The sequence below is a fragment of the Canis lupus genome, chromosome 4, assembly GCF_003254725.2.
Source record: "Canis lupus dingo isolate Sandy chromosome 4, ASM325472v2, whole genome shotgun sequence".
NCBI lineage: Eukaryota > Metazoa > Chordata > Mammalia > Carnivora > Canidae > Canis > Canis lupus.
In genome coordinates, this window is record NC_064246.1 from 86802452 (window position 1) to 86946630 (window position 144179).

Sequence of the window (144179 nt, forward strand, 5' to 3'; positions counted from 1 at the left end):
GGAGCAAGTGGCTATCAATATTGCCAAAACTATCAGAAGCATTTTAATCCTGTATGTGCAAGTATTGAGAAGGTTGTTCTTGGGGGGCGGTGGGGGGAAGACCAATAATTCTGTAAGAAAGAGTCATTTTAATTTATGCTGCTGTAGCCGTGTTTGTGATCGAAAAGTTTGGAAGTTCATCAAGAGGGGAATAATTAAATAAATTATACCAGGAATTCTCTAAAAGCATGACACAGGGGACGCCTGAGTGGCTCAGTGGTTGGGCGTCTGCCTTCGGCTCAGGGCGTGACCCCGGGGGTCCTGGGATCAAGTCCCAGCTCGGGCTCCCCTGAGGGAGCCTGCTTCTCCCTCTGCCTCAGCCCCTCCCCCAACTTGTGTGCTCTCTCTCTCTCTCTCAAATAAATAAATAAAATATTTTTAAAAAGAAACTTGATAAACAAGTAAAAATATCAATAAGTTTCTCATGACAGATATAATCCACTCTGACTTTCCTATTTCCATGATTTGATGCAAGTGTGTTTATTGTGCTAGAGACAGGATCGTGATTACAATTTATTTAATCTGAATTCTATTCCCAGCATCCTAAATTTGCCCCAGGCTGCATCTTAATAGTTTAGAGAGGCCTATGACCATCGAAGAATAGTAACTAGAGCTTTCTTTTGTTCTGTTATGAATTCGAGGTTTTAAGAATAAATTATATATAAGCTTTTTTTTCCCCTTAGTACAGCATTTATAACTAAAGAGTATATATAATCCTTTTGGGAAATACATTGCTGTCTAGGTTTATATTCTTCGAATACACTATTGTTATTATACTATATATTATATTATTATGCAACATTACTACATACTGTAGCTTGAAGTGGTGTCTTAATACACATCCTTGTCCTTAACGCGTATCTTATTAGAGGCGAGGAGAGCATGGGGGAACTCGGAGATGGAGTGAATTTCAAAAATAGATAAGGCTGACATGATAGACTCAAATCTATGGGCAAGATGTGTTCCATAAATGGCTAAATTAAATATTTTTTACACATTTAAAAATATTTTTAAAAATCACATTAACATTAGCTCCAGGTATACAACACTGACTGATATAAAAATTCAGATTTAAATACTACACATTTTAAAATATTTTTAGGGACACCCTGAGTGGCTCAGCAGTTGAGTGTCTGCCTTGGGCCCAGAGCATGACCCCGGGGTCCCGGGATCGAGTCCCACGTCGGGATCCCTGCAGGGAGCCTGCTTCTCCCTCGGCCTGTGTCTCTGCCTCTCTCTGTGTCTCTCATGAATAAATAAATACAATCTTTTAAATAAACAAATAAATAAAACAAAAGTATTTTTAGATATTGCATTAACTGTCATATAAATTCATTAATCTCCCACAAAAAAAAATCCAAAATGAGGGCTTCTTTTGAGAAAAAATTCTGGCAACTCTGAGCCCGCATTCACTTATAGCAACCATCCAGAGAAGCTGAGGGGCAGCCAACCAACCTCGGAGAACAATTTGCCGCAGTCCCCAGTGGGCCCCACATGGTTCCAGAGCCCCCTGAGTTTGCAATCTCTGGGTTCCCCACTCCTGAGTTTGCAATCTCTGAGCTAGAGGACAAGGCAGTGTTAGGGAGCAAGGAAAGGTGAGGGGCAGACAGCAGCTGTGATGGGAGGGGGTGAGGGTGAGAGTCAACGGTTCCGTATACCACACACACACATCGTGCAAGCTCACAATTTTACAACTTAATATGACACCAGAATGTCACTGCTTAATACCAAAGACTGGTTAGAGCCTCCCTGGCATCTGTAGGCAGGAAGAAGAAACCAAAGAGGAGAGGTAGGCACTCCTCATCACAGCGTAACCAAGGGGACCGCTAGTGTCTGGGGGATGAAATGAAAAGAAACCAACCCATGGATGGCATTGAGCATAATTTAAGCTTTTCTTTGTAATTTGGTTGTCTTTAAGCGCCCCAGATATTTTACTGTGCACTGTGGTGCAGGTGCTTCACTTTCAAGCATTCTTGGAAAATGTTGGCTGAGATTCCTTAGCTTCACTTTCATTCTTCCGCCTTTATCACTTCAGTGTATTCTTTTATTATTTATTTTTTTATGGGAGTAAAATTGACATGCGGCATCACGTTGGCTCCCGGCGTACCACATAAGGACTGAGGACTGGAAGAGACTGTGAGTTGATCGCCGCCATAAGTCCAGCAAACATCTCTCACCATAGTTGCACTTTGTTTTTTCTTGTGATGGTAACTAAACTTATACTTTAAACAGGGAAAGAAAAGGTGCGCTTGCCCCATGCTCGATGGACTCAGGCCATGATACTTCGTCTACTTTCATGGCTTTTCGGTCTCCTCCCTCTACACACAACCACTGCTGATAATCCGTTCACCCTCTTTCTCACCCACTCCCTTAGTTCTTGTCTGACACTAAGAACTTCTGGAGAGCAGTGCCTCGTGGGCTTCATAGCATGAATTTTCCTTGATTTCTGTTCATGGTTTCTTTGGCTTCTTTCTGGGTTCAAGTTTCATGAGTTTCCTCAAGCCTGACCCCACCCCCGTCCCGGAGGACAGGGACATTGTAGTGCTAATGCACTGTTTGGTTTTCACAAAACATACTTACAATATTTTGTTGGTTAAAAGAAAAGAATGGGGGCACCTGGGGGGCTCAGTCGGTTGAGCATCTGCCTTGGGCTCGGGTCATGCTCCCAGGGTCCGGGATCGAGCCCAACGTCGGGCTTTCCGCTCAGCGTGGAACCTGTTTCTCCCTCTTCTGCTCCCCCTGCTTCTGTTCTCTCTCTCTCTCTCTCTCTCTCTCTAAAATAAAATAAAATCTTAAAAAATAATAAAGTGGGTTTTCATTTTTAAAATAGGAAAAAATGTATTTCTTTAAAACAAAAAAGTGACTTTTTACTGCTGGAGATGTGCATAAGTGTGGCCACCAAAGTGCCTCAGTCCTTAACCGTTTATGATTTTGGCTCCAGATACGTACTTATAAAGGATGCTTGCCCCAGTTTATGAGGGACCCAAGATAAATATATTTTTCTCAATAGCTAGAAAACTTCTAATAAAAACAACTTCAGAAGGACCCATCTCATTTCCGTTATTAGCTCTACTCTGCCTTTATGGAAAAAAGCGTGAACTGATTCTTCCAGAAATTACCATCAACGTAGCCATAATCCTTACACTCTCTGATGGCAGGAGGGCAGAGAGTGATGGTAACAGCGTCACTCGTCCTCTACTGCGCTGTTGTCTATCAACCCTTTCGTGTCATCACCGAAGCTTCATGATTATGGCCCATTCCTTCCCTGGGTTCCTTCTCCACCTACTTACACGCACCTACACACCTGCGAACACATGTGTGGAGACCCGCTGCCCCACCTTGTCACCTGTTGGCCCACATATGAACTTTATCTAAAATTCAAGCCTGAATCTGCAATGTCTCAGTCCAATTCTCCTTTTATTTTTCTATCTCTAACAAATGTGGCATATCAACCTCGCCCCTATCTGAACTCATTATCTATAAATAATGGGCCCTCCCAAAGCACATTAGTGCTTCCGGAGGAATGTTGCCCTTTTAGAGGTTTGATCCACTAGACAAACAGGGCATGGAGCTCCAGCCACATTTCCAACATGAAAAATAGCCCTTTGTTTTAAAATTATGATTTTTTTTTCCTAGGGAAAACAGAATATAGCTTATGATGACCAAGGCACAATTCCTCGAGGCAATAATTGAGTAACATTTTTCTTCTTCTGAAAGTCAGACTTTTGAAAAAGTCTAGCCATCTTGAACACAGATATGAATACAGAAATAGGTTCGGCATTACTGTGGAAAAATCCAGATTATTAAGTCAGAATGTATTGCTGGCTCTGCGTTCACAGCGCCAGATGCTGGCGGACAATGCACCAAGCATGTTTATGCCCAGTACTCGGGGCTTCACCCTTCAGACGGGAGGAAAAAAATTACTCTTAAATAAAATGGCAATGCAATCAAGAACAAGTAAGGCTTTAAGGCAGATTGAAAATAAGATGCTAGCCATACATCCACGGAAAGTCAGCAATATCAAAACGTGTGGATGCTGTCAAGCACCCATGAGATGGAGATTTCCATAGAGACAAACCAGCGAAGATGGAAGCCGCACTCCCCGAGGACCCGGGACTAGAAGCCGCATTTATCCCCACAGGAACCTCCTGGGGTAGATGCTGTCATCACCCCCCTCTTACAGATGAGATCAGGGGTGAGCAACCGGCCAGGATAATCAGCAGTTCCAATCAGAACTGCCCCTGGAGCCCAGCAAGAGAACCCCAAGTCTCTTATTCACCCCAATTCCATCTGCCTTCAAGAGCAAGAGAACTAAATCTTTCCTTTTCCGTTGGTGCGGCTTTTTGTAAGGACTTTAAGTGGTAAATAAAATCGGGTCTGCATGTGGCACCTTTCTTAAAAACCCATCTGGTCTTACGTCCATAACTTTGTACTTCATGTTCAGGGGAGCTTCCCTCCTCGGCCGTATGATCAATGAGCTGGGGATTTAGGGACAGGTCTTACCATTAGGTGAAGAGGACAGTCCTCTCTTCGATGGGACTTAAGGATGTCCACCTCCAGAAACAGCTCTCCCAGCCACTGATTGCTCTGAGTGATTGCATCCCCAGAGCGCATGTGGGAACGGCCACATGGTGACAGTTTGATACAAATGTGTCTTCAGCCTGGTTCCTGCCATCCCAATGATCCCGTAGCCAAGGGTGGCGTGGGGGGTGACAGCGTGCTGTGGCAGCAGTGGCAGGTCACAGGAGGTGTTTCAATCACCACCTCCTCACCCCCGCGTAAGGGAGGAATTCCCACCAAGAGTTGTGCAGGTGGCCAAACACACGGTACACAACACGGGCCAGATGACAGCAGTGGTTTGTGAGTCACACGTGCTCACAGCCCAGGGGAGGGGCGCACCGCTCGCAGGGTGCAGGGGGAGGCCCTTGGGAGCAGCACGAACACGAGGGGCTGCGGGAGGCTGGCTTTGTAGTCACAAGGGCTGAGGTGGCTCTCCCCTCCCGAGACAATGTGAGGAGCTCGTGTGGGTAATTCCGTGGACTGGCCGGAGCAGAGAAGAGCAGGCCCAGCGTGGGTCTCCATGACGGGGGCACCGACTGGCTGGGGCACCTTGCCCGGGGAGCACCGATGGGGTTTGGCCCTTCCAGACTCTCCCAGTTTCCCCCAGATGTGGAGGCAACACATAATACTGGACCTTAATCTTAAGGCTTATGCGACAGGTGGACAAGTGTGGGGAGAGATGGAAGAGAGATGAGCTAAAGTGGGGAGGTTAGGGCCCTGAAACTGCAAAACCAGGTGATTTGAAGAGTGGGCTGGAGGTGGCTCCCAGCAAACTTGAGGGAAGACCTCCCGACGGTGGAGTCTCTACAGAGAAGTAGAGAATGGGTTGTTTCTTCTTAATCACTATTTCTGGCCCGGCAGCCGGAAGTTAATGATAAAGCCAGTGAAAGGAGCTCTTTGCTGTGTTACTTAAAAGAGGATGGATGGTGTGTGATCGGACTCGTCTTTCACTTCTCAACTGATAGCACTGGCAGCTTAGGTACGAGAGAAATGATGTTCAAAATAGCTCAAACCTAGACGGTGTCTGTTGAGCACAGACACGGTTTCTTGTTGACAGTTTGGTCATCGATATACACGCAGTGTGATGTCTGCCTGGGAGACTGGCAAGATGGTGTTAGGTGGTTCTGGAAACCAAAGGAAACACAAGAGTGAATCACATAGTTATTTCCTCTTCAGTGTTCTTCAATCCAGAGCAAAGGCGGGTTAGAGTCCCCGCTTAGGCGCTAGGTCTTTACCCCATCCTAATAAATACTTACCAATCTTTCTGCAGCCAGGACACCTCTCACCCCCAGGCAGCGGCGGCCCACACCATCTGCCTAGAATTCGAGTCTACTGTCTTGCAGTGTCTCCTATTTACGGCAAGGTGGAATGGTTTTCCATTTTGATAGCGAAATAAAGTTTTCTTTTTGAATAAACATGTGTCCGTAGAATTAGATAAATCAGTAAGTGAATTTGAAGAGAACATTAAGTCAAGGTGTTGTATGAATGCAACAAAATTAGGAAGTTTATACATGAGCAAATGAAAGAAAACTTTGGATTAGAGACATTTTTAATATGTGTACATGTGTGTAGGCGTACCTATATAGTTATGACATAATATATATCCTGATCAGTCTCAAGTCTTCTGAAGTCTGACAAAGAATAGCCTTTTTTAAGAACTAAAAAAATCTACAATCTCTATTTTTTTGTGTGTGGGATAAGCTGTCAATTCACAATGATAGTCCCAAGATTAAATCTCCTATTTCACAAAAAAATGCTTTTCCCTAACTGACAACATAGTAGTAGGTGATCAAACATGCATACTCTACAGTCGTGTGTAGAAATCTAATAGTGTGTGAAGGCAGTAAGCTTTATTCCTCATGGTAACAAGAAACATCTGGCTCATGAGCCTGGGGTCCTGTCTAGAGATTAGGCCAAGAACTCTTCCCCAGAACTTTTTAGAATACCCTTGTCTCAAAATTTCAGTGCATGGTTCTTCTATTGAGTGAACCATCATCAAATGATCAGAAACATCAGGATCATCTACCTCCCCACCACCCACATCGCATCTCGGCACGTCTTCAGGTAGTCAGATGTATTGTGGTGGAAAGATTACTCTGGAAGAACTGGGCCTAGCCATAGGCCTGCCCCCTTAATATGGGGAATGCCTGGACTCTTGCTAAAGGTAGAGCCAAGTCTGGCAACAAAACCTGGTACCCAGAGAATCTGGCAAATTTCAACCAGTCTAGACAAGTAGTGAGTGTTAGGATGTAGAAGATGGAATAATGGTAACAGGATCATCTGCAGAGGTGTGAGGGGCAGGGGAGTCTAGATAACCAGCAAAATTCAGAAATTCTACAGCCAGCCTCTGTAGAAGCCTATGTTTTTAGGAAGCCTATGTTGGCTGCTGGCTGAGATCCCACCACTGGCAGTGAGCTCAACACCAGGACTCCCAGTCTAGAAGAGGAGGAGCATAGGTTTATGAGGGCATAGGTTCTGGGATATGCTGCTCATCCTCTAGCCTAAGGAGGTCCAAGGTGGGGACTGGGCCTCAGGACGAAGGCCACAGAGCCTTTATAAACATCAACGTTGATTGAGCTAAGGCTTCGGAAGCCCCCTGCACTCTATACTGGAGGCAAAGATGAATCCTAGTGTGGTAGTGAGGCAATACTGTCCAACATTTCATGTTTAAGTCTTGCAGTTTTTCAGATATAAAGAGCAAAGCACAAAGCCTAGAGATATTTTTTTTAAGTACCAGACTGGAAGAAATTAGATACATGCCTATGCCATATATTTTCAGAAATGGACACCCTACAATCGCACAAAATAATAATTATTTGAAGTCCCCTAAGACCTTGCTACTCAATACGTGGAGCAGGGCCCAGCAGCATGGACATCTCCTGGAAGCTTCTCAGAAATGCAGTGCCTTTGCCCCAGTGCAGACAGACCCACAAATCAGAACGTGCAATTTAACAAGAGCTCTAGGTGATTGAGATGCGTATTAGTTTCGGGAAATACTCTGAGATGTATACTAGCTAGCCCACTTCTCTTTTCAGTGTGTTCATTCATGAAAATTTAGAAAATTGCCTTTCTTAGGCAGAAAACTCTCCATCATAGTGACTATGAGGAGTTATCTTTAAACATACTCGGTAATTGGCGAAGGTAAATAAGCTAAGAAACTTCCTCCTATCTCTATCCTCCACCTCTACCATTTCAGAACGGCAAAAATTCCCTTGTACTCAGCAAACCTATAATCAGAAATGCAAGTGGGATGAAGACTGGTGCACACAACAGGAGTGCACACGTTCCCACACGTTTGGGAAAAGCCCTGGAAGGTCTGAGGACAAGTTGAAAGCTTAAGCATCTACGGTAAATGCTTATATGCTTGGGTGTTTTGCTACATAAATCAGAAAGATCTTCAAATTTTGACCTTGTCTACTGGTTGAGTGCTCAGGTGGGTTATCAGCTTCTTCCTCATTCAACTTGCTAGTTCCCAGTTGCCGTGCTCCTTTCTGGGCTCTATCCGTTTTCAGGCATCTGTCCCGTCTACAGCTCTGACCTCAGAACCTTGGCCTTCCCAAATCCTCAGAGATCACATGAGACTCGCTTGTAGCTCTTCCGTAAACTCTTCCTCTTTCATTCTCAAGGAACAATGCAGAGCCATGGTCTGAGATATAAAAAAGGCGCCACAATTTAAAATACTTTTAGACTTAACAAAACTGAATCATCAGCAACATTTTGGTCTCTTCTTGCTTTTGAAAGTTGTGGCGGCTTGTAGGTGGTATGAAATCTCTCATAAGTATGAATATGCTTTTGCTTCAGAGAACAGGGAGATAGAAAAAATTGGAAGAATTTGATTCGAGCATCAGGAGGACCTCTTATGAGTGAATCTGAACTATGGAATATAGACAGTTGGGAAGCCAACAAAATGACCCTTCGGAAAAGGCAACCAAGATTTCATCAAAGTTATAGACCACGGATAGATCCAGATATCTCCTTGGAGACTGGGATTATAAGACAGTATCAACCAAGCTAAATACCATGATTGGCCACAATTTCTCCTTAAACCCGGATGCCAGGTTATATGAAGAAACTACCGATGTGAGCGTTTTTGTTAATTAGAATAATCTATGTACTTTATAATTTTCATACAGATTGTTTCCATGGTATCAAAAATTCGATCACTGAACAAGCTTGAGTATGATAACAGTATTTTTTTTTAAAGTGCAACATAGGTGAGGTGAAGCATCTTTTTTGTATGACTTGTGTAAATGAAGAATAGTAAGGATTTTTTTCTCTAGTCACTGATACATAATGAAGATATAGGTAGGTGTGTAGGTACAGCATGCTAGTACGTGCTTTAGTTGATGGAGATTATGAACACATTTTTTCCCATTAGGAAAAAAAATACCATGGTTCATAAAAAGAAAATCTATAAAAGAATCGTGTGTGTTTTCACTGGAAGTTTACCAAATCACCGTGTGTAACATACAGAGAGACGATAACATTTATGTTACTTTACTGTAGGGGCTTTGCCAGAATAAACTTACTCTCTAGTTATTTAATAACTTTAATGGATTGATTATAGACTTGGTATGTAAACTCCTAGTTCCTTGTTTTAAAAAAGATAAAGTTATTTAATGATTATTAGTTAGTCGTTAGAGAGACTTAGAGAATTAGGTAAGAAAACACCACCTCTTCTAATCAGTCTAGAGCAGCCCATTGAACTTCCCAGGGGACCTTCAAAAAAGGCTGAATCTCAGACACTGAAACGGATCTCAAATTTCTCAGGACTCATGAAGAACACGACAATAAATGTTACTTTGACCAAAGAACATTAAGCAAAATAAAGGCCTTGCTTATTGCTTTTGTTTTGGCCAAGTTTAAATTGAGCAACAGTATTTTCAGCAGGATCTCTATGAGGACTTCTGTTCAATGCCTGCCCGGTCCCCTGTGGAGACTATTGGAGATCCCCTGAGATCCAGTCAGAGATGGAAGCTTCGTGATGCAATTTCTCCAACATCTCCATTAAGTAATAATACTCGGCTTCAGTCTGTGAGTCACAGATGTTTGTCATTTGTAATATCTGAATTAGGACAAGCCCTCACATCCCTTCTTTTCCAAATATGATTTACATTTTAAATTCATTAATAAGATAATGGATTATGTTGCTACCAAATACAGGACTGGCTATATTAATTGAGTTAAAAATGGGCAAGCATGACACGGTTTCAGTGGTTCTAGGATGATCTTCACTAACAATAACTGCCCCGCGCCCCCAAAGCCACCCCACTCTTCCCCCATAACTATTTCCCCTCCGCCTGACCAGTTATCTGAAATTGAACAATTGGGAATCATTTTTACTTTTTCTTTTTTTATCTCATTTTAAAAGTCAAAGAAGTCTGGGAGAGGACACAGAGGTCATATTACACAAATCATTTACATCTCAACAAATATTTTTAAAATACTAAGTGAGGCAACATTCAAAGCACTAGAGATAAGGAAACAAGGAATGTGCCTGCCCTCCAGTCTCTCAGCCTAGTGGGTTAGAAGCCCATGCCTCTGGCTGCGGGGGAGCTGTGTGCCAGCTACAGGGGCCCTCGGGAGCTGTGACACTCCTGTCCGGTCTCCTTGAGGCCGAGGGGCTTCAGAACCAGGGACAGGACCGCTGGAGAAGGAGTAGACCCCTGCAGGCCCTGGGGGTAGGGGTGGAGAAGGCTAGAAATACGCAGGGCGGAGACTGTGAAGGGAAGGAAGTGCAGGCCCCTCAAGGACAGAGCAGCGGTGACAGGTGACTTTGAGCGCATCCAGTCAGCCCGTAGGTTAGGGAACATTTGGGGAAAGAGGAAGAGGCAAGGCTGCACGGTGATATTATGAGTCCCATTTTACAGATAAAGGAGGGTGAAGAACTGAGAGGTCAAGGAACTTGCACAACAAGGTCCCTGCGCTCGTAAAGTCTCAAAGATAAGCTTCCAGCCAGGGGACCTGCCAGCAGCTTCTGGATGCCGTTTGGGTGACAGAGAGGCTCAAGAAGCATAAAGTCACCGGAGGTCTTCAGAGAGATTTCAGGCCATCGGAGCCACGTGCTTAGCCCTCCTAAGGTGGGTGGTGCCAAGCGGGCCCACCCCCCCACCCTCCCCCCCCCACCACCCCTGTGCTTTACATGAGGGCCAGCCTGCTAGGGCTCCTGAGGCCAAAGAGTGGATATCTTAGAGAAAATTAAGGGCTTCTCCATTCTGCTCACTCAGGTAGCATCTACTTCCAAGAAGTCACCACCCAGAGAGATGCAGGAGCAGAACTGATGGCCTCCCTACCCATTGCTTTGGAGGGACCACACCCCAGGTCTTAGGAAACAAAACCCACGGCCTTTAGGGCCAAAACTCTCCATGCTCAAAGGGAAAGAAACAGCCTCATCTCCATCTCTCACCTCCAGTCATCGGCCAACACCCAGCTGTCAGCTATCACGGGTCCCCTCTTGCAGTGACTCCATCACCCCCATAATGCATTCTGCTTCCTTGCAGACTTAGCTGGCTTTCCTCCCCAACCCCAGCCTCTGCCACCATATGCATGGAACCACAGCGTCACAATCAGCAAACTCCTTTGTACCCTCAATGCTCTTCTCAGAGCACCCCTCCCTTCCACGTCCTGCCTCACTGAAGCCACTGGGCACAGGACACGTCATACACACAGGATGAATAAATACCATACCAGGCTCAATTCATAAAATATGTTTTTGCTTTAAAAAGAGAGATTTATCATAAAAATCAGGGTGAGGGGAAGAATGAAATTGCCCCAATCTTCACTGTCTCTGGTTCCAGAAAGAAACGCACATCCCAGTACTATATCCATTTGAGGAGCACTTAAGTACCAGGCCCTGTGCTAAACCTTTGTTTCTCACCACCAGCCCCTGAGGCAGAAACATTGTCTAGTTCTCCAATGAGCATTCTGAAGCTCCAAAAAGTTACATCTGTCCCCAGGTCCCGGAGTCACCCGAGTATAGAGGCGGGACCCCAATGACTTCACCTGCCGCACACAAAGGTAATTGGTTCTCCCTCCTTGATTCACATCTGTGCCACCTCTGTAATTTGAATATTTTCAGGAAAACCATCTTGAATTCTGATGCCCACCCCCACCCCCCAAACGGTTTCCATACACCGTGTAGGTCATTTATTATTTTCTTACAAAGGAGGCTGTCTTCTCTAGGATAACGAGGGTCTCAATTCCACCGTTATTGCCTTTGTATTTCCAAGAAAGCATTAAGAATTACATTTTCCTAAAAAAAAAAAAAATACATTTTCCTGTGTAATTTAAGTGGACGATCAAGCCAGAGCTTACGGGCCTAGTCTTTTTAAGGAACTGAGGCCTCCACTGCGGCTCACAGAGAACATATCCTGAGCTGGTTACTCCTAGATTGTGCTGAAAATATTCACAGTAACCCTAGTGTTATTATTCCCTTTTTTCTAAGGGGCAAGCAAGCCTCAGAATGTTAAGGTAATTACTTCAGATCAGAGTATAAAGCCACAAAACCCGGATTTTAACCCGGTGCCTTTGCAATCTTGTGGAAGTCACACTATCAGAGTGCATCCCCCAGAACAGGGCCTCACACAACTCTTCCTATCCCCGTACCTTCCATAAGAACTCTGGACTCACAGTCACGGCTAGGGGCCCGGGAGGTTTTTATGCCAACATCCAAGAAGACTTTATGCCCCCAGGTTGTCTGGCATCTAGGAACCCCTGCCCTGCCTACTGGAGCAGAGCTTCTTGTGGTGAGACATGCACGATGCTCTTTTAACAAGCATCCACATCAGAAAGTGTTCCAGGTGATCTTGCATCCTAGGTGTATCCTCCTCAAGTCCCTGTTACAGCTGGATTGGGGAGTTGGGGGGTGGTGGTGGTGGTGGAGACACACGGGTCAAGGGCAGGTGAGTTCCGAGTAAACTCTCCGGCTTCCTGAACAAACGAATAATAAGGGTTATGCAAAGTCAGAAAGAAGAGCACGCCTGCCGTGTACTCAGGAACCACACATCTAAAGGAGGGTGGAGGGGGTCAGATGGGGGAAGGGGAGTAAGAGACACAGGCTTGCAGCCTGGGAACAAGCAGTCACAGGAGCACAAGGCACAGCAGAGGGGACACAGTCAATGGCCCCGTAATGTCCCTGTTGGGTGACCGCCGGTGGCTCCGCTCTCAGTGAGCACAGCACAGGCACCAGCTTGTCTAGGCCCTGTGTCCTGCACCTGCACCCAGTGCGGCAGGGGCATCAGCCACATGGCAACAGCAGCCACGACCACACTGAGGATGTGTGTCCTTTATAGTCCTGGCCCAGGGTCAGCATTTGCATGTAGGGACAGAAGTGAGGAGGGACAGAAGGAGGGAAGGAGCAGGGAGGGCAGGGAGCGAGTTAGGACTTCAGAATTTCATTGGCTGACAAACAGCCACCACGGCCACCACCACCACCTAGGAAATGAGGGGAAAGACAAGATGCAGAGGATGGGGATGAGGAAGAGAGTAAACAAAAAGCAAGAAGTTCTAATGAGGCTCTGATGAGCAGCAGGAATGGAAGCAGCTCCCTTTAGACGTATTCTGATTAGCTCGTTTCCGAGTTGTGTCCCCATGGGTTCTGTTGCTTGTTACCCGTGTGTTTTATTTTGAAAAGGTAGGATTTGCTCTGAATGTCCAGGCAATTTCAGCTCCTGCAAGAGGAGGCAGCTCAATAGGTAGCAAGTGGAATATAGCCTCCATTATACTCGGCCTGGAAAAAAAAAAAAAGAAGAAGAAGAAGGAGAAGGAGAAGGAGAAGGAGAAGAAGAAGAAGAAGAAGAAGAAGAAGAAGAAGAAGAAGAAGAAAGAAGAAGAAGAAGAAGAAGAAGAAGAAGAAGAAGAAGAAGAAAAAGAAAGAAAAGAAAAGAAAAGAAAAGAAAGAAAAAAGAAAAGAAAAGAAAAGAAAAGAAAAAAAAGAAAAGAAAAGAAAAGAAAAGAAGAAAAGAAAAGAAAAGAAAAGAAAAGAAAAGAAAAGAAAGAAAGAAGAAGAAAAAGCGCACTCTGGGGAATTTGCATATGAGTCAGACTTGGGTGCACTGCGGTGGGTGATGGGCGGGGGGGGGGGGGGGGGGCGGGGGCAGGTCTATTCTCAAATGGGGGAGCTGGGACAGGACGTTGGACACTGGGCACTGAGCTCAGGGGCTTCACCTGTCAGAACAAACTCCCCAAACCTGCACACAGTGAAAATCACACAGGCCTCCCCCTTCTCTTCAGGGTGAAGGTTGGCCGGGGAGGTCCTCAGCAGGGTCTTGGCCTTGGCCTTCCCTTAACGACCCCACTTTATCAAAGGAGCTGGAAGGTTTTGTGTTGTTGGGTTTTTTTTTTTTTTCCATTTTTCTTCTCCATCCTTTTTATTAACAAAAATGTGTTACAAGAGAATTATCTTCCTCGAAGTTAAAAAAAAAAAGTCACCTTTTTCTACTAAGTAACACCCTGATGAGCTGGCTTTCTGGTCGCTTGGCCCTCTTAAGGGGAATCCAAGCCACAGTGAGGATTAATTTATTCTATTCCAAGGCAAGTGTTTGGTGCCTCTCGTAACATATTTTCTATTTCAATACATTCATAGCTTAAAAAGCCAAAATAGTGAGGTTGCCAGTATTAAGCCTTTCTCACGAGTGAATTAGAACTCAGTCTTCAATATATATTGTTTTAACTTGCCAGAATGTTTATGTAAGTTTTAAGAGACAGATTTCTTTCTAAGTTTTAATTTACGTTTCTGCAGGCACAGCTTCAGGGAAGCCCATAGCTCCACCAGGTTTTGCTTTCATTATCTGAGACTCGGCCTCAGAATTAGGAAATGTATGTGAAATCATATTTAAGGTGAGAAAGCCCCCAAACAGCATTTTTATTGTGGCCCCTTTACGCCTACTCTCTTAAATCCTGGCTATCTAAGCAAAAACATATGTGAAGAAGGCAAATATGAACACTCCCTGAGTGATTCTAAGTCGGTGCACATTCCTTCCTCACTTTGTCATCTGACAATTTAACACGTGGGCCTGAGGGAGCTAAAACAAAAGAAATGGATATGTTGTATGAGGCCAATTAATTTACAAATGAATGATATTAAAAGTGAACTTTCTAGAATCAGGGAAACTCAAGAGAAACATAAAACCACACTCAAAGGGAAAAAAAATAAGGAACACATGTTATATTTGGATCTTAAGAAATATGCAGGTCAAGTGTACATGAGATAGAGATACACGATATTGTTACTTGATTTTTCTGAAATGTGTGTACTGTTACACTAAGAGGATTCTTTTTACAGGTAACAGTTCTTTTCCAAAAATGATATTCACTCTTTTTTACTCAAGTCTGTATGTGGCTAGAAGAATACAGGTTCAAAACGAAAATTGCTCTTAATAAAATGAAGACTGAGAAAGACTCAGAGGAATGTACTAAAACAGTGGTTTCTGGGGTTTGAGATTCCATACATTAATAAAATCTCTATCGTTAAAAAGGCATGAAATGATGGCATCTGGGTGGCTCAGTCGGGTAAGCATCTGCCAACGGCTCAGGTCATGATCCTGGGGTCCTGGGATTCAGCCCTGGGTAGGGTTCCCTGCTCCAGAGGGAGCTTGCTTCTCCCTCTGCAGCCTCCCCTGTTTGCACTCTCTCTGTCGAATAAATAGTTTAAATCCTAAAAAAAAAAAAAAAAAAAAAAAAAAGCCATGAAACACACAGGCTCGGGATAAGGTATAGCTTTTTATTTTAAACCAAAGACGTTTATCTTCATGAAAAGCTCCCTACATTGCCCTTTTCACTTTTCCAGTAGCAGAAAGGGTAATTAATAATAATAATAATAATAATAATAATAATAATAAATTAAAATTTCAACTTAATTACAAAAAATAGCAGTCCCTGAACTAAATGTTTAAAATATTAACTCCTTGGCAGACCAAAAGCAGTGTCAGCTATAAATGAGGTAAATCTTGCCTCCTTTATGAGGATGCACATAAAAGCTCATCTGATTAATCTCCCAACTCTTAGTGTTATTTGGCGTATTCTTAGCATTACCTTCTAAGCGTGCAGTTTTCTGTATTGAGGGAATTAGTTAAAAACAACGATCAAAAGAATGAAGATTAATATCATCAGTTTTGAGGCAAGAGGCTGATCACCAAAACAGTAAGTTTTATCAACAGTAGGTTTTTCCCCATAAATGAAACTTGACTGAAATTGGCTGTGTTCTCTCTGTAAAGGAACAACCTCAGATGGGTGTCCCAAAGCCACCCCTTGATAGAGGACATTAAGTGACATGTTGTGTGCATGTTCCAATGAAGACAGCATGTGTCAATGTCCCGTGATGATTCACATAATGAGAATTAAGGATTCTGGATGCCTTGTGAAAACAGACTGTATGTAGCTGCTGGCACTTACCAGTTTGCCCAACTCAGGCAGCTGAAGAACGTCTAGATCTTGTCAGCACCAGAACTGACCACCAATTCCCTACTGTACACAAGGCCTTGGGTCTTGACCCCACCGAAAGACTCCACGATTGGTGAATCGTGTTCCCAGATTGTGGCCAGGGGTGCCCTCCGCCTCAATGGACAGGGTGAAGATGGTCTTCTGCTAGCTTGAGGCCAGGCAGGGCCACCCTGGTATGTGGTGCACCCTAGCTCTTGGGATTTGGGTCCATTTCCATCATGCAGAGGCAGGACCTTCAAGGTAGAGGGACGAAGCTGGCAACCTTGGACAAATTCATCTTCATTCCTGCTTCCTCCTTACAGGACACACATTAGGACCCCACCAAGCATTAGACCCTGGAGCCCTCTGTTCCTCATAGATGTTGTGCCCATGCGAGTTGGTGGGCCAGGTGGGTGGTGCGTCCCGACAGTGCTGACTTGCCTGTTAAGTACAGCCTGTGTATTGTACACTTTTCAGTTTAGATCGTCCACGAGGAGGGTACAATCTAGGTTACTCCAAAATTAACATGGATTGCCCAGTTGTTCCCTTCCTGACTGAGTCAATTACTCCCACACATACGACTTTTTCTGCTGAATATACGATTTCAGACTACATCTCAAATTTCCTTAAGTATGGTAAAATGGAATGTCATGAATCACGGTGAGGTTAAAAGTCTGATTTAAGTATTTTGGTGACCACATTTATGTCTTTAATTACTTGAACACAATTCGAATAGAGTTAGAAAAGAGAAAGAAAATGCATACTTGGCTCAGATTTTAATTCTCCTCTATGTTACCCAACACATCTAAGTGTAAATCAACTGAGAAAAAAAGTCTCTTTTGTTTCACGTATCCCTAACCAGTGATTTAAAGTAATAAATGCTAATCCAGGAGGCTGATTTGATTTTTTTTTTTTTAGATTGTATTTTTTAAGTCATCTCTATACCCAACGTGGGACTTGAACTCACGACCCTGAGATCAAGAGTCGCATGCTCCACTGACTGAGCCAGCCAGGCGCCCTGCATTTGATTGTAGTAATCACCAAAAACCCTGCCCCAATTTTTCATTAAAATAAGAGGAAAGAAGTCTGTGAATATATAACATACTGCTTCCACCAATCACATTTATCTGTAAGAAATGCACAGCATTTACTATTAGCAGCCATATAAATGTGCTCCACACTTCACTGCAGCTGCTCTCTCCCCACCAGCACCACCAACCGAACCCCCAAGCTATTTTACCACTGGCAGGACACATGGTGAACAACCTGGACATTCCTCTGCCATTTTCTGTACCCAAAACAGCTGCTTGGTGGTTAAGGTAATAACATATTTCATGTATGCTGGGCTTTCAAGCATGAAGATTCAAACTCATTTCACTATAGAAACAAGAACCAAAAGTACCAGAAGGCGATGATAGACGTGAATTGAACCCAACAGGTATAATATTTGCCCAGTATTCAGTTTCACCATTTCTTCTTCCAGCTTTACCCCCTGGCAACATCTCAGGTGTGGTTTACGCTGCAGACCTCTCAGAGGTTGACTGGAGACAAGTTCTTCCACCCGTAGGAACAGGACCAGGCTCATGTGCATCTCCTGTATCACTAATGTCTCTTTGGAAATTAATTCCAGGATACTGACCCTTCACCAGTCCTACAGAAGATTTTCCTTAGAGTGTGCAACTATACTTATTACTGATTAAATTACCACCCAATCCCACTCCCCCACAAAAGTTTACCTGATTCGATCATGAGGAACCTTTTTGTGGCCAGGGTTACATTCATTTTCAAGAGTTTTTACATTTGAGATTTAGTTTCCAGAATCCAATCGGAAAAGATCCAGAGTATTATCACCAAGAGACCCAAGAGACTAAGCGTCACTGCTTATCCCGGCTCTCCAAGCTCTTCCTCCTCCACAGAATATGTGGAAATCTGAGCAAGCTCTGGGGGAGAAACTGAGGAAGAGAGTGCCATCACATTTGTTGCTGCGTATCTATCTATCCTACAAAACTGTCGCCAGGCAGGTACACAGACTATACTAAGTATTTCCCAAGGGAAAGGGGTCTTTCCTTAGAGATCATAGAGGCTTCACCCTCTTGTAGGTAAAGCAGAGAGGCCTGGAGGTTAAGTGACTTCCAAGTCATACAAGTCATTAGTGGCAAAAGCAGGACAGGAATCCGGCTGCCATGAGTCCAGGTCCATACTTGCTCTCACATGCTGTCCTGACAGCCTCCTCATAGCCCTTGGGTCCCCTTTCCAGGCTTTGAACGAAGAGGATAAATAAATGGATAAAATAACATGATCATCACTGGTCTCACAACGTGCATACATGGGACGTTTCTCCTAATTCTCTTTCCCAGCTTTCAAGGTCAGCTGCACTTACTGTCTCTTGTTTTATTCAAAATATTTGTTCCAAGTAAATCAATCCCCCCTGTTTTTGGAGGGCGCATATCCGTAGCTATTGTCAGTTTTCAATTTAGCCTCTCCAAGATAATTTATCGACACTGATCCACCAGCTAATTGTTTAAACAGATAACGTTCCCAGAAGTGTGAGCATACTGCTCTAGACACCTAACCAAATACTACCAAGAAAGTGCCTAATAGGGCGCTCTGTTGTCTCCGGAGGAGATCACCCAGGAGGAAGGAGCGGTAAAAGAAAACCAAGAGTCTTCATCACTTCTTTTTAATTGTTTAACTTTATTACTGTTGCACCATTTATACAATTACATATAATTTCAATGCATCCATTGTACATTTTTTTGTTTTTTTTTTTATTTTTATTTTTTTCCATTTTCCAATGAGTGGTGTGTTGGTGTCTGTGACACAGAATGGAAGAGAAACCGGAACTGCAATGAACGCAGACTTTTTTTTTTTTTTTTTCATCTCCACTGACCAATAAACAGAACTACAGGTGCACCCAACCACGGACATGCATTAACTCGTCATGAGAAATCTAGGGAGGCTAAGTAGGATGAGAGAATGTTTGTTACTCCCAAAAATACCTGGGGAGGAAGAATGGAGTGTTGGCATCGAGATACATGTGGACAGGCTTAGTGGGCTGTCTGAAAGTTGGCATTCATCCACAACATTAAAAAAATATCAAAATAAGAAAAGCTGTAAATTAACAAGAAAACACAGAAAATACTGCTTTCATAAAGATCTGATTGCCTTGGCAGAGGCCCTGCGGGCAGAATCAAACGCATCACTCCCAACCCCCTCGCAGAAGACAAGATACTCGGATCTTAGCGGCGGAGCGCATGTGACAGCAGTTCAGGTACAAAAGATGTACTGTACTTTCAGACATTGAGCTTTAAAATCCAGGACTGATTGGTAAAGTTGACTGAAGGTATATTAGATATTTCCCCGACAAAAATACTATTTGGATTCTCCCCACCCCCTCCCTCCCTCGATGGGACAACATCCTTCTTTTTTGTTGTTGTTGTTTTGCTTTTGTGTGTGTGTGTGTGTGTGTGTTGGTTTTTTTTTTTTTTTTTTTTCTTTCGTGTTTTTCCTCCTTGGGCAATACATATCATTACTTCCGATGTGAAACGAGTTAGTAGAGGAGAGAGAGACAGAGGGGAGAGACACAGGGGGGGACACAGGCGGCGGCCCGGCCGGCCGTCGAGTCAGTCGGCCGGCCGTCGAGTCAGTCGGCCAGCGCGACGGCTTGCTCGGCGTGGCCGGCAGGGGGCGCGTCGTCCGCGGGGGCGCCGGGGGCGGCGGCCGAGCTCTGGGCCTGGGCCGCGGCCGAGCTCTGGGCCTGGGCCGCCGTGGCCGCCGGGCTCTCCTTGCTGGACGGGGCCGCCTCGGCGCTGCTGCTGCCGCCGCTGCTGGGTTTTGAGTCTGAAGCCGGGGCCCCGTCGCTTTTCGTCTCCTGCGCGCCGGGAGCTGCGGGAGCCTCAGTCTTTGCGGGTTCCCCGGGCTCCTGGCCCTGCTCCCCCGCCGCGGCCGCGGCCTGGGTCGCCGGCTCGGGCTCCGCGGCCTGGGGGGCGTCGCCGGCCGCCGGCTCGGCCTCGGCCTTCTGGGGGGGCTCGGCCTTGCCGTCGGCCGCCCCCTCCGCCTCCGTGGGCTCGGGCTCCGCCTTCGGGGCGTCTTCCTTGGCCGCCGCCGTGTCTTTGTCGCCTTCCTTGTCTTCGGGCTTGGCGGCCGCGTCGGGCCCGTCCTTGTCGGCCTTCTCCTCCTTGCCCTCCTTCACCTCGGCGCTCTCGGCGGCCGCCTGGGGCTCGCTCTCCTTCGGGGTTCCCTCCTCTTCGGTCCCCGCCCCTTCGGCCTTCTTGTCCTTGTCCTTGGCCTTCTCATCGTTCACGTTGTACCCCTTCTTCTTCTTGCTCAGCTTACCTCCCATCTTGGAGTCTCTGTAACACAGCACAACACGACAGGGCACAAGGAGGGGTTACTCGTGGCTGGGGGGGCGGGAAGGTCGTGCCCCTGCCCCCCACCTGCCCCCACCGCCCCAGCCCCACGCGGGGGGAACGTCGTGCCTCCTGACTCCCACTGCCCCCACCTGCCCTCGCCGCCCCAGCCCCACGCGGGGGGAAGGTCGTGCCTCCTGACTCCCACTGCCCCCACCTGCCCTCGCCGCCCCAGCCCCACGCGGGGGGAAGGTCGTGCCCCTGCCCCCCACCTGCCCCTCACGCGGGGGGAAAGTCGTGCCCCCTGCCCCCCACCTGCCCCTGCTGCCCTGAGCTCCACGCGGGGGGAAGGTCGTGCCCCTGCCCCTGCCCCCCACCTGCCCTCCACCTGCCCCCACCTGCCCCCGCGCCCGGAGCCCCACGCAGAGGGAAGGTCGTGCCCCCGCCCCCCACCTGCCCCCTCCACTCCGAGCCCCACTTGGGACTCGACCCTGAGCCCAGTGCCAACGCTCAACCACTGGGCCTCCCAGGCGCCCCCAAAGGCTGAAATCCCGAGCTCCAAGGTGATGGCCTTAGGAGGTGATGAGGCCGTGAATGGGGCGCCCCCACCCCCACAGAGGGCAGCACAGAAGGGACCCCCCCTTCCCCAGAGGTCCCCGGACTCAGCGAGCTCAGGCATCAGAGCGCCCACGACGGTCCCCCGGCGCCACATGTGCCTGCACCTTCCCCTGGGGCTTCCCAGCCTGGAGAACTGGGAGAAATAAACTCTGATTTACACGCCACTTGGTCTGTGGTAGTTTGTTTTAGCAGCCAGCATGGACCACGACGCTGCCTCTGGGTAGGAAAAGTGAAAGAGGCCACGGTTCACCAATAAAGACTCCAGAATGTTCACGAAGCCTACACTTTAAAATGGTTACCAGGAAAACAAAAATAATAAAATAAAATAAAGTTCACGTTACCTGTATTTTGCTACAATCAAAAATTATAAAAAAGAAAAGAAAAGAAAAAAAAAAGCAAATTATAGAAAGATAGAAAGTAAAGAGCTCAGTGATCCAGTGTCTCCTTGCAGCAAGTTGAGGAAATAATCAACCGAGATCAGAGAATCCGCGATGATTAAACACTAAGCTTGTCGATGGTAAACAGAGGTGGAGCAGTGTTTCTTTCTCATGTGCCTCCTGACCAACAGCCTGGGGACTGGGTGTTGAGCACCCGTGCACAAAATGGCAGATGCAGCCATTTCACATGGTGGTAGAGCTGGGAAAAGGCTTCATCGTCTTAACATACTTTCCAGAGAAAGGGCAGAGCCGTAGTGAAGCACAAATCTCAAATTTCTAGAAAATAATCTCACACTACAAACTCCTTTGAAATTCCCTTACTCGTATATATGCCCACATAAGCACACGTATCTTCAAAGACCAAAGGCAAGTAGTATTGGGCCTATTTCCTGATTAAGCAGGACCAGATAAAGGAAAACTATCGCTCAAGAAATGAAAAGCACAGATAGTGTCTCCAGTTACATTTAGCTTGTTGTGTCAGACTTGTATTCATTGCTTTCTGAGATTTTTTTTTGGCTTAAAATAAAGACTTCTGTAGTATATAAAAATGTCCTTCGTGATCAATTACCTGATTAGAATTCAAACTAATTCGATGGTCATTAACAGACTTTCTACTTCAGGTGAAGTCCTCAGCTCGTTGGAGGCCTTTGATTCTGGCATTAGAAACTACAACTGAATTTGAATCCTTAATTTTTCTCCTCTGATATGAAAATGAATCCCAATAATCCAAAAGTCCAAGAGAGAGCCAGCCTTGTCCCTGGCCCTAGTGGAGGTTAGAATGTATAGGTGACAGGTGACCTGGTTCTGTCTCAGGTGAAGGACTCTGGGCTGAATGATAAAGTTCTCATTGACCAGTCACTTTTTTCTTTTTTTTTTCTTTTTTATGTCATTCATTTAGAACAGAAAATTTTATTCCTTACAGTTCTTTGAACCATGATTCAGGACAGTTAAATAATCTACATTTATCTTTAAGCTGGGTGTTGAGTAGGAGAACACTATTCTTCAGTCAAAATTTGTCTCTATCTGCTCATTTCCACCCTATATGTGAATTTCCTGTCTGGAAGGTCTTTCATATTGGAGGAAGAAAAAAGCAGTAAGTTGAAAGATGACCGAAATAATTTCCTAGTCTGAAGGAAGGCCTTTATTATGTTAGGAAAGAATTTCTCTTACACATCTCTTTTAAAAAACGAATGGCTTTGGTCACAACCCACTTCAGACATCCAATGGGCTCTATTTGACTTAATTTTTGGCTATTTTTCCCTCAGAAGTGGGGGGCAAATATATACGGCGGTAGAAATACAATTAAATATACTTTAATCACATAAGCAATCACAAAGCAGTAAATGAAAATATAAAGACAGAAGTTGGACCAGTGTTCTCAATTGTAGTTTATGACTCTGAGTTCTTAACCAGCCAGTGTGCAGGACTTTCAGCTCTGATATTTCGAGATGTATTTTGGTACAATAGGTTAGAGCTAAGAAACAGAACACCTGACAGCTCTGCTTTTTCTATGTATCCTCCAATTCTATAATAGAAACCCATATACCAACTTAGAAATTACAGAATAGAAGACAGAGTACAAATGCGGTGTGCCTTCTGAACAGAACATAGGAGTGCCTCTTTCTGACACACACAGCATGAAATTCTATATAGCCATCCCCAGAGGCTTAAAATCATGTTGGTTTACAAACCTAAAATCTGTGTTACTAAAATTGGTTTTCTGAAACACAGGGCCACTTTCTATTCTTTCAGCCCAGCTGCGATTCATTTCTGGGTAGGAAATGCATGCACATAATCAAGTTGTATGTAAGAAAGTCTCCATCCCTATTTGTTTTTCAAACACCAAGTTAATAAACACCCTTACTTTTTGCTAACTTTCTTGTGTTCGTTACACTGGAGTACCAGAGGAAGAAGGCTAATAGAAAAGCAGGGTAGTCTGGTTGTTTCCTAAGACAATGTGGATGAAAGACTTGCATATGCGCAGGGGCAAATTAACTGTAATTTAAAAATCTATTAATGGTTTCCTGAGTGTCAAGCAAAACCCTAATCCTAAACTAATCCTAAACACATTACTCAATGATCTTATTTAATCTTCTCAATGATACTTAGCATTAGGGAGTAAATAGACCATTAGCATCCTCCTTTTACCCATATGGAAATTCTAACTAGCTCATGGGGCAGTACTATAAGCAAAAGGTCAAATCCAACAGAATTAAGGCGAAAAGGCACCATCCAGGAGATCAAAGGGAACATCAGAAACAAGCTGGTAACCGGACAGAGCTCGTCTCAGGAATGTGACCCACCCTGGGTCACAAGGTTGATGCAGATATGGGGTGACTCAGAACTCAAGATGTCATCAAGATAATGATGAAATTCAGAATTTCAGGTATTCCCTGCCCCTAATCTTTTCATGGTCCCATTTGTCAGTGAAGCTTTGTATCAGGATCCTTAACAAATAAGGAGAACACTGGGCATGTATTTTAATTATTTCTCTCATATCAGCTACTTCTAATTTTCAAAGAAATTAATTGACGTAGAAAGTTTAAAAAAAAAAAGTTTAAAAAAATAAACCAGCAACAAATAATCACTTCACTTAAAGCTAAGTCTGAGCTACAGTGAAGGCTAAGACCACCTTTGCATTTCCCCACATCTGGGACACTCACTTGTCATTAAAAACCGAGACCCACGCCGATGCATTAAGCTAAGCTCCATGTGCTGATGCAATAATCAAACACTGCTGTTGATCTCTTGGCTTAAACAACAAGTTTGAAGCAAACTCCAGAGTTGTCCTTTAACATTACAATCTGAGGTCACAAGGGCCAAAACTATAGATTTATGGCTTCATGTTGGCATAGAAAGTAACAGTCAACAACACAGAGAGCACTCGGCTGTGTTTAATCTGAAAATTCTGGACAAGAATTATTTCATGGAGTGTTTGCATGTTGCGTCACGGTTGACTCCTAAGATGTTGCCATGAATCCCACCTCCCCAGCTCACCTGCCCGGAATCCTTGGGCAAGTGGCTTAACCTCATCGTCCTTCCATTTCCTGTAGGGTAAAAAAAAAAAAAAAAAAAAAAAAAGCCAACCTTAGGAGAATTTAATGTGAGGCATCAGGCCAACATCTGACATTTCATGAGTCTGCAATAAATGTTAATTCCTTTCCCCATCATTTAATTTTCCAATTCTGAGGTAGTTCTGGGCTTGTAAACCCCAAGGGAATAGCAGAACATGGGCTTCAAACACACAAGCTCTGCAATCAGGCCTCAGAAGCCCTGTAATTAAAAGAATATTTAAAAATATTTTGAGATGTCATCTTAAAGATTTGAGATCTCTCAAGTCATCTCAAGAAGATTTTTGGTATGCGTGTTTCAAGCTGGCTCCTGCTGACCAGCTGTGTGTGCAAGAGAAGCTTGCCTGACAGCTCTTGTCACCATACTGTCACCATGCTCTATAGTTAGAGGGACTATTTCTTTGATCCGAATGTTTTATGTACAGAAGACTCTTTTTAAAACATTAAGAGTCTATTATAGCAAGAAATCATTTTCCATTTCAGTCATCAGGATGACGACAGACCCAAAATCTGCAGTTAAAACTCATTTACTGTCTATTATATATGTGAAAGGCCAAAAATTTGGGTCTATGCCTTATCTCAACTAAACATCCATTTCTTATGAAGGGAGGTAACACCGTCAAATGCCCCAGCCCCCTGGCTTGTTTTCAACTTTCTGCAGAGGATTCCTTTCTCCTATAAAGTGTCAGTACTCTAATCCTATGAAGGTCCTAACATAGTGTTTGAAATCTCCCACAGCTGTCCTGTGACTTATTCCCCCAATCTTACAAAACCAGATCTCTCTCTAGTTGGAAACAAATACCCCAGAAGAATTAAAGTCCTGCTTTTCGGTGATGAGAGGAGAAAAGGATGACTCTAGCGCTGTTCGTGGGCCAAAGCGACCTGGAACAGGAAGAGGGAAGCCAGAAGGGAGGCCAGAAAGGTCAGAGGAGGGACCCTGGTGGTGGTGCACTCTCTACACCTGCCAGGGATCTCAGGGGCGGCCTCCACACCCACCACCTCCTGACACTGACCTCACAGCCCTCCCACTACACAGTGTCTCTGTTTATTGGCAGCTAATGACTTTTCCTAATAAATAATAGTGTGTATTCGTGAACTTTCATGAAAACTCCAAGGGTGTGTTTCTCTAACACCTTCAGAGGGGGAAAGGCACATAAAAGAGCAACTCCCTAGTGAGGCAGGCAAGGTAAGGTGATGGGTTTGGGCCTCAAACGAGTACATGAAGGAAAGTAATAAATGGCCTAAAAATAAGGTTATTAATTCTTTCTCCAAAACAAATATTCTGTTGAGTCTTGAAGCTGACAAGTATTTTTTTTCTTATAAAACAAAATCCTGTTTACATGTTCAACTAGGAAGTTGGATACTATACATCTATCCATTAAAAAAAAGAATATGTGATCCTATAGATCTTGAAACCTAAAAAAAAAAAAAAAAAAAAAAAGGATGAACTCTTAAGAGCTTAAATTTTACATTAAAAAATTTCTCTGGGGGATTAAGGGCAAGAAATTTGAAAGGCTGTAATCAACATACTCTAACAGACGCCCTAAAGTACAAAGTTCTCCCAATTCTTTTTTACTTTCCACTCTAGGAAGCCTATCAGGGCACATGGAAGATGCTTCTTAGCCACTGAAAATCACCTAAGTCATATTTATTTTGTACGCACAACCCCCAGTTACATGGGGTCGAAATCACCTCTGTACAAGCCGAATTCCCTCCAGAATTTCATTAAACAACAATTCTCGCAAGCTCTAATAGGGTCAGCTCATCCAGAACTTTCCTGATCGGTACTGAAAAATCTTCTTACCTTAAAACAAACCAATCTATCACCAGCACAGCCTCCGGAATTAAAATTTAGTTTCTCATTTTGGGAAAATAAAGGCAGAAAGGCAGAGGACAAAATGTCATCTAGAAAAAAGTTAAATAAATTATGAATTTCTTTAAGATGTGTCAAAAACAAACCACCTAGCACTCAGTATGAAGTTTGCTAAAAATGGCAAGCGTGCTGAGTGCTGGTCCCCAGCTGTCAATAATTTGCTTACCACTGAGCAAATCACCTTCCCTTCTGGGTCTCAAATTTCCTATTCAGTAAAATGAAGATATTTAAAGTTCATTCTTGGGGGCGGGGGGCAGGCTATGTGTGTGTGTGTGTGTACATATATATTTATGAATGCTTGTGACGTAACAAAATGCTATGTGTGAAAAATGTGTGTGCTCACCATCATGGTCTGAATGTTTGTGTCCTCCCAAAATTCCTAAATTGAAAACTAATCCCCAAGCTGATGGTATGGGGAGGCGGGGCCACTGGAGAACTTTCATGAATGGGTCTGGTGCCCTTATGAAAGGGACCCCACAGATCTCCCTCACCCCTTCCATAATGGTAAGGACGCAGCAAGAAGTCGGCATTTTGCAACCCCAGAAAGGGCCTTCGCCAGAACCTGACCATGCTACTCCCTGATCTTGGACTCCTTGCCTCCAGAACTGTGAGAAACAAATCTCTGTTGGGTCGAAGCCACCCAGTCCACGGTTCTCTCTTAGAGCAGCTGGAACAGACTAAGACAATCAATGCAGTTCTATATTCCTGCTAATGATCATCACAAAAACTTACCCCATCTTGCACCCTGATGATTACACTGACAATCAGTTGGTTTACTGCTGCAATTGGATTTCTTTGTACATCTAATGTATGATAAATGTACCATAATTTCGACAAACATGAAGCTGGCTAAAAATTAGAAATAAAAATTTATAAAACATCTAAAGATCAAGAAATATTTTTGGATGTTTTCAATTACACTTATTTTTTTATTTTTTTAAAAGATTGTATCTATTTATTCATGAGAGACACAGAGAGAAAGAGAGGCAGAGACACAGGCAGAGGGAGAAGCAGGCTCCCTTCGGGGAGCCCAATGTGGGATCCCAGGACCCGAGGGTCACACCCTGAGGCAAAGGTAGATGCTCAACCACTGAGCCACCCAGACGTCCCTACACTTTTTTTTTTTTAAGATTTATTTATTTTAGAAAGAGAGAGACAGGGAGGTGCATGGAGTGGGGAGAAAGAGAGGGAATCTCCAGCAGACTTCCCATTGACCAAGGAGTGCAATATGGGGCTCAATCCCATGACACGGAGATCATGACCTAAGCTGAAATCAAAAGTCAGATGCTTCACCAACTGAGCCACCCAGGCCCCCCTTCAATTATATTTAGGAAACATTTTCAGAGTATATCAGCTCCGTAGGTAATGAGTGGGACTGGACCTGAACCCTGAAAACATGTCAGATGCAGACATAACTGTCAGAAAAATTACATTTCTTTGGCTTTGCTCATGCAGAACTATTCTGTGGTGTTGTGTTTATAGAAGATGCTCAGTTGTTTCCCTTGACCTACTTCTGATGGGTCATCTACCAACCATTGGTGGTCCTGCTCACCAAGATCTGCCCTATGCCAAACTCTAAGGAGCATTTTCTAAAAACAATCAAAGGCTAACCATCTTCCCTTTTATGCAATGCTAAAAATATTTTTAAACTATCTTTTCAATAGAATTTAAGTCCATCTACAGAGGATCCTTCAGAAGTCCCTCAAGCTACCATGACATTCCGTTTAGTGCTGTGTAGAAATATTGAGAAAAACCACGAAGGAAGTTCTTAGGTCCAATTTGATACAACGATTTATCCACCTAACACTCAAAAAAAAAAAAAAAAAAGTCAGTGACTTAAATGCCTCGTCCAGAATTAGCAGAGAGCACCAACGGTGTTTGCAAAGCCTTCAGGAACACCGCTTAGTATAAATGGGGGACCTGTCTTCTTTCTAAAGCAAGATTATACTGTTTCATGGGACACTAACACGAAGCACTTAGTCATGTGTGGCCTCCTGACAAAGTCTATTTTGTCTGCCAGAAACCAGCTTCCACCCACTTGCTACGGGTGAGAAAAATTATCTAAGCAGTGATTAGATTCACTTCTTCTTCAGTAAGTGCTAAAATTCTCAAGCTCCTAACCACAAACTCCTTCAAACCCAAGAGCTGGCAATCAGCATTTGCGATTCACAGGACAATTTTGCTTCTACCTAGAGGTTGATCTTCTCATGGGGGAAAAAATAGTATCTTGAATTTTATGGGAAAAGGTGGCTTAAATTCCTGAGACAGAATAAATATGGATTGGCCAGTACCATAAAAATGGTCTAAATTTTGCCAAAGTTGAAGGTTTTCACAAAGGACTCCTTCTCTTTTCCTTCTTTTGAGGAATCCGAAGAGCTTAACACATAAGCACTATTGTCACCCATCAATTTTACCGTCTACTTGGGTAGGACACTTTTTGTTTTTTTTTGTCTTTAGCTGAGCACAGAAATATGGAATATTTCTTCCAAGGGGGGAAAAAAAAGAATCCAACTTGTTCATAAAGGTCCGTATCTTTTTAGATTCTATGTTCAGAACTTCATTAAACAGGTTTACCTGAGACATCTCTCATGAATAACTTTTTTTTTTTTAATCAAGGTAGAATTCATTTCTACAGTTATTGTCACAGGGAAGCTACACAAAACTGGGACGTATCACCATTTTTACAAAGCTATCAGAAAGCAACATTCTATTTTTTTAAAACTATTTTATTTACATTTGAGAGAGAGAGAGAGCATGTGGAGAGGAGAGGCAGAGGGAGAAGCAGATGCCTCGCTGAGCAGGGAGCCCGATGCGGGGCTCGATCTCAGGACCCCGGGATTGTCACTCGGGTTGAAGGCAGACACTCAACCGACTGAGCCACCCAGGTGCCCCAGAAAGCCACACTTTAGAAGATTTTATTTGCAGTCTGTATGTTGGGAAAGAGTCCAGGCTAGTGATAGGTTTTAAATGCCAACTTTGCTTTGGTAACATCAGCGTGAGGTCATGGTGACTTTACACACTGTAAGGGCAAAGATTCATCGGCCTCACATCAACAAGAAAGTAAGCACGTGACTGAGACAGGCGGCACAGGACATTTCTCATTTTGAATAAAGTCTCTCTCCACCTCTCATGCATGGATCCTTCTGGAAATCTACTCCTCCCTCAGACCCAATCGTTTTCTGCCATTTTTAACTTATGACAGTGGAAGCCCAAGATTCCCTCCTGTAAGCTTCTCCAGCAGGACCCGTCCAGGGCACAGAAGAATGAGTCTCTCTCACACTCTGGGAGTCACACCTTGACTCCACTGTGCACCAAAGCTAAGGCAGTGGCATTCTGGAATAGGAAGCCCGTCCAATAGGTGCTCTGTCCCCCCCCTTCCCCGTGCTCAGAAAGGAGCCCAGGCTGGCAGACGCCAGTTGCTGTGGCGTGGGGGAGCTCCTTGATGCTCAGTAGCCTCCACAGACAGAAGACAGCTCTCCCCCTTTCAGAGCGGGGACTCTCAAGCCCTAAGGCTGCTATGAGTGGAGACACCTCGACGGCCTTCAGCTTCAGTTGAGAAAACTGCCAGTGTTTTCAAACATAGGAAGGCAGAGGCCTGCTTACCTGGAGAGCACCTATGGCTACTCTAGCCATTATGGAGTTGTTCCTCTGGCTTGGCAGTGAAATGTGGGGCTTCTGGGAGCACATCATTCACACTTGCCTTTCCTGAGTCCCCAAAATACAATACTTACTGAACAGTGTGGCTGGGGTGCAGGTGAAAGAGAAAAGGAGAAACGTCGGATCAAGAGGATGTCGGAGTAGAAGAAACAGCGGCATCGTCATGACTAACTTGAAGATTTCAATCCTTTGAGGCAGGTCTCAGGAGCATGCCCACCAGCCACCCCGGAGAGTCCCTCTGGAGAACTGGGTCATCCTAATGGCTTGCTCGCCTTTTTTTTTTTTTTTTCCTTTCTTTTTCCAGGACACTCCTCTCACCTCCATCGTCCTACTGCCATCAAAACAGACTTGGGTGATAAGAAATGGAGAGAAGGAGGATTTGAGGAATCTGCGTGTCTTTGGGGGAGCACCGGGGAAGGAGTCTGCTTCTGCTGATTACCTGTGTCACCTGACAACCTCCTCTCTCCCAGGCTATGCTTTCTTCCTCTATGTAGTGGGGAAGATTTCCTATTTTGCTAGATTTTTAAAAGTTTTTTAAATTGAACAATATGTTTCTTGCCTCGTACTTCCCAGATGATTTTTTTAATGGTAGCTGAAGCACACTGGTACATTAGCTTCAGGGCTGAGACACAGTTGAGTCAACAAGCCCGTACGTTATGCTGTGCTCACCAATGTAGCTGCCACCTGTCAGCACGCAATGCTGCTGACACCACGGATTGTATTCCCTACGCTGTACCTTTCATCCCTGAGACTCCCTCAACCCGTAACTGGAAGCCAGGGTCTCTCAATCTCCTCTTCAGCTGTTTTTACCCAACCCCTGGGCCCCTCCAAATAGCTCTCAAGAACCCATCTGTGTCTTGGTGGCAAGCAAAATTATTGGTAGTTCAATGTTAATATCTATCTTTGCCCATATACCGAATTTTAGATGTGCTGATGTGCAGAGAATTACCACTTGTGATGGCTGATTCTTTATTTCAGTAGCACCGTGCTGGTTCTATCCATTAGCATTGCCAGAGTCTTTGGAACAAAAATGCAAGCCCCAGTGACAGCACTGCCCCACTTCAGCAAATGCAACCTTGCATAATGACATAGTTTCCAGGCGTTAACTACCTCACAACCATGCACTGTACCCTTTCACCAATCACTACATACTCCACAACATCACCCAGTTCCATTTCTCATTAGGAAATTAGCACATTTTTGTTACTCGGTCAGTGAGCAACACAATTCTGTGACAATGAAAATCACTGGTATACTTAACTGGCATATAAAACCAAACTAGAAAAAAATGACTAATACAGAATTTCTCCCATATGATCCAAAAGTTACTATATTTACAACCTCACACGCTATTCCTATTTATGCCTTATTTCTCTGCGCTAATAATATCTAGGCACCTTCCTATATAGGCCAGTTTGAATCATCCAAAGGTCCCATCCATTGTCAAGTTTTGATTTTGAAAATGCCAATCTGGATGAACTAACCATTTTACCTAGAACCAGGGCAAAGGAGTTTTTAAGGATGATAGAGAACAGATTACACAGAATGAAGACGATGACTCCACATATATAGCAACACAACATGAACATGCCACAGCGTGCGTCAGAGACTGGAGTGTTATTCCTGGTTTGATTGCTGCTTCATGGTGTTATCAGTGCAAGACGCAGTCTCTTTGTGATTTTGGTTCCATTCTATAATCAGAAGAAAATCTATCTGCTTCACAAGGATGCTGAGAATGAATCAATGTTTCCTGAAAAAGTTAAATGTACAGCGGGAGCATAAGAACTGTATCCTTGAACAAGCGATTGTGAATTCAGGGCTGCGAAGCTTCAACAGGTTTATAAACAAAGCAATCCATTATTGATTTTTTTAATGTAATCTATAAAGTCAGAACTGACTCATGAATTGCATCTGCAAACAAACTCTTCACCAGACCAACTGGGTTTATAATGACTCTGGTCACAAAAATATCCAAGCCAAAGCAAACATTAGGATAAGACTGGGGGTGGAATTGGCCTTTTAAGAAAGAATCTACAAAGAATGAAGAAACACAACAAATTCAAAAGCTATATTCAGGAGATCCCTGGGTGGCTCAGCGGTTTAGCGCGTGCCTTGGCCCAGGGTGTGATCCTGGGGGTCCCAGGATCGAGTCCCACATCAGGCTCCCTGCAGGGAGCCCGCTTCTCCCTCTCCCTGTGTCTCTGCCTCTCTCTGTGTCTCTCATGAATAAATAAATAAAATCTTTAAAAACAAAAAAACCCAAAACCTATATACAATAAGAACAGAGGAAAGAAGGCAGTTAAGTCCAACGATTTCTGATATCAACAAACGACTGCTCCTTTTCTTTTAAATAGTTATAACTTTTATTCTAAAAGAGAAAAAAAATGAAGATCCTATTGCCTACATGTGTTTTTGGGATTCCTACCAGAGTGCGCTTGGTCGCAGTGATTTGCTGTGAGGTTTTATCAATGCCTGGTGATGATTTCCATTGTTGGAATTACTGTTCTCAGTGTCTGGTTGAGTCAAAGCTTCTCTAGTCAGCAACTGTAAGATCACTCCACAGAGGGGATGGGAATGTCCCTTGGGGAGAGGGAACTGTAGCAAGAATTGTCAACCTATGTCTAAGTTTCGAAAACACTTAAGAGAGTTTATCCCTTTGTCATAATAAAAAGCACTGTGAAACCCGCACCCCGATGTTTCTAGCAGCAATGCCCACAATAGCCAAAATGTGGAAGGAGCCTCGGTGTCCATCGAAAGATGAATGGATAAAGAAGATGTGGTCTATGTATACAATGGAGTATTACTCAGCCATTAGGAACGACAAATACCCACCATTTGCTTCAACGTGGATGGAACTGGAGGGTATGATGCTGAGTGAAATAAGTCAGTTGGAGAAGGACAAACATTGTATGTTCTCATTCATTTGGGGAATATAATAGTGAAAGGGAATATAAGGGAAGGGAGAAGAGATGTGTGGGAAATATCAGAAAGGGAGACAGAACATAAAGACTCCTAACTCTGGGAAACGAACTAGGGGTGGTGGAAGGGGAGGAGGGCGGGGGGTGGGGGTGACTGGGTGACGGGCACTGAGGGGGGCACTTGATGGGATGAGCACTGGGTGTTATTCTGTATGTTGGTAAATTGAACACCAATAAAAAATTAATTTATTAAAAAAAAAGAAAGTATACTATGAAAATGTGCAAGAAATACTTGGAAAAAAGGACAGACACACTCATACTTCTACAACCCAATTTTCCCAAAGAGTTGATTAAGAAGAACTAGATCTATAAAATCAGAGAGGTCTCTGATACAAATGAAAATGAACCACAAGTGACATCTCTATTATTCTCCTTCATTAAGTACAGAAGCATCCTCAAGTTACCTTTGGGGATCTCTCAGCAAAAACCCAACAGACAGGGGCACCTGGCTGGCTCAGTCGGTGGAGCACGTAACCCTTGATCTCAGGGTTGTGAGTTCTAGCCCCACACAGAGATTGCTTAAACATAAAATCTTAATAAAAAAAAAAAAAAACATGCTGAGTGACCTCAAGAACTTCAAGTGTTCAGAAATTATTCTAGGAAAACAGACCTATCTTAATGGGAAGACAACTTTTTTTGAAGTGGGTACAAGTATAACAAGCCATGAACAGGACAAGTGAGCAAAATGCATCCCGTAGCCTGACAGGGGAGAAGACATACAGAGACAATTAAAATGAGAGTAAGTGTCCTTAGCGAAAAATCATAGTTTTCCCCCAAAGAGATTATCTTTAGTTGGAGTCAGGGCATCAGGAAAGTTTAATAGAAAAGGCGGGATCGGAGATGGTAGAAATACGGAAAGAACTTACATCGTTCTCAGTCTGCTTAGGACTCTTACTACTTAACTTTTAGGCGTATTAAACTCATGACCTGCCTCATCAATCCTACAAGGAAGGAACTGTTACTACCTTCACTGTACCCCGAGGACACGAAGGCGTGTTGCAGGTATATTCACCTAGGATGCTCATGCAACTACTAGCCTGGAGATGGCATGGGGCCCACGCATGCTGGCTCTTACACGAGGCCCCAGCCACCACGATCCACTGCCTTGAAAGACGGCGACACTATACGTAGACGAAAATAGGAAAGTAGAAAGTCTGTACGTGAAAAACAGGAAGGTCTAGTTCAGATTGCAAGAAAACCCTCGAGATTTAGGAGCTAGGAAAGGATGTATTTACCTGGAGGGAGGGATGATGGAATATAAATCTATAAAAGTTGTCTACTAGGATGTTGGTGTTTAGGTGGCAGGAGTGGAAAATGAGCTCTTAAAGGAGCTGGGAAAGAAGAAAAGTGTGTGTCTCAGAAAGTTGCTTTCTGAGCAAGGGAGGGTCTTAGGAGGCAGCGTGGAGGTTGTGCATGCTGCTGCAAAGAGGTCAGGAGAGATTAGGACAGAAATTGTGCAATCTGGTCTGGTGAGGAGTTGTCAGCTACCGACCCTGGAGTGACTCAGGTAGAAGAGTGAGGACAGTGTCCCTTAGAGAGGGCTCGGAGTGCAAAAGGAGCCAGAGCATATGCACAACGGTCCGCGTTAAAGAGCGTTGCTAAAGCAACAGCAAAAGTCAAGACAAGAATTTGCAACGCTGTCAAGACAGAGTTGGGAAGAGCTGCAAATACAGATGGGGGATGGGAAGAGACCAGGAATAAAGAAAGGGACTAAAGGAGAAACAAGGAGGAGACATCACTGATGGTTCAAGGTTTTGGAACACTCAGGACGGAAGTCGAAGTCGAGCTTGGCCAAGTTTACTTACCATACGGATGGGGAGGGAGAGGAAGGAGTGAGGGCAAGTCTAAGACAGGGGCGTGCCCAGACCCCGCACCCACATCACTTTCTTCCAGGTCAGTATGGTCAACTCGGATTTATTCCGGAACAAAGACTCGCTACGATCTCGGTAAGACCTCTCTGTAGTGAATGTTAAATCATGAGCGTTTGAAACACTTGCTTATCTTTTAGTAGCTTAGGTCCCTATCTACCTACGTCATTTATTATTTTATCACTTAGCTTCTTTCATGTCACAACACTTAGGATTTCTCCAGGGCGAGGAGGAAAAAGACATTTCATCAACTAAGATCCTAAGGGTGACCACTGACCACTGACCCCAGCGAGGTCTTACTGTGGAACAACTTGATGTGCAAAAGTAAAGCAAATAGGTTTCCTGCATTATTAAAGGGAAGCCAGTTGGTCTCTAGATACTTACGTTCCATGTAAGTATAAGGAGGACACCAATTCTTAAGAACTACTTTTCTACACTTATCTTTCCTGATCATACAATCTGGTCTAGAGCCTTCAGGAGGGTCCATCTGTGGCTATTGATCAGTAGCACCGTTGCTTAGTTCCGTCGTATTCTCGTGTACTGGGTGGGCAGTTGTAGCAGTAAAACCAATTTCGCCTTCCTTGAGCATTGACCTAAAGAGTTTCTTCAGGTGTATTTAACATGTACCTGAAAACCCCCGAACAAAGATTTCATACTGGGTTGCTAATTCACGATCATTTCTCGATAAAGATTGCAGACCCAGCACACACTGAAATATGCAATTTTCAAAGTATGAACTTCTCAAATGGAAGAACCATGAGTGTAAATCCCGTCATAAACTCAGCTGTCACTTAGCAGTAGAAAGAGGTACGCACAATTATAACCGACACGACCGTTCCATTAAATGAGACATGGCCAAGGTCCAGGTATCACCCAGGATGGCAAATCCTATGGCACTAGGACTCATGGCATAATTAAAGAGGAGGATGCACAAGTCACTGCAATAATACTGACAAGATTTTTTTTTTTAATTTTTATTTATTTATGATAGTCACACAGAGAGAGAGAGAGAGAGAGGCAGAGACACAGACAGAGGGAGAAGCAGGCTCCATGCACCGGGAGCCCGATGTGGGATTCGATCCTGGGTCTCCAGGATCGTGCCCTGGGCCAAAGGCAGGTGCCAAACCGCTGCGCCACCCAGGGATCCCCTGACAAGATATTCTTGAAGTTTTTATATACGTAATGTAGAAACCAGTTTTTTAAAGTTTGCCTCCCACCAATTGTCCATTCACCCATCAAACCAAATCGATGACGGTGCTAACGCTAGGACAGAGGACAGTTAAGCTTGTCTTTGACTATAAAGCTGACTGAACGCAGAGGGTCTTTTTTTCCCCTCCCGTTTAAAGCATCCTGCCACATGCAGCCCACACTATCAGAACACGTGTTACTTATTCTGGTCAATAGTCACATGTGCTTTCGGCGTCTGCTGTGCATTTATGTCGTTATTTGTGTGCACGTAACGAGCGGCCCTTTACATGCAGCCTCCTGACATCCAACTGCATAGGGATCATCCGTCGGCTTAATCAGTAAGAGCCAGTACGTGAACCACAACCAGCTCAGGAAATGCAAGCTAAGATCACTCCAGAACCACTCCTCCCATCCACAGACCCGGGAGACTGGCGTGTCCTATCACGGCAACTAATTTCAGACTCTCGAGACAGAATTAAATAAAGCACAGGGCTGGGGGAGGACTTCTAGAAGTGGAGATATTTCTGCTGCTTCCTGCCGAACTACACAGACCTTCCTGGGCCTGCAGCCGCAACCGACTGCTCGGGGCTGCCCGCTGGACAAAGATGGACGGACGGACGGACGGACGGACGGCCAAGGCGCGGGCAGCAGGTCCACCTCCGCGGAGAGGAACTGCAGCTTGTTGCCAGTTTCTCCATCTCTGATCACGAAGGGCCGCTTCACACGTTTTATGACCATTTAAAATTGCCCCATATTGACATTTTAACGTACCTTGTGGTTCTGGCATCGGTACTGAATGCAGTATCTCCAGCCCCAAAGCAATTTCATATTTTAATCATTTTTGATGAAAACCATCCTAAAATATTGTATACATGCCCTTGATTTTTTAAACAAGGAATCTGCTTTTTGTCTTGGTGTTAGGCCTACCAGAAAGCAAATAAAGGTTTAGGAAACCTCTGCTGAATTAAGAAAGAACGTATTAAATCCACAGGCGGACACTACGCGCCGTGGCTGTTTTCAAGAGGTCCCTACAGTGTCGAGTTTTAAACACAGCGTGACATGTAACGTACTCGTAACGCACCCCGGTCCCCCCTTTTAGGAATGGCCACCTGGCTCTTGAAATTTCTCAACACGCCCTGAGCAGTGTCCCTGGGTCTTTTATCTCCAGACCCTTTATGGGTCCTAAAAAAAAAACAACCACAAACCCTATTTTTCCACCAGCTGACCCTGTGAGAGCTGAAGGCGGTGGCTCGGGGGCCACGCACGGAGCAGTGCGGCCCGGGATGCGCAGCGCCACCGAGGCAGGGCAAGCTTCTGCAGCATCCGTGAAAAGCGAACCGTGAGAGTCCCGAAGACCAGGGTGGCTCCTGGTGGCCTGAGGGCTGGGACCAAGCTGGAAGGACAGCTCGCTGCATCCAACCGGGGGGCGCGTCCCCCAGCTACCGGCCCAGCTCAGGGCCCAGTCGGCTCTGCCGCCCGGTGGCCCACCCCTGAGCACCATCGGCCACTTTCCGTCCCGACACCTGCTACCGCTTACCCCGGGGCCCTCACCCCCTGCCCCCCATCCCTCCCCTGGCCTCGGGGCAGCCACACAAGGAGCAGCACCGGCAGCTGCACAGGAGTGGGGCGCACACCCCAAAGGCCCCGGGCCCACAGCTCGGCTGGGGGCACCGCACTAGGCCAGCGGCGGCTCTGGGGACCCCCTGCCCACCCCCCGGGCCTCGGGTGCCTGCTGGGCCCGCAGCCCCCCAGGCCACGCTGCCTGCAGGAGCACCACTGTGACCCCCTGGCAACGGGCCCCCCTTCCTCCAGAGCCTTGGTGGCTCCCCGGGCCTCGGCCACTCACTCTCACCCGGGCAACAGGAGTGGGGGCGTCAGAGGCCTTGAGCGGCTCCGCAGGGAGACCAGGCCGGGCACTCGGCAGGCCATCTGCAGCCACCTTCCCCTTCCCCTGCCCGGTTAGAAAGAAGGCCCGGGCCCGGGGCAGAGCCCCCAACCCAGCCACGGCCCCCACCTGCCCTAGCAACACGGGCGCCAGCTTCAGCGAGCACTTCAGCAAGGCCCTCCCGAGCGGCCCCAGCAGCCGCTGTCCCCTCCCCAGGCCAGGCGCCCTACCCGAGGCCAGCCTCCCCCACCCCGCACCCCCAGGCCAGCCTCCCCACCCCGCCCCGCACCCCCAGGCCAGGCGCCCTCCCTCCCTACCCGAGGCCAGCCTGCCCCACCCCCTGCACCCCCAGGCCAGGCGCCCTCCCTCCGTACCCGAGGCCAGCCTCCCCCCACCCTGCACCCCCAGGCCAGGCGCCCTCCCTCCCTACCCGAGGCCAGCCTCCCTCCCCCCCGCACCCCCAGGCCAGGCGCCCTCCCTCCCTACCCGAGGCCAGCCTGCCCCCTCCCCTGCACCCCCAGGCCAGGCGCCCTCCCTCCCTACCCCAGGCCAGCCTGCCCCCCCCTGCACCCCCAGGCCAGGCGCCCTCCCTCCCTACCCCAGGCCAGCCTCCCTCCACCACCCAGGGCCTCCTCGGCCACCCTCCTTCCTAGGAACACCCTCCGTTTTGCAGGATTCCTTGGAGCTCCCTTCCCCTTGCCAGATGGGGCGCTGCCTCTCCCTCAGGCATCAGTCCACGAGGCCAATTAGCCAATTAGAGCTTTAAATGTACCCGGTTAAACTTCTGTGCCTGAAACCATTTCTCGGCCCCGTTAACGTGTCATGGGTGGGAACTTCGAATTTCAAGATGAAGTAAACTGAGGTAGAACAGATCACCCACCGTATTCAAAACGGGCCAACGAATGGAAGTTGATTCAATTACGGTCAAAATAATCATTTTCCTTAACATTTCAATCCTAGATTAAAGCCTGCAATACTCATTATATAATCTGTAGATTTTTTTTTTTTAAGAGCAAGTAAATGTTACTAAATGTGCAAAACCTTACAATGATAAGAACAGATGCCTCCTGGTGAGAAAAGATGAATGCCAACTAGGAACACCAAATGACTAAGTGAGCCCAGTATATACGGGGAAAATGTTCCAGAAAAAAAAAAAAAAATCAAAATGTCTTGAAATGTGCTTTAAAGAAACTTTGGGAAAGAGAGAGAGTTTTCCAAACTCTATTTCCATCTTACTTGCTTTAGGTAAGACTGGGAGGCTGTGGCAAAGGGCCACGCACAATACTCGGTTTTGCCCATTTCACCTGTTTTGGAGTTCAAGGATAGTTTTATTTTATTTTTTTTTTTTTTAAAGGTTTTATTTATTTATTCATGAGAGACACAGAGACAGAGAGAGGCAGAGACACAGGCAGAGGGAGAAGCAGGCTCCATGCACCGGGAGCCCGACGTGGGATTCGATCCCGGGTCTCCAGGATCGCGCCCTGGGCCAAAGGCAGGCGCCAAACCGCTGCGCCACCCAGGGATCCCTCAAGGATAGTTTTAAAATGGAAATATCAATAAACCCTTTTCCTAGGAATATGTTATTTTCCATCTACAGCTATAAAGTAATATATTCAAACACAAAGTAAAAGAACTACCACATATCCTTCCTTAATCTTAGCATAAAACGCAGGCAAGAAGTCAGCCATTTCTCTATTTTTTCCTATAGGCTTAGAAAAAGCAAGTCAAAAAAATTGATTGCCCAAGTCCACGAGCAGTTTTCTTGGAATCAGGGAGCAACTCGCTGCGTTCCAAGCCACACCAAGATCACGTTGCTACCGGCCCGCTGACCAAATGCTAAATACCTTCCCAACGTGTGAACTGAAAACCAAGCACCTACACTAGGCCTCAGGAGAGTCCCTCTTGGGCTGTTCAGGCCACAACAGAACTCACCCCAATCACCCTCCTTGAAACTAACATCATTAACTGCATGATTTTGTGAACCTGAATCTTAAACAGTATGCGTTCAACTTGGGTTTGAATCTCACTACGGCCGATGTGGAGAAAAGGTAAAAGAAATATAGAAAAAATGAGGCTCAGGTCATGATCCCGGGGTCCTGGGATGGAGCCCCGCATCGGGGCCCCTACTCAGCACAGTCAGCATCTCCCTCTGCCTCTGCCCCTTCCCCTACTTGTGCACACCCTCCCTCCCTCTCTCTCAAATAAATAAGATCTTTAAAGAAAAAATTAAACTTCCTGACAATTTACAGCTCCTTGGTCTGAAGGGGCTCATGACTATGACAGTCCTGGAACCCTTGCTTCCAAATTCCTTGGAGACTTCTGCTATTCCTACATCCCTCCCAACTTAGAGGTATATAATCAGTCATGTCTTACAACCCCGGTGCAGCTCTTTCTGTCCACTGGTCCTGTCCCCCGGCTTTAATAACATCACCTTTTTTGGCACCAAAGACATCTGAAGAATTCTCTCTTGACAGTTTGCTCCCAGACCCCAACATTTCACATCTAGAGCCACTACTAGCCCCTATGGTAAGCCATTTTTTTAATTCCCCAAGGCTTGGTTATTTCATTTGTGATGTAAGTGACTATATCACTGCATCCCTTAGGTCTATATCTGTAGTCTCTGTACAAATGTGCAATAATCGTGTGCGTATTGGATCAGATTGTATGGAGCATTCAAACCCACTTAACACATTTCTTCCGGGACCACCACAAACATCCAGGCACTGTCCTAGGCTGACTCCGGGTCCGGAGGTCTTGCAGGTTCTCCACCACAGCAACACCACACCTCTTAACATGGTCGAAGGTAACAAGCAAGTAAACGCTGGCCTGGAGGCTTGGGTTCTGACAGCGTGGCTTAAGCAATTTTAACAAGTGCACTAAAATAAACAGTCAATTATTTTGCAAGAGTTAGAGCAGAAAATGTATAGGGGGTGGCCCAAATCTTGTCTAATGTGGCTTTCTGGGCTCTCCTAAGGATGCCTTCCAAATTTTTTATGCACTAAGATGTGGAACAAGGTGAGAGTTGCTAACATGAGGTGCGCTAAAGGCAAGGGTGGGAAGTCGAGCTGAGACCAGACACCTAAAGATTTCACTCAATCAGGCACAAATTCCTTCCGATGAACAGGCAAAGGATGTCATCCTACGCACTCAACCCCTGTCTCCTACGTGGGCGTCTGCAGTTCCGCGTCCATGAACCTGCTCTGGCCTGGAGAACGTTGCTAAATGGAATACCCCAGTGATGGTGTGCGTCTTAGGCAGTCCTGAAGTTCTGACAGACGTGTTTGAGGAGAGGTGCACTGTCCTAGTAAGAAAGTCAAAGGCAAACATATGTCCATTTAAAACAGACGGCAGAAGCGAGAGAGAAGACGTATCTCACATGACAAAACCCACCTGACTTACACAAGCTGCCCAAACTCGGCCTCAGGAAAGGTTCTGAGAGTTCTACTGCTCCTTCCTGCCACCCACCTTGCATTCCCACAGCTTCCTACCCTGTGACACCATCCAGAGCAGTGGGTTACAAATTGCAACATTTCCTGATTGACACTAGGCATCAGTGTGGGGTAAGAGATTTCAAAACACCACGCAGCCTTCGCCTGGCCTAGTACCACAGATTCTACAGGACTCTTAGATGTAAGGAGACTATACAAGAAAAGCTTGGGAGGTAATGCTAAACTATGACTCACGAGTCTGTTTTAACGGAGAAAATCCTAGCAAACTTATTATAGTATTAAGTGGGCAGATTATTTTACTATGTCAGGAACATGGAACCTAAAATAGATTAAGCTGAATCAAAGGAAAAGAGAATCTTCATTAGGACAGCACCCCCCCTCCCCCCGCTGACTAGACACCTCCCCTCACATCTCTGCACCTACGACATTTTTCTATAAAACAAACAGACTCAGCTACTTCACCTCTAAAATTTGAGACATCTAAGATATTGGTACAATATATAGAAAATTCGCAGGTCCAGGACTAACTAGCTACATGTTTGGAACAATGGTTCCTCATAAGTAAATATATAAATAAAAGATGAGAATAAATTATCATGTAAAATAAAAATTAAAGCCATGTCGTTAGCCAGCTGGAAGACTGAAAAGACGCAGAGTGTGAATTAAAAGGACCTAAGACCATGCATAAAAAGAGGGATCACCCATTAAAATAAAAATCAGTTGTCAGAACATTGTTCAGTGTCAATGAAACAGGCTGGCCAACCCGGCATATATGAAATAAAGGCACCCAGCACAGATGGTGCTCTAGGATTTCGTCTCTCCACTTTATACTGGACCCCTTACCTAATTTAAGCCTAAAATGTCTTAGGAATCAGTACAAGCATGACATATGAAAAAACCTCATTATTCTAGATCACATGACTCACACTGTGACAACTCAAATGGGGGATTTGCAACTCTTCATCAAATTAAAACCTGAGAAATACACGTAGTTCTTCAAAACGGTCACTGAGTTCTTGACTATCTACAGGAGGTTCATTGCAAATTGGGCGTTTTTTTTTGAATTATTTCATTTTACTTATTCATACAGATCTATTCCACTTGTAACGTAGCTCTGAAAGTAGACGAGGCTAAATGCTTTTTTCATTTAGGATTAGCAGAACTTGACAGTCATGCATGATTATCACAGACTCTTACGATCCCCCATACCCAGTCTTACAGTCCCTCCAGGCACTCGGACCTTTTACACAAGGAGAAAATAGTTTATGTCCTGTTAAGTCATGCAGAAGCCGAAGGTCACGCAGACACACAGCACTCAAAGGCTGTGAGAGTACAGGTACTAAAGGGGCCATCCTTATGGGCGCCTGGGTGGCTCCATCGCTTAAGTGTCCAAACCTTGATTTTGGCTCAGGTCATGACCTCAGAGTCTGGGATCAAGGCCCCAGTTGTGCTCCATCCTCAGTGTGGAGTCTGCTTGAGATTCTCTCTCTCCCTCTCCCTCTGCCCCTGCCCTAGCTCTCACTCTCAAAATAAAATCTGGAAAAAAAAAAAAAATGCCATCCTGTGTTACTGTAATGCATGCAGCCTAACTGGGAGGGAAAGGCACATTTAAAGGAACATAAAAGGTGAACTCTAATTATTTTAGCAAAAATTTGCTCTATGACAAATAAATGAGAACTTAAAGCTAAAAAAAAAAAGAATCTGCTTAGGAGTCTTTACAAATTAATTATGCTCATTTGTCATAATCAGCACTTTTTTTGCATACAAAATGCTAATGTCCTCTTACAGTTTGTTCTTTTATGAGAAAAAGCGATTTCCCTTAAGACTCTAGTCTAGTCCAAATTAAAAACTCTAAACTATGGTATAAATTAAAGATCTGCAATTTGGACACGTTGTAGAACTACTAACATGTGAATTCCACTTTGCAATGCTTTTCTAACATAGCCCTGCACACCTGCGGGATACAAATAAAAAATACCAGATGAGCTAATGTAGAAGGTTTTTCTGTTCTTTGAAGCCTCCTGAATGCACTGGAGTCTTCTTACCGCTGGGGAATAAAACGCAGGGGGACACCTGGGGGGCTCAGCGTTTGAGCGTGTGCCTTGGGCCCAGAGTGTGATCCTGAAGACCTGGGATCGAGTCCCACATTGGGCTCCCTGCAGGGAGCCTGCTTCTCCCTCTGCCTATGTCTCTGCCTCTCTCTGTGTGTCTCTCATTAATAAATAAATTAAATCTTAAAAAATAAATAAACAAATAAAAAATAAAACGCATGAGAACCTGCCAATAGTGTGCGTATCCAACTCTCCTCTTTCTAGCCTGTAACACTAGGGGTTGGAGTGCAAACTGATGGTGATCAGAACAACTCAAAAGTCTCAGTCTGGTGATCATGGGGTTGACTTGGAAAATACAGATTATTTTGAGACATTTGGAAGGACACTGGTTAGCTCAGAATTCTATCAAGACTACATAGGACAAAATAGGAGAGAACAAAACAGGGACTCTGATTTCCTACTTTGCATCTCTTCTCCCCCAGCTACTGTCATTACACTTAGAAAAGATCATTACAGAGATACAGTTGATTTTGAAAACAACACTAGCTAAGTACTTTTCTGACTTCCGGAAATCAAAAAGAATAACTCACTACATCCACAATTCTGTCAAATGATTTTACTTGCAGAATTAAACACAGAAATTCTGGCATTTATTGTTCTTCCAGAACAGGAGTTGGCAAAACTGGGTCACCTGCTTGTTTTTGAAAATAGAGTTTAATTAGAACACAGCCCATCCATTTGCACCACAGCTGCTATCTGTCGCACGGCTGACAGAGCCCAAAACATTTACCGTCTGGTCCTTGGAGGAAAAGTTTGCGGATCCACTCTCTGTCTAGTCTTAGAGGAACACACCAACCAGTGACGTAATGCCTACTATCAGATGAAGGTGTGATTCAAGTCTAAGAGATGCCACAGAGATCAATCAGGCACTTTTTTTGGCTTGCAATAATATTATCAGAAAAGAAGATGGTCACATGGGAATGTCTGAAGATTGGGAAACAAGATAGTCTTTGTCGTCGTTGTCGTCTTCTTCTTCGTTTTCTTTTTTAATTGTCATCGCTTACTCTGTGTGTTCTGACCACTTGAGGGCAAAGAGCCTCAGGTTGTGGTGTTAACACAGTATTTACCAAGTCAAAAACTCCTGACAGGTCACTGAACCTCTCGGGAAGCTGAAGCACAAAACCAATAAACCAATAAACCAATAACGGAACCAATAAACACGCTAGGCTTCCAAGCCTCAGTCCTATCTCCCTCTGCTGCATGGCAAAGAGTGCGTTGCCTAACCATGTAAGCCTGTTGTTCATATGCATGAGATGGTGATAATAATACCTCAGGGTGAGAGAAGATTTACTGAGAAGACCTATTAATGACTTAATGAGACAACAAAGACTTCAACGTGCTTCTTGCACTGACAGTATGGGCTTGTGGTGCCCTTCCGATTACATCACACCTAGCCTTCTCTGAAGTTAAAATGCTCATCTTTGTGATGCTTCCATAATATCAAACAATAGTCCAATGGTGAAAGAGAAGCTAAAAAACCCACAGCTACTGGGGAGCCTGAGTGGCTCAGTTGGTTAATCGTCCAATTTTGGGCCAGGGTCATGAGATTGAGCCCCAAGCTAGGCTCTGTGTTGCCTGTGGAGTCTGCTTAAGACCCTCTCTCGCCCTCTCCCTCCACCCCTCCCTGCTCCTCTAAAAAAATTATATTGAATTTAAAAAAACAACAACAAAAAGAGAAAACACAGCTATGGCTTCCCTCTAATTTTCCAAAGACCTGTCTTTCTCATTTTCAAGCCTCAACCTAAGCTTCTCTCTTCTGCTCATGACTTCCTTCTAAGGTTCACAGAGGCATCACCCTTGGTCCTTATCAATTCAACTCTTGCTTTTCCTGGGAGACTCACCCGCTGGCACAGTCCCGAGAGCCTTCTGGGATGCTGAGGGTTCCTCTGTCTTATGTCCACAGCTTACCCACTGTTACTTCCTGGGCTACAGACTCAGGTAAGCTGTGCTATTCCACGGACCCGACCCTGACATCTCTTGGGTACCTCAAACTCAAGATTCCTCCAGGTGAACTCATCACCACCTTTTCCACCTACCTGAACCTACTCCTTTTCCCATGTTCCCATCCGACATTAGAACTACCCCTACCCCATCCCCTGCCACCCAGGCAGATGTATAGACGTTTTGTGGACCAACATACACCATTGCAACCACCACCAATCTGGTATCCAACTCCATTACTACTAAGTGCTGGCAGACAAAATACGGCCTCAAGTGTTCTGGGTACTTCTGAAGAAAGAAAGCTTGGCATTCCAACAGCCATTCTGAACCATGAGGGCAGAAATCCACACGGAGAAGGAAAGCTGAATCACGGGAGCCTGGCACCTTGGAAACCCCACAGAACCGCCACATCAGCCCTGGAGCCCATCTTTGGAATTTTATGTAAAAGAGAATCAAACTTCGCTCTCATTAAGCCATTATAATTTAAAATTTTCTGCTCTATCTACGCAAAAGAACCCAATTCTACCAGAGTGAAATTTCTCAAAACCACTCTTCAAGCAGCAAAAAATTCAGGTGAAAATATCTCAACACATGTGGTGATAAAATTATTCATGGGACTTCCCTCCCTGCCATGACCATCTCTCAAACACATACATTTCCCAACAACTGGTGGTCAGAGTATGGTAGCACCTGAAAATACCGAGTCTGTTCAATGAATTCACCACAAAAAAATATTACTGATGCTGTGAAAAATAAATAGTAACAAAAATTAGGTTGATTTTTAAGCACCTCCTGTGAAGCCAATGCAGCTAATGTCACAAAAGAGATACATGCATCAAAGAAGACATTTTCTATAAAACGCAGTTTTTGTAAAGAGCTAAGTGATATTTTAGAGTCAATGAAACAAACACCAAATTGGCATGGGTGTCTGTTAGTATGGAGACCAAAGAGCACAGGCAAGTCTTAGCAATCAGTCAAAGTAAACAGAATCCTCAAAACACATGCAAATGAGAAGGCTTAGGGATGGTCAAAAAAAAAAAAGACATAAAGAAAGAAAAAAGATATCAGATTGTGGGTTTAAGAAAAATCAACAAAATAGGAAGGTACAAAGCAGGCAAAGATAGAGAAATGTTAGTTACAAGAAAAAAGCCATTTATATAGAAAATATGAGTCTACATTGAAGGCATAGACTCAAGAAGAGACTGTGTCACAGGTGATTTTAAGTAGGATTTTTAAAAGGAGGGGGGCCCCTGTGGCTCAGCGGTTAAGTGTCTGCCTTTGGCTCAGGGTGTGATCCGGGGTCCTGGGATCAAGTCCCACATTGGGCTTCCTGCAGGGAGTAAATAAACAAAATCTGTACAAAAAAAAAAAAAAAAAGAAAGAAAGAAAGAAAAAATGATGGGAACTGCCTCACCCTGATTGAAGAGGATTGAAAGAGGTCTCTGGAGCTAGTAACTGAGTCTGGCTTTTCAAATTCCATGTCCGTAAAGCACAGCTATGGAGCCTTTTGCTAGCTGCCCTCCCCAGCCCAGACAACCATGCAGCAGACCCTGGACTTTGCCACCCAAGGGGATGAAACTCTGACTTGCGGCCACATGCACACATCCAACAAGAGAGGAGCACCTATCTGAAATACCTTTGGATTTTCTTCTGGCTGAAAAAACAAGGCTTTGTGAGACTGACCCCGCAGTTCAGGTCAGATCCCCCCACCAAGAGGTGAGGCAAGGCGAGGCCTGCGAGGGGACATTTTCTGATCGGCAGGCCCTGCAGCCATGGGCCAAGGGAGTCAACTCTCAAGCGCCCAGTAAAGTCCAAAAGTTGGAGATCTCCAAGAAAAAAAATAAGAGCCTACAAAACAGAAAAAAAAAAAAAAAAAAAAAAAAGCTCCAGACTTTAAGGAGTCAGCACTTACGTGCTGTTACAGACTGGATGCTTTTGCAGCCCCACCAAATTCTCATAAGGAAACCTCATCCCCAGTGTGATGGTGCCTGGAGGGAGGGCCTCCAGGAGGCGGGTGTAAGGTCCCTAGGGTGAAGCCCTGATGAATGGGATCAGTGCTCTTCTCACGCGGGCCCCAAGGAGCACCTGGCCCCCTCTACCACATGAGACAAGGGCAAGGACACTGTCCTCAATCAACCATGAAGAGGGCTCTTATCAGACACCGAACCTGTTGGTGCCTTGATCCCAGACTCCCCAGCCTCAAAGCTGAGGGAAATTAATGCTCATGCTTAAGCCACTTGCTCTCGGGGCTGTTGTTAGAGCTGCCCGAATGGGCTCGGACAGATGTTCCACCGAGCTCCTCCAAGTCAGCACATGTAGATTTATCCTTAATGTAAGATATATTTAATTTCAAGTGTGAGCATTTTCAAGTCTAATATGATGTGGTATTAGCACTCCATCATTAAGCGATGCTAGAACTTGTGGAGAGGTGGTACGTGACTAGAACAAGGTAGTCAAGCAGCAACAATATGTAAAAGCACTTTGTTATTGTTTTTAACATATGTTACTTATTTATTCTTGAGAGACACAGAGGGAGAGGCAGAGACAGAAGCAGAAGGAGAAGCAGGCTCCCTGCAGGAAGCTGGATGCAGGATTCGATCCCACGACCCAGGGATCACGCGCTGAGCCGAAGGTGGATGCTCAACCACTGAGCCCCCCCCACCCCACGCCCCTGTAAAAGCACTTTAAAAGTTATTTAAAAAGCACAATTGCAGTGTGGCCCTGTATTTTTATCCAGATGTTAGGGCATCACCCAGTGTCCTCTTGTTTAACAGGGGCACCCGTTAACGTGCTTGTTTCAGGAAGCCGTGCGATCCTCCGGGCTGAAAGCAATTCACGTCCTACAAGTGCAACAAACACACTGTCTCCTCGCTTCTGGGTTTGAAAGAACACCTCGGCGACCGAACCTGGTCAATGCCCCAACTTGGCTACCTTGATGCTCAAGTGTACACAATGAGAACGTTCCACCGTAGAGCCCATGCTGCACCGTCCTTACCCCACAGAGCGCACAGCATCCTTATCCTGCTGAGCACGCACCATCCCTTACCCAGGCAGAGCTCACACTGTCCTTACCCCACAAAGTGCACAGCATCCTTACCCCGCTGAGTGCGCACCATCCTTACCCCGGCGGAGCGGCCACCGTCCTTAACCCAGGGAGTGCACACCATCCTTAACCCGCGGAGCGCGCACCGTCCTTAACCCAGGGAGCGCGCCCCATCCTTACCCCGAGGAGCGCGCACCGTCCTTAACCCGGCGAGTGCCACCGTCCTTACTCTGAGGAGCACACAGCGTCCTTACCCTGCGGAGCCCGCAGGGTCCTTACCCCGCTGATCGTGCACCATCTTTACCCCACTGAGCATGCACCATCCTTACCCCGCGGAGTGCACAGCATCCTTACCCCGAGGAATACACTGGGTCCTTACCCCGCAGAGCACGCACCATCCTTAACTGGGGAGCGCACACCGTCCTTAGCCCACAGAGCGCCACCATCCTTACCCCACAGAGCGCGCACCATCCTTACCCTGCGGAGTGCACAGCGTCCTTACCCTGAGGAGCACACTGCGTCCTTACCCCACGGAGCACGCACCATCCTTAACCAGGGAGCGCACAGCGTCCTTACCCCGAGGAGTGCACGTCACACTGTCCTTAGCACTGTCCTTACCGTAACAATCACTAAGCAGCACCATTTCCCAGACTTATGTCCAACCCAAGCTGGACTTAAGTTTAAATAATCCTGCTGAAGTGGCAGCAGAGCCAGATCCAAAGAGAGGCTGCTCTGATGGGCACACCTCTTGGTCACCTTCCCCAGGGAACAAACCCTGGGCAGGAACCTGGTCTTGCCATTCCCACAGTTCCCAAACAGTGGCTGAAGGTTCAGTGTGAGCCAGAGAGACCGCTGCACAGCTGAAGGGAGGATTCTAACACTGTGACTATGGGCAACCATCTACAGTATATTTACTGGAATTTTTTTTTTATACACACACATTTTTTCGGTTAGCTCTACACCTCATGGAGCGCTTGAACTCATGACCACAAGATCAAGAGTCACATGCTTTCCCGACTGAGCCCACCAGGCGCCAGGCGGCCCACACTATCAGTACTGACTCGAGTCAAACCACCTGTTCACTACCCCAGGTCTGGAATATCCCTCATCAGCTTGAACTGAGACAATCTTAAGTAACTGAGAACAAGACAAAGGAAGACTCATGACCCTGGGGCACTGGCCAGTCTGTGGCCAAGATAGCTTGACGGTGGCCCAGTTGCAGAGATTCACAGTTTCCCTGTTCACTAATGCCTTTCCCCCAGGAAACAGTGAGGCACTGTTAAAGAGACCACAAAAATGCTAAATATGTTCCAAATCCTCTGCAGTGCACTTATCCCCTGATTCTCATAACACAAAGTCTTACCGATTCTTTTAAGTTGAATCTGGGACATGGGACGTGCCAGGATGGATTTAGACTGCCATTCTCACGTGCTTAATTCTGGCCACTGTCTCACACTGAAAGAGGTACACTTTCTTAAAATTAACCCAGGAGTGACTCCGTCAAAGACCAGCTTACGTGCTGGGCCAGGAACTTCAGAGACCACATCAAAGGCGGCTCCCAGCCCAGCGCACCTTTTGAAGGAGGATTCCAGATAAGAGTTGGAACTTGCAGAGCAGAGTCTACGGACACACACCCATTGGACAACTGGTATTCGACTATGTCTTCACAGTTGGATGAAGACACAGTAACATTTAGGGTTTTCATTCCCTGGCACCAGAAGAAAATATCACCATGACCTGGCTGTGTGTGTATGCAGTTGGGATCCACATCCTTTCGAGCGTCTGCAGGGCTGTGGATCCAAAGCCTGTTGGATCCACGTCCAGACCTTGAACCCAAGTATAAGAATCTGACACTCAGAAATTGAAACGACATTTATAGGGTAAGGCAAGATGACGGACAGCAGTGGGGGTGCCTCTCCTCCACGGTCGCTGCCAGAGCTCAGATTCCCAGAGACCCGGGGTGAGGGGGGTGGGGTGTAAAAACACACTTTGGGAAAAGGTCTTTCATGGAGGGGTCTGTAAAGCAAATTGTGAAAACAGGCAATTCACTGAGGCTCCTCCTTCCGATTCCTCTAAGTTGCAAATACCCCGCACAGTACCATTCCTCTAATATACGTCCTATTCAGAATTCGAATTTATTAACAACAGTTGAAATAATAACCAGAACCCCACTCTAAATCTAAAAATCGCCTTTCAAGTCCACTAGTTGGCATGGAGGGTAGCCACCTGGCATGAGTGTTACCCCCACTATCCACGTGACAACACTCGCATCCGAGGGCCATGGATTTGGGGATCTCGGTGCCGCTCTGTTAGAATGCACAATTTGACGAAATACCAGTCCCACTGGCTCCCCCTCATTGCTCGACGGCTATGGCGGCTCAGTTTTCAATATAGTTTTCAGGGTTGATGTGGCCGCGGCGATCTAGAATTTCTACCCTTCCCAGAGGTGTTTTACGAGAAGGGTTCCATTCTTGTCAGTACAGTTGAGACTGTTCTCTGAAGACGCTAAGCCCGTCTTCAATGCTGGGACAAGCTATGGTGATTATTTCTGGCTAAAAGACCTCTTCCAGATGCTTTTTAAAGAAAGATGTAATTATTTATTTGAGAGAGAAAGAGAGAGCATGCTTGGGACGAGGTACAGAGGGAGAGGGAGAGAGAATCTCAAGCAAACACCCCACTGAGCGTGGAGCCTGATGCAGGGCTGGATCCCAGGGCCCTGAGGTCATGACCTGAGCCAAAATCAAGAGTCAGATGCTTAACCAATTGGGCCACCCAGGGGCCCCGTCCTCCAAATACTTTTGAGTATGATGGGCTCTACTCTGAAGCCCTCTCCAAGAATTCTAGAAAAACTCTAGAAAATGTCTTTCCCATTCTACAGTCTTCTTGACATTTTTTTCTCTGTCCACACGTGTCACTGATACTATTCAACTTATCGGTAATTCACTAAATTGCCCAGTTTTATATTTCGACTCTGCAAAAGCGAACACAAGCTCAAGCATCACACACACACCCTTCTGAATCCTGATGCTTCCAAATAATCCATCCTGATGCCAGCTGAGTTATCCCACACAATGAATTTATTCCCTATGATCTCAATTTCTCCTCTCTCTCCTTTTCTTTTCTTCCCTCCCTTACCCCTTTCTGTATTTTTGTCTTTTCTCACCCCAGCAAGTTTCCTCCGTATTTTTCTAACAGTAAGGGAGATACTCTGCCCCCCGGGGAACAACTTTGTAACTTTTTAGGCAGAGCCTAATAATTTCTAAAAGCCTATAAAATCATACAATTTATTTATCATTAATCTCAGAATTTTATACATTAAATCGCTGAGGTGAGAATGTTTACAAAAGAAATGGAATTACTCATAGAGGCAAAGTGGTATTTGCAGATTTGTATAGATTTATTCACAAAGTATCACGTTTGGCATTTAATTTAGCATTTACACAATGTCTATTAACAATTGGAATGTAATAGTGAAACCAAATAGTGTTAATGGAATAGCTCCACTGAGGCAAAAATAGCATCAACAAGGATAATAAAATACACTCCGTCTTCAAAATGAGGGAGCAAAAAATAATTCGTAAAAAAAAAAGACATTTTAATTTTAAAATAATTTTAATATTAATAATTTAAAATGTTAAACGTGAACACAGTTTAATGCAATTTATTTGATAGCCACTACGGGGGGGGGGGGGCGATGTCTTATTTCCACACTGACATTTAACTACCTCTTTAAAAACTGTAATTATGGTATCGTTAATGCACGTCAGTGCAAATATATATCCCATGACATACTCCTATCAAGTCCTAGTTAGGTTCAAATGCCCCTTGGGGTCAGACAGTATGGACAATCGTAGTGTGTGTGCGGGGAACCCGGAGTCCCCCTTTACCATGAGTTCCCTCCTCCCTAAAATGCAGGTTGAAGAGGCGACTCCCAGGATGCAAGGTCAAACCCCAGACCGCAGGAGTTACCAAGCACCACACAGGTCCCCTGATACTCGCGGGTAACACAGTCCTAAGCCAGCATGTGTTTTCCTGATACTGGGTGACACTCTTACACTTTATTAATGCTTAAGTTTCACTACAATTTTTACCTGTACAGACAAAGCAAAGCAAACAGCAGCGACAACTATATAAAATCGAGTCTGAAGTTAAAGCAGATCACTCATGAGCATAAACCCAATTATACTGGCATGAATTAAATTACTTGTTAAACACACACACACACACACACACACACACACACACACACTGCTGGGCCAACCTTTCATCTTACTACTCTGTCCTCCAGACCCTGGGAAGGTGTAATGTACATTTACTTATCAAGAAGGTATCTATGGGAAATATTTAACATGTAGATTCCCATAGAATAGAACCTTATCCTCTATTTAGGTTTGAGAACCTAAAATATCAGTTAGAAATCTCGAACTTGGGATGCCTGGGTGGCTTAGTGGTGGAGCATCTGCCTTTGACTCAGGCTGTGACCTCAGGGTCCTGAGATCGAGTCCCACATCAGGGTCCCTGCAGGGAGCCTGCTTCTCCCTCTACCTGTGTCTCTGCCTCTCTCTCTCTCATGAATAAATAAAAATATTTTAAAAAACAAAGAAAAGAAACCTCAAACTCTGTTTTTCAGTTAACAGTATAAGCAAATATTGGCAAAGCATTAAATTTACCTGATTGCACATCGTACCCAGCACATACTACACTGGAGAAACTGTGCCTGATGAACATTCTGGCAAGAGCTCTACTGCTTTGTTTTCTGTGGGTAGAGGATAAATATTCATTGAAGACATACGAAGAATGGGATGCTGGAAATTGAGCCCTACATGGAACAGCTGGGGCTGGTAGCACACAGCTGACATTACAGGCTCACAGGGGAGATGGTTAAGAGTCATGCACAAATAAGACAAGTTCACCAACAATAAGATCTCACAATAAGACACTGTCCATGAATCAGCAAGACAAATTCATGGACAAAAGATTTACAACGTGTCATAAATGCTCTAAGGAAACAGAGATGTAGAGATGAGATGGGAAAGAATGACAGTAACCACCACTCCATCTTCAGGTGTGTCCCCCCCCCCCCGCCTGGCTAATCCATACAATAACTGGAATTAGACCTCTTTCATGTGAATTAGACATAAAAGTAACTGGAGTTGAGGAGGGTGGAGGAACTGGCTCCAGCTAACGTAGACACATACAAGGTGTGAAGTGAGGACCCAGGTCCAGGTGGATCTATCACGACACCCCTTCATCACGTAGGCAAAGGGGCCGGGGTAGGGGGCATCTGGGACACCAGTGGCCCTCGGGAGCCCTCAGGCACAGCAGTGGCCATGTGCCCTGGCTCTGCTCGAGTTCTGGGGCAGATCTACGAGAGCTTCAGGATCTAGTTCACTTCCAGCAAATGCAGCCCATGGACAGTACTTATGTAATGAAGCTGAATAAAAGTTACCCAAATTGGAGGCAACAGGTAACTTTTCCTATTGACTGGGAATGCTTCCGGGAACTTACTAGCCTGGAATGTGGACCAAGAAGGGGCAAAGTCACAGTGGCCACAAATCTCTTACTTCTTTCTCTGTGTCAAAATTCCATCATTTGTACAATGGGATAACAACAACACCCCCCTCATCGGGTTGCTCCACCTGAGAATGTCAGTCCCTGGAAAGCTGGGAGCACTGCCTGCGTGGCACCTGGTTAAGCCTGGTTCAGGAACCAAAAGGTTTTATTTGGTTGTGTCATAATTAAAAGAGATTATATAAAATGTTGTAAAAATATCATTTAAAAAATGAACTCTCTGCAGAGTTTTGTCTTCCCTGTAATGATGGTTTTATGCTGTCAGCTTAGAGCCGAAATCACATCAAGCCAGGCTTTTTATTTAGGAGTCTTTGAAATTACATCTCTATTAACAGTTCCAACTACAGGACTACAGACTGAAAGAGGAAATGCAAACATCATCACATGGTGAGAATGACACTTCCAAAGGCTTCACCGCCACCATGGTAGTTAGTAGTAAAAAGGATTCTCAATAAGTACGTATTCACAGATTTGGAGGGAATCCAAACTAGAAGAGTTTTGCCTCACTAATTGAAGCCTGGATTTTCAACCGTAAGGGGACGATAGGAGACACAAATATGCCATGCATATCTGAAATCCCAGCTGGGCCCTCATGAGAATCAGCCTTGCTTTGCAAGGCCTTGGAAGGGAGATGAATGAAGCTGTAATTTGGATTGAGCGCCTGGGCCACCTAAACACATCCTGGGGACACTGAGGCCTCCATCCCAGGATGAGTGTGAGGTCAACAATGATCACCAAATCTACGGCCTTCTGCTACAGGTACCAACACTGACCTGTTTATTCGGATCCTGAATCTGGAGGCTTCAAAAATGGTTTATCAAGAAAAAACAAAGGGAGCGAGAAGACTTTTCATATATGCCATATCTTCTTCCAGAAGGAGCTAAATATGCCATGTGTAATATTTAGTTGTGTCCAGGTACGAAGGAGGTACGTGGCTTTATCTGTCAACTCATTTATATATTCTATTGGATGAAGCCACCCCACTGGCTTCTTATATGGGTAAAATGAGGAAGAACGAAGCCAATCCTTCTTTCCTAGGCATTTATCAGAACTAGACACTCCTCATTTGAGTGGAAAAATACTCAAAAATTTACCGAAGTTGAAGAGAAAGCAGATGATTAACAGTTTATACTCAAACAGAAATTTCCATGTATTCTTTGAAAAGTCATTGTCACACCAATATTTAAATGCAATTCATAATGAGTCATGTTTAAATAGCAATATCATTTATGTCACACTTCAGATATTTACCAGAAATTATGAACAGTTCCCGGCACTAGGAAATAGGATGACAAGCTGGAGATGATGTGAGGCAGGCAGAGTGACGGGGGGGATAAAGAGGAAAAGGTGAACCAAGTCTGATGGGAAAGGGCCATGGTCACCCTCAGGCATGTTCAGTTGAGACCACGTGGGGGCCAGGCAAGCATTTCTCCTTGTTTTCATGGATTCCACAGAAACCCCTGACCACAGAGCATCAAATGCTCAACACGGAATATTAAAGGTTTCTGTGCACCGTTCTGAAGCTTGACATTCATCTCCATTAACACTTAACTACACGTTTCATCAAATAAACATCAAATTATTCCCAAGATAAACATTGGTAGGTGTTAGTTGAAAGGGAGAGACGGGAGGCTCAAGCTTCTTCAGTGTCTTTGAAGTTTAATTTTGGTTTCAATAAAAACTCAGAAAGGCAGCTATGTCAATTGAGTTGGTTGAAAACAGTGACTACTTTCCTGTGTAAGAAGGCTGAAGGCTGAAATGATGAGAACCGGATGGATCTGTTAAGATTTTAAGAAGAAGGAAAAGTCCAGTGCTGTTCTTTAAAAAAAAAAAAAAAAAAGCAACTTCAATACAGAGAAAACAGAAAGGCACCTAGATAATAGACAAAAAATATTTCAAGTCAAAAACCAAATATAGTAACAGTCGAAGTGCCAAGCTGAAAAGACACGGATTCCCCCAAGAAAGCATTCACATAACTACGCAGCCTCTTCACGCACACACGGTGTTGTGCTCCGGGTTGGGGACACAGGTGCTCTGACTTGAGAACACAGCATCAGGGAACATCCAGCCAGTTAGGTGATGGAAGCCCCATTGAAATACCTCATTCCCACGCACGGGTCCACACCTGAAAGGCCTGCAAGTTCAACCACAGACTTGAGTGGTTGTCCTTCCCCAGAATGAAAGCTCTCCAAGGCACTAGAGCAAAGAACTGCAGCCTGTGCTTCAACCCAGAGCAGCATTCCTGGTGAGCTCAGAGGAAGGTTCCTCATGTCCCTAATCAGATAGCCCTATCAGTCCTTGTTTCAACACTTTCGTGAAGAATCCTTGGGTGTTTACTGCAGTGTGGGCTGGAAGATTCCATGAACAAGCTTTCAAGTTCTACAGAAAAATTCCAGAGCTTTTGAAAATTTCAGGGGAATTACACAGCAACACACCAGCTTTTTTGATACACAGAATTGGGACTTATTTATATCAAGACTGCCTGTTAAAAATTTTTTTTAAATATGGATCTAATTAAACATGTGCATGAACCACATCTAAAATACTCAACCTTTAAATATCAGAATCTCTGAGGACTTATAAATCTTTCTTAGTATTAAAATATTTGGTTTTTTTTGTTTCTCTTTGTTTAACAATGACACGAAAACTAAACCCCTAAGACATACTTGCAGAATATACTCAGCAGCCATTTAACTATTTAGGCCGGAACATCAACACAAAGGGAATTTCCTATTTACCAGCCGGGAAATTAGCTCTCTGAATGATTTGCCCAAGATCACCACCGATGTATTCACTGGTTTAACACCTGTAATGAGAAGTCATTTTTGCTTTGAGAGGTAGAATAATAGAATAATCTCAAGGACTAATACACTGATTCACATTGAGGAATTACTCTGGCCACCTACTGCCTGACGTTCTAGGGAACCCACACTTAAGCAGACAGGGTTCCCATGAGAAATGACCATCTGCCAGTCAGCCAGGACGGATGGCAGGTAATACAAATCTGACCAGAAGCGGAAGGCTGGAGGAACGAGAAGACATTGGCAACCACCCTTGCCCTAAGCTTGCTGAGATTAAAAAAAAAAGAAAAAAAAAGAAAAAAATCATGTTCAAGAGTCTCAGTTTTTTCTGTAAACTATTTGCAACCTCGGAGTCCAGAGAATCCAGCACTTTTGGGCCAGAGGGACTAGATATGGAAGAAAATAGAATTCCCATAACAAAGCACTGAGGAAAAATCATGTTATCTACATTAGCACTGCAAACTGACCCAATTCAGAAGAGGCTCTGGAATTAACATTTTCCAAAGCAGATTTTATCAGAATAAAATGTTTTCTTTGCCCAGAGATACCCCTTCTTTTCATCATATGTCATGTGTTAATTTCGGAGTCATTTCCATGCACCCCCAATTCGTGTTCCTAGCAATTACACTTCTCTCCAGAATGAAGGACAAATGCCACTTATACTTTAGATTCAAGAAGTTAGCCTCCCTAGAATAAAGATTTGAAGGGTCCTGCAATCCATTGTGAGATTTTCTTAGAATCTTGAAGACAGAAGCAACAGCAATTCTTCCGTCATTCTCTCCAGCCGAGGGCCTTGTCAGGGAGCGAAGCTGCCAGGAGGGAGCACCTGCTGCGGACATCTCCCCAAGATGGTCCTCCCTCAGGCACCGTGTGGTAGAGACGCGACATATACTCTCACTGTGTTTTCATTACTAACTAGTTTTGGAAGGCCCTTCCTTCCATTTCTCATCCCTAAAGTGCTTTGTTTCTGATGGAAATGTAAGCTGTATCAATGGCTTTTCTATCTGATAATTAAGACCTTTAAATGAAACAATATCAGTCCTGAATATCTCAAAAGTGATAGTCACAGAAAACTCTTTAAATAGTTGCCAACTAAACTTGGAATATCTCACGTGGCTTAGTCAAGTGAAGAGGCGGGTCATCTGACCTACAGTAGAACAGAGAGAAGACAGAAGCAATGACTGATCCAATCCAGGTGGTTAATTTGACGGCTATCTTCGGGCCGATGCCTCTCCCATATATCGAGAGGCCAACACTGTCTCATTGTAATTACTGGTGTGCTTGTTTGCTGTCACCGACTGGAAGCTCCTTAAAGGAAGGCAACCACCAGTCTTTGCATCTCCCAGCTCATTCAATAAACAAACATTAATTCTGCATGGTTTAATGTGGTTTGTATTTCCCCACGTTGCATTTAACAACAGAAAGATCCCACGTTGGCTGCTCATTTGAACTACTTTTAAAAAGCTTAGTCTTAAAAAAAAAAAAAAAAAAAAAGCTTAGTCTTGACTCAGATCTTTACATAAAGGATACATTCATCACAAAAGCCGTATTTGTATCTTTTCACTATATAATGTGTTTTTTTTTTACTTACAGCTGCAAATGTGTGAGTGTACCTCATGTGCACCCACCCCAATAACAATAACATATGGAGCAGAAATAGAATAACCTTCAAAACTGAAGAGGGTGAGGTGAAGCACGTGCTCATAACGACTGAAGATGGAGGCCCAGGTGAATGTTCCTAGAATTCGAAGACAACTGAACCTAAACCTCTACAGCAATATTGCTTGGGCTTCCTTAATGCAAGTCACATCAGAGGGTTTAAGGAAAAATAAAGGATGGAAATATCATCCAGTAAACTGCTTGGAAATACACATCAAAAGGCATATCTGTCATCCAGTTTGTGTCATAAATTCCTGCTCAACCATCGATACCATGTCATTCCAGCTAATTACATATTCCAAGTACCTAACCTACAACGAGGCCAAGGCTTCCAAACAGAATATGAAGTTAGGAAGACTAAATGGTGCCTCCTAAGAATAAAAAAGTTAACTGTAAAGAGGTATCACTGCCCTTTCTATTCTACTACTCAATTTAAACCAACCTGGGTTGACCCTATGGATCGGACAACCTACAGCTGCCCTCTCTCCCTTTTCCTGATGGCCAACTTCTTCGATGGACACGGAAGTGCCCTTCTGTACCCTGGAATGAGGGGCATTAGGGGAAGGAGGTCCCGGCGGCAGAGAATGCCACTGGCTAATCCATAAACTGAATTCATTTAAAATGAGACCACTTAAAGACTAAGTATTGATTTAACAGTCAGTATAAGTAGCAAGTGTTTTGGGTATTAATCATGTGCATGGTCTCAGACCCCAACTCAGCTCACAAATGTAGCATTAAGGATCCCAATCATCTCAACTATAACTACACTTGAGTGTGTAAAAAAGAAACCTGTTATAACAAAAATTTTGCAAATAAACTACCACTATCTAGAATGAGCGGATTGTGATGGTCAGATACAGGTGTACTGAAACCCTGTATTATTATTTCTTAAATACAGGTTGATCCAGAAATCCATTTTGTATCAACGTAAAGAACTAGAAGCATTTTTTTTTTTTTTTTTTTTTTTTTTTACTTCATAAGAATTCCATCACTAAGACTTGGCTTTAGGAAACCAGACACAGATCTATGAGAGATCTCAGAATTGACACTGAGAGTATTTATTGCTCTAATCGCCTTGGTTCAAACTAAAGCACAATGCTCAGGGAGGAGACGAAGTGTATGAAAACAAGGAGGAGAGGAATCACAAATGATGTGCCCCCCGCCCCCTAAAGGAAACACTATGGCCTTTGCTAAAGGTTCATTATCAGCTGGTGCCTGGACTTGAAGGCAAAGCAAATAACAACATTCCAAAATAGGCCTAATTTGTACAGAATGATGCCAAATGGCCAAATGGAACATGCTCTTCTGTGCATTCGGCCCCTTCTGCAACCAACAGGTTCTGAGCTAGAAACTGACACCCAAAGATGAAGGAAGCTAGCTAGCTCCAGGCCTGGAGGAATGCACAAGCTGGAATAAGTGGTTACAGCACAGAACCTGGGCCAAATTTATTTTCACTTTGTTATAACCAATAAAATATGCAAAGATTTAAAGCCACGTGGCATCTGGGGGCCTACCACGCCCAATCTCACAAAGGCTCTTATGAAAAATGCATGGGTGAAGTCGTTCGATAATGATTGATCCAGTCTGAACCCATGATATCTGGTAACTTGGAGGAAAGGGTGAGGACTAAACCTAAACCAGCCCCGGCCTCCATTCGCTGTGGTTTATTTCTGAAAAGATTCCATAGTGTAACAGTGCTTGTTCCCCACAAATAATACAGTTTCACTCTTCCTTGGAGACTCTACCTAGGGAGAAAGATTAGATGCATAAGCCATTAGTACTAATTATTGGTAATGTCTCAGGGCTTTAGGACAATTACTACTAAAGTTACTGCCTGGAAACAGAATAATCACACTAATTGGAGTTCATCCTATATTCATCTTCATAGTAAGCACAACCCTGAGGTGAAATTTGGTGTCCATAAATGGAAGCCATTTCAGCTGCCAAAAGTGATTTTCCAAAGATGCAGGCCCCCCATGAATAGAATGAAGAACAAACAACCTTGCACCCTGTGAAGCGTGGCGAGCGTGGTATGCACCAAAACCGTCTTACAAGAACACTGAGAAGGGGCAAAAAACCAATATGTTCCCGCCTTCTATCCTTTTCATCCAGAGGAGTGGAGACAGCAAATAATCACATCCGCTTTGACAAATGCAAGAACAAAAATGCCAAGTGCTACACAAGGTGAGGACAGGCAGGAAAGGCATCTCTGAGAAAGTGGCATTTAACTGAAAGGTTCTTGGCCAGTGGGAGAAAGAATATTCCAGGCAGAGGGAACAGTAGGCAAGAGCCTGCATGCAGCAGCCTTGAGAGAACGAGGGTGGACAAGAGAGAAGGATGAGGGAGTTTGAAGAGGAAACTAGAAGATACATGTGCAGGAATTTACAGATTGGCAAGGATTTTTATATTTTATTCTAAGTGGACCAGAAAGTCATGATATAAAGTCTTAGGTAGAGGGATGTAGCAGGGTATTAAGGCAGTAATCAAAGAGAGGAATAGAAGCCTTAGAAGCTTCTGTGAGGTTCATGGCTTAGAGCAGAGGGTACTGAACATACAGAGAGACAATGACAAGGGAGGCTTACGGAGCTGGGTCACCAGGAAGAGCCCAGTTTTAGGGAATCAGAGGAAAAAGGATTGACCAAGAATAAGCATGAAATGAGGACCATGGACATCAGCTTGAAAATAGACATTGCGTAAATTAAAGAGCTAAAATTAAAAATCCTATTACTTGCAGCACATTTTATGCAGAAAGTAATTGACCACGTATAAGCTTTTATAAAAGACACTAAATAGTACCAACTTTCAATTATTTCAGGGTCCGTGGTTTATCTGGTGTAGTAAAATTGAATTGTTATATTCAATTTCGTGGTGGATTAATGAGGTAATATTTTCATTGCCATAGTTAACACAACATGACGTGACCTGAAATTTGAAATACAAGGAGGCAATGGGTGAGTCACTCCAGAGGACACCCTCCAACCCTGCTTTTTCAGAAAGTCTCTCAAAAGTGTTAAGCACAGGCATATGCCCACATCCGCATTTGTTGAGAATGCCCCTCAAAAAATCCCATAAGTATCAGTACTTGTTTCATTATTTGGAAAGACCCAAAATTTATTAGCCTTGATTTCTGAAGTCATCAAGACTTGACACAATTCCTCACACTTCTCACCGTCCACTCCCTAGTGTCCCAACTGCATGCTAAGTAAACCTTTCATCAAAACTCTAACCGCTTCTCACACACTTGCCTTTGCTAAAACCCGTCTTCCAACACCTCCAGCCATGGAAACCTGCTCCATGGTGAGACTGCGTGTGGTGAATCCCTACCAGGAAGCCGTGATGCTAGAGGAGGATTTTAAATCAGCCTACACATCTTTTCCACTCTTTCCTTTACAATAAGTTCTCTCTGCCATTGTCACGATTGGTAGGACATTTAAAAAAAAAAATTTTAAAGATTTTATTCATTTATTCCTGAGAGACACAGAGACCCAGGCAGAGGGAGAAGCAGGCTCCATGCAGGGAGCCCGATGTAGGACTCAATCCCAGGACCCGGGGGTCACGCCCTGAGCCGAAGGCAAATGCTCAACCACTGAGCCACCCAGGGGCCCTTGGTAAGACATTTTTAAAGAGGGCTTACCTCCAAATAACTCCATTTTCATTTACTCAAACTAGCTAGTTCTTTACACTGTACTAAGTAAATCTTTCTCTCACGTCCTTTGTTCGCGCTCTTGTAATATTTGGGTATGTGCATGTCCTTGCACATGGGAAAGCCTATGGGCAGGGGCAGAGAATCTTAACAGGATGCCAGAGTACAACCCAGGTTTCACCACACACTACTACTTGCCAGTTGGTGGCAACTGCCCAGGGCGCGGTGTCGAGAATTCCAAGGCCTCTTGCAGGTACCAACGTCCACCATGACCACAAGGGAGCAAACAGTACCTGCCTACACCCTTTGCCATCCCCAGTCCAATGAAGCCACAAAAACATGACTTTGAACCTTACGCCAGGCTTGACATTTTCTAAGGAATCTTGGGGGGAAATTAACTTCCCTGCATCTCATGTCACATGGAGGCACTTGGGTTTGTCCCACATGGATTGGTGAGGACCAAACCAGGGGCTCAAGCACCATCGATTCTCTCCACCCTCTTCTGAGGGGCAGGGGCGAGTGAAGCAGCTTTTCACACGGGACTTTGGAATGTTCCTCACCATAGACCACCTTTCCTAGTATGAATGAGCATGAGTTGTTACAGGTTGAGCTGTGTTCCCACAAAATTCATACGTTGAAGCCCTAACCTCCTAACAGTATCTCAAAATGTGACTCTATTTGGAGACCGGGCCTCCAAGAGGGTGATTCAGGTAACATGAGGCCATGAGGAGGGGGACCTTAATCCAGCAGGACTGCTGTGTTTACAGAAATCAGGAAGAGACACCAGGGGTGGGTGTGTGCACCAGATGCAAGAGGTCCCAGCGAGAAGGCGGCCACCGCAAGCCAAAGAGAGACAGAAGAAACCAAGCGTGCCAACACCTTGATCTTGCACCTCTAGGCCCATACGTGATGCGAAAACCAATTTCTGTTGTCTCAGCCACGCAGAGGGTGGTGCAGTGGGAGCCCCAGGAGACCAAGACAGGAGCGCCCCGTCCCTCCCTCCTCACACTCAGACACCAGGACAAAGGAGCAGGGGGCATACTAACAATGGGTCACTGAGGGCTGACCCAGAACAATGCGGTTCTGCTGGCTTTTTCTACTTACCAGAAATCCTGCCCACACAAGGGGAATCCAGACATGCCCAGAACAGAAAGGAATGGTGTTCCCCTCTCTCCGGCCAGAAACCCAGCTGCAAAATTACCGAACAAGAACCTCCAAGCACGGCCCGTTCCAATCCTTTTCAGAAGTGTTTCACAAACCTCTGTTTAACAAGTAACGCCACTGCTCACAGGTGCCCCCTCCCTCCGGCCCCCTGAGGACCAGACCGCTTAATTAGGCAGGGCGATGGTTCAATACGTTCTCAGAATCAGGTTTAAATGGGAATGCCAATTAAACCGCACACTCACCACCGTGCATTTTAATCCTCTAAAACAGTTGTGTAAGCAGTGAGATGATTTCTCTGCCCGGCAAACTATGCAAACAATTGCCAACACGCCAGGGCCTGCTGGGTTGGTCGTGCTCTGCGCTGCTGCTACTAACAACTGTCTCAATGCCCCAAGGGTCTGGGTTGCCTTGGCTTGGGCTTTGCAGAACCCTCCCCCCACTCCCCATGTTACACCCTCTTCCAATAGGAATCCAGCCCAACGCAAAACTGGCTTCAGTTTTTTTTTCACTCCTCTTAGAAACAGCAGTGACATTTTTCGCAATATTACATCATCCTGGACTTCCTTGCCTTTTATCGGAGATTCTTGGCTACCTCACTATAGAAAGGAGTGACAAAAGGTCCTCCTTTGGTCCTATGCCCAGCCAATGGGCATCGATTCTGAAGCGAGAACTGCAAGCAGTGGCTCTTGGCTTGAAGAAGAGCAGTTAAAGGGGGAATGGGAGTACACCTGTCCCAGGGGGCCAACTGCTCCCTGTAAGCAGCACCTGCTAACGTCATGGTGCTTGCTGCTGGAAGCAAGGCCTTGGTCAAAGACTGTGTTACCGTGGGCAGCACTCAGGTTCAAAGTGCGACAGAGTGGCCTTCTGTAAGCAGGACGGGCTAATTAACACTGTTGTTTCGGTGGTGGTGGTGGTGGGAGGGGGTGATGCGAAGCCGATGGACATTTAGAGTCACTTTTAGAAAAATTCATGTTTTGGGGCCCCTGGGGGGCTCAGTGGTTGAGCGTCTGCCTTCGGCTCAGGTCGTGACCCTAGGGTCCTGGGATCGAGTCCCACATCAGGCTCCCCACAGGGAGCCTGCATCTCCCTCTTTCTGTGTCTCTCATAAATAAATAAATAAATAAATAAATAAATAAATAAATAAATAAATAAATAAATAAAATCTTTTTAATTCACTTTTTGTTACACTCTCTGATTCAGAGTTGGTTGAATGTTGAACCTAAGATCTTAGAAACATTACGAGAGCTCCTTTCCCACCGCGTTTATTCCATTCCCTATTCCAACTACCATGGAAGTTGGAATACTTCACTCTTACCTTAGTGAAGTCCCGTGGAATAGAATTCCACTGTGTTAAAGTCACTTCTGTCTGCATTGTGGCCAGTTGGGGTCTCCTAGGATGGCCACCCACCCAAGAGACTCCAGGACAGATGAAATAAAGCTAAACTCTCTGGATGGTGGGAACAAACCCAGTCAGGTCAGAAAGGAAGGAGGGAAATGGAGTGAGCTATTAATGTTTTTATTTCTTACACCAGCAAGACCTTCCATGAGACTTCTCAATCATCAGCCAACCACTGGACTGGATGAGGGACAAAAGTAACTTGCAGACGGTGGCCGCGTGAAGAAAACACATACCTGAGAAACCATTATTCATCTTGAGTTAACAACCTTGTAGAGAACGTTGCTACAAACACCTGTTACCACGTGTCTGAGAGCCAAGCCCTGGAAATTCTAGAACCAGGTTTCCCAAGTCCAGTTGGGTGAGCCCTGGGAATTCGAGACTAGAGGTCTCGACAAAAGATCACCAGGGCTACTGAGGAAACCTGACCTGTCAACAGGGCGGTATTCACTGAGGCTGGGAGATCCTGAGAAGCCCCAGGAGCCAGGGTCACCAGCAACTGTTGAGATTCTTTCATGAGTCACTTGGAGAAGATTCCAGACCACCTTCTCTAATCATATGAATGTCTGTAGTGAATGCCGATGCGGTCACGTAACCGCACCCTACCTTCCTGATGCGATGCAGGACGAAGGAGGGCAGAAAGTCACCTCTCATCTCCCCACCTCTACATCACTGATTTCTCTAGATTTTCCTTTCTCCCGTTCTCGGCTCAAAGATGCCCGAGGCAAATACAGACGCCCCTACTCTGCATCCAAACAGCTGAGAACATCCGTAAAGGCCAGAGGCAAACATCCCTCCAGCCCCTACTGTTTTCAAGACAAGCTCAGAGAAGCTAGGACAGTACTCCACAGGCCCAGGAAGACCTTTCTTCTATATATTAAGAAATAGGACCCAGCAATTGCACTGTTGGGGATTTACCCCAAAGATACAAATGCAATGAAACGCCGGGACACCTGCACCCCGATGTTTCTAGCAGCAATGGCCACGATAGCCAAACTGTGGAAGGAGCCTCGGTGTCCAACGAAAGATGAATGGATAAAGAAGATGTGGTTTATGTATACAATGGAATATTACTCAGCTATTAGAAATGACAAATACCCACCATTTGCTTCAACGTGGATGGAACTGGAGGGTATTATGCTGAGTGAAGTAAGGCAGTCGGAGAAGGACAAACATTATACGTTCTCATTCATTTGGGGAATATAAATAATAGTGAAAGGGAATATAAGGGAAGGGAGAAGAAATGTGTGGGAAATATCAGAAAGGGAGACAGAACATAAAGACTGCTAACTCTGGGAAACGAACTAGGGGTGGTAGAAGGGGAGGAGGGCGGGGGGTGGGAGTGAATGGGTGACGGGCACTGGGTGTTATTCTGTATGTTAGTAAATTGAACACCAATAAAAAAATAAATTAAAAAAAATAATAATAAAAAATAAAAACTTAACTAGAAAATTAAAAAAAAAAAAAAAAAAAAAAAAAAAAGAGAGAAATAGGGACGTTCTGGAGCACCTGGTGGCTCAGTGGTTGAGCATCTGCCTTTGGCCCAGGGCATGACCCCGGGGTCCCAGGATCGGGTCCCACATCGGGCTCCCTGCATGGAGCCTGCTTCTCCCTCTGCCTGGGTCTCTCTGCCTCTCTCTGTGTCTCTCATGAATAAATAAAATTAAAAAAAAAAAAAAAAAGGAAATAGGGATGTTCTTACAGTTATTAGATGGCTGCTCTTATTGTCTCTTTTGATACAATGTTTCCCCAACTAGACCCTGTTACTACGTAACTTGGCGGGTGTATTAGTCTAGTCCCGGAGGGTGTGTGTCGACAGGTAAATGAGGTGGCTCCGTGCAAAATCGGTTTGCCAAGCCGTCCAAGAAACTTGTAATTTAGAGAGCTCAACCAGGAAAGGCTGTTCTCTCTTGTCTGTTTCTTCATAAACTTGAAAAAGAAGTTTCCATTTGGATTTATTTTAGGAATATATTTCTGACCTACAAAGCGGTAATAATTAAAAGCATTTATAAAAAACTGTGAAGTCACACGGATTGCAGGTTTCCCTGGAAAGAACGTACGTCCGTCGACGCTTGCTCTCCCCTTACCGGAACGTCTAGATGGATCCTTGTAAATATGACATTAAAACCGTATCTCATCAAAAGTGAACTTACCGCAGTGTCTAGCTCATTTTTAAATATGAAATTAAAACTGAATCTCACCCAAAGTAAACTTACCACCGTTTCTCCAAGTGTGAATGCCCACAAACAACTCACAGTGCTCAAATAAGTTTCAAATACCTGATTATTAAGCTCTCCAGTGTGTTTTAACAACGTAAGGCCTTAAGGGCCGTATTTTAACGGCTACTTCAGGAACCTGCAGCTCTCTTAAATCCTCTAACTCGGCCCCAGTGCTATCCGAGGTAATTCTAAAGAAAAAAGATTCAACCTCGGGCTTTACGCAGCTCTCAAACCACTGAGCCAGAGAACCTCAGCAATCCACGGAAGAGCTTCCCCAGGGTGGAAGCTCTGTCGTGTCCACCCTTCCCCACAACACCCTGGATCTTCCAAGGGCCTCCCTGAGCATTTCCTAGGGCACAGCGCTGGGCTATGCACTCACTTCACAGCCCCCAAACCAGCCTAAAGCCAACTGGCTTTCTTTTCCAATGTGTCCCCTCACTCCATAGCACCTGCCCGCCCCCCCCGCCCCCAGCCAGCACCACTGTTCATTTGAGGAAGAAAGCAAAGATGTGACCCCAAAATTTAGTCTTATAAGTTATTTTAATGCGTGCCATAAATGCTTTGGCATGTGAAGGAAGTCACGTCCTATAATGCAAGAGGGGTGAGGTAAGTTGAAGGGGAAAGATGGCATGGAGTAAAGCCATAGCAGGTACCAACCGCAGATAAGGGGCACCAGTGGTCCCCATCAGTGGCAGAAGAGATTCATTCTGCAGAGGAGAGGGGGAGAGGGCAGCAGGGAGAGACATACAGGATCAGGACTGGATTTTCAAAAAATGGTACCAGGGTCAAAGAATGGTAAGAATTTAAGTTACAGACATTGAGTAAGAGTTTGACTCAATTCCACAGAAGGGAGGGGCAGCGGCAGGGAGGCTTTATTGGGAAATAACCTGGTTTTCCACTGGGCCACTAACCAGCTCATGAGACTTTGAGTAAGCCACCAACTTTTCTAAGATCCTTTTGAGTTCCAAATATAATTGTTTAGGTCACAAGCTTTCAAACATTCTGGGAGGATGACACAAGTATTTACAAAAGATTGAGGCTGGAGTTAGGGTGGTATTTGAAAGCAGTCACCGATTTTCTGCAAAGGAATCCTACATGGAGGCAGAATGAAAATGGGTTCACAAAGATAGGACTCAGTTTGCTTCTCGTCGGGCGACCCTAAGTGCATAGCAGGAAGGAGGTCAAGTAGCATCCCTGGTTAGTAACGGGGCGAATTACAGGTAAGGCATCTAGGTGTGTATCTCCCCTTGCGAGGTGTATTGAGGAAAGCAAAGGGGCCAACCAAGGCCATATCCATCTAAGAGTCCTTAATTCGGAGCGGCCACCACCACCATCATCATCACCATCCAAGAAAAGGATGACTTAAGGACACTAGGCCAAGTTCACTATGACAAGAAGCACTTCTAATCTACAGGTCACTTAACGTATGTACTGACTCAATATTTATTCTGCATTGAATCCCTTCTATAGTAAGTAATTTTTCTTGAAGAACTTAGGATCCTCTCTCTCTCTAAATGAATATCAAAGATGCTAATCTATTAGAAGGTCTCCCATTATATTCCATGTCCATTTGACATAAGATAAAATGGCCAAGGCTCATGGAAAACAGTGTCGCACCAGAGAGCAGAACAGGGCCACCGATATGGATGTGAATTCTATGACTTTCTATTAGCTCTACAATCTTATGGTCATTACTGAGCCCTCCATTTTTCACTTACGCCTGGGTAAGATGCATTTTACAATTTGTTTGAGGGGATAAAATTCAATTAGAGCATAGGATATACAAGGAAATATCAACAAATGTCCAATCTCATCCTTGCACTTCTCCAGATTAAGCAACAACAGAAAATACCCAAACTTTCATAGAGGAAAACATTTAAAAGATACAACATCCCTATCCAAAACGTTTCCTATGGTGAATACCTGACAGATAAAGTAAAATACAATTTCCCTCCTACATCTGTTAGATTCAAAAACCTGTTTAAAAAACCATTAGAAAATGATTTAACTCGGCTGGCTCAGTCGGCTAAGCGCCTGCCTTTGGGTCAGGTCATGACTGGGGTCCTGGGATGGAGCCCTAGGTGGGGCTCGCTGCCCAGGGGGAGTCTGCTTCTCCCTGTCCCTCCGCCCCTCCCCCAGCTTGGGTGCACGTGTGCACTCTCTCTCTCTCACATAAATAAATAAAACCTTAAAAAAAAAAAAAAGAAAGAAAAGAAAATGATTTAAGCAAAATGGAAATGACTTTACCTTCACCTAAGAGCAAAACTCAGTGTCCAGAAGGTCAAATACAAACCACTTGGGCAGATCCCCGATTTAAATACCTGAAAGGTTCAAACTGATTCCAGGATCCATCAAACCCAAATATCTGAAAGTCCAAAGAACTTCCTTTTTGCTTTTAAGAAGCCAGGGTGACCAAGGTCTCCATGGGGATAATTAATTCCAAGCATTTGGTCAACAGGTGACGACCTCTACATTCCTGAATAATAAAAGTTCAACTCCTGGCATAGGCTGGTGGGGATGTGCGCAAGCAAGCGTATACCACGTGTCCTCGGAATTTCAAATATCAAGAGTGGTTTCTATCAATCTTAGTCCTAATGACTTACTAGTAAGACACTCCTTTCAAATGCAAACGAATGCATCTGGATCCCGGACACCACAGAAGCTGAGTAGGCTCAGGAATCTGAATGAATTATGTCTGTTCCCCAGGTCATACAGTCTTACCCAGATCTCAACATTATCAAAACAGTAAGCCTTTCTCAGAAGGTCTCTGAAGTGGCAAGGACTTTCTTTCTTTTTTTTTTTTTTTAAATATCAGTTCCATATGGAGGCTAGGGTTGTACTAATCAACCCACTCTGGACTTTTGAAACCAGTACAAGTGCCCTGGCAACCTATTCAAGGTACCATGGCTACACCTGGAGGGTCTTCCTAAACCTCATACTTCTACATTCAACCAACTTCCATCCAAGGCCCCACGGCCCAGGCCTGTTTTGCGAGGACGGCCTCTGAAAGGAGCACGTGAATGGCTACAGACGGAGGGGAAGGCGGGTTCTCTCACCATTTTATGGTGAATGTGCTTTACAAAGACATACAGAATACGTGAGGCAGTGTCCTGGGTGTTTGACGACTGCACTTAATCCTTGCAAAGACTCAGCTGTAACCTGCATTTCGTGGATGAGGACTGAGGCACAGAGAGACGCTAAGCAATCTGCCGAGAAAGCCACACAGCAGAGACCGGATTCTTAAGCCAGTGACGGGCCCCAAGTCCAAGTCCACCACACCCCGCCCTCCGTATCATGCTTTTCTAGGCATCATACTCCCTACACAATGTACAAGCGACGGCTGAAATATGTATTTAAAAGTTTAAGCAACAAACCGATGAAACCCAGTTCTTTCTAAAATGAAGAAAAAAATCATCGATTCAAAAACAAAGTTCATAAAATGTTTAAGTGATAAGGAGGAAAAATGGTGCGAATGCATTGCCTTCCCCACGAAACGCCCTTTTTCTATATCTTGAAATGTTTCCTTATGCCCCAGGCCCCTGGTGTGCATGCAGATGGTTTCTATTTCGAAGCCTCCAAAGCTTTCAGGAATTTATTCCTAGACTTTGAAACCTGCTCGCTTGCAACCTCCCCTCACCGATGGCCTTGGCTAGTCCAAAAACTCTCTGCTTTCCCTGTTTTTGTTTGAAAAAAAAAAAAAAAATCTACTGCCTTTGGAAAGCCTGATTTTTTAAAGTTATTTAAATCCTCGGGTTGCAGAAGCAGGAAAATGCACGACAGGACTCCTCTGCCTCCACGTCACCCCATTTCTGACGTCCAGAGGGAGGAGAATGCTGTTGGATCAGCGTCGCTAAGGCCCGTGTCTTCTCAAGATCACAATTTACCTACAGGCTGGTAAGAACTGGATTCTACACGCTCATCTTTTGCTCTCGTAAGGTTCAGCGGACACTTAACCTCGGTGTCTGTCTAGAGAAACAGTGGCGGACGGAAGCGCCTGTAACCGAGCCCCTCCTTTGGCAGGCTGGCAGCGTCGGGGCTTCAGGACTACCCCTGTATTTTCTCAAAAGAATGTCAATGCCACCTCTGGAGTTACGTAAGCGGCCCTGGGAAGTTCAATGAGGGTGGCTACCCTGGCTTCGTCCAATCCACTTTTGGGCAAATTCCCACAGTGTCCCATTAAATTTCAAATACGCACATGCATGAGGACACTAGTTAGCAATTATGATAGCTGAGCATCCCTGAAAGCGAACTACCCCATTTCTAAGCCTGAAACCCCGAGGCCTTGATTAATCAGCTTGGGCCCCAACTGCAGCTCCAGGCACAGGAGAGAGTGGGGGCGTCAGTCACGCGGACCGCGCGGAGGTGCAACGGCGAGGTCAGGAAGCCTCGGGGAGCCAGTCATTGTGCTTCTGCGCTGTTTAGCCGTATGGGTGGTCCTTAGTATCGTGGGAAAATGAACGATTATTATCTCAATCCTACAACTGAAGTAGTGAAACTCACGGAGGCCTCCAGTAGTCTGCCCACCGGGGTTGAGCCAGAGTCTAGGGATTTTTCAAAGGTTGAGCCAGAGTCTAGGGATTTTTCAAACCCAGTCACTTTGCACTGTGCCTCGGGGTGCCTCCCCCAGACATTCAGAGTATTTTCTCTTCGAAAACAATTCCGGGCTATTCACAACCTCAGAGCCAAGGGTGGTCGAGGAGACCTGATGAATGCTAGATGCTGCACCCATTTCCCTGAGAACCGCAGCTCGTCTACATCTCAGAGTGTCCTCAGTGGCCCCCCGGCTTCCCGTTCACCAGCTAAAATGATCACGAAGACGCTGACCCCTGGTACAGAAGGGGTCAAACGGGCAGGTCCAACCACATGCAACATAAAGGCCTAAGCAAATCGGGGCATTTCTTTCAACAGAATCAGACACCAAAAGCGATTGCTTCTGACACAGGAGAGTTGACAGGCCTTCTTGGGATGTTTTGCAAAACATGATTTTAACAAGAGATTAGAAAAATAAGGCAGAACAATTTTGTAAGTCCTTTATTTTGTGAGCATCGTTCATTACAGCTTTTAAAGTTCAGGAGTGCCTCAACGTGAGTTTGTAAACCCGTAAATGAACACCTTAATCCGAGACGTTCAGAGCAGCCCATTCGTTTTACACCGCTAGAAATTGGAAAGGAGCTTCTTAGGACCCTAGCTAGACGCCCCCATCTACGTACATATATTTAGAAAGAACAAAATTGATTACTCTCCAAAGACCAACACGAAGCACTATTAAGTAATATTCTACACAACTAATTTAGTTTCGTTATCATCAGTAAGATTTCATTTTTTATTGCATGTGTACATATAAGTACGTGTGTGTATGTGTGTGTATATATGTGTGTGTAAGCATGTGTGTATAGACATGGCACCTTAAAAAATAGTTTTGGATTTTGCAAGTCTTTACAAAACTACTGTGTATAACACCCAGACATCCATTTTACAGTGACTAAAACTCCCCCAAATGTCAATTTTTCATACTCTGCTTATCTTGGCCATGAAGCGAAAATGGTTTCTAAAGTGTTCTTAATGTAAATTTGTTTCAAAAACCACAAAAACTAAAGAGACGGAACGCATCACATCTCACGCTATCATGTGACGTGTTCTGGTAAATTCAGTAAGATTGTAGAGATGCGCCCAAGGATAGGCAGCTGAAGCCCTTAGAGCTCTTCCATTGGACATTCAAATTAGGGTGGTCCAGCAGGAGAGAAGGTTCTCTTCCGCACGCCATAATGAAAGCATGAGCACCAGTTAAGAGACAAAAATGCCACTGTCAATATGCTCATTGTGGGCGCCTTTTGTCGGAAGGCCCATTAGCTCCCTTTCTCCACCTGCCAGGGACTGCCAAAAACCAAGCAGGATAAAAGAGTAAGGGAACTGATGATTTTTGCAAATTCGGTTTAAAATTTATCTTGCTTAAAAACCAAGACTTACTGAATTGGGGGCATATTGGTATATATTTGCTATCAAAGCCCATCTACTCCAACTCATCTCTCCCTCAAAAGACATAACCTCAAAGGAAAAGAAAAAAAAAAAAAAACCTGCAGAGAGCCCTCTACACCGTAATAAGCAGCTCAATACTAAGGAATAGAGAGGGTACCAGCAGCTACCCTCTCAAGTATAGGCCCGGCCATATTAAACGTGATCAGTATCAATATCCTTTTATTAAAAGGAACAAAAGAGATGACTTCCATTTTCCTGCCACATGTTGTCCTGCCAGGGTGTGCCGAGAATACTTAAACAGAAAATTTGTAATGGGCCATTGCAAAAATACGGCATGTAGCTACTTTCTATCCATAAGTGGCCTTTTGGATGGTACAATAAAGTAGCCCCTAAAGTCAAAAAGAAATCTGAATGGCCATAACCTGGATGATACATCATTTTGAAGAAAATCAGCCATCAAAGGTACGGGTATCATGGCTTCTGTTAGACATTGCCAAAAAAAAGAAAAGAGAAAAAAAAAAAAAAAAAAAGGGAAGCATCATGAATTCAGTCAAGCATCTTTACCCCAGCAGCCCCGGTTGCCTTCTTCCTCCTCCCCTATCCGTGATTCCCTTCTCCATGGGGCTGGCCTTTTGGGATCCCTAGTGAAACAATGAGGCAGGAATCCAGAGAACAGACTGGGTTCGGATTCTGACAAGGTGACCACTTCCCCCTGCTCCGCTCTGTAGGCCATCTTGTTCCCACAAACGCCAGAAATGTCTTAATTTCTTCCAAGTAGTGACACTAGGGGCGGATAGCCACTGTCAGTTTGGGGACCGGCGTCCCTTAATCAAAGGACCAGCAGCAAAAAAAAAAAAAAAAAAAATCTGTCAAATGGTTAAGTGATGCAAATCGAGGGGGCCTCCATCACTGCGGTGCAATGGGCTATGGGGGTGGGGGGAGAACAATGGGCAGCTAGGAAGGAAAATTAGTGTTCGGTCACGAATATAATCCACAGTTTGCTCTCAGCACCAAGGATAATCTTATTTTTCATCACTAAGAACGCCAAGGGGAGAGGCAACCTGGAAGAAGAAGAAGCGACGCGCGCGCGGAGCCCCCGTCCTCTGCGGCCAAGGGTTTCACGCAACATTCGGGGCAAACGCCTTTGTTCCCCGGCGCGCGGAGGGGGTGGGTGGGTGGGTGATGGGGCGCTCGGCTGGGGCTGCCGGGGGCCTCCACACCCAGCTCTCCGGCGCATGCGCCAGGCCGAGACAAAGGAATAGGTAATTACGGCCCCGGTTCATTCATTCGGCCCGCAGCGCCCGGCCCCCGAGCCCCGGGGCGACCCCGCGAGGCCCCCGCCCCCCCCCCCCGCGCCGCCGGCCCCGCGGGAGCCCGACGGGGTCCGCCCCAGGCTGGGCGCCAGGCTGCACCCGTGGGCGCCGCGCCCTCCTCCGCGGGGCGGTCGCGCGGGCGGCGCGGGTTCGAGGCCCGCCCGGGGCGGCGGCGTCTCCGGGGAGGCGGGCGCTCGGCGAGTCTTCCCCGAGGGCCGCGGGGCGCACCCACCCGGGGCCCGCAGTCCCCCCGCCTGTCGGCCGCACCCGCCGCGCCCCCCGCGGCCTCCCCGGGGCGCCCACGGGAGCCCCCAGCAAGCCCGCCCCTGGCCCGGGGGCCGCGCCCCGCTCTCCGCCCCGCGCCCCGCGCGCCCCGTGCGCCCCGCGCCCCCTCCCCGGCCGGTGACATCCGCTCCCGCGGCCCCGCGGCGCTCCGGCAGGTCCCCGCCGCGCGCCCCCCGGCCCCGGGCCCCGCGCCCCGCGCCCCCCACCCCTGCGCCAGGCTGCGCCCCGCGCCCCGCGCCCCGCGCCCCTGCCCCGCGCCCGACGGGAGCCCCGCGGAGGCCGCCGTCCGGAGAACAAAGGCCGGGGGCGCGGGGGGCAGGGGCGCGGGGCAGAGGCGCGGGGGGCAGCGGGCAGGGGCGCGGGGCCCGGCGGCGGGGCGCCCTCTTACCGGCTCGGGTGCTGTGCCCCCGGGGAGCGCGGTGCCGCGAGCGGCGCGGGTGCGGGCGTGGCCGGCGGGTGCCTGGCCGCGGGCGGAGGCTGAGTCCCGGCTCGACGGCCGAGCCCGCAGCGAGGAGCGAGTGGGAGCTGCCGCCGCCGCCGCCGCCGCCGCCGCTACTGCCGCCGCCGCCGCTCCTGCCGCCGCAGCCCCTGCGCCGCTCGCGCCCGCGCTCCCCCTCCCCTTCCTGCCCAGCGCCCTCCCCCGGCGCCCGCCCGCCGCCCGCCTCCCGCCTCCCGCCTCCCGCCGCCCGCGAACCCCGCCCCTCCGCGCCGCCCTGGGCCCCGCCCGCCTCCCCTGCGCCCGGCCCCGCCGCCCCGGCCCCCGGCCCCCGGCCCCCGGCCCCCGGCCCCCGGCTTGCGCGCGCCCCCCTCCGCGCCCCTCCCCCGCCGAGCCGAGCCCCGCGTCCGTGGGCAGCCCTCGCCCTCGCCCTCGCCCTCGCCCTCGCCCTCGCCCGCCCTCTCTCCGTCTCCCCTGGACTGGCCGCAGAGGCCCGCCCCGGGGTGCCCACGGCGCCCCCTGCACCTGCTGCCCGTCCCGCGCCCCGCACCCTCGCGCGCCGCGCCCGCCGGAGCCCCGGACACCTGGACACCCGGACACCTGGACGCCTGGACACCTGGACACCCGGACACCTGGACACCTGGACACCCGGACACCCGGACGCCTGGACACCCGGACACCTGGACACCCGGACACCCGGACACCTGGACGCCCGGACACCTGGACGCCTGGACACCCGGACACCCGGACACCGGGACACCCGGACACCGGGACACCCGGACACCTGGACACCTGGATACCTGGACACCGGGACAGCTGACAGCTGGACACCCAGACGCCTGGACGCCTGGACACCGAGACACCCGGACACCTGGACACCCGGACACCCGGACACCCGGACGCCTGGACACCCGGACACCTGGACACCCGGACACCCGGACGCCTGGACACCCGGACACCTGGACACCCGGACACCCGGACACCTGGACGCCCGGACACCTGGACGCCTGGACACCCGGACACCCGGACACCGGGACACCCGGACACCTGGACACCCGGATACCTGGACACCGGGACAGCTGACAGCTGGACACCCAGACGCCTGGACGCCTGGACACCGGGACAGCTGGACACCCGGACACCGAGACACCCGGACACCTGGACGCCTGGACACCGGGACGCCTGGACAGCTGGACAGCTAGACACCTGGACGCCTGGACACCCGGACACCCGGAGGCCTGGACGCGCGGGAGGCCGAGGACGACCCGGCACCGCGCGGCCGCAGGGGGCCGCCGACCCAGGGCGAGTCCGCGAGCGCGGCCCGGGGCGAGGGCGGCGGCCCAGGTCCGCCCGCGTGGGGAGGGCGCCGCGCCGCGCCCCGCGAGGATGCTGTGGGCGGAGGGCAGGCGGCGGCCGAGCAGAGGCAGCGGCGGGTCCTGCGCGGTGGCGAGCGGCGGGGCCGGGGGTCGGGGGGTCCGGGGGGCGGGGGGCGGGGACGGGGACGGGGACGGGGACGGGGACGTCCACCCACCTGGCTCACCTGCCGGCGGGGAGCGGATGCGGGAGACGGCGCGGCGACGCTCACCCCGGCTGCTCGTCCTCAGACAAAAGCCCGCGTCACCTGCCCGCGGCCGCCGGGACCTCGGGGCCCCTCTTTGCGGCCCGCTGGCGCCCTCTGGCTGCGCCCGGTCGGCCTGGGCGTACCCGCGGCCCCGGGAAGCCGGCGGCGCCCTCCTCACCTGGGCGGGGCGGCGCGTCCTCCGCCCTCGCAGGCCCGGGACGCGGACGAAGGCCTCCGTCCTCCGTCCTTAGGGGAGGATGCCACAGGCAGGTGCGTCCGCAGGCAACTGGGGGAGGTAAGTGCCTTTTCAACCAACAGGGGAAGAAAACAAGAAAACGTATCGGAACTTTACATGTCAATCAAGCAGGGCGCCAGGGTCCACCCAGGACTGTGCCTGCCAGGTGTGCGGGGGACCCCGAGGCTACCCGCGCAGGGCCAGGTGACCGCAACAGACTGAATGTTCGCCTTGTAACCAAAGGGCCTAGGAAAAAAATGGTGATTTTTTTGTTGTTTGTTTCTGGCTACTTTTTTTTCCTTTTCCCCCTTTCTTTTCTTTTCTTTGCCCTTTAAGTGAAATAGCAAAGAAGTAAGTGCAGTACAAGGACTGGGAAGAGGATTACAACCGGGGGTGTCTCCCAAGCATTTCATGTCTCTGAACGGTTATGCTCAGTGATGTCGTATGTCCCATATTCATGCCTCCTTCGGGACCACCGTCCCCGAGGCTGTATGCTGAGTTTCTCAGCCTCCTGTCTGGGGCGGGTAATTTTTTATTTTGGATGGGGGAGCGGCTAAGGGGTAGTGTCAGGGCTCCTGTGGATGTGGAGCATCACAGCCGACCTCTACCCACTAGTTGTCAGTAGTGAGTATGCACCTGCGCACGCGCGCGCACACACACACGCGCGCGGCACCATCACCACCCCCAGCAACACGACACCAGTTGTGACAACCCACAGTGCCTCCAGGCATTGCCAAACGACCCCCAGGAGACAAAAATCACTCCAGGTTGAGAACTGCTGGACCAAAATAAAATTTTCAATCATCTTGGGCAAGCCTCTAAGTGTTTACTTTATCAGATCAGATGAGCATTTGCAATTGCATTAAAGCCCAAGACATCCACTGAATGTATCTGTTAGGGCCCCTGAGTAGTTGTTTCTTTAATATTCGGTTTTAGCTCTGCGATCTTTCAGACGTGTAAGTCATCTGAAAATTAGTGAGCGTCCGTTCCTATTGTGTTTTCATGAGAAGCCTCCGAATATTACCTTCTATTTTCCCTTTGTCCGATTTTTCCACCAAGAGACGACATAGGAAGGAATGTCTGTTCGCCTCCAGTGCTCCTGGCGCCGTTCGTGAGGGCGAAAACCAGCCTTGCGAAGGTGTGACTGGAAAGCAGATCACAGGTTACCATAGAAATAGAGGTACAGGCTCACACCAAGGCGATGGCGTGTCTCCTCAGTGTGGTCTCCCATCAGATTTCGCTGTCCCCTCAAGGACTTTTTTTTTAAGGAATTTTCTTTAATGAAATCATGATGTAATGGGCTGATAGAGCCATTAATCTCGGAATTTGTCGACATGCATCAAATGGTGACCAAAATGTCACATCTCAATCCGTTATTACATAAAATCCAATATGGTGACGTGTGTAATCTGAGTTTTACTCGTTCATCCAACATCTTACATTTTTAATGTGCGTGCTCTTGAAAAAATTTTAAAAACAACTCACTCAGGGGCTTCAGGAATAAGCATCTGAAGCTCTGGAATTGAGAAAATTGTTAACATTAACTACTGTGGATGCCACTGGCTGCTTAGATTATGAACTAATGGACTTGGACGCATATGGTAAAGTGCAATCTGTGACAAATTTCATTACCTGTCGACATTACACACACGAAAATAAAAACTGCCTCACTCTCCAAATGGAATGAATATATTCTTAATAAACAAAGCTGCACTTCCTGGGTTGTAAAATGAATTCTATTGTCATTTTCAATCGCCTGCATAATTTGCTTCAGTGGAGCATAACGTGCACCACGAAAATACCCATCAGAAAGATAAATTATGCAGTGACTACTGATCTTTCCTAAAAGATTTGCCAAAGAATTGCCTGCAAGATAATGGGCACATTGTCACCCAAATTACTAGTCAGTTTCCAAGAACTCCGGTGTCCGGCCTTCCAGAATGTTAGCGAGCAAGCGTGTCAAGTGAGGCGTGTCCAACAGATTAGTGTGGAGACCTCATCTCACCCCCAAACCTCGCCCACCGCTCCCGTATCAGCCAGCCAGGCCCGGCGTCTGCCTCGCCTCCCCTTCCTTCTCTCCTAAATTGTGGAAAAAGGGAGTGAGATCCCACATCAAAGGTGCAGACCGACGTGAGTGAGACAGAGGCGCGGTGACCTAGCGCGGCCCACGTGACCCCGGCCGCCGTGGCCGGGCCTCTTCTGGCCAGCTCCTGTTCAAGGCCACCAAGGCCACCGTGACACCCACACAGAGAATTCGGGAAACGCGGCTCTAGCCGGAAGCACCGGCTGGGTGAGCGGGTTGCTGTAGACGTGCGCAAGGCCTGACCTGCAAACTGCGAGTTATAAAGGCCGGTGTGCTGTTACGTCTGAACGTGTGCAGCTTTTCTCCCCTGAAATGCATGTGTGACTTTCAATCAAAGGAGAATACGGACATCTGTAAATGTATTTCATGCCCCCCCCCATCCCAACCTCACCGTTCACACGGCCCCATGAAGGAACTGCCTTTGCAGGTGCCCTCCGGCTTCCAGGGAACGTTTGGCCCTACCCAGAGGCCTTCGGGGAGACGGTATGATGGGAAGGGGCCACTGGCACCTAACGGGTAAAACCGGCGCTGCCCAGTACCCTCCAGTACCCCCAGAGCGGCCCCGCAGCCAGCAATTATCCGGGCTAAAACACCCATAATGACAAGGTTGGGAAACCTTGGTTTAAGAGAGCATGAAGTTGGAAAAGACTCAATGTGTCTTAAGAGCACATCCTGCAGGGAAGCTGCCTCTGGCTGTGGGTCGGGGTGTCTCGCAGGCAGTGGCTGTGGGAGGTGTGAATGGGGCACATCTTCCCCGAAGCGGGCCCTCCGGGCCCCCCGAGCCCACCGCCGCCCACCTTGCAGCACCTTCACACAATCTGAGCGGTCCCTCCAGAGCAGGGCCAGCTTCCTTCCCACCAGGGGTTTTGAATTCCAGTCTGGGTCGCTGCATGCCGAGCAAGGGGCAGAGCCGGGCCTCCAGGCCTCCCCGCTCCAGCCTCCCCTTTCCGTCCAGTAAAACCTTAGCCGGGAGCCCCGAGCAAACGCGTGCTTACTACCAGGCATCGGACTCGAATCGGAAGGAGCAGGCCGGCCTTGGCACTACGCCGGAACAGTGTTGTCCAAGAGAAGAGGCAGGTGGAGAAAACCACCTCCTCCGTCACCCGAAGAGCTCCCATCCCAGCTCCCTGTCCCTTTGCACACTGCAGTGTCTCCCCTACCCCCATCGCGTCAGTCCCCAGATACTTTTCTTCTATTAAGAAAATACATCAAACCAATGATAAAAGAGGTTTGCCTCCCTCCCGTACAAAGGCTTTTTCTAGGTGGTGCCCACCTGTTTCTCCAGAGCCGGGGCGTACTACAGCACAGGCCTTAATCCTTTGGCTGCCCTTCCCCCATAATCGCCTGTTAAAACCTTCAAAGAACAGGTTACCTTTAAATGGCATAAAGAATGTTGTAGAACAATTTATTCACATGGCTCTGCTTTTGGATAAATGAGACGGAAGAGGTTCTAGTGTTAAATAGCAAGAGCCTGAGGTCTCGCCATGCCTTGTTCCTACCTGCCCCTGCTCTCAGATCAGCCCCTACTGGTAATTAAAGTATTTTTACTTCAACTCCAATGCAAGGAATGGTGCCCGAAATAAATTGCTAAGTGCAAAAAGCAAGTTGCCAAACAGAACGCAGAGGACGTACATTTCTGGGTATAAATTAATTAAAGGGTGCCGCTTGGCCTGCTTCTCCCGGGCAAATACTGTGCAAATGCCAGTATCTACCCAACTCTACTCTCTGGAGAGACTCCCGAAGACCCCCAAATAGGTGCCATGACCCTCTTGTGTCTCAAGCCCAGGAATCGGCTGCTCAGACAAGGTCAACTCAATGTCAGAAGGAAGGATTTCCAGGCCAGGGTACTTGACGCAAAGCATCATGGTCCCCCCTCAAAGCGTCAGTGTCACAAAAGGAGTTGGGACAAAAAAGAAAAACGGTCTCGTTGGAATTACAATATTCATTTGGTCAAAATCAAACGCAAGGAAAGATGTCAGAAACCTATTTCTTAAATACTAAAGCAGGTTGCTGACCCGTACGTGTGGGATTGTGGCTTTGTGCCGTACGTAGATACCCGGGAAAATTCTGTGGGGTTTTGGCCCAAACTGTTACCAGTGGCTCCCTTTTCAGAGGTGAGCGGAGGGTGGCTCAGCTGTCTAACATCATGTTAGAAAGTCCTGTGTGGGGGGATCCCTGGGTGGCGCAGCGGTTTGGCGCCTGCCTTTGGCCCAGGGCACGATCCTGGAGACCCGGGATCGAATCCCACATCGGGCTCCCGGTGCATGGAGCCTGCTTCTCCCTCTGCCTGTGTCTCTGCCTCTCTCTCTCTCACTGTGTGCCTATCATAAATAAAAAAAAAAAAAAATTAAAAAAAAAAAAAAAAAGTCCTGTGTGGAACGAGTATTTCTGCGGTGACCATTCATTATTTTGGGACTCAGAATATATAATTTTGCACGTTGCTCAGGAGACCCGTTCTGGGCCTAGAAATCACCACTTGGAGATTGCCTTCTCATCAGCTTTCCTGCTCTATGGTTGTTTTTGTTTTGTTTTGTTTTTGTTTTCTAAACACCATACTTCTGCTTCTTCACCTTTAAATTAGTGGTTTGATTGAGACGAGGAACGTGGCTATAGCCGGGAACTCCCCTTTGGGCTGCTGGGCCAGGTCTCGGGGGCCCCCACCCCATCTACCTCTAATGCAAAAAACACCCTCCCTAGCTTTTGAGGTGATTGCAGGAGCAAGATGTTAGCCTAGGGCTGGGTCCTCCTGTGCCACCCACATGTGGACTTACTCTGGGCGCCCGTGGCCCCATCGTAATCACGCCCGAAACTCGGGTTTCTGTATGTTTTCTTCGGAATGTCTTCCTCCGGGTATCTGAACGGCCTCCTGTCGCTCGGCGTTGCTGCCGAGTCAGAATCACTCAGGCTTTCTGTCTTCTACTGGAGGCCAATTATCTTCCTTTCGGCATTTTACTCCCGATAATGCTGCTGTGACAACTTTCAACACACAGTTCTCATCTCTTGAAATGTTTTCTTGGTTTAAGTTTCTAGAAAGTGGGATCCATCCATCACTGCTGTGTCGATTTTTATGGTTTTGTCCTCCTGTAAGATTTTGTTTTAAATATTTTATTTATTTATTAATGAGAGACACAGAGAGAGAGAGAGAGAGGCAGAGGCACAGGCAGAGGGAGAAGCAGGCTCCCTGCAGGGAGCCGGATGTGGGACTCGATCCCGGGACCCCGGGGTCACACCCTGGGCCGAAGGCAGGTGCTCAACTGCTGAGCCCCCCAGGCGTCCCCCTCTCGTAAGATTAAACAAAATCAGGGCAACCAAAAGAAACTCAGAATTCATTTCCCCAGGGATTCAACCCCAATCTATTTTACAGCTCTTCATAGGTGCAAAAAATGTTGTTTAAGTCGCATGTATTTAATTAGGGACAGGAGGAGACTTTTTTTTCTTTCCCCCAACGTTGATTCACTGCATGGGTTTCGTCTGATGTAAGTCTGTCTCTCATGCAAGGGTTAATATCAAAACTGTTGATAAAAGTCTTTTATTTATCCCTTTAGACACTTTTTAACGGGAAAGGTGATGGCCTTCTTACCGACCAGTTGCCTTGACATCTGCTGACCCGGCTGGAATCGGACAAGGACAAGCAGCGTCCCAGTGGCCGTGCAGACAAGCTGGATCTTTAGACACGAACGGTTTCAAGTCCTAAGTGCCTCTGCTTCCGGCTTTGTGAGTTTGACCACAGATCTTCATCTCACTTAGTCTCAGTCTTTTCATCTGGAAAATGGAAATGTTTACAACTTCACTGGGTGGTTTGGAGGATTATACAAGAAAATGTATCTAAATCCCTCAGCCAGTTCATAAGACACACTCAGAAAAATGTGTCCTGAAGAAGCTGATGTTAGGGGCGCCCGGGGGGGGGGGGGGGCTCAGGGGTGGAGCATCTACCTTCCGCCCAGGGCATGAAGGGGGTGGGCCTGCAGGGCTCCCCCCGGGGGGTGGGGGGGACATGCTGCGGAACCCAGGGAGGGCAGACAAGCAGAGAGCACAGCCTTTCCCCGAGGCCTGAGAAAATAGGATTGGCCTCAGCCCCCGTAACTACCCATCTAAAAATTTTAAAACACGACCCCCTGCCTAAATCTCAATTTTATACTGTATGTCTTATTCACTGACCATCTCAAAGGTACGGATACTTTTTAAAGAGAAACTAAAGACCAGATTCAAACACCAAGTCCCCGCCTCCGGGCAGGTACAGTAGGACGGAGAAGCTTACCATCCAGGGCACGAGGTCGCACACTTCTTTTCTGAAAGGGCCGAACAGTGACTCTTTCAGGTTCTGCAGCCCACGGGACTCCTGTGGCTCCTGCCAAAGCCCGCCCTGGGGGCAGGAAAGCAGCCACAGACAATGCAAAAACAGGTAGGCAAGGCTGCGTGCCAATAAAGCTTTATTTACAAAACCCGTTTGGACACAGGGGGTGCAGGTTGCCCATCCCTGCAAAATTCACCCGTAGACTAGAATAAAGTAAGTTTCATGCTTCCTCTCACAAATTCAGAATTCTCATTTTACATGCCTTAAAAAAATTATTCTGGAGCAACAAATAAATGCAAGCAACAAAAAGGAGCTCTGCAATTTTTTTTTTAACGTACTACATACAGAGTGTCGCGTGAATATTTTCTATTCTCAAATCATTTTCTTTTCACTATGCTAAACTCTACATTCTTCAAAGTCTCCAAATCCATTCAGATGTTTCTTTCGTCAACTCCAAACGTTTACGACTGACACACGAGGTGATGAAAATTTGCATTTAATCCTGATTTCCATTAAGAGGGGCTTATACTCACTTCTGAGGCTTATTGTATTTTAATCTCATTAACTTCCCATTTATTGTCCCAGTAATTGAAATATAGCTTGACATATTTGCCAGTCTAGTCTGGAATTACCCCCTTGTCGGGAAGCAAAATGGGGGGAAAAAAAGCAGAAGAGAAGATAACACGTTTAAATGCAAACAATATATTAAGCATAATAAATGTCAGGCTTCCTGCAGGACATTTTCCTGAAAGGAATGTTTTTAAATATTATACAATAAAAAACTTTTGCTTCGTGATATGGGATAGCAGACGGACTCCAGCTAAATAAAATAGGTGCAGACCCAGCTCCATTTATCTTAGATTCACCCCTAGAGATTGCAGTTTGCAATCTGAGTTGGAATTTAATTCTTACTCTGTAATTAAATGTTGAGAACTGTTCAAAGGTCCTAGTCTGGTTTAAATCGAAAATGCAACAACATGCTGAGATGCTGTCTTTTTAAAAATTCATTTATTTCTTATTATTAGAGAAGGAGAGAGGGGGGAGGAGCCGAGGGAGAGAGAGAACCTCAAGCAGAAAGAACCTGCTTCTGGCACAGAGACTGACTCGGGGCTCCTTCCCATGACCCCAAGACCATGACCTGAGCTGAAATCAAGAGTTGGATGCTCCACTCACTGAGCCACCCAGACGCCCCTGAGGTCCTGTCTTTTTAAATCACTGTTCACACTTAAAAGTGGAAGGAACCGAGTTGCCCAAGAACGTACAGCCAATGCCAAGCCCCGCAGCCCCCCGGGGGGATGTCACTAATAAATCTATATCAACTAATCATAGATTTGGGGCAGCTCTGGTGGCTCAGTGGTTTAGTGCCACCTTCAGCCCAGGGTGTGATCCTGGAGACCCGGGATCGAGTCCCACATGGGGCTCCCTGCGTGGAGCCTGCTTCTCCTCTGCCTGTGTCTCTGCCTCTCTCTCTGTGTGTGTATCTCATGGATAAATAAATAAAATCTTTAAAAAAAATCATAGATTTTTTTCCCATGGCCAAAACATCACAGATAGTGCCATACGCAGATCCCACTGCCCATTAGACCTCACCCCAAGGTTGACCCGTAACTGTCGCTTCCGAGAGAGTTCGGTCCCCATTGTACAAATTGGAAAGCCCTGGGGTGAAAGAACCTTTCCGCGTGCTAAGCAGCCTTCTCTTCATCACAATCCCGTTCTGCTTCCATTTCGGGGGCCCCAGGTTCCCCGGACACCAGGGCAGGCTCGGCGTGCCTGCTCCCACCGCATGAATGCATAGGCCGAATTAAGCACATTCATCAAGCACCTGCTAAAGAAACCATCCCAGGGACAGCCCCGGTGGCACAGGCGCCTCCTCAGCCCAGGGTGTGATCCTGGAGACCCGGGATCAAGTCCCGCATCAGGCTCCCTGCGTGGAGCCTGCTTCTCCCTCTGCCTGGGTCTCTGCCTTTCTCTCTCTCTCTCTCTCTGTGTCTCTCATTAATAAATAAATAAAATTTAAAAAAAATAAATAAACCATCCCAAGTGCTGGGAACTCAGCCACCAGCAAGGCAGATGTGGTTCTCATGGCACAAGAGGTAAAAACAACGTTTAAGACACTTTGTCGTGGGGATCCCTGGGTGGCTCAGCGGTTTAGCGCCTGCCTTTGGCCCAGGGCGCGATCCTGGAGTCCCGGGATCGAGTCCTGCGTCGGGCTCCCTGCATGGAGCCTGCTTCTCCCTCTGCCTGGGTCTCTGCCCCTCTCTCTCTATGTTTATCATAAATAAATAAAAATTAAAAAATAAAAATAAATTAAGACACTTTGTCGTGATGGGAAGCAGAGGGACAGCGCTTCAGCTGGAGATAAAGTGGGACGAAGGGCAGACTGGTTCCACTGGAAGCCACTGAGCGCGCGTAGGTGCAAGGGCACAGCAGGGGGAGGAGGCAGCCCTTGGGAAGGTGAGAAAGGAGGTCATGGGACACACGACGTCCCTGAGTCCTCAAGAAGACGAGAGCCGTTTGCACCCAGGGAATAGAAAAGGCAAGGGCTGCCCTCGTAGCGGCGGGGCTGGATGGCTCACAGGCGACAGAGGGGACACGGGCCCAGTGCGGCGGGGTGCGAGGTTGACAAGCGTGCAAATGCCAGCTCATGCACACGAGGCCTCCGGCTGCCCCCGTAAGCTCCAGGGCCGGGCTCCTGCCCATCGCACTGGGGATGCCAGGTCCCCCGCAGCGGTGTCTGCTCCCCCCCGCTTAGGGGCTCAAAAATATTTGCCTAAGGGGAACACCGCACAGCGCCCCGGGCCAAGTCTGATTTTCTAAATAACCACCGGGTGGCAGGCTCGTGCAAGGAAACACAGTGTCACCTACTGGGCAAATTCTTAGCGCTAAATAAATGCTAAAGCCAGAGAGGTGGTGACTTTTTTTATATATAAATTTATTTTTTATTGGTGTTCAATTTGCCAACATACAGAATAACACCCAGTGCTCATCCCGTCAAGTGCCCCCCTCAGTGCCCGTCACCCAGTCACCCCGACCCCCGCCCACCTCCCCTTCCACCACCCCTAGTTCGTTTCCCAGGGTTAGGGTGGTGACTTTTTAATGAGCATTCTGATAAACTAGAAACCAACCATGGCACTGGGGTGCGTGTGTACTCACTTTACATGTGACAGACAAGACCTGATGCAACCCCGAGAAAGGAAATAAAACGCAAAGAATGGCTAAGCCCCCCAGGAGTTTTCAGATACGCTTCTGGTGATGTGAGATTATTTCCTCTTAAAATTATTTCCCCAAAGTGAAATAGGATCCTCTCTGAGACCCCCTAAGCTGTCTAAAATCTAAATCTTAGAAGCTGAGTTTTATTCACACAAATGACATTAGGTTGGCCCACGTAAAGTAACCTCTCGGTGTTATTCCTCACGGTAATATCTTACCGTTTTATTTTTCTTTCCCAACTGTACCCTGGAATAATATCACACAAGTGAAAATTAATTATTTTTCTTTAACGAAAGTGGGATGGGGCACCTGGGTGGCTCAGTAGGTGAAGCATCTGCCTTCAGCTCAGGTTGTGATCCTGGGGTCCTGGGATGGAGCCGGAAATCTGCTCCTCCCTCACCCTCTGCACTGCCCCCACCACCACTTGTGCTCTCTCTTGCTCTCTCTCTCTCTCTCTCATATAAATAAAATGTTTTTAAAAAGAAAAGTGGGACACAAGGGGGTTTGATTCTGACATTTCTGCATAATCAGGGCCTTGATACTGTGTTTTTGGTTGGGTTTGCTGGCTTTGTTTTGTCTATGGTAGACGGTATTATTCAAAATATTTGCTGCCCTCCCTGGTGAAGGAATGTACTTCCCCACCCACACGTATCAGACTCGCTGCAACACGTGAGGTGTCTCTCCATGACCTTGAATACAATCATCCTGACCCATTATGGCCAAGAGGGACCATGTGACTTACTTTGGCCACATTGAATTGAAGGGAGAAATGACATGTGTCACTTCTGACCAAAAGTTTTAAGAACCAGCTCATGGCTCCCCATGTCTCCCACTCGTTTACCCGAGACTACCTGTTTTCATCCAGATGCTGCTGCACCTCCTGGATCCTTGTCATGCAGCCTCATGGTGGACACGCTGTGTGGGTGAGAAGTAGACATGTGTTATCATAGGCCCCTGAGATCGGGCCGGGGGGGTATTTTTTACCCTGGCATAACTTACATAGTCTAAGTGGACTGACACGATATCTGTGTCACTCACAGAACAAGTGAACAGATGCTGGTTGTAAGAATCAGTGAGCTAATAATACCTATAAAATACTTGGTCTCATGTATGGTCTATATTAAACAATGGAAAATATTAAGTTATTAATATCATTAATCATCATTCATTCATTCATTTTACCTGCCCTATTCATGATAAAACACATCTAGGCTTCACCTAATTTGCATGATAAGATGTTGGCTTCATTGAGAAGCTTAAGATGAAATTTAGAGTCCAATAAAGAAGCTAAGATACCTTCTACATGTAAAGTGATGAAACGTATGGATGATTAAGTGCTATCCATGGGACGCACATACTCAAGAATATTTATTGAACCATTAATGTTAATTTCCCTGACACCCCTGCTCTGTCTCTGCAGCCTCTATTATTCCAAAAGTACACATTTCCTTGACTGCTAAATACAACCAGCAAAAGAAATTACTTAATCTAAAATGTTCTGATTTTTTTTAATGTTCTGATTTTTTAATTCAATTCCATTAAGTAACTTTGTGCTCTTCACCTCTAACAGTGAGTTCCTGGCATCAAGAAAAGGAAACTGCACACTCCCCTACATGTCTTGGCTCAGAGTGACAAAGCAAAGCCTATTAAGTACCAAATGAGAATTATTTTTATATCCCCTTAATATTTCTGCAAGAATGCATTCTGATGTTCCAAAGAATACACATTTCCTTTCACAATGGTGACAACTTAGTGTTCTTAAGACAGTTTTGGGTAGTTGCCAGTTAACAGCCAACTTCCTGACTGATGTAGATTCTGGCCTGCAGTTCCCGCTGCTTCTTTCAACCCAGATCAAGCATCACAAATTCTATCCCCCCAGAAAATTCACAACAATACTTCTGTGAGTGGCCCTTTTAATAAAAAAAAAGAAAATGAGTTTAATCCTTTTGTGGGAAGGTTTGAAAGCCAGTTTTCCCTACAAAACCTTCAAAGGTCCAATACTTGGAGATGGGAGATACCCAAAGTAGAGGGCAATGCAGATTAGTTAAACATTTCTATGTAGGTGAGTGTACCTCCAGATTCCCTCCCAATTATTCAATAGAGAAAACCAATTCCATGCTCGCTGGCCCCCAACCTTGACTGGAAATGTGCCCTAAAGAAACTGATTTCAAGAAGCAGCAGTCTAGTTGTTATTGGCAAGTAGAGAGAGTGAGGCACAAATCTGAAAATAGGGGAGTCACTAAAGCCAACCTAATGATAGTAGATTACCCAGCGCACTTCCAAGAACCTGATGCCAGAGGTCACAGCCAGGAAAATCCTGCCCCTGGAACAAAAGATCAGAAGCTTCTCTGGGGAGCTGGGTCCCTAACGGAAAGGTCAGTGCGGCCCCTAGCCAAAATTTTAGTTTGGCACCCATTTTAAAGCCCACTTGTCCACAGTTCTGTCCATACACACACAGCTTGCAAATGGCTTTCAAGTATCTTGGTCTTAATTATAAAGGATAGCCAAGGATCATCAGGCATTTAAGAAAAACTTGCAAAATGATTTGAAGACTGGTAGGAAGGACTCCAGAGGACATAGAGGTGATGCAGGAATGGATGTGTGGGTGCTACGTGTACCCTCAGAGCTATCAGGGAAGAGAGGTTAGTCACAAAATAAGAACAGGAAGATAGACCGGAAACAAGCATCAGAAAGCAAGAGATTTCCTGGGAATTAAAAATATGATAACTAACGTACAACTTCAACAGAAGTTTATTTTTTTAATATTTTACTTATTTATTCATAAGAGACACAGAGAGAGAGGCAGAGGCACAGGCAGACAGAGAGGCAGTCTCCATGCAGGGAGCCTGATGTGGGACTCGATCCCAGGTCTCCAGAATCACACCCTGGGCTGAAGGCACCGCTAAATCACTGAGCCACCTGGGTTGCCCTAGAAGTTTAGAATATAACATGCAACAAATCCTTAGAAAGTAAAACAAATATCAAGAAATAGAAAATAGGACAGACAAGGTTCAAAACAAGAAGCCCCACATTTCTGAAATTCCAGAAGGAGATCAGAAAGGAAGAAATTATCAATGACATTACAGAACATTTTCCCCAGAGCTGAGAATCACAAGTCTCCAAATAAAGGTGCACGCTGGATGCCTAGCACAATGAATGAAAAGATCACAACAAACATCCCATCTTGAAATATCTGAACCCTGGAGATAAAGAGAAGATGCTAGAACCTTTCAGAGAGGAAACCAACAAATGGAATCAGAAATCAGAATGAAAATACTAGAAGATAAAACTTTAAAATTTCTAAAGGAAAATTATTCTCAATCTATGATTTTGTACCCAGCCAATCTATCCACCAAAAGTAAGGGTAGGATAGACATTTTCAGACTTTTAAGGACCCCCATCAGAATGAAGGTTAATACTAAGGAAGAAATAGGACATGGAGTCCAAAAAGAAGGGTGTCCAGCACAGGACTGTGTCAAAGGGAAGTCACAGGATAACTACTGTGCTCTGGGCTCAGACATCAGTTGACCCAGCCAGATTAGAGCAAGTGAACAAAATCTATGGGAGGAAGATCTCCCAGTAAAACCTGAATGAAAAGATTGCATGATGCATTTGAGAATTTGGAAGATAATACTGACAGATACTTGGTAGTGTTTTGAGAGCATTTGGGAATAAAACCAATAGAGTTTGGGGGGCACCTGGCTGGAACAGTCAGTTGGGTGTCTGACTCTTGGTTTTGGCTTGGGTCATGATCATGGAGTCCTGGGATCGAGCCCTATGTCCAGCTCTGTGCTCAGCATACAATCTTGAGATTCTCTCTCCCTCCTGCTTGTGACCTCTCTCTCTCTCTCTCTCTCTCAAATGGATGAAAAAAATTTAAAAAAAAAAAAAACAAATGCAGTTTCAGAGTTTCAGAGAGAGCAAAACGAATGAGAAAATATGGCAACGTCAGGAAAAACAAGTTTGTAAAAAAGAAATGAACTCGTCTAGGCTAGTTGGCTCTGTGGTAAACCATATTGGGGCCCTAATAATGTGAGTGCTAATAGTTAAAGAGTAAATTGTGACATATTAGGAAAACGCAAGGATGAAAAGGGGGGGAGGGAAAGACAGGAGAAGACCATTGGAACACCCTATCGTATTCAGAGCAGAAGTTCACTAGACAATGTCTACAAGTGGCAACTCAAGAGCTAGAGAATGAGCAGTTACATTTGGAGAAAATTGCCAGGAGAACCAACTAAGAATTGAAAAAGAATGTTTGTAAAGAAGGAGAAAAGAAGGATGGGAAGGAGGGAGTAGGAGAATGGTATTTTTCATGATGAGCCTTTTTGTACTGACAACATTGTAAATTATGTGCATATGTCACTTTTTAATTAAAAAAAAAGAGAATGATACAATACAGGCTCATCATCAAGGAATTACCAATCCAGTTAGGGCGATAAGACACGAGCATGGAAAACTAAAATAACAATAATAAACATTTCAATAGCAATTAAAATAAAAAACAGAAGACACCCCAACAAGGCAATTTGTCTAATTGCCCAAAGACTATTTCCGGAGTCAGAGATGGGAGTGCTCACTGCAGCCTTGACATTGTCAGGGAAGACTTGGTGGAGCGTGAGGTCTGTCCTACAGTCCCTTGGAAAAGTGGAATTGTCTACTTGAGCATGAGGAGGGCAGTCCAAGGACTCATTAGAGGTAAAAACCAGATGTGCCGGAAGGGGAGAGCGAACAATCTGTGTAGACGAGGGTCTAACCGTGTACATCCACTTTGGGTCCTGCAGGAGCCATCCAACCACGGGACCAGAAAGGCCAATGGGGACCAGGCTCTGGAGGATCTAGGAAGTCTGGCTGACATATTTGGACCTTCTCTGTAGAGGATAGTCTCCCAGGGGATGCACATGCCCCCTGAAAGAGCACAGAATGGGAGGCAGCAAGGACGCCTCAGGTCTTCTCTTTTTTTGGTGTTAAATATGGAAATTGATGCTGATTTTTTAAAAAAATTCAAAGGGCGAGCACACACACCAGGGGAGTGACGGGGAGGAGCAGAGCAGAAGGAAAGGATGAGAGAGAATCTTACGCAGGCTCCGTGCCCAGAGTGGAGCCTGATACAGGGCTTGACCTCATGACCCTGAGATCGTGACCTGAGCTGAAACCAACAGTTGGACGCTTCTGTGACTGAGCCACCCCGACACCCAACACTGATGCTTTTGCTCAGCCTGTATGTTAGAAGGTCAATAGGTGTGTCAGTTTATCCCAAAGTGATTGGGTGACAGAGGGGACTCCTCCCATTTCTTAGCTGCTTGTTTATTGTCACATTTTACAGCGTAGTTGGCTCATGTTTTGCCTTAACTAACCCTCCAAAAAAGGGACAAGTGGCTTAAAAAGATCCCTGGAAAGAAATGGCATGTCGAACACCCTACTGATAAAACGAAGCACAGACAAGCGGCAGAAAAGGACAGCAGACCCACCGGTTCCTGAGCACGCAGTAAAAGCAGCAGTCATCAGGTCACCTGGGACAGTAAGCTGGACAAAACGTTTTAAATGACCCGGAAGATGTATGGTCTTGAGGGCTTGTACTCACTATTATTAAAGAAGAATCTTGCCCTAAATGCAAAACATGCCTTTCAATGGCGATTAATGGCAGGATTCAGCACCAGGACAAGCAAGACATCTAAGACTTTCTAGGGGCGCCTGGGTGGCTCAGTTGAGCAACTGGCTCCTGGTTTCTGCTCAAGTCACGACCTCGTGGGTCATGGGATCGAGCCCCACATCAGTCTCGGTACTCGGTGGGGAATCTGCTCAAAGATTCTCTGCTATCCCTCCCCCCATTTGTACTCTCTCTCTAAAATAAATAAATAAAATAAAAATACTTTCTATTTCAGCTTAAACTCATTTATTTATTTATTTATTTATTTATTTATTTAAAAAAGATTTATTCATTTATTTATTTATGATAGACATAGAGAGAGAGGCAGAGACACAGGATGAGGGAGAAGCAGGCTCCATGCCGGGAGCCCGACGCGGGACTCGATTCGGGGACTCCAGGATCACGCCCTGGGCCAAAGGCAGGGGCTAAACCACTGAGCCACCCAGGGATCCCCAACTCATCTTTTTTTTAAATAAATTATTTATTTGAGAGAGAAAGCACATGTGTGTGAGCAGGGGGGAAGGACAGAGGGAGAGGAGGAATCTGAAGCAGACCTGGGCTTGATCTCATGACCCTGAGACCATGACTAGAGCTGAAATCAAGAGCCGAGCACTTAACCAACCGAGCCACTCAGAGCCTCTAAACTCCTCTTTTAAAATTCTCTGTGGTTGTGTATTTTATCACATTCATATGATTAGCATAATAGTATTTGCATATTATTTATATGGCATGCTGATTTTTTCCCCACTGAGTATGTGTGGTTTCACAAGGGGTCCAAACCCTCTTCTGTGGATGATGGGAAATTCATGAGGTTTCAGGATTGCAGGATGTTGTGCTCAAAAATCTGCTGGAAGGAAAAGACTCAGTCGTATGGGAAGGGATTCCATGAATATTTATGTAGGCACAGAGCAATGGTGAGCTCACTGAGATTAATCTACTAGCCCTCGAACTGAAATGATGGAATGAACTTGAGAGATACTGCAGACGATCAAGAAAAGAGACAGAGTGGCTGGTTTCATAAGAGAGGGCATCGGTCATGACTGCCCGCTAAAGGTAGTCATCACCAGCGTAAGGCACGTGAATGTTTTTTTTTAAGATTTTTATTTACTTTTTCATGAGAGCCACACAGAGAGAGGCAGAGACACAGGCAGAGGGAGAAGCAGGCTCCATGCAGGGAGCCCGACGTGGGACTCCATCCCAGGACCCCGGGGTCATGCCCTGGACCGAAGGCAGACGCTCAACCACTGAGCCCCCCAGGGACCCCAAGACACGCTAACTAATGCTAGCTTTTTGAGTATATCGCCCCTTGTTCAGTCCTCAATGAGTACATAATTCTACTCAAAACCCTATTTCAGGGTCACACAGGGTTATGCCCCTACAAGCACTTTCTTAATGCTCTTACCCCAAGGGAATAATTTAAGGTTATTAATAACTTAATAACCGCCCTACTTAGTCTTCCCTATTTTTAAGGTGCTTTCACACGAATTAGATGTTTAAAGCGTCAACACATACACAATCATCAACACTTCCAAGGTGCTAAAAACGCTCCTGGTGTTGGTTCTAAGAACTTGACACATCTTACCTCTCTTCATGCTCATCAAAAAATTGATACAACTATTAGACCCATTTCACAGTTGAGGAAATGGAGGCCCAGAGAAGATAGATAACCTGCCCGCAATTAATTGCTAGAGCTCGATTCCAGCCCAGGGAGCCCAGCTCCAAACCACACGGTAACTGCTGCTGCAGTGTAATTACTGTAATTGCTCAAAAACACCTGCTTATGATTCATATTTTTTTTGAGATGGCAACTGATGCAGTTGTGTGAGTTTTCCAGGCTTTTGCTCTAAAAATGTGTGAATTAGAAATAACCTAATTTATTTTCTGTCTGACTAGTAGACACATGGAAGCCTCCAACTCTAGACACAGGCGGTAAATCGAGAGAGAAAATGCAACGGTTACAATACACAGAATGACTGGGATCCGTGACCGAAGGCAGGTAGGAAAACATTGACAGTTGGGAAATCACACATTAAATGTGGGAATAATGGCTGCCTGGGACCCTGTAGGAAATGTTCGAGCACATTCTCCGACTATTGGTGTTTCCCTTCCCAGAGGACCACAAGTCTGGTGGCTTCAAACAACAAATATTGATGCTACTGGAGGCCAGAGGTTCAACCCCAAGGGTCGGTGCGGCTGCATTCCCTGGAAGCTCTAGAGAAAAATCCGTTCCTTGCCCCTTCCAGTTTCCAGTAGCCGTCACCTTTTCTGGCATCTCTCCTGTGTGTGTCTTTTCCAAAGACACGTGTTGTTGGATTTAGAACTCACTGGACCAATCCCAGATGAGCTCCCCATCTCAAAATCCATAACTTAATATAACTACGACACCCTGCTTTACAAATAAGGTAACATCCACATGTTCCAGAGATTCGGATGTGGACATATATTTTTTTTTTGGGAGGGGGCATCATTCAGCTCACTGAATGAAAAACCAACACATGAAGTGAAATAGTTGAAATAGGGGGATCCCTGGGTGGCTCAGCGGTTTAGCGTCTGCCTTAGGCCCAGGGCGTGATCCTGGAGACCCGGGATCGAGTTCCCCATCGGGGTTCCTGCATGGAGCCTGCTTCTCCCTCTGCCTGGGTCTCTGCCTCTCTCTCTCTCTGCGTCTCTCATTAATAAATAAAATCTTTTTTAAAAAAAATGTTTGAAATATATCATTAATTCAAAGGTTAGGAGGACAAAACGAGGCAACCTGAAAGATACACAGCAAATAAAAATAGGAGTGTGTGGTGTCTACGCTCTCAGAATGCACAAAATAAGGGGTGCCTGGGTGCCTCGGTCAGTTAAGCGGCCAAAGCTTGTTTTCAGCTTAGGTCACTCAGGTCATGATCTCAGGGTCCCGAGAGCAAGCCCCATGTGGGCTCCATGCTCAGTCGGGAGTCCCTCTCCCTCTGCCCCTCTCCCCACTTGTGTTCTGTCTCTGAGATAAATAAATAATTTTTTTTTAAATGCACAAAATAGGGAAGCCTGGGTGGCTCAGCAGTTGAGCATCTCCCTTCAGCCCAGGGCATGACCCTGGGGTCCTGGGATCAAGTCCCACATCAGGCTCCCCTCAGGGAGCCTGCTTCTCCCTCTGCCTGCGTCCCTGCCTCTCTCTGTGTCTCTCATGAATAAATAAATAAAATATTTAAAAAAACAAAAGTAAAAATAAATAAAAATGCACAAAATAGGAGATCGCACCAATTGTGTAAGTGTCCAATGTCCATTGGGCATTAGGATGTTGTAGCCCAGTTGGAATAACACATGTGAAAAAGGAACTAGGAAAAAAAAATCAAACAATTAAATATTTGTAAAATAAGGCTTGCCAAAAGAGGATAAAATGTTTGAACATGGAAAAGACAGAGCCTGGAAGATAAGCTAATTGCTGGTGGCGCAGCAGGTGAGGGCTCTCAAGAAAGGTCTCTGCTGTGGGCTTTTCTTGGGCTCACGGGGTTCTAGAAGGTCAGGGGCTTCTCCCAGGGGGTTGGGAATATCTCAGGTGGGAGCTTCCGTGTGGGGAGACCCCGGCCCACACCCCATGGGGAGGTGGGTCTCTGTTCAAAGCCAGTGCTGGGCTGCGGGCAGCCTACGGGCGGCGTCAGCCTCTCCAAAGACAATTGCAGGGAACCTCTGCTGGCCCTTTGCCTCTTTCAGGTGAAGCTGTGACTTTGTGGTGTGGGGAGACCCCACCCCATGATCTTAGGCCGGTTCTGGCTCTCAGCGGCTGGCTCTCGGGGTCCGTGAGCACACTCCCCTCTGTGCACGGTGACCCGGGCTCAGCTCTGCGTGGCGCTCAGAGGCCCCGAGGTCTGACACTCTCAGGCGGCCTCCATGCAGGCCCAGGCCCGGGGTTGGGGGGCAGGCTCTGTGACCCCGGGGGCGGCTTCCCCTCCGAGCTAGTCTCTCCTTACCCCAAGCCGTGACACAGCAGAGGTGCCCTCCCAACATGCCAGCCGCCAGCCGCGTCTGCTTCCAGGGCCAGAGGCCAGTGCGCGGACACCGGCCAACTCAGGACAGCCCAGGACCAAACGAGAGGGCCTCGTGGTGTCATGTGCTCCCCCGTCCATACAGACACACGGACAGAAAGCACGTTTTCCCCGAGCAGAAACGTCCTGCTAAAATTACGTCTTGTCTTTTGTATTAAATTGCTTTTCGTTTTATGAACCGATGGAGATAGTTCATTTTTAATGAAGGCATTTTTCATGCCATTACCTGGAAACTTCTTTTGCAATTAGCAACCTTTCCTTAGTCCCCCACTAAAAATGGTGGGTATAATCACTTTGTGGCTTCTCTGGAAGATCGCAAACTCCAGAAATCTCTGCAGTAGCTTTACCATCGCTTTGGAGAAGCCTTGAGAACTCCCCTTCGAGCCTGGGCCTCACGCACCACTGCCCTCACCCTTTGCCATCCTCAGTCCCTTGGAGGCTGCTGAGCAAGGACGGAGGCCACAGGGCTTTCATCTCTGCGGTTGTGGACCTGGACGGGAGGAACCACCGGGGCAGCTGGACAGCCCGGCCTCGGCGCAGTTTGCACTGGGGCTGCAGGCAGGGCGGCAAAGCAGTAAGCCTGGCCTTCCCCTGGGGACCTGCCGTTCCTCCCCAAACACGAGTCACAGAGAATCCGCGCCAGCCTTGCCCCGAGGGACCCAGCCCCATCCTGCTCTTAAAACTCGAGGGTCACCTGGTCCCTTTAAAGCTTCCCTACAGCTGTGTGCTGGGCATCTTCGCTTCCTAGATGCCAGGACCATGTTCCCCACCCCAGTCCCAGGGCCCTCAGGGAATCGCCTTCTCTGCCTACAGGATCACCTCTCCCGTCCTCCCCACTCCCCTCCTTGGCCCTCCCCTTCTCCCTCCTTGTCCCCCTTCCCCTCCTCCCCTCTTCTGCCCTCCCCTCCTCGCCCTCTTGTCCCCCCTCCCCTCCCATCTTCCCCTCTTCCCCTCCTCTCTTCCCCCTCCCTTCCTCCCCTCCTCCCCTCCCCTCCTCTTTTCCCCCTTCTCCCCCCTCCCCTCCCCTCCTCCCCTCCTCCCCTCCTCCCCTCCTCTGCTCTCCCCTTCTCCCCTCTCCCCTCCCTCCTTTCTCCCCCCTTCCCTTCCCCTCCCCTCCCCTCCCCTCCCTCCTCCCTCTTCCCCCATCCTCCCCCACCGGCCCCTCCCGTCCTTGAGAGGAGGAGGAGGAGGAGGGGAGGAGGAGGGGACGCGCAGGTAATTTCACGGGAGCAGCGGGAAGATTCCACCGCCACAGCTTTCGGTCATGTGTCGCGGATCTTTAGTTGGGGGAAAAGCCTCAAGAGCAAGATACGGGCCCACTTAGAAAACCCTGAGTCCTTAAAGCACGTTCCCGGGGTTCTGCCCACGGCCCCGCCGGAACCGAGCAGGGCGCCCGGGGATCCAGCAGGGGCCGCTGCAGCCTCGCGCTCGGGACCCGCGGCCTCTCCCCGCAGCCGCTCGGGCCCGGGGGGCGGGGGGGGGGGAGGGGGGAGGGGGGCGGGGGCTGCCGTCACCTGTGCCGGGGGGGCATCCGGGATTGGCCGAGCCAGGGTCAGCGGCCTCGGGGCGCCTCACCCCGGGCCCACGCCGAGCCCCGTGACCCGCCCTCCCGCAGCGCGAGCCTGCCCCGACCCCGCGCCCCGCCCGACCCCGCGCCCCACACTCCGACCCCCGCACCCCGACCCCGCACCCCCACCCCCCGCACCTGCACCCCGCACCCCGCTCCCCGACCCTGCACCCCGACCCCTGCACCCACGCGCGACCCCACACCTTGACCCCCGCACCCGCACCCCACACCCGCTCCCCGCACCCCGACCCCCGCACCCCACCCCTGCACCCCGCACCCCAACCCCTTGCGTCCCGCCCCCGCCCCCGCCGCCCGCTGAGAGGCACGGCCGCACCCCGAGGCTCTGCTGCAGGCCAGGAGGGAGGCGACCATCCCTGCGCCGTGGGGTCCTCCGAGGGGGGACCGGGCCGAACCGGCCTGTGCCGCGGGAGGGGGGAGGAGGGACGGCCGGGCGGGCGGTGCCCTGCGTTCTTTCAAGACAAAACAAATCCCCTTTGCAGTTTTCCTTAAATTAACTCCATTTTTTGTAAAGGCATTTGATTCGTTGAAAGCAGCTTGCGTGTCTGGGACTGAGCTGTGAGGCCCAGGAGGGTGCTCCGAGGGTGCTCTGGGCGCCCCCACCTGAGCCCCCTGCACCCCCAGGGCCGCGGGTAGGACCCGCCCCTGCACCCAGACGCCAGACGCCGCCAGTGCCCGGGGTCCGGGGCAAGAGCAAGAATTCACTTCTAGCTTGGTCAGCGTTGGGGGTTGGATTGTGCTCCCCCGAACGGTGTGGAAGTCGGGGCTCCCTAGTGATTGCACCTGGATTTGAAAAGGCCCTTGGGGGGGACTGGAGTGATGAGGTCATCAGCAGCATGGCTGTGGGCCCCTAAGAAGAGGTGACTCCCGGGCGCACAGAGACCAGGCCTGTGCCACCGAGGCCTTGACCGGGTGACCCCTCGGAAGCTAAGGACGCCCCAGGGCTGCCCTGTTGGGGAGGGAGGGATGCACCAGATTCCACCAGGGAGCCCTGCTCGCACCCTGACTTTAGCTCTGCAGCGCCCAGAACGCTGAGAGAACACATTTCCCTTGTCCTAACGCGCCGGCCAGTGGCCTCTGTGACCGCAGCCCCAGGAAGTGATGTGATCATTTATGACCAAATCCAGAAACCCTGGGGGACTTCTGGGAGTGGCACTGAAGGGCTACTTAACTAAGCAGGGGGTTTAAGGACATACTTCCTTTCTCTCTCCCTCTCCAGTTTTTCCTGTCTGACCCCAATACTCCAGTTTTTAAAGTCTAACACTTTATTTATCTTTAAACGCAGAGCTCTTCGTGATCTCTGGGGATGTGTCCTTTTTCTTCCCCTGGTGTATTTTGTGTGGCTCCTCAAATACCTAAGAACGTCATAGTCCAGGTGATATTTTTTAAAACTTTTACTCCTTCCAGTTCCTCTAAGTATTTGACGTAAATGTTCCCTGTTCTTCGTAACACCTTAAAGGCAAAGATTCAACAAGAACAACAACAAAAACGGTTACTTTCAACCTCAGGAAACACAGAGCCAAGTTACCCATCTTGTTCGAAATCACGTAACTGTTTGGTGATACATAGGGTTGGCGAGATAATTCTCCCAGCTTCTTGAATTGCCTCCTTTAAAAACGTCACACGGTTTTATTGTATTTTTAATTATCCTCCTGTAAGAGAAGAGTGAAGACGGCCTCCAAGATCCTGGTCGATCAAGAGTTGCCCTTTGGGGACCTTGTCTATATTTTGGACACACGTGCCCCCGACGTGCTGGGAACTCATAAAACCTCAAACTGAACGATACAAGTACATGGTCATGTTCTAATTTGCCAGTATCCACGAGAACTTCTCCCCCTTCCATCCCGAGAAAGAGGAGAGAGCCTCCCAGCTCCCCCAATGCTGGCACAAGCCCGCACGGGCCAGGCTAACCCTCCCCGGCTCCCGCCCCGCAGGCCCAGGACAGGGAGGCCTTCGCTTGCCCACCGTCGGGCCCCAGGCCCCAGCCCCCCTCTCCTGGTCTGTCCCCCAAAAGGAGGCGTGGGCCACGCTGGGAGAAGTCCCTTCCTCGTCGTGCTGCCCCTCGGGAGCCCCAAACGCCGGGGGATTTCCGAGAGCACCGGGGAGAAGTCGGGGAGCGGCGGAAAACCAGGGCAGCAGAGACCCCGGCTGCGCTTGCCGAGGCTGGTCGCCCTCCCGGCTCCTCGATGGAGCCCATTCGGCCGTCACATGGTGAAGGCTTCTCGGCCTCCTGTGTCCCCGCTGCCGTGGCACCACGTGCTGTGCCATCTCCCTTCCGGGCGACGCCGTGTCCGGGGCCACTGGGCCCTGAGGTCAAGGCTGTGAGCGGCCTGGGGCCCAGTCCCTGGTAAAGGGGGACACCGGGACTGTCCGGGGCTGTCGGCCCGCGGTGGGCAGTGGGAGCCTGTAGCCTCCTAACGATCCCTATCGTGGGAAATCATGAAAACGCAACCATGGAGTCATATGACCTTCGTGCGACATGAATGACACACTCATCGCAGCCCTTGCGGTTTGCAGGGCACGCGGGCCGCGCGGCCACGGCTGAGGGCTTCCGGCTGGTGGTCCAGAAGGACACAGGCAGGGGACAGGGCGGGTCACAGGAGGCGGGCCAGGGCGCAGGGGACGCGCTCGTCCCAAGTCAGAGCAGTCGGAGTCTCGGGTGGGGAGCAGGCCGCCTGGTTCTGAAGGGCGGTGACGTTCCCTCGGGTGACGGGGACGGCGGGATCTGGGAGCAGCGGCGAGCTGGCCCCGCGCAGTCGTGCTGAGCCATCGGAGGGCCGCGCTGTCTGCGCATCTGCCCGGGGCCCCGCCCGCAGCCCGGTGCTCCGGGAAGGCTCTGCGTCCTCCAGAAGAGCCAGCGACCCCTGAAGCGTCGGCGCCCGGTCCAAAGTCACACCACCCGGCGGGCACCGCGCCAACGATAGGGCCTGGCTCTTGGGTATTGCAGGCAGGGTCTCGCCGCGGCAGATGCACGCGCGTTCTCACCGGGCGTGGACGCCGGGCCTCCGCAGGCCCGGAGAGGTGGAGCAGCGTCCCCAGGGCTCACGGGCCAGACAGCAGGTGGGCAGGGAGGGAAGTCCCGGAACATCAAGGCCCTGGCAGAGGGGACACCGTCCACAAGGCAGAGAGCACTCGGTTGCAGGGGCCGAGGCGCGCTGGCCCCGCGCGGAGCCCCCGGCCCAGCTGATGGACGCGGGGACGTGGAAAAGCAGGGTCATCCGGAGCAGCGGGCTCTGGGTAGGTGGGCATCCTCTGGAGAGCCCCGCGGACACAGAGGGATTATCCACAGAGGGATTATCCGAGGCGCCCACACAGGCCAGGGGACGGAAGACGAGACAGCAGCCCCAGGGAGGACCCCCAGGGCGCCGCGGGGCCTGGGGATCAGAGCGACAGCAGGTCACCCGGGGCCAGTGTCTCGGAGACGCAGAACGACAGGCGGGATGGGACCCGCCAGCCTCCAGGACTCGCAGGCGTCAGGGTGGTTCTGGCCTCCACGCTGCCCGGCCCTGGAGCCCCAGCCTGGGCCCTGGTGGACCCCCGAGTGCGGGAGCAAATCCAGGGCCGCAGGAGAATGGGCGGCCCTGGGGGCCTTGGGGGCCTTGGGGACCTTGCCCAGCGGGGCGGGAAGATGCGACAACTGTCCGGCGGGAGATCTGACGCCAGCACAGGGGGCGACCGCCCGGCTGGCCCCTCGCGTGTCTGGGGGGCAGGCGGGCTCAGAAGAGCAAGCCTCGCGGGCATCATACCGGTTAGGAACCTGACGCACATGTCCTGGCCCCCTGGGTCCGGCCAAAGCTCTGTGGCAGCCACGGGACTCACCCCAGGGGCCCCGGCTACGGGCTATTTCTCTGTTTTCGGGTCATAATTCCACTGGGATCAGTCTCAAGCAGCCCCTAGGTGCACGTCACAGGCTTTCTCCACCGTCTTGTACTCCTGCCATCCCTGACCCCTGCCAGGCCAGACCATGTTGAAACGGTTTTTGAGTGTGTTTTTTAAGGTTCCAGGAAAACACACACACACACACACACACACACCCAAGTCTCCTTAGGAAAGGAGTTTGAGCAAAATGCTTTTCTGCTTCCGTTTACTCCGCTGGATGGCTCTTGCGAGCTGAGAACAGCTCAGAACTACAGCCCCAGTCGTCGCCAGCCACTGTTTCCTTTTCCTTGTCCCTTGTCTTACTGAGCAAAGTGTCAGACGTGCACAACATCATGGAGGAGAGAACAACGAAGCCCTGTGTAGCCATCACCCAGCTTCGGCAAATAGCGGCGTGTTTTGGCCACTATATTTGGGAAACACGTTCCAAAAAAAAAAAAAAAACCCATAAAGAAAAAAATGCATTAAATGTTATACAAAATTTGGAGCACGTTCCCCAATCCCTCCCGTATTCCCTCTTACGTTGGAACCCAGACTGACGTAGTTCTCAGCACGGATTACATACAAGCTCTTGTTGCAAACTCCCCCCTCCCCAGATCCTGAATTCCAATCACATTTCGGGAATACCATTCAGTTAGAGGAGTCAGGAGCCCCCCCCAAAAGGGAACTTATCTCCTTTTTCACTTACTCTTCTGAATGTGACTCTAAAACAAAACCCATCACTTATGCCAAGCTCACAGTTTACTTGGTGGGGATTTAACCACATGGAGCAAATTCCAGTAAGAAGCTTAAGAAATTTCCCAGCGAAAGGAATGGTGGGGTGGGGGTGGGGGTGGGGGTCAGGGAGCAGGAGTGGTACAAATAGCCCTGGATTTCTGAAAACTCCAGCCAAGTCGTGCAAGTTTAGTTTCAGTCTGCTGAAACGGGGGCCCCGGGAGATCATTTTCGTGTGAGTCAACGGAGACCATTCTAGAAGAGTCAGAACTGTCCACGACTCTTGAGTAAGGAAGAGACGTGGGCCCGTCTGTCAGACGTTTCTCAAAAGTAGCTTGTCATTCCCCTCCTCCCTGTCCATCCCCCCTCTTTCTCTTTCTCTTTCTCTTTCCTTTTGTTTTGTTTTTTTTTTAAGAACTTGCCTTATTAAGAAAGGGAGAACATACAGCATCAATATCAGCAGCCACACCATTACTTGCCAAGTCCTTCTGTTTTCTCTTAGCAGGTGAAAGGGGCAGGAGAAGCCTGAGCGGTGGGTACCGACTCTAGCTCACGGTCTAGCCACGTTCTTTATCACCAGAGTCACTTGAAACCTCCCCTTGTGGGACTCGATGAACTCAAATGACTGCCTTAGAACATTGACAATGTCTATGTGACAGCAAACAATAGGTTTGGGGTAAAAACAGACAGGGGACTGAAATCTTGACCTGAGGCATCTCCACATCCACCGGTCTTACCCCCAGAAACAAAATGCCCAAGGCAGGCATGTGTCTACAGTGATGCAGCCTCACAGAGGAGGGCGGATCCATCACACACAACAGAAATGAGGAGGCCCGTACCTCCTGGGGCCTCAATGCCCCTGGTGGACCCCGTGCCAATGGTAGAACATTCTGGAATGGAAGAGTTCTCCTCAAGGACCCCAGAGGTGGCCTTCATCCACCTCAGACAACTTCTCCCATTGACTCTTGCCAAAGAACACCCTCCAGAGAGCCTGGGCTCTGTCCACACCGCATCAGGGGTCTGCGGGTGCTTTAAGCTCCACGACCCCGTGCACTTGGGTTCTAACACGGGGGAGGAGGTGGGCCTGGAGGCGGCCCTTTGGTGACGTGTGAACCATGTGAACTATGAGCACAGACTAGGGCTCAGCGCTGGCCAGCGTGGGCTCAAGCCGTAGCTCCTTGCAAGCTGGCGACCGTGGGAACGTCTCTTGCTTTCTTCGTAACCTCGAGAGAGGACCCCCTGCGTCGCAGGTTCTAGTGAGGCTCAAGATCCTTAAACATACGTAAAGCGCCTGACTTGTGGAATCCGCATACGCACGGCCCGGCCCGTATCCTCTTTCTCAAACGCTGTGATTTCAAACATCAGGGAGTCTGGGAAGTTTGCCTTCCTGGACCACAGTTAGATAATTGCGTCCAACAGATTTCTCGCCCTAACTTACTAGTCACTGGGGCACGAAGAGCACACACATGCGAGGCAGGACTGCGGGAAAATACTCAGGAGATGGACGTGCTGCGCGGCTCCCGGCCTCTGTGACATGCTTTACATATTTCTTCCCCTTATTTGTTTCAAGTCACTTAGACATAAGAGAAATGGTGTAGGTTAAACCAAGCTGAGAAAGTGAAGTCTTTACAAAGTTTATATTGCTAATTAAATTAAGGTTTCCAGCAGATTAAGAACAAATGACTGAATTCCCCAAAATATTTCCTTTGATCTCAAGATTTTTTTTTTTTTTAACTTCAAAGAAGAGGCAGCAGGATCACGCAGGCAACGGCCCGTCCTTCCCCTGCAGCGAGGGGCTCCTGGTCAGAGAACTTCCAGGGGTCGGCTTCCGACAGAGTGAACGCGGCCGTGGGCGGCCTGCGTAGGCCAGACCCCGGGCGCGGGCCAGGAGGACGTACGTGAGGCAGAAGGTGGGCCTGTGAGGCCTGGCCCTGCCGCTCACCCTTATCCCGTGAGAAAGTCACTGGACCTCAGTCTTCATGAGAAATGGGACACTAATACCTAACCTGTTAACTCACAAGTCTGATATAAAAAGAATGTTGGGTCTTTGGAGTCATCAAATTCCAAAATAAGATTAAGAAATAAATCCCTGGAGAGATCCTGGGGAAATCCTACAGATTCCTCCTGGGGTGGGTGGAGGGGGGCGAGCTCTGGATCTCTGGCGCTCGTACTAGCACTAGCAGGCGCTCCACAATTCTGGGCCGGACGAGGAAGGGCTTGATGAAGATGGAGATGACGGGTGGGCCCAGGGGCTCTCGGCCCCTTCGACTTGTCCTTCCCTCCTCCTGGACCACCCCGTCCACTCTGCCATGACGGCCCCCGCTCTACTTGCTTCTCGATAGAGTTCAAAGGAAATAGTAGGGTTGGGGAGGCAGAGGAGTGATGGGGGCGGGGGGACAGAAGTCATCCAGCAGCAAGGATGGGAGAACAGCTGTGGGGACCAAGGGGACTTCCCACACGCCGTGGAGGGGAGCTGGCTCTGCCCCCAACTGTGTGTTGCAGGCTGACATGACAAGAGGCTTTCTGCACCGTTCCCCTCTTCCCTCTGCCGACTCCGGGCTGGGTAGATGACACATTCATGCATTTCCAGGTTTCCGTCAGCCTGGAAAGACAAACACTTACTTATCAGTGATACAACCTCACGTCTGCGTGAATTCTTAGTCACAAGAGTGGGTTTGTGAGGCAGGGCAAGCCAGCCCATGACTCCGTGATGAGAACATAATGAATAATAGGAGGTGGAACTGGAAGAATGTTCACTACCTCCTTTTCTAGATGTTTTTCTACCTATTTCTTGGAGCTTCTCATTCCCATGATACTGTGGGACAGACTTTATGGACCAGAATCCGAGAAAAGGGAAGAAGCGGACAGGATGAGCTTTGCCGGCAGCTCTGGGCGGGGATGGGGACTGGGACGGGGCGTCCTGTGGGGTCCCCTTCTAGGTATTGCAACATCGGCGCCCCCAAGCCGTAGATGGCGCGGATTTCCTAATCCACGGCTGCTGTGACTCAGTCCTCGGGAGGGAGTGACTCAGTGGGCCAGCACCGGCCGGCCCCTGGGTGGGGACCCACCCGGAGATTCACCGTCACCGAGGATACTGGAGACTGCAAGTCCTGGGCCGCCTCCCTCACTGGCTTTAAGCCTACGGACGTGTGCTCATCTCACCGGAGCCACGCAGCGTGTCCGCCACGCGCTTGGTTCTAGTCGGACAGCGTGGGCAGCGGCGAGCGGGGCGGCCTCTGCTCTCAGTTTCCCTGGGTTCAGATCCCAGCTTGGGCGCTTCCTGGTGGGGGGATCTCCAGCAAGTTACTTCACCGCTCCCAGGCTCAGTTCCCACCTGTGTAAAATTAGAGAAAACAACAGCCCCTCCCTTCCGGGTGGGCTTTAGCACCAAGTTAGGTGGTATATGTAACCTGCGTGGCCAGGGCCTGGCTTCTAATAAGCACGAGTAATAATTTACTAATAAGTAAATGCTAGTTCTAATCAGTCATCTTTCTTCATTAGGGGTCCTTGGGGGGGAGGTCTTAGCGGTTGAGCATCTGCCTTTGGCTCAGGGCATGACCCCGGGGTCCCGGGATCAAGTCCCAAATCAGGCTCCCCGCAGGGAGCCTGCTTCTCCCTCTGCCTGTGTCTCTGCCTCATGAATAAGTAAATAAAACCTTTAAAAAAAAACTATCTTTCTTCATTAGTATCATCCTCTCCTTTGTCAAAAGAGGTTTCCCCTCTTGGGGACCATGGGCACCAGACTTGACGCTGCCCATGACAACATGCAGAGCAGGAAGGGAAGTGTGGGCAGGGGACAGGGCAGGGCATGAAAAGACAGGAGCTTCCTATACCTCTCCTTTAGCAGGAAGAAAAGTCTTTCCTGAGCAGCCTCACCCCTTTACACTAGAACCCAAAGGTCAGGAGTGGGCCACGTGCTGAGCATGGCAATGCCTGGCAAAGAGGACCGGGTTAGACCTTCGTGCTACCCGACATGGTAGCCACTAGCCACAGGAAGCAATCTTGAGTTCAATCAAAACAGATTAAAATTAGAAATTCAGTTGTTCAGCCACACAAGCCACATTTCAAGTGTTCAACAGCCACACAGAGCTAGTGGTCTCCATTGTGGGTACAGACCATTTCCATCTCCACGGAAAGTTCTGTTGAACAGTGCTTGGAATCGGTGTCTGCGCGGGAGGGACCAACTTTCCCCAAACAAAATCGGCGCTGTGCTCACAAGGGAGAAGCAGAGGTGCCTACTGGGTTGGTGGCCAACAAGGAGGGAGGAACAGGAGGGAAGACCAGCACAGACGCTGGTGAGATCAGAACAGTGGAGTGAACACGGTGGCTGGCAGAGGAGACTCCATGAAGTTAGAGAAGCCCCATTAGGCTTCGAGTTTACCAAGCTACCTCCCTGCTGCTTAGGATCTCCTATACACAGGAGCCCAGGCATTCGATGGTGGTAGAAATCAGAATTATCAGTGAGGATTGGTTAGACCCGTCCTCTGAGTAGTTGCTGAAAGACAAAAATGAGCCTCCGGACTGCATACGTTCTGGACCCCAACCTCGCATCGCAACAAGGCTCTGCAAACCACCAGGCTAATGTTGGCTATCTTCATGATTGTCGTGTGAAATGGGGTGACACCAACCATATCCCACGTTATATAATCACCATGAGGCCCAACAGATAAGACGACAAAGCCCTCAGGAAAATCTTAACCAACGTACCTACCACAGGATCATCACTGGCTTACCCTGGGACTCGGGGAGCAGTAAAGGCCCTCTCAGTGTTGAGGAAGGAGTCAGTTCCCTGCACAGGAATGCAGCCAAAGTCATAATAATAACTGATGTGCAGTTATGCTTAACTGTATGCCAGGCATTTGCTCAAGGTCAGGAAGTGCCAGAATGAGATTGGTGCCCAGACACTCTAGCACCCGGGCCAGGCACCCTGCCATGCTTCCTCTGCAGACCTCGGGATGACTAAGCTCTCTGGGGATCAGTCAGAGCAATGGTCCTCAAATTCCAGCATGCATCAGAATCATCTGGAAAGCTTGTTAAAACACAGATCTCCAGGCCGGCAGCGCGCTGGAGCACGTTCCTCCTATCGGCTCAAAAAGCCAGTCGCGGGTACCTCTCCCCAGCTGCGTGCTCTGTGACGTCACGTTGGTAGCTTGCAATCAGTCATACTGGGAGAATTGAGACCACAGGAATCAGAAAAGTCTGAGGCGATTTCTTCCCCCAGGATCTTACACCTTTGCCGGCACGCCATCGGCTGGTGTCCATCCCCGGAATCTCTGCTTCAGGAAATCTTGAGTGACGCTGGAGAATTTCTTTTTTTTTTTTAATTTTTATTTATTTATGATAGCCACACAAAGAGAGAGAGAGAGAGAGAGAGGCAGAGACACAGGCAGAGGGAGAAGCAGGCTCCATGCACCGGGAGCCCGACGTGGGATTCGATCCCGGGTCTCCAGGATCGCGCCCTGGGCCAAAGGCAGGCGCTAAACTGCTGCGACACCCAGGGATCCCTCAAACAAATTTCCAGGTGATACTGGTTCTGTTGGTCTGGGGACTGCACTCTGAGGACAACTTAGGAAGCCGTTTTCAGAGAGCCCCGAAGTGGAAAACATATTGGTGTCCTAAGTCACCGTTTTTGAGAACAATGCTGAGGATCTCATCAAGGAACGTGGGCTGCAGATGACGCTGGATCAGATCCGTACTACCAAGAGCTAATGTCTACACGGTGTCGGCCGTAGGCAGCTACTGTCCTCACCATCCCGTGCGTTACCTATAGGGTTCAACCCTCCTACAGTGTTGCACACGTGCTCTGGTGTCAGAGTTGAGGCCAAAGCACAGAATAGTCGAATGACTTGTGGAAAGAAGGTTGTACAGGGAGGAGGTGGAGTTGCTGAGATGTAAACTAGGGCCGGCTGGCTCCAGCGCCTATGAATGTAACCACTATGCCACAAATCACAGATGAGACCTGACTGTAGCTCGGCCAAAAATAAATCTACTAACAGTTCCCTAAAAAAAAAAAAAAAAAAAAGTAAAACAACTTCAAAGAATATACAAAAGGGAATTTGAGTTTGTTTTTTCCCACCTAGGCTTTCCTGGCTTAAAAGAAAATGGATCAAGAGGTTTTCAGTCCTCTCATTGGACTTTCTTCAATATCATGTGCAGAGCAGACCACCAGGGAGGGAGAAAGTCGTTCTCCTAGGTCAGGGGTCAAGAAACTCCGGTCAAGGACGAGGTCGTGAATACTGTAGGCTTGGCGGGCCATCCGGTCTCTGTTGCAGCGGCTCAGCTCTGCCATTGTGGTTGGAAAGCAGCCGCGGAAACTAGGTGGGGAGTGGGCATGGCTCTATCTCAGTGAAACTTTGCTTATAAATACATGCATTGGGCCCTATTCTGTTAAGGCTGTAATGTGATGACCCAGCCCAAATCAACGTAGAAGTGACTCCTTGTTCCTAAATAACCAGTAGGAACTATACCTTCATTAAATTTATGCAGAATTAAAAAAAAAAAAAAACAAGCAAGCAAGAAAACAAAAATCACCCATATATCTGAATAATGACTTGGTAGATACTAATGGAAATCTCCTCAGAAGACCATCCATTTCTCTGTTTCTGGTTTGGTTACAAAAGCTTTCTCCTTGGTTTTAGACTATGCGAGTAGGCTCTGTTGGTGGAAAATCATGCGATTAAGGTAATGGTCCACAGAGCCAAAATTTAGTTCGGCTTTAGTCCTCTTGGTCAAGACGGAAATGAGAGAAATAGAGGAATATGACCTCATGTGACCATTTCATAGACATTATGACTGGCTTAGAATTTAGAGTGTAGGGCAGCCCGGGTGGCTCAGCGGTTTGGCACTGCCTTCGGCCCAGGGCGGGACCCTGGAGTCCCAGGATCGAGTCCCATGTCAGGCTCCCTTCATGGAGCCTGCTTCTCCCTCTGCCTGTGTCTGTGCCTCTCTCTCTGTGTCTCTCATGAATAAATAAATAAATAATTTTTTAAAAGACAGAATGTTTATTCCATTTTATCAATCAACACTGATGCCCAAAAAATGAGATGAAGGTCTGTAAAGGATTTGAAAGTTAGGTGTACTAGATCCATCTCCTCCTTACGTTGACATTGCCACCATCTTGCTAAGCACCTCTAGAACTTTTCTCCTGGGCTGTAACCTGTCCTTGATTCCAGGCTCTCGTGCGTCGGATCCCTTTCATAATGCACATCCCTGATCCTTTTGCACTCGCGAGTAAGAAACTCTCTGCATTACCATTGCCTTTGACGTAAAGTCTGATTCCTCAGCCTCTCATTCAGGACCTGGTATGACCTAGGCTCATTTTTCTCTCTCCCAGTTTATCTCAAAGGCATCCAGTTTTCTATTCCCACATAATCATGTCTTGAGGAAGGAAGTTCCAAAGGCTTAGACAAGCATTTCAACTAAAACAACAAAACCACATAGCCATGGGGAACCATAATCACAGCCAAGAGAAAGACAGAGCTGGAGGCAGCCAGATAATCAAGAAATCCAAGAGAGGAACTAGGACAAAGTTTCAGAAGTAAAGCAATAGCGTATGACATTTCCCCTCGCCCAGGACGTCTGGTACTGGGTGTCCAGGCGGACCTGGGGCCGCGAAAGAACTGCAGAGCTGAGGCCCCAGGTCAGTACTTTCCACACTTGCTTTCCATGAGAATCACTCGGGTGGCTTTTAACATCAATATTGGTAGTCCTCATCTCAGACCAAGGAAAAGGGCCCGGGAATCTGAAGCTTAACAAATGCCTAAGATAATTCTTAGGATTGTTCAAGTTGGTCGAATGCTGACTTCACATTAAAATCACCCGGAGGCCATGTAGAGAGACCACAAGGGGAGGCCACGTGGAGGTGGGCTGCTGACAGCCCCGCTAAAGCTCCAGCCAAGAGCCGGGCTCGACCGCCCGGCATGTGTGTGAAGACACATCCAGATGACCCCAGCCCCTAGGCTCCAGGATACCTCATTTGAGGCCCCAGACACTGTAGAACAGAGACAAGCCATCCCCTCTTTGCCCCGTCTGAATTCCTGACCAACAGATTCCAGAATCCAATAAAATGGTCTTTTTTACATTTTTTTTCAAAAAATCATCTGGAGAGCTTTTTTAAAATGCCATGGCTTAGATCCTGTCCCCAAGACATCCTGATTTATTTAGTCTGCAGTGGGATCTGGTATTAATTTCCCTCCCTTACTTTTTGTCATAAAAATTTTGAGTATCGAGAAGAGTTGAATAAATAACAAATAGAAATCTGTGGATTCATTACAACTGTGAATATTTTGCAATAAGATAGATACATAGATGATGATGATGATGATGACAGATGATAGATAGATAGATAGATAGATAGATAGATAGATAGATGATAGATGATAGAGCTGAACTACTGGAAAATAATTTTCAGACATGACATTTGACCTCTACATATTTAAGCATGAGATTATCCAAAACAAAGAGCAGCATCTGACAAAACACGATACCATTCTCATGTCAAAGAAAACAATTCCCTAATATCTAGTCCATATTTAAATCTCCTCGATGCTCTAAAAATCTCCTTTTATGCTCTTTTTTGAAGATAAGAATCTAATCGAATTTCATACACTGCATTTGCTTATCCAGATTCTTTGGTCTACTGTTCTCCCTGTTAGTTATTTATGTTCTTGGAGCGCACCGACTTCTTGAAGAACCAGGTCGGTGGTCCTGTGGAAGGGGCTACGACGTACACTGGTCTGAGCGTCTCCTCATGGCGTCATCTCACTTACACGTCTATTCCCAGCTGCTCCTAAACTGGAGTCGATGTCTGTAGAAACTAGGTTCAGATCAAGGATTCGGGACAAGTTTAATTATTAAGAAGTGTACACGTTACATCGTACCAGGTGACGTATAATGTCAGGTTGTCACACTCCTAGTGACGCCGACTTTGATCCTCTGATTGAGGGGATGACCGTCTTACGTCTCCAATAAAACACCTTTTGTTTTTCTACTTGCAATTGGCAAGGGATCTGTGAGGTGATTTTCTGGCCCACAAGTGTCCTGTTCTCCCGACAAAATCTCACCTGGTGGTTTTAGCACAGGCTGATGCCCCTGGCCTGGAAGAACTATTTAGTTGGGAGTTGCAGATGGCGTTTTTTGTTTTTGTTTTTGTTTTTGTTTTTACTTTTGTATTAAGGCATAATTCACATGCGTAAAAATTCATCCTTTTTTTTTTCTATACAGTTTTCCAATTCCTGACAAATGTATGTAGATTAATCTGCAACTGTCACAACTGCTAAGATAGAGAATGGTTCCCCTGCCCCCCAGGCCCCAACCCGCCCCCCACCTCGAGGATTATGGTCCACACTTCCTCGGCCACCACCAATACGGGTTATGTCCCTTTAGTTCTCCTTTTTCCAGAATGTCACCTACGTGGAATCATACATTGTGTGGCTTTTTAAGTGGCTTTTTTCACTCCACAAAGTGCATTTGCGGTTCGTCCACGTGGTTTCAGGTATCACTAGTTCTTTCCTTTTTATCGCTGAGTAGTAGTAGCCCAATGGCGGAGGGTAGTAGCGCTCGTGGACCCATCCCCAGGTTGAGGGACATTTGAGTTGTTTACAGTTTGGGGCGATTCTGAATAAAGCCGTAAAAACATTCTCGTTCAGGGGCGCCTGGGTGGCTCAGTTGGTTGAACGTCCGACTCTTGATTTCGTCTCAGGTCATGATTTCAGGGCCGTGAGATCAAGCCCAGAGTCGGGCTCCCGATGGGGATGGAGTCTGCTGGTCTCTCGCCTCCCCCTCCGCCTTTCCTCCCGTTCCTTCTCTCTCTCTCTCTCTCTCACATAAATACACAAATACATAAAGTATTTAAAGACACATTCTCGTGCCGGTCTCTGTGTGAGTGTGGGTTTTCATTTCCCTCGGGTAAACACTTAGGACTAGGGTTTCCAAGTTGTTGACTAAGGGTATGTGTAACTATGAGAAACTTCTGGATTCTTTCCTGCGGCGGCTGCACCGTCTAACACACCCACCGCAATGCAGGAGAGCTAAACGCTCATTTTTCCTGGTCTATCATCCTTTCGATTGCATGGCTGTTGTCCCATGAAAAAGAGCATTTTCTCACCAACTTGAGATGAACTATGGTCCTTGTTATAAAAAAAAAAAAAGTAAATGCTAGTTCTTTTCACTTAATCACCAATTTTTAGAGTAGAGACTTTTTGTAGCAGTCATTTCTGGTGGGAACAGGTGAGGTTTTCAGTTTCCTTCATCTGTTTAGCTCTTTCTTTTCTGTACTATGGACTTAGGATTTTTTTTTTTTGTACTCCGTATTTTAAATCAATACCATTTATTATTCTTCAAAATTCTCAAAGTGTCCCAAATTCGCCCAATGCGAATGCTGTCAAGTTGGTCCCAGGGCCTTTTGACATGACTTTATTGGCTTTTGATTCTTCTTCCCTTTCTGGAACAAGAAGATTTCCACTCTTTCTTGAACTTTCCTTGAGCCAGGCCTAGAATCAGCCATTTCTCCAAGAAGACTGTTTCCTTTAAATGCTGCTTAGAAACCACCTCTGGACAGTAGGCATCTCACGGTTTTAGGTTCTTTCCATGGAAATACACACACAGACACACAGACACACACTTTAAATCAAAATTAAGATATCCACATGCATACAAATCATGAATTCATACCAATATTTCCAATTAAAATGTAGTCTTCTTAACTTCTTTGACTCTTTAACTTGAACCTCTTTTTTCTTATGCCAGAAATCTTGATTCCTTTTCTTTTTTAAAGATTTATTTATTTATTCAAGGGGGTGGAGGGGCAGAGGGAGAGAGAGAGAGACTCGAAGCAGACTCTCTGCTGAGTGTGGAGCCTGACTCGGGGCTCAATCCTAGGACCCTGAGGTCGTGACCTGAACCGAAATCAAGAAGCGTTGGCCGCCTAAGTGCCTGAGCCACGCAGGCATCCCCAGAAGTCTTGGTTCTTAATAAAATTAGCATATCTACTAATTTGCTTTATTTCATACTACAAATAAGATAGCTTCGAGATCCCAATGTTGGAAGTACTACTACTACTGACACGGCTGAGGGAAGGCTCAGATTGGGTTCTTTGTGTCCTTACGTGCTTCCCGTTAGGGATGTCCATTCAGATACTGAGGGCGAAAGTCTCTCGACATGCCTCTTGCTCTGTGTGATTATGCTTCTAACTGGGTGTGCATTTTAGTGCATTCGGCCCCATTTGTCTTGAATTCTTGGGTCTGGCCTTCATATGTTTTATGAGCTCCCTAGAGCATTCCAGCTGCAGTTTAAGAAGCGCCGCCTCGGTGGTCGGTCCTCTACCCTCTTTCCCTCCCTTGACGCGGCTTCTCTCTCATTTCCCTTCACTGAAACTCCGTCTCTCTCCTTTCAGGCCCGCCTCCCCGTGCACAGCCCTCCCTTGATCCCACGAGTCACGAGTAGCACTTCCCTCCTCTGGGTCCCAGGCCTTTTGACGGCTCCTGATAGAATTTTAAACGTTCCACCTTGCACTACCGTCCTTGTGCCAAGGGTCTGCGGACCTTCGCTGGGAAGGACCAGATGGAAGTATCTAGGCTCTGTGAGTCACGCACATCCCTGCCAGCCACCCTGTCTTCTTTACGATTCTTCATATTCCGAGGGGGCAGGAGCAACCAAAGCAGGTGGTACCTGGAGATTTGGCCTTTCAACGTCGGCCAACACCTTCTTGAGGTCATCTTGTCATTCGTTCAAGGACCTTGGGGGCCGGAAAAGTCTGACTTGTCCCCGCAGGGGGCCCCCCCTCACAGCAGAGCACCCCCGGGAAGAGATGTCACCAAACGTTTATTCGATGCATGAATTACGATATTGTGATGCGGCACTCTTACAGGGCCCTGTGGTTAACCCGGAAAATTGAGGTGTTGGGACAACGAAAACAGTGGGTGTAAGCAGACAGCGTCGGTCACAGTCACCGAGAGGCAGTGCCATCGGCCGTGTCGGGTCACGCGCCAAGCCTTCTTGCACAGAGAGCAGAGGCTGGTGGGGTGTGGGTGCCCATCATCAGGTGGGGGGCTGCCGGGACCACACGCAGGCGTCAGGGGGACAGAAAGACGGAGGGAGAGAGGGGGAGAGAGGGAGGGAGAGGGAGGGAGAGAGGGAGAACGAGTCCAATGGCCATACATGTGCAGAACAGACAGGGTGCCCCTGTGGCCCCAGGGGTCGGGGTGCCGGGCGGGTGTCACCCCCGCGGGGAGGCTGGGCGCCAACAGGGCCAGGAGGGAGCTCGTGCCCACTGACAGGGGCCGGGAGGTGGCCCCGGGGAAGGCGACCGAGACTGCAGCCCTCGGGGCAGGGAGGCCCGGGTGGTGGCCAGAGGGAGAGGCCACCAGGGCCCCGCGCACAGGCCTGTCCCCTGGCGGCGGCGCCCCCCTGCCCCATCGGTTGGGCCCAGGCGCCTGGGGAGCGGCGTCGTGTCCCTGCACCCGGCGCCCCGCGTCGGCGACCTGGCTTGTGCTTCCGAGGAGCAGTGAGTGAGCCGCAGGACACCAACAGGAAATTCCACTGGTGAGATAAGCAGCTGTTCGTGCGGAGCCCCGGCCGGCCCAGTCCTCGCCGCCGCGACCCTGCCGGAGAGTCAGCATTCCTCACCGTCCAACAGGAAATGCTTTGAAAAGAACTTTTCCGGCTAATTTGGACTCTTCCACTCTCGGAAGGACAAAATCCCTTCTGTGCTTCATTCGGGCTCCTAGCCTTGCGGTTTGTAAGCCCGGCCAGTGTCTAGCAGTGTCCCCGTCACCACGTCACGGGCATCAGCACGTGCCCTCCTGCAGCCACCTCCAGCCTGTCGGGAAGACTGATAAGGGCAGTCTTTTTTTTTTTTTTTTAAATTTTATTTATTTATTCCTGAGAGACACACAGAGAGGCAGAGACCCAGGCAGAGGGAGAAGCAGGCTCCATGCAGGGAGCCCGATGTGAGACTCGATCCTGGACCCCGGGGTCACGCCCTGGCCTGAAGGCAGCCGCTCAACTGCTGGGCCCCCCAGGGGCCCTTAATCAAGTCAGTCTTCACCCGACTGCACAACTGGCCACAGTGCATTATTATTTCATTCTTGGATCACCCGGGTGGCTCAGCGGTCCCGGGGTCCTGGGATCGAGTCCCCCGTCAGGCTCCCTGCAGGGAGCCTGCTTTTCCCTCTGCCTGGGTCTCTACCTGCCTCTGTGTCTCTCATGAATAAATAAATACAATCTTAAAAAAAAATAAAAGAAACTGAGAGCCTGGCATTATATGGAACATGCTCTGGTTCAAAAATATGTTTCTCTTTCATTTTGGGGCTATTAAAACATTTAATACTCTCCCTGCAGCATCTATTTAGCATCCTCTCAACTGCCAGGAACACATCTCCAAAAGCCTGAGCGTTAAGAGACGTAAAGAACTGGCCAGGGTGCGACGCCGCCACAGAAACGGGGGTGGTGGTGCACGCGAACCAGGAAGGCAAGACATTCCGCGCGAGCGGCAAGGGTGTTATCAAGGATTCACTCCCAGACCATCAATCACCAAACCCTAAATACCATTCCCATCTGCCTCTTCCTTTTCATCCCAGCTGCCGCATCTCCTCCCCTTCTCTACCCTATCATGGACAAAAAAGGAAATGCGGAAGGGCCTTGGGTTTATTTTCAAGTAAAAGCAAAAGACCATAATTTTATCCCCATCAGTAAGATATTTCTGAGCAGACATTCTCAATCTATGCACGTTTATTTATAAATCACACACACACACACACACACACCACTCTTAAGTAGGATAAAACAGCAGCAGAATTTAGTGTTGTTCTTTTTTTTTTTTTTTCAGATTAAAGAATACATCTGCACCCAGTTTTCTTCTACTATTTTCTTGCATACCTTTTAAGGTAAAGTGTCCCCTGCAGACTGGGAGACCACTGCTCAAAACAGCCACCAGAGCAAACTTGCTGAAATGATATCAGCTCATAATTAAGACCCTGGGCAAAGTCCTGCAATTATGGTCTTACTTGGAAATAGACCCAAGGGCCTTCTGGATATCCCTCTTCAGCCTTCACGGCACCACCACCACCACCCCCCCATCACCCCCTGCTCTGATGATAAAGATGAACAGGAATCTGCTCAGATAAAGACCCTACATGTCCCCCTTCACCCTCGTCTTCGTGCCCCTCCTATCAAGCCCTTCACTCTAGTCTTGCTGAATTTTTGGCAGCAGAGGAGCTCAAGCAGGGAAGGCACTGGCCCACTCACGGTGCTCTTGCGGGCCAGATGCCAAGCTGTTTTCCAGTTGAGAACACCCCTAGGGGTTAACTGGCCAGAAGTCTGGACTATGACTTCCCAGGAGGATGACGAAGTCTCCTTTTTGGTGAAGGTGATCAAAGAGTACAAACTTCCAGTAACAAGATAAAAAAAAAAAAAGTCGCACGGATCTACGGTACGGCCTGGTGACTCTAGTCAGCAATACTCTATTGTGCATTTGAATGTTACTAGAAGAGCAGATCTTCAAAGTTCTCATCACAAGAAAAGAGAATTGTAACGATGAGATGATGGATCTTAACTAAATTAATGAGGCCTCGTTTTGGGATATATATTGACTATCAAATCATTATGCCATACCCCTAACATTATTACGTGACATGTACTAATTTTAAAAATTAATAAAATGAACTTAAAAGTAAGTATAAAATGATAATAATAATAATAATGAAAAGAGTCCCTTTTAAATAATTTTAAATCCTGGGACGCAAGATGAGTTTTGTTATATGACAGAGAGGAAACGAGCCGTGTACTTTTTAACTGGCTCTGACTGGCTGTAATACAAAATACAAATCCGAAAAGTAATCCCAACACGCACCCCCAGACCCTCTCCGCTGCGCATCGTATGTATTACTTCATAGAATCAACTTAGGCTCCTTATCCCCAAGCCCCGGAGCTGCCTGTACCTTCTGCAGTTGGGGTCTCCTCCGGTGGGATCACCGTCAACACTGCCTCCCGTGCAGCAACCCCAGGGCCTGTGCCCCATGTCTCGGTGGACTTCACGCCCACTCCAGCTACCACCCCCCCACCCCACCTCAGAGAAGTCTCTTAAATTCAGCCCCTCCCCCACGATTCATTGGTCCAGGCCTGCAGCACTTCTTGCTCAGAGTAATTACAAGGGCCTCGGGTTTGGAGCACCCACCTCCAGGCCCTCTAGCTCTGCTGCCCAGTTACGTGCTTAAAAAATAATCATGATGATCAGCTTAAGATGTTTTTCCCAATTAACGACTTGTAGGACTCCTCTCAGTTGTGGTTGTCCCGAAACCCTTGTGTTCGTACGCCTCAGCTAGTGACGTTTCGAGTGCACACCCCTAAAATGATTACTTGTTCAAAAATTAGGAACGCGTCTTACTGTGCTCGCAGTTTTGTGCAGATCATAAAGTAACACACACATGGAAACAAATGTGAAAGTCTGAGCTGATCCCTTATATCGTATTTTGGGGTCATGAAAAGCGTCATGTCAAATACCCACCATTTGCTTCGACGTGGATGGACCTGGAGGGTATGATGCTGAGTGAAGTAAGTCAATCGGAGAAGGACAAACATTATATGGTCTCATTCATTTGGGGAATATAAAAAATAGTGAAAGGGAATAAAGGGGAAAGGAGAAAAAATGAGTGGGAAATATCAGAAAGGGAGACAGAACATGATAGATTCCTAACTCTGGGAAATGAACTAGGGGTGGTGGAAGGGGAGGAGGGCGGGGGGTGGGGGTGACTGGGTGACGGGCACTGAGGGGGGCACTTGATGGGATGAGCACTGGGTGTTATTCTATATGTTGGCAAATTGAACACCAATAAAAAATAAATTTATAAAAAAAAAAGCGTCATGTGTCCTGATTATAGTGATGGTTAGACACACACACACACACGTTATTTAACAACCGTGTGTTAAAATCCAGAGACTTGGACACCAGTAAAAAGTCAGTTTTATACCACTTGTGAGTTCAGATATATCACATTTTAGAACAGTATGAGATAAAACTCAAAATTAATAGTTGATGTACTTACTTCCCCCCTCGTACCGGGACTACCTCTTGTGTGTCCTGAGTACGCGCCCCACTAGAGGATCACAGCATTAAATTCAAACGACTCGGGTTGGCGCTTTGGCTGCTCCTGAAGAAGCAGCAGGAAAACCCTCAGGTCACCGGAGAGCTTTTCCACTCGTTTCGGGATGACGACAGCTCCAGGTGCCTGGCACGGAAACACTGACAGTAAATGTGAACCACAGAGTGTGTAAGGCCATTTGTGTTCTTCTTCTAGAACATGTACTTGTTTTAAATTTGCTTTTGTGACCTGCCCGGAGTAATGGCACAGAAAAGCACTGGCTGGAATGATCCAGTCCAGGGAAGAAATGCCTACAATGCTAAGTAAAAAAATCACCTATCAGAGTAAAGGACCCGGGGGCACCTGGGTGGCTCAGCTGGTTGAGCGCCTGCCTTCGGCTCAGGGCGTGACTCCAGGGTCCCGGGATCCAGCCCCACATGGGGTTCACTGCTCAGTGGGGAGTCTGCTTCTCCCTCTCCTTGGGCCCCTTCCCCCAGCTCGTGCTCTCTCTCCCACTCTCTCTCTCAGATAAATAAATAAAATCTTTTTAAAAATCCAAAGTAAAGGACCCAGAACCTCAAAAATATGGGTGGGGAAGAACACCACAGAAGGAGGTTAGGGAGGAGAGATGGGGATCGACCCCCTCCCAGGAAGGTCTCACTCTACATCAGCTGCTTAGGGGTTGAAAACTTGGAGCGAACTCAGACAAGCGCCCCTCACATTTCACCAAGATAAACCCACAGAGTCTGCCCGTTTCCCAGAGAAAGGAAGACTTGTAGAAGCTTCTGGACACCCAGGAGGTGTCCTGCCCGGCAACCTGTGGAGGTGATAGGACTCTGCAAAGCCGGCGCCCTTGGGTCTGCAAGCTATTTCACAGCTCTATTGGCGACTCTATGGCGCAACCAGTTTGCATCCGCTTCCCAGGATTTCTCGCAGCTTCCCTGAGCGCCTGCATGCGGCGTGTGGGGCTGGGGATTCCTTTTCTTTTGAAGCAGCTGTAACATCTTATTAGTTTCCTCATTTAATCCGCGTGTGAAGAGTATATGGAGGGGCCTGGGTGGCTCAGTCGCAGAGGGTCTGGCTCTTGGTCTCGGCCCAGGTTAACCTCAGGGTCGTGGCGGGAGGCCTGCGGCACCCTGCTCAGCGGGGGCTGCCTCCCTCCCCCTCTCTGCCTCTCCCCCAGCTTCGTGCGCTCCCTCTCTCTCAAATAAGAAAAATAGACCTTTAAAAAAAAGAATATATTTGAGACATGTTCATCTTCCCAAGAGTCATAATTTTGCCCTTTGTATACAAACTTTCCCTCCAATGCCAAGACCCAGGAAAGCCTCTGAGACTCGTCACCATGTCATGAGAAACAATATCCTCAGGATAGACAAGCGAAGAACCAAAAGCAGTTTTCCCTCTGATCGTCTCTCCGAGTAAATAGAGGTGTTGGGGGTGCAGGGACTTCAGCTGCCTCTGGCTTTTGTTCTCTGAGCTGTAGAAAGAAGCCTTTGCAGACAATCCTCTGCTAAAGGGGAAACAAATAAAATTTTTAATTGAAACTTTTATCTTCAGATCTCCCGCAGGCTGGCAGAAATTTGAGGCCAGCCTCTCCCTTCCTTTCATTTCCCAGCCACTATCTCTAGGACGCTCTGCTCAGCCGCAGATACTGCCCTCGCCCCTTGTGCTCCCTTCCTGCAGAATGCGGGAGGGAGGCGGGGGAGAGACCCTCAAGGCCCTGTTAAAGTCACCTCCTCCTGTGACAAGCCTCCAACACCTGCAAGCATGGCTAAGTACATCTTTTCCCAAATTTTTACAAAACATGTACAAATCCCTACGGCTCAAATGCTAACACTTAGTCTGTTTGCATGAAGATCAATTTAAGAAAACTCATTATTCCCACCTTGCACTAGAGCTTCACCTTGAGGGTGGAACTGTGTTTGTCTAAGAAAATCTTTGATGCCCTGAAGGGCTAGAAGGTGAGGCCCTGAGGGTGTAAAGTAGATGCAAATTGCAGAAAGATAGTTAAGCAGCCCTGCCTAATTAGTGCAACAGAACCGGATGGATGGACTTGAGTGAGGTGGGGGAGAGCCAGGGGGGAAGGTAAAGAGAAGAAAGGAGAAGGAAAGGGGAAGAATGGAATTAGAGTCCGTGGAAATGCCCAAGAAACATTTTGAAGAATAGAGGAGTCCGTTATTCATTTTCAAATGAATCGCTCTGTGGCTCTGCAGTGGATGGAACCTTCCTTGTCATCAACCTGGCCGCAGAAATCTACCGTCTGCAGCTGCATCGTGCGCGTTGTATTTTAATGGATGGAGCAAATAATCAAAGCTTGAGTCCCATGTTTGGGTTGATTCCAAGGAAAAGATAGAGGAAGAGCTGTAAGACATAGAGTGGAGGATGAAAATCCAGCAGCAGCTAGAGGCCGGAAGCACAAGTGACGAGGACTGTGACCCCAGGAATGTGCACACGTTTGGGCGACGGCGTTGAGCTTCCCATTGTCCGGTGGGAGGGAGTCTGAGCAGAGCTGATGTAGGTCTAAGGAGGCCATGGTCGGTAGCCCAGCGGATGCCTGGTTTACCCAAATACAAGACCCAGTGCATCTGGAATCTTTGAAATCCTAAAGTAGATGCTCCTTGAGGACAGGAGGATACAATCTTCCTTTTCTCCAAGCAGAGCAAAATGCCTGCTTCGTAACAGGTGATGAAAGATTAATGCCCCACTTTATACATTTCAATTAATTAATAAGTACTGAAATGCCATTTGTCACAGCTTGTGGCCTCAGATACTATGACCGCTAATTTAAATCATTATCTGAAGGCACTCGAGGTTCCTATATCTATTACATGATAATATTATATTATTATTATTTATATTGTTATATTTCTTTTTCTCTGGGACTAAACCTTCCATAAACTTTGGTGGTATCAGTGTGTCAGCCCCTTGAGGTCATTATTGTTCTTCAGTGTAATAATAATGAAGATTCTGAGGATGTTCAGGTCCCAAGTACCCACCAGGGGCCAGAGGATGATGAGTTCTAGAGGAGCTGTTATGGGCTGAATTGTGCCTCCCCCTAAAATTCAGATGTTGAGGTTCTAAACCTCGGTAACTCAGAATGTGACAGTATTTGGAGCTAGGGTCTTTAGAGAGGCAATCCGGTACCAGGAGGTCATATTGGCGGGCCCTAACCCCAACCTCATTGGTATCCTCACGAGAAGAGGAGACTAGGACACAGACATGAGTGCACGCAGAGGAAAAACCGTGTGAGGATACTTCGGAAAGAGCCCTCTTCGAGCCAAGGAGAGAGACCTCAGAGGAAAACAGACCTGCCAACTTCCAGAACTGTGAGCCATGAGAGAGAGCCAGTCTGTGGCATTTTTAATGTCAATCCTAGAAAACAGATACAGGGACTGTGTTTTCCAAACTCCACGTGGCCCGACAACTGCAAACGGTTTACAGTCAGTTGACTGGAATACCTTGGCTGCAAAGTCTAGCCGTACCTAACCCATGGTCTTACTTCCAACTAGGACTTAACCTAATCCTAGAAAACTACTTTTACTCAATTCTCTAGAAAACCTTTTAAAAAGAGACTCATTTGTGAATCTGGAAATACACAGAATCCCCTTTCTGAAATTGAAGTTTTACCACCATGGATCATTTCGACGCCATTTAAGAAACAAACCAAAAGTAAATTAGAATTAAGGGCAGAAATCCATGGGCTTTTTGTCCTCAACATGTAACGTAGACGAAATTATTATGAGGACACACTGTTCTATATTTAAGGGGCAGGAAATCTAAGAACCCCGAATGCCTTCAAGAAGACAAATCCTACAAGAGGAGTAGCCTAAGTCAGCATTTTCCAAGCCTTAGGTCAACAAGTCACATAATTAGAAAATATTTTGGGGGGGTGGGTGGGAAGGAATTATTTTAAACTAAACATTCTTTAAGATTTAAATCGAAGAATGAATTGGAACCTGGCCACAGTGCATATTAAACACAGCGCTGGTTTTCTTCCTCAGAGCTAGAATTTAAAAATCAAAGCTGCTATTTATTAATATACACTACACAAAAATGTTAATGTATATATGTTGAAAAGCCCGTTGGGGATCCAAAAAAAAAAAAGGAAGCATGTGGAAACCTTGTCAAATACAAGCCAGGTGTGAATTTTGTCTTTCTTTTTTCCTTTTGTCAGAAAACTTCTGATTCACAGACTTCACACTGTAACTCTGCATTTCCATTTTCCCCACAGGTTAGAGAAATACAGCTAAGTAGAAAGGAAAATTAAGTTATGAATATTACCGGAAGACATTCCGTGATTTGACTTCTGGAATAAGATGAAGTGGAACCAAATTGCAAAATTACACAATTCACAAAAAACAGGGAAGAAAATAAGAGAAGGCGTAACTAGGGAAAAATGAATTGCATCAACTGTCCTTTAAAAACTGGGGAGGGAAAACCCCGTGTTAATTCCTTGGAAAATGTTGCTCAGAAAAAGCCGTGTGTTTCCAGAGATGGGGAGGTGGCTCCTGGCCTAGTATCTCCGGAAGCATCACCAACACAAAAAGAAGAAGCAGGTGAAGTTTCAGGAGAAAATCTCCCTATTTTCTCCTAACTTTCAAAGGAGGCAGCCTAAGGAGACAGGTGCCGGGCCTGACCCTCGCACCAGGGGAAGGGCAGGGGTGTGAGCGCCCTAACCACCTGCAGCACAGACGGGCTCCCGAGGGCGAGGCACAGGGAGCAAACCAGAGGACAGACCGAGCTGGTTGGGGGCTGGAGTACTTTCCCAGTTTGGTTCCACTTTGTCATCTTACCCCAGACGCCCAACAAGTCTGGAGGACGAGGCCTGAGGACACACAGACCCTCATTTAAAGCCCTCCGCCGCCGCTCTGCAGGTCACCAGGGCCCGCGGCCTGCGATGCTGTGCGACAGCGGCCGCGTCCCTTCGCATCTCCTGGCATCGTCTTCGCATCCGTAAAATGACAATTATTGTGATACCTACATACGAGGATAAAATGAGCTGATATATATAAAGCATAGGGGCGCCTGGGGCTCAGCGATTCAGACTCTGCCTTGGGCCCAGGCCGTGACCCCGGGGTCCCGGGATCGAGTCCCACATCGGCCTCCTCACATGGAGCCTGCTTCTCCCTCTGCATGAGTCTCTGCCTCTCTCTCCATCTCTCGTGAATAAATACATAAAATCTTAATATATATATATACATCTGCATATATATAGCACTTAGGAAACTGCTGCTCATTTAGGAAACACTGTATTCGTTTTGACTATAATTGTTATTATTACTATTATTGCGTAGACTTGTCCCTAAGTCTCCCTTCTCTTTCCCCTCTGGCTTAGGGCAAGTGTGGGGTGGCCCGATAAGGGCCGGGCATCACCTCAGATACTGGAGATTTAACATCGAAAGATTCAATGCCTGGCTTACTGAAGCTCTCAGTCCCTTGGAAGAGGTGAGGGGCAAACAAACAAATGGCCCCCCAAGCCCTAGCAGGGATTGCCCCGGGGCGTCCATGGCAGCGCGCTCAGAGCCCTCAGATTTATCTGAGGGAGCCCACTGCCAACACGAGCGTCAGCCCCATGAAGGTACAGTAGAACCCCCACTCCTCTTTCAGGGGCCAGTTGGGCATCAGTCATTCTTAAATACTCAGTTGATGGTCTTCCAGCTGGTCCTGCTCTGGTCTATGCATGAACATCAGCACCCTGAGCCAGCACCTTCTTGTCGTCCCTCTTGCACAATCTGCCCTTGGGGGGCTGGGTACATCAAAGCACCACAACACTTATCCCTTAAGCTCCCACATTACATGCATAAGCCTCCTCCCGACAAAATGTACCCAAGTCCTCTTCCTTCATGCCTCTTGAGTTAACACAGCCATCCAGCACATGGTCACATCCTATGTTCTTAATCTTCTTTATAATCCTTCTTCCCCAGTGCTGTGATCCTTAAGAACAAAGAATGGAGAAACCGCTCAAAAATAGCATCGCGCTGTATGGCCATGCTCAGTGGGCACCATTTTGTGAACAAAGCCCCAAGAGCTGTGCAGTCCACAACCTGAACAGCAGCTCTGCCAACGTGACTTCGAACAGAATGTGTACGTGGCGCGCTGGGAGCATGGTAGGCAGAGCGTTCCACTCTGTTTGAGAAGATCAGAAAAAGCTGTACAAAGCAAGTGATCGACCCAAGCCCTGAATCACAAGTGGAGGTTTTCTACTCTTCCAAAGACCTGGGGAGGGTGTGGTAGGGAGAAGAAAGAGTGTGTGAGGACTCATGGAAGCGTAAAACAGTGCAACATCCTAGTACTGCAAGATTAGCAAGGATGGGGGGATACCTAGAGCAGAGGAGGTGATGGGAGGACAGCTGGAGGCAAAAGGGAAGACGTAATCACGTGGGGACTTGCATGCTATGCCACTGCACCTGGGAGTATGGGGAGCCTGGGGGAGGAGGATGAGGGGCCCACGTCCTTGGAGAGAGTGGGCTACTGTGGAGAGCAGATGGAGCCAGTGTGTCGGGCCGGCGCCTGTGCCGAGCAGTGATGCAGCCGTTACAGTCCTGCAGCTAGGAGATATGGCCCCGGCCGGCATCAGCTGACACCCCGGAACTGATAACAAGCAGAAGCAGAGGCGGTCTGCAGGGCCCAAGATACACTAAATCCTTTCAAAAGGGAGGATTTGGGCAGCAGGCTGTCAGACTCTTCAGACCTGACCCCTCTGTGTCTGACCACTTGAAAAAGGCAGCTGCCTCTGAAGGCTCTGCCCCATTGATCTCTGCCCAGGACTGAGATCCTCCTGTGTTTGAACAACATAAGAAGCAGTGAGCGCCGAGAGCGGCCCCAGACCAGGCCAAGGCCCTGTCTCAACCGCACACCCACAGACTGACTTCGTGTTTGGTTTGTTAACTTCCTCCTCCCTCTGTTATCCCGTTTGTTGTGCGGCTTCTCTGTGCTCTGCTCTGTGGGCCCTGTAAGAAGCCAAGTTAATCACATGGTGACGGGTCGTCGAGTTTGCAATGCCGAGCCTGCTTTATAACTACGTCAGCCTTGCTTTATGACGGAATAAAGCTGACAATGTGGAGAGACACAACTTGTGTGCGTGCCTTCACAGCATGTGACACTTGGTCAGATCTGTGCTTTAGAAAGCTCACTATAGCAGCGTAAATACTGGAAGGCCGTGAGGCAAGGCTGACCTGGGAGATCCCTGAAGAGCTCTCATCATAGCCTGAGAACAAAAGATGGGTGTCCATGTGCATTAAGGCAGAGATTCCAGAAACAGCTAAGACACACACTGTACAAGACACGTGGACTAACGTAACTAGAGGCCATGTGGGAAGAGTCTAGGACAGCTCTCAGAGCCCCAACTCTGGTAACTAACTAAAGGATAGCTCACTTTTTACCAGTTCAAAAGTAGAACAGGTCTGAAAGGGTTGAAATAGGTTGAATTCAAAGAGGGGATCCCTGGGTGGCGCAGCGGTTTGGCGCCTGCCTTTGGCCCAGGGCGCGATCCTGGAGACCCGGGATCGAATCCCACGTCGGGCTCCCGGTGCATGGAGCCTGCTTCTCCCTCTGCCTGTGTCTCTGCCTCTCTCTCTCTCACTGTGTGCCTATCATAAATAAATAAAAAAAAAATAAAATAAATAAAAAAAAAAAAAACAAAGAGCCATGAACCGTGCAGATAAATATGCAGATGAGTCACTGGCTGGCAATTTGAGTCTGGAGTTCAAGGAAAGAGCTGAGTTCTATTTCCAAGTCACGAGAGAAGGTGACAGTGCGTGAAAAGGAGGAGTGGAGATAGCTAGTGTGCATTACTATCTGGAGACTCTGTAAAAGAAAAGAGCCAAAATGCAAGGTTGAGGAGGGTATTTTTCTTTTTAAAGGGGACTTGAAACTACCTATGGATGCAAAAGATAAATAAGACAAGAGAGAGATTGAAGAATGAGAAAGCAAGTCTTACTGAGACTAGGTTAGGAAGCACATTTAAGAGCACGGTTGGAGGGGCACCTGGGTGGCTCAGGGGTGGAGCGTCTGCCTTTGGCCCAGGGCGTGATCCTGGAGTCCTGGGATCGAGTCCCACATCAGGCTCCCTGTATGGAGCCTGCTTCTCCCTCTGCCTGTGTCTCTGCCTCTCTCTGTGTCTCTCATGAATAAATACATACAATCTTTAAAAAAAAGAAAAGAAAAGAGACATGGAGAGAGAGGGAGAGAGCACAATTGGAGTTCACATAGAACAGGAATTTCAATCAATATTTCCTCAGCACCTGCTAAGTAGCTGAGCACCACAGTGGGCATCATTCTTTGTCCTCACAGAGCTTAAAACCTGGTCAGGTGGTAGGCATTAGTCAAAAACTCATAGAAATAAATGTAAAATTGCAGCCGTGATAGATGCTATGAAGATTTACAGACTGCAACAAGAGTTTATAATGACAAGAACTGACTTGCCAAGGTTTCAGTGAAGCCTTTCTCGTCGAGATAACACAAGTCAGACACACTATTGGATGAAGAGATGGGACTCCAACCCACAAGTTGGAGTCAACTAGAAAAGAGACAAGAGGAGGATTCAGTACGTGCGAAAAGCTCTGCAAAAGTAGAGAGTATGTGAAGAGCCAGGACGAAAAGTTAGTCAGTGTGGCTGAGCAGAGAGAGTGGGCTGGAGTGTGGGGAAAGATGAAGATGAAGATGTAAGTAGGCCAAGACCAGGTAGGACCTTATAGGCCATATCCAGGAGGGTTACCTTGATCTGCAAAGGGCTAGGAAGCCATGGAAGACTTTTAAGAAGATCTGGGGGCAGAAGTCATATGATCAGGTTTGTATTTCACAAAGTTAGCTTTATTTGCAGCTCAGAGAATGGGTTAGAGGAGTCAGGAGAGGGCAAGTAGACCCATTTCTGTCATCCCCAGAAGAAATGACGATAGCTTGGAAATGGTGGGAGTGGTGGAAACCGAGAGAGTAGATACTTTCAGAAGGTATTTTTGAAGTAAAATCCAATATGCTGAGGTCGGAGAGTGTTGAGGCTGCCTCATAGGTTTCTAGTCTACACAGACAGGGTGGGCTGCCGAAGTCAAGTACACTGGAAGTGGAGTGGGTTTGTGGAAACGATCATGAGTTCACTTCTAGATATAGTGACTTTCAAGTGTCTTTCCAGAAATTCAAGAGTAACTCAAGTGAGCTGCTGGACATGTGGGCCTGGATCTCAAAGGACACGTCGAAACGTAGGCACAAAGAGTAGGCATTGATAAAATAAGACCGTTCACGGAGAGAATGTGAGGAAAGGACAGGGCCCAAGGTGCTCAAACATTCAGTGGCTAGACGGACGGAAGATGGTCAGACTGAAAAGAGGAAAGAAGTGGCCAGAAAGATAAGAAGAAAACTAAGAGAGTTTCATGGCACAGAAAATAAGAGATGAGACCAGTTGAGAAAGAGCAAATATCCAAGAATGTTGCTAAGGAGCTTTCTTAGCAACATTTCCTAGAGTGGAAATGTCCACTGACACAGAGTTCAAGCAAAAACGGTCTTCCTGTGGCGATGGCGCCAGAAATCATCCTGGAACAGGTTGAAGGAGGAGCAGGAGAAGGACAAAATGGTCAACATAGACCGTTCCACCAAGAACTTGGGCTGAGTCATTGACTGAGAATGAAAGGGAGGGAGCGGAGAAGGTGCCTTGAGGAGAGGGGGAAGTGTAGACGAGCAGCTGAGAGCCATTAAAGAGACGGATGGCCTCAAACCAGTAACGAAATGTCAGAACCGGGGAGACAGACTTCCATTAATTTGTCGTGGCACCAGTTTGCCGGGGTGGGCAATTCTCTCTAGCTATCATAGTCTGAACTGCGTTGAGAAATACCAAATTGCGGTCACAAAAGGAAAAGAATAAAGAAAAACAACAACACCAAGGAGACAATGAAGTTGAGAGGCTTGAGAGAGAAGCCCAAATTGTCCACGGAGCCCAGGCTCCATATGGAAGGAATTGTGGTTCTCAGGAGGCCCATCATTTTAGCTGAAAATGAGTCAGCCGAGGGATTAGGGACCCCAGTAAAGACGAAAGGCATGTGCGGGGAAATGCTGTGAAAGCTGAAATGGTAAGTGAAGAGGATGCTCTCGGTGCCCCCCAATATCTCCGCAGCCTGATGTCCTGATTTCTACTCAGACCATGAATTCTGGCCAGACCATGACTGGCTTTTGGCTCGGTGCCTTTTGAGGCCAGAAACACCGAGTCGTTGAAGTCCCCTGGATGCAACCTCAGCAACGACATAAGGGATTCAGCGAATAGCTACCCAACCCCTTCACTTTCCCCCACATGAGGTAACTCTAAGGATGTTCTGTTCCTTCCCCTCCGGGTCTCTGTCCTCCCACTCTCCCGCTGGCATTGGCTCCCCATAAACCACTCGTGCTGGAATCTCTTTTCAGGGTCTGCTTCTTGTGAGACTCAAACCCAAACAGGAGGCTGTTGCCATCGACGCTTTCCGGGGTGACCGTGTTTGGGGATAACGGGGTGCAGAAAGTAGCGGTGGAAGAGCGTTGTCAGAATGCTGCAGGGGTGAATGGGATTGGTTCCAAGATCAGGAAGGCTTAGAGGCCGCCACGTTGGGCGGTTTCTACACGGGTATCAAGTTGTCATAGATGGTGACCTGCAAGAGGCCTTGAACCCTGCACCACGGTTTCCATAATGTGGGAGAGAGGGCAGGAGGCCAGCGGATACCAGTGATCCCTGACAGCGTAGGGTAGATTTTGGTAGATGGCATGACCCAAAACAAAGAGGATATTTAAGCCAGGGAAAATGGAGTAATGTGTAGGCACAGAAAAGAAGATGCAAGAGAGTGTTGACCTCCCTCTCCCGATTAGGAAGAACTGTAGAAGGAAGAGCGGCCCCACCCGAGAGGACCTAACTCAAGAAAAACAGGGTCCCTACGGAGGGACAGCAGATTAGTCTACAGTGAGTCACAAAGAAAGAAAGTCTTTACAATGGACAAGATGGAAGGTTCTGGATTGCACAAGAGGGGGTGAATCCAAATGGATAAACTCAAGAAGGCTGTGATAGGGAGGGAGAAAAACCAGCTGGAGGTTGTACACTTTGAGCAGGGCCGTGGGGTAACATCTCGGGCCGCCTTGTGAGGCAGGATCCTGGGAACCCGAGGCCCACGGGAGCAGAACCGGAGGAGCTGAACCAGGCGGTGTGGCTCTCGAGGCCACTAGCCCCTCTTCTGCACTGTTCCTGATGGTCGGGGCTCCAAGGACTGTCTCAAAGGCAGGCACAGGAGTTTATGCTTCTATCACATAATACTTACACTTTTTTAAAAATGGTGCACAAGACATGATTGTGTGGGCCTATACAAAATAATGAGCCAATGGGAAGCAGCCATGCCCGTGCTCTGGCACCTTCAGGGTCACCTCCCTTTTTTACAACAATTCAGGTCAATTTTTACAACAATTTACAGCCACTTCTGCTGAAGTAAACAGAATTGGCATCCAGCAGGCTGACCTTAAAAGGCTTATTATTATCTGTCCTGGAGTCGTCTTAAAAAGGAATCTGCTATGTAGCAACTTCTGGTTTAGTCTGTGCCTTTGATGCATCACACAAGTTAGTGCAGACTGGCTTAACCTAATAACCCCCCCGCCCAGAGGAGGGCAGACTCGGGGGGACCCGGGCCGAGTCACGTGGTGCGCCTGGCGAGCTTGGCACAGGTCCCCTGACTCACCCCCCAGCCTGGCAGTGCTGCGGGCCCCAGAATGAAGATTCAGGTGAGGTAGGTTCTGGCCTCCATCCTGACAGGATGGACAACGTCATCTTCTTGGGCTTGAACTTCCTCAACTAGGTAGGTGACCCCGAGGCACGGGGTTCAATTAATAAGTGACACTCACTGTGATTTTTTAGGCAGATACCATATTCTGACATCCTGAAGCTCTAACCGGTTGCGCGTGCACTTCTCAGAAGACGGAAACATCACAGCAAATAGAACTGATTTGGGTGGAGAATTTAAAAAGATGCTTTAAACCACAAAATCCAGACTCTTAAAAAATTTTTTTTTATCACAGGCAACCTTCAAACATGAATGTAGACAGTCTCTGATTTTTAAATAAATTGTCTCATAAATGTCAGTAATTCAAAGTTCATTAGCCCCTTGGAAGCAAGAGTGTAAGCGAAGGTTAGTTGAGTTCAGTAAAAACGGTTCCATGTGCCAATCACTATGCCAGAACCGCGGGGGTTCAGCTCCTGCTCCTCCGGAGGCTGTGAGTTTGCAGTGGGAAATCTCCTAGGTCAAAGCACAAAGGCCCGCTCAACCCATATATGGTTCTAGGTATCTCTGACCACTGCTTTTGACACCTTATTACTAAGGGAAAACACGTCCTTAGTTAGAACTTGGGACATCACACACACATTTCTCTCCCACTTGAGAGTGGAGCATCTGTAGATGCTTCCGGAAAGCAGAAATTTGCTTAATAGAAACCATCACCTGATAGGTTTATTACTGCACAAGATGAAAAGGAGTAACCCGGGGCGCCTGGGTGGCTCAGTGGGTAAGCATCTGACTCTTGATTTTGGCTCAGGTCGTGATCTCAGGGTCCTGAGATTGAACCCTGCATTTGGCTCCATACTCAGCACGGGGCCTGCTTAAGATTCCCTCTCTGTCCCTCTCCCTCTGCCCCTCCCGCCACCCAAGTCTATGCACTTGCTCTCGCTCTCTGTCTCTCTCAAATGGATAAATAATCTTTTTTAAAGATTTTATTTATTTATTCATGAGAGATACAGACAGAGAGGCAGAGACACAGGCAGAGGGAGAAGCAGGCTCCATGCAGGGAGCCCGACACGGGACTCTATCCCGGGTCTCCAGGATCAGGCCCCGGGCCGAAGGCAGATGCTTAACCACTGAGCCACCCGGGTGTCCCTGGATACATAAATCTTAAAAAAAAAAAAAAGAGTAACCGTAGGTGTAATTTTGGTCAACAGCGTTTAAAAAAAAAAAAAAAAGTGTTGCCCAAAGCTTCCATGGCAAAGTAAGTTTAGGGAAACTAAGTTTGAACAGGGGGCTTTGCCGGAGAACTTCCTAAATGTCTCAATACGTTGTCTTTTATCTCCTAAAAGAAATGAAAAATGATAGGAAAGTCGTTTCTAAAATTCTCTGGGTACAGAACCATCTCGTGCTTGGTAGTTCTCTTGGAGTCGGGGTGGCACAACCATCCCGATCTTCCCAGGGTCGGGGGAGGTTCCTAGGGCACGTGATTTTTAGGACTAAAACTCAGCCGGGTCTGGGCAAACCAAGACAAGTTGGTCAACTTATTCAAAGAAGCCCTGAGCACGGCGCGGAAGATGTTGGTCACTGACTTTGGGGGAGCTCGGAATCGAGAAGCGGGGGCTGCGGCCTCCGTGGAGGCAGAGAGGGCCCGGAGCCCGCCGCCGCACCCCTGCCACCCCGGCTCCACTGCCCGTCTGTGGGCGCTGCTCTTAGCCGGGTGTCGGCGGATCAGGAGAGGTTGTGCTGGGTCTCCAGGTGCAGGTTTGGTGATACCGAGGAGTCCAGACGGGAAGCGAGTCCGGAGTTCTCCTCCAGATAAACCGAGACTCAAGGAATCTTTGGGGCCACCCGGGGGCTCAGCGGTTGAGCATCTGCCTTTGGTTCAGTTGGTGACCCCGGGTCCCGGGATCGAGTCCCGCAGGGAGCCTGCTTCTCCCTCTGCCTGTGTCTCGGCCTCTCTCTCTCTCTCTGTGTCTCATGAATAATAAATAAAATCTTTTTTTTTTTTTAAAGACAGAAATCTTTGATCTACCCAAAGTTAGGAGGGAAGAATGCTGGTGTCAGGAATCATGCTAAATCCGAAGACCCGTCTCCCCAGCCAAGCCTCGCTGCGATGAAGGCTGAGGTGGCCGGAAGAGAGAGCAAGGTAGGCGGTGAGTCCGCGTGACCCCGCTCCCAGAGGGGCTGCACCCCTCAGCCGTAGGACGTGTCCCGGGCGCCTGGAGGGACCTGAGGGACCCGAAGGCCTGCGCCTGGGGGGGCTACCCCTGCACCACCCAAGCTGAGAGGGGCGGCCTGACTCCCCCCACCACCACCACTGTCCGGCCCCTAAGCTGCAGCGAATTAAAATCGGAACAACAGTGGGGAAGTTGCTTGGAAGAAGGGGTGTTTTACACACGCGGCCATCGGGCTTGGCCAGCAGCCGTCGATCCGAAGAAGTTCCGTAGACGGGACCCATTTGCACCTCACTTCCAGGCACACGCGCAGGCCGACCGTTGCCACTGCCGCTTGTTAAAGTGACCTGGTTCCAGCAGATGCCTGCAGAGCCACCCTTGGGCGGCGGGGGCTTGCGGGCCCTTCGTCCCAACTCACGCAGCTGGAGAAAAAAATGACCATTTAAAGTAGGGATCAGGAGAACATTTACCTAAAGAACAACCATGGGGACAAAGAAGCTCATCTGACAGTTTATACTTAGTGGCAGTGCAGACTCCATCCCTAAGTCACTGGGAGGCTCTGCTCATTTCCCTTGTGCACGTGGCCGCCAGGAGAGGGTTTTCTGGAAGGAAAGCTCTGGGCTATTTATTAAAAGTGGACACACGCAGAGTCAGTCGTGAAGGTGAGCTCGAGGGGCCTGAGTTTTCGTGGGTCGCTTGTGAACCTGCCTCTGTCTTTGGCCTTCCAAAGTGCATGTTATTTCACATCTATATCCGCCTTGCTTTATGGTGGGGAGATGAATACCGTCTACGTGGCAAGGCTCTTCGCTGGCCAAAATAAATGGTTTGAGAGTTCAAAAGAATAGGGTGACATAGTTTTCATTTTTGCTCCCAGGTTTGATGGAAATTAAAAGCAGACCTTGCAGGCAGATACCATGAATTCCTAATGGGGGCGAAGGCATTTACAATGAAAAAAAAAATAAAAAAAAAAAATAAATAAAAAAATAAAACCTTAGGAAACTCCCGGCCCTTGGGAAACAATGGTTTGGGTGGAATTTGTTTTTCTGCACATCAAATGCTTAAGAACAGCTGTTTTTTGTTTTTTGTTTTGTTTTTCCTGAAACACACTTGCTCCCCCCCAAATTTCCTGGCATTCATAATGGCTTTTGCCATGAAGGAAACGCGCCCCGGATTTCTCAATGTGCTCATTTATTGCAAATTTCATCAATTCCGTGTCTGTCATTAATGCTACCTGGTGATACACCCTGACTTTTATATCCTGGCATAAGAAGCAGTACCCCAAGTTACCTCTTTTTGCTATTGCCCAGGAGAGCAAAGACGGGGTTAGGATAATTTCTTTTTGAATGATTGAGATACATGGGACCCCTGGGGGGCTCAGCGGTTGAGCGTCTGTCTTGGGCCCAGGGCGTGACCCCGGGGTCCCAGGATCGAGTCCCGCATCGGGTTCCCCGCAGGGAGCCTGCTTCTCCCTCTGCCTGGGTCTCTCTCTCTCTCTCTGTGTCTCTCAGGAATAAATAAAGAAAATATTAAAAAATAGATAAATGATTAGGGACAGCCCGGGTGGCTCAGCGGTTTAGCACCGCCTTCAGCCCAGGATGTGATCCTGGAGACCCAGGACTGAGTCCCATGTGGGGGTCCCTGCATGGAGCCTGCTTCTCCCTCTGCCTGTGTCTCTGCCTCTCTCTCTGAGTGTCTCTATGAATAAATAAATAAAATCTTAATATATAAAATAAATAAATAAATAAATAAATAAATAAATAAATAAATAAATAATTGAGATTCAATCACTTTTCATTTTTACCGACTTAACCTTTCCTGAAGTCGCGCATGCGACAGGCAGCCGGAGGCCCTCTGCTCCATCGAGCTCCTCTTTCCGGGGGCCGCGAGTCTTTCTCCGCATTCACAGCCTATAGGTTACAAGACTTGAAGAAACCAGCTTTCTTCGAGGCTTTGAATTTCAAGGGTTTGCTTTTGTGGTTCCCGGCTTTGGGCTCTGCAAAATACAAGCCTTTTTTATAACTAGATGTGGTTCCTAATAGGAACTCCCGTAAAAGCAACAATGAAACCTGGCCCCGTCTGCAATGTTTGGGGGTCACGGTATGTCAGAGGGTCAAAGACTTCAAGTTCAAAGTTGAAGAAAGTTTGCGTGCACATTATAGCCCCGGAAAAAAACATTAAGATAATTCGGCAGAGTGGAGAGGAGTAAATCACAGACGGTAGCCTGGTGCAGCCGAGTTCTTGCTGCGGGAGGGATCCCCCCAAAGCGCGGTGTTGTCGCACCTCAACTCCCTTCTCAGCTCACTGTCGGGTGAGTCCGTGATTCGGGTCGGGGTCAGCGGGCGCTCCCCTGGGTCTCCCCCGTGGCGGGCCCCCGCGGCCGTCCCCGTCGGTGGGTGTCGCCGGAGGCACCTTGGCTGTTCTCCACGTGCCGTCCATGCTGCCCGGGCTGGGCCGGCCTGGCAGACGGGAGGCGAGAGGGCCGCGCACAGAGGCCGCGAGGCCTGCCGAGGCTTAGGCTCCTCGATGACCCAGGTCGTTGCCCCTCGTGCTGGTGGGCAAAGCAGGCCCGAGTCCGGCTCGGCGTCCAGGAACAGAGGGGTAAACTCCAGCTCTTCGGGGACGGCTGTTCACGGCCGCGTCGCACGGACACAGCTACGGAGAGAGACAGCTTCGGTGGCCCTTTCTGTGACCTACGCAGCATCGCATCGCTTGGTGGAGCCTCAGGAGAAGCAGCAGGGCCTAGAGTCGGGAGCTACGGAAGCTGCACCTGACTCAAGGCAACACGAGGGGCCCAGTTTTGCTTTCATCTCTCTTTCTAAGCAGCAGTTCTGCTGCTGGCTCCCATCCATGGCTTCTAAAGGGCCCAGCTCCACACACCTAAGCAGGTAGAGCCTTTGCGTGCAGGAAATGGTGCCTCTTCTTTGGCTACACCCAAGCAAAGGCTTTTCCCGGATGGTGGAGTGAACGCACGAGGAGCTTGGGGTGTCTCTAAGGTTTTTAGGCATCTGGAAGGCTGTCGTTATCATCCACCGAGATGGAGAGGCTTGTGAGTAAAGGAGCTTTGAGGGGAGCCTGGAAAGTCCGAGAGAAAATTGACTAGTGGAAGAGTTCGTGACCACTGAGGGAAGGCGGGGCCTTGAGCCTGGTGCTGGCATTTGGTAGGGACACAGCTTGTCCAGGAAGAAGACGAGCAACGGCAGGCTGGAGAGGCACAGCCGCTGCGCAGAGCACCTGCCCCGGTACCAGGTGCATGAAGCCTCGAATCAGCAGGTGAAACAGAAGGTGACCCGTCCTAAGTCCTTTGACCTTCACGCTCACCCAGCAAGTGAAGAAGTAGGAAGCAGGAAATGGAGGGGGGACAGAGGTTAGGAAAGTAGGGGGCAGAGATGCAGGGGATCCTCATGGGGAGTCACAACAGCGGGCTGGTAAGTGCAAGCCCAAGCGTGAACTTCCGTGTGGCTCTTACAGGCCCTGTGGCCTTAGGCACAGCCCCCGATTGTTCCAGACTCCAGCTTGCCCGTACACACGATGCTGGTCCTAGCAGCAGCTCCCCTCCTGGGCGAACCTGAGGGTTCACCGAGATGATCCATGTGAAGAGCCTCACAGCCCGCGAGAAGCACACGGTCGTGGCTAATTCCAGGACGGTGGCTGCGGTCGTGCTCACGTGCAGGTCCATCTGCCTATAGTTTGCAGCTTATTATTTTATTTTATTTTATTTTATTTTATTTTATTTTATTTTATTTTATTTTATTTTATTTTTTGCGGCTTCTTTTAAGGTAAAATTCACCTACCATAAAATCAACATGTGATTCGGTGGCATTTAGCGTATTCATGGTGTCGTACAACCATAACCTCTGTTTAGCTTCAAGATATGCCGGTCATCCCCAGGAAGACCCTCTGGACATTCCCTCCCCCAGCGCCTGCCAACCGCCAGCCTGCTCTCTGTCTCTAAAATGCAGGTCCTTCATATGACACGTGACCTGCCGTGCCTTTCCTTCACTCAGCATCATATTTTCGGGGTTCGTTCCTGTTGTAGCACAAGTCAGTGCGTCACCCTTCTCTGTGGTCGAGGCACACCTCACTGCATGAGAATTCCACAGCTCGTTACCATCCACTCATTGATGGACGGAGTTGCTTCCCCTTTCTGGCTCCTGTCGGTAGTCCCGCCGGGAACGTGCCCACACAGGTATTTGTTCGAGCGCCCGCCTCCAATCATTTGGAGTACACACCCGCGAGTGGGATTGCTGGGTCACGTGTCGGCACTTCTGACGCCACAAAGCCAGACTGTAGAGAATAGGATTTTCCACCCGTTCACTCGACCACCATCTCCTACAGTCAAGGGCCGGGCTTCTCTCTCTTCTTTGGGTGCTTGGCTTTAAGGAGCAGGAGAGCAGAAGGTAGTCACTGTAAGTTGCTTCCTACTCAATGTTTTTCTACTCATTTAAAAAATGTAAAAGCCATTTGCAGCCCACGGAGCGCACAGCACCCAGAGGAGAGCCAGCCTTGACTTACGGGCAGTGGTTAGCCACTTACGTACACCATAGGGTACCATGCTCTTCCATTACTCACAAGTATTATAGGGTTAGAAGGAACTTCAAATTTGTTTTTATGAAAGAGCTGAACACGGCCATGTTCATAGGAAATAAACCTGGAAATGCTTCTCAGAAATGTATGCATCTGAGGATCCCTGGGTGGCTCAGCGGTTTAGTGCCACCTTCGGCTCAGGGCATGATCCTGGAGACCCGGGATCGAGTCCCACGTCGGGCTCCCCGCAGGGAGCCTGCCTCTCCCTCTGCCTGTGTCTCTGCCTCTCTCTGTGTCTCAGGAATAAATAAATAAAAATCTTAAAAAAAAAAAAAAAGAATGTATGCATCTGGATCACAAAATGTAAATGCGTTATGATGGCAGCTGATCCCAGGCGCCGCCAAGACACCACTGATTCTAAGGCCAAGAAATAGAAATCATAAAAGAGGGAAAGCACACAGGCAGCTCGGAGTTTTGCAAAAGGAAGAAAGAAACCAGCGACTCTGATGGGAGACGTGGGCTGAGTCCCAAGGGACAGAGCAGAGGGAGGGAGGAGAGAAGTCAGTCAGACCCACATCTCCAGGGTTTGACGGGCAGGCTGGCCTGGCTCGGGGACAGATGGACTTGAGAGCCATCCCACACCCGGTGAGCAGATTCCTTTTACCGTAGCGCCTTCCTTCACGGCCCCGAGTGAGATCCAGAGAATAACAGACCTACTGGCCTGATAGCGATTTCGGAAAGGAGCATCTTAATGATATGCTTTAGTTTTGGTTTTTCTTTAAACCCCCAGATGCCAACTCCCAGTCTCTGCTGGCAGCTCCCTCAAACAGCAGTTGGCCGCTGAGACTTTCCAGAACTTACTATGGATGTCATATTCCTCCTCTTTAATTTAAGTCCGTTCCTGCTAATTTGGTCCTCCACAAAGCTGGTTTAAGACGGGCCCACATTCCCCACATGAAGATGTCTCATTTGTCTAAAGATGGTCATTAAGCCTCCCTCCGCCTGCTTTTCTCTGGACTGAACAACCCCAAATCCTTGAACCTTTTCCCGTAGAACTAATTGTCATCTTTTATAACATTTTTGTGACTCTGGTTTCTTCACATCATTGTTTTCCTTTTTTTTTTTTTTAAACAGCAGAAACCAACAATCCCCCCTCAAAAATGTGTTTTCTCGAGAAGTTTGGACTCCAGTGGGACACTTAGAGCAAGACGACACAAAGGAGAGAGATCCCCTCAACCGTCTCTGTTTTATTTCTGGCATCTCAGTGCCATGCTGGCCTTTTCCCACAGAACTACTCTATTTCTGACGAGTAGTCATTTCGTGCGCGGAGTCCACCCCACCCAGGTCACTTCGCCACTAAACCCACACCTTGTAATCATCCCGACAAGAACAACCATAATGATGGCATCTAACCTTGTCGCCTTGTGCTAAGGCTCCGGGCGACCCTCGCTGGGAGGTCGCCGGTTACCCGCACTTGACAGCGGAGGGCACGCTCTGGGACAGGTTAAGGACCTGGCCTGAGACGACCCGCGGGGAGCGCGGCAGGTGCGGCCCACGGTGCCCACCGCGAGTCGCGGCCGGTGCCCTAGTCCATCCTGGGCGTCTGTCCGTGGACTCCAATTAACGATACTTTGTCTCATACGTATTTACTCAATTCATATTCATCTGCAAATTGCTCCTTCAACGACATTTTCCTGACGTATCAAGGTCATTTTCAAATGTTTGCTGGCTGTCCACCTCCAGAAGGTTCGATTGCTTCTAACTCAGCAGGTCTGCGGCGCTTTTGCGTTATCTTCCTTCCGAATAGGGAAGCTCAGCAGTTTGACCCTTGGGGGACGGATGTTAAAATCCCCAAGAGCTGACATGACACTCCAGGCACCGTCGTAGGCGTGCTGCCCCCGCCCCCCCCCCAGCAAAGCCCTACCAGGCGCTGCCACGGCTCCCTCCGATGTTACAGATTGAGGCACCGGGACGGTGCGCAGCTCGCCGAGGTCACTCAGCTGAAAGTGTGCCTGCAGTTTTACAAGTCGCCTTAGATTTATAAATACTCTGCCTATATCTTGTTGCCAGTCCACTTTTGAACAATCTTTTCCTGACCAGACATTGGATCTTTACTAAGTGGTGTTTCTTCATCTTCCTGCTTAACAATGGTAATTTGGGTTTCTAACCTTCTGCCATTAGGGGAAAAAAAAAAAAAAGATTCTCTGAAATTATTGTTCATTTTTCGTTGCGAGAGAGTGATGAAGGATACGTGCAGTATGATGCCATTTGCACATTTGAACAGACGTAGAACAACAGCACACGTCGTTTCAGGAGACACACGTGCTGTAAAGGAGGACAACTGGCAAGTGCTTCCTACAGGAAGCTGCAAACGTATTTGCAGTTTTTTCCCTCGGGCTTGGTGATGGTAATATGCGGCTGATTTTTACATTATTCTTCATCTCCCTTTGAAGGTTTGACATTCTTATGTTTTTTAAAAATAAGGGAGGAAGGAAATTAAGTACGAATAAGTAGACCAGAGTAGGGACAGTTGCTGATAATCAGGATGTCCGACTTCTAGACCTTGTTCTGCAACATGCCAGCAGTTGAAATCGAGAAAGCTGCTTGATCCCGGCCTCTTTCCTCAACTATAAAAGGCAAGCATTTCACCAGAACAGGGGTTGGCAAACTATGGCCCCCTGATTTGTCAATAAAGCTTTATTGGAACATACAGACCTACGCCCATTTGCTTACAAATAGCCCGCGGCTGCTTTCGTTCCACAACGGCAGAGTCGAACAGGAACAACGAGGACGGTCTGGCCCACAAGTTCTAAAATATTTACTGTCTGGGGCTTTACAGAAAGTATCTGTGGACCCCTGTAGCAGAAAATCAGTCTCCTTCCACTCTAAAATCTGAGCATCCCAGGTTACAGCGAGCGGCTGAGGCTGTTGCACCAACAGTGCATTGTGCACACACCAGTGCTAGTCACAATACATCACTTTACCTAAGGATGGAAAACACAGATAAGATCAAAGAAACTTCAGGACTTTGAAGTCATACAGCAAAGCCATTCACTATTGTTCTGGGAGGGTATGGGCACAGACGTCCGCCCCCCCACCCCCCCATGGAATGAAAGGCAAGTCCATAGGTGCCAAGCACAGAGTCTAAAAGTCCCCGCGCTAGGGAGTGTCATGTGATTATAATACAGTCTATACATGGCTACGCTTTGTGGGTTTTCAGGGATGTTCTAGAACATTGGGACTTTATCTTCTCGTAAAGTTTCTCATAGGAATCAAGGACTCATTCCTCTCTGCAAAGGAATTCGCCCTCTGAAAGAGAAAGGCAAAATAGTGCTCAAGAGCAGGAGTCCAAGAGTCAGATGGCAAGGACTAGAACTCTGGAATACACCTTCACTGCCAGTGCAGCTTGGCACTCTATGTCATCTCTCCAAACCTCCGTGTCCTCACCTGTGACTTGGAGCCAGGCTAGTAGGTACCTCCTGGATTGCTGTGAGGCCTACACGATATAATTCATAGTGCTTAGCGTTGGTGCTTAGTGATTCTTAATTCACGTTATTGAGCATGACGCCAAATAAATATCAGCCGTCGTTAACCGGACATGCTTAAGACACGATACAAATTCTACAACGGGTTTTAAAGCACAGCTTCTAGTATCTGCTCTCAGGAGTAGTGAGAGATATGGGGCGGGGGGAGTGGAAGGCAGTTTCAACATAACTGTACCAGATGGAACATGAGAAGCAAGCTTTCCTTGGGGTTGCCATACGGCAGCGGCATCCGGGAGGCACAAAAGGAAAGCATTGCAGCGCCAGCCTGAACTCGAAGCCCGCCGTCCCAAAGAGTTTGGACTGCCCGGACTGTTTCGTCAAGAGAAACAACTATTCCGGCTTTCACAAGTTGAATGCAAAGTCACGACACTGACAACGTGGCCAATGAGTAAACCACTGGAATGAAAACAAGCGTAAGCAGATGACATCACATGAAGTGTCTACAGCGTAACCGGGGGTAAGCTCCTCAGCCTCCCCAGACCTCCGTCTCCATGGATATCACTGTCCGCCAAATATATCATTCAAGCCACATACACACAGGTGTCCCCCCTTATCCACAGGGGATATGTTCCAAGTCCCCGGGGGGATGTCTGAAACTGTGGATAGTACCAAACCCTATACGTACTATGTTTTTTTCCCTATACATACATACCTATGATAAAGTTAAATTTATAAATTGGGCTCAGTAAGAGATTAACAATAACAACTAATAATAAAATAGAGCATTACTGTAAAGTTGTCCTGTAATAAAAGTTACGTCAATGAGGCCTCCCTCTCTTTCTCCCAAAATCTTTTATACTGTGCTCAGAACTCTTCTTGGGACGATGTGAGATGATAAAATGCCTGCATGATGAGATAAGTGAAGAGAGTGATGTGGGCACTCTGACGTAGTTAGGCTACTATTGGCCTTCTGAGGATGCATCGGAAGGAAAGTCATCTGCTTCCAGACCGAGGTTGACCGTGGGTAACTGAGGTCATGGAAAGGGGGGTGAGGGTGGGGATCTACCGCAGATTAAAGTTTTCTACTAGTCACATTAAAGAAAGTAAAAAGAAGTAGGTAAAATTAATTTTAACAATATGCTTCATTTAGTCCATTTTAACAAAATCAATCTTCCAGCATGTAATTAATATAAAAAATACAGTAACGACATTTCTACATGCTTTTTTTTTTTTTCAAAATCTTCCAACTTGTGTGATTTTACAGTTTCTGCACATCTCACTCAAGAATACTGCAGCCTCAATAGCCACGTGACTAGTAGCTGCCATATTGACCCACGCTGGTCTAGGACACACTCGGCTCCTAGAAAACCACTGATCCTAAACCATACCTTAGTGAGAAGACAAAGGCAGGGATGAAAACTTTATGCCATTGGTCCATATATGAAGGTTCAAACCACATCAGTAAATGATATTTTATCCCGGCATATAATAAAAGATAGGAATTCAAACTTAGAACCGCGAATGATGTTTGTCAGAAGGACAGTCCCATAAAAAGCCATTAAAAAGGTTAATATGAGGTTAACAAAGATGACTTTCAGCTGAAGAAATTGAATTGGTTCTCCCTAAAGAAAGACTTTTACGTTTCCTTTGATTTCTTTCATTAACTCTTTGTAATTTAGCAAAAATCTGGATTTTTAGCAAAAGACAAGAATGTTTTCAGTAGGTCTATTCATAGTAGCCACAAACAGACGTCCTGAAACACCACATCTTTCAGTCGGGGCACCCGGGTGGCTCAGCAGGTTGAGCATCTGCCTTCAGCTCAAGGAGTGACCTCGGGGTCCCGGGATCGAGTCCCACGTTGGGATCCCCGCAGGGAGCCTGCGTCTCCCTCTGCCTGTGTCTCTGCCTCTCTCTGTGTCTCTCATGAATAAATAAATAAAATCCTTTTTAAAAAAAGTCTTTCAGTGGTTAAATAGTTAAGTCGGCTGTGGTATAGCCGCACTGTGGAATATAACTCAGCGATGGAAAGGAATGATCGTTTGAGATATAAAACAATTCAGATAGCTTTCGAGGGAAATATGGTGATTGAAAAAAGTCCATCTCTAAGAAGTTGCATATTTTATGGTTCCATGTACATATTTTCAAAACAACAAAATAAAGAAGAAGAGCAGATTAGCGGTTGCTACGGTGTAGGAGTTGGTAGAGAAGAAGTTGAGTGTGAGTACAAAGGGTGGCATGACAAAGTTGTGGTAAGGGCACGATTCGATATTTTGTCTGTGGTTATACTAACACAAATATATGCAAGTGATAAAATTGCATAGAATCTCACACACACACACACAAATGAGTGATTGTAAAGCTGGTGGAAGCTGAATAAACCTCTATGGGTCGTACTGATGCCAATGTCCGGGTTTTAATGGTTATGTAAGATGCAACCATTGGAGGAGACTGGGTGAAGAGTCTATGAGCTCTCCCCATCCATTTTTACTTTTCTTTTCTTTTGCAACTTCCTCTGAGGCTGTAATTATTTTATTTTTATTAATTGAAAAAAAATACACCCAAAAAAAGTCCTTGGAAAAGCAACAGCTGGTTGGCAAAGCCAGGCCCTACAGATAGCAGTTCCAACTGAAAACTGGGTTCTCAGAAGCCCAGTGAAAATGGAGAGACAACCCAACGCCCATTTCTTAAATCCAGAAACCAACACAGGGGAACAAGGAGACAAATAATTGCTTTGGTGCCAACCAAACCAATTCTGATCCCAGACCTCTGTCCTCCAGCTACAGGAGTTTACTGCCTTCCAAATCCACAAAGTATGTTTTATAGTCTAAACGAGCCAAGCTGTATGCTGCTCATCACACGATGATGCAACACCTAATTTTAAAAAACCCACAAGAAAGTCATGGCAAGCAGGGGCAGTTATGAAACCTATACAATGTGCTTGTTTTTCTGCTTTCATTAAAATTACAACTTACAATTGATCTGTTTCTTCTTAGGCACTCTATTCTTTCAGAATGTGCGTAAAAACACTGCCTTTTATTTGTGTTATTCTTTTCCTAATGATTGGTAGAAACTGGATTTGAGGCTTCAACTGTTAGTCTAGTTAAAAGTAAACCCTGAAAGAACCAACGAATGAATAAATGAGCAAACGAAAGAAGGAAAAGAGGGGAAAAAGAAAAAAAAAAGTCCTAAACTTTGAAATGACACAAGGAACCCATTCTGCATTGTTTGATCTGGCACTTTCTGACCACAAGAGGGCTTCCTTTATTCCCAGCAGTAGAAACTAGTAGAAGCGTCTTTAAATTGGAATTCACAAACATCTTGCAAAGGGGAAAGAATCGAACACCAAGCGGCCCCTCTAACTACCAGGACTTGAATGTCTGTGCCGTTCTGTGAAATGTGGGGTTTACTGAAGAACGTCTGTGATACATACTTCAAAGCTTGGTTTCCTATTTTTAAATTTGGCATGCTACCTGGTGGAAACCAGCCAGCTGCTTATAAGGCATGTTCATGATTTCATTTCCCAGTTGGTGAATGAAGTAGGGCCAAGGGCCGTCTTTATTTTTGTTAGTTTTATTATTAACATACAAAGCTCAGCATATTGCTTGGGTTCAATAAGCTCTCTCCAGTCAATGGCTCCTTATTCATTATTTAAGATAATTCTGTCATGCTAGAAAATGGATTTCCCTAAGTATCCCGCCCACTCCTGTGCCAAACCCTGCTTATAGATTTCAGGCCATTTGGTTGTAAAGTGAATGTTTGGGAAGAAAGACTCATCTAACTCCTCTTGAGATGTAGCCCAAGATTTTAGGCTAAGAAAGGTAAGATTCCTGGAACGCCGGGAGAGGACATTCTGGAAGGGCATGTAGACATTGCAGCATATTCTTGTTTTCAGGATTTGCCCTGTATCTTCAGCCCCGCCTAGGGCCGCCCTCACTACACATGGGGCGCTCCTAAAATTTAGGTCCCGCTCCTCTACTATCTGACCCTTGCTGATTGTTACTAGAGCTAGAACACAATATGCCATTAAGCTG

General features: G+C 47.7%; 1 protein-coding gene and 1 long non-coding RNA gene across 10 annotated transcripts; one reads left to right on the top strand and one right to left on the bottom strand.

Moving 5' to 3' along the window:
• Positions 1 to 18691: 18691 nt before the first annotated feature.
• Positions 18692 to 76820, bottom strand: BASP1 (brain abundant membrane attached signal protein 1). Of its 9 annotated transcripts, XM_049109421.1 has the most exons (3): positions 76067 to 76148; positions 75749 to 75795; positions 18692 to 20369 (listed from the first exon to the last, which is right to left on the bottom strand). In XM_049109421.1, the coding sequence occupies exon 3, from the start codon at positions 20357 to 20359 to the stop codon at positions 19661 to 19663; it is 699 nt and encodes a 232-aa protein (XP_048965378.1). In that variant the 5' UTR covers positions 20360 to 20369; positions 75749 to 75795; positions 76067 to 76148; the 3' UTR covers positions 18692 to 19660. The 9 variants fall into 9 exon arrangements, with proteins under 9 accessions (XP_048965378.1, XP_025292107.1, XP_025292104.1 ...); XM_025436322.3 differs by lacking the exons at positions 75749 to 75795; positions 76067 to 76148 and adding an exon at positions 76688 to 76820; XM_025436319.3 differs by lacking the exons at positions 75749 to 75795; positions 76067 to 76148 and adding an exon at positions 76489 to 76647.
• On the top strand, positions 76446 to 78478 carry LOC112652686 (uncharacterized). The gene is made up of 2 exons (XR_003131635.3): positions 76446 to 77004; positions 77804 to 78478. It is a non-coding gene; the product is annotated as an uncharacterized LOC112652686 (long non-coding RNA).
• Positions 78479 to 144179: the final 65701 nt, after the last annotated feature.

Coding starts and splice junctions, on each gene's coding strand:
- BASP1 (XM_025436322.3), bottom strand. CDS start 20,359: ATGGGAGGTAAGCTGAGCAAGAAGAAGAAGGGGTACAACGTGAACGAT.